Source organism: Pogoniulus pusillus, chromosome 2 (assembly GCF_015220805.1).
Source record: "Pogoniulus pusillus isolate bPogPus1 chromosome 2, bPogPus1.pri, whole genome shotgun sequence".
NCBI classification, from domain to species: Eukaryota; Metazoa; Chordata; class Aves; order Piciformes; family Lybiidae; genus Pogoniulus; species Pogoniulus pusillus.
In genome coordinates this window covers 4121009-4264008 of record NC_087265.1, presented here as the reverse complement: position 1 = coordinate 4264008, position 143000 = coordinate 4121009, and positions in this window count along the sequence as shown.

Below are 143000 nucleotides of genomic sequence, written 5' to 3'. Positions count from 1 at the left end.
CCTCAGCCAGGCTTTTCTTGAACATCTCCAGGGACGGTGCCTCCACCACCTCCCTGGGCAGCCCATTCCAATGCCAATCACTCTCTCTGCCAACAACTTCCTCCTAACATCCAGCCTAGACCTCCCCCACCACAACTTGAGACTGTGTCCCCTTCTTCTGTCACTGGTTCCCTGGCAGAAGAGCCCAACCCCACCTGGCTACAGCCTCCCTTCAGGTAGTTGTAGACAGCAATGAGCTCTGCCCTGAGCCTCCTCTTCTGCAGGCTGCACACCTCCAGCTCCCTCAACCTCTCCTCATAGGGTTTGTGTTCCAGACCTCTCACCAGCTTTGTTGCCCTCCTCTGGACACATTCCAGAACCTCAGCATCTCACTTGAATTGAGAAGCCCAGAACTGGATACAGCACTCAGGGTGTGGCCTGAGCAGTGCTGAGTCCAGGGGCAGAATAACCTCCTTTGTCCTACTGGCTATACTGCTCCTGATTCAGGCCAGTATGCCATTGGCTCTCATGGCCACCTGGGAATACTGCTGGCTCATGTTCAGCTACTCTCTACCAGTTGAGAATCTTAGCTTTTGGAATGTGGTCTGGTTTAACTCTTTCAAGCAAATGTAAGTATATAGATGTAGAATATTTAGTGCTGTGTTTTGGTTTTCTTTTGCATTTGAATCAATTGGCAATTATGGCTAAGCTGGAACAGCAGGAGCCTCAGGGCAGCTGTATCTTCTAAGCATGACTCTTGTCTGTCTGTGGTATTTGTCTTGCTCTGTAGCAGTTGTCCTGGAGTTCAATGTTTAAAGGATTTATCTGGCAGCCTTCCTTGTGCATCCATTGTCAATGTTTTGGAGACACTGAAAGACTCAGTAGCTGTGGAAAGTGTTTTAGTTGTGATGGAGGGTTAGGATTCAACCAATGTTTCCATGTCAGGAGGCTCTTCATGAAACCATGGCTCCTGATTGATTCTTTGTGGGAGTATAGAACCAACCAGCCATCAAAAAAAAAAACAACCCACATTTAAAAGACTCCACTGGAAACCTTGAAGGATTCTTTGGAGTGTGTCTGTAGGCTCACTTGTCTGTCTCACATGAGGAGTCTGAGGGAATTGGGATTGTTTGGAGGTCCCTTCCAGCCCCTCACATTCTGTGATACTGTGCACAAAGCTGGTGAAGGGTCTAGAGAACAAGTTTTATGAGGAGCAGCTGAGAGAACTGGGTTTGTTTAGGCTGGAGAAGAGGCTGCTCTGTGCAGCCCCGACAGGAGGTTGGAGTGAGGTGGGGATTGGGCTTTTCTCTCTTGTATCAGGTGATGGGATGAGAGGAAATGGCTTGAAATTGTGCCAGGGGAGGTTTAGTTTGGAGAGGTGGAAAAAATTCCTTGCTGCCAGAGTGGTCAGGGATTGGCACAGGCTGCCCAGAGGAGTGGTGGAGTCCCCATTCCTGGAGGTGTTCAAGAAACATATGGCCATGGCACTTTGAGCCTTGGCTCATGGTGGTGTCGGGTTTGCAGCAGGACATGATGACACCGAGTTGGAGGGCAGAAGGGCTCTGCAGTGGGACCTTGACCGCCTGGACAGATGGGCAGAGTCCAATGGAATGGGGTTCAATAGCTCCAAGTGCAGAGTGCTGCACTTTGGCTACAACAACCCCATGGAGAGATACAGGCTGGGGTCGGAGTGGCTGGAGAGCAGCCAGACAGAGAGGGATCTGGGGGTGCTGATTGATACCCGCCTGAACATGAGCCAGCAGTGTGCCCAGGTGGCCAAGAGAGCCAGTGGCATCCTGGCCTGCATCAGGAATGGTGTGGTCAGCAGGAGCAGGGAGGTCATTCTGCCCCTGTACTCTGCACTGGTTAGACCACACCTTGAGTGCTGTGTTCAGTTCTGGGCCCCCCAGTTTAGGAGGGACATTGAGATGCTTGAACGTGTCCAGAGAAGGGCGATGAGGCTGGGGAGAGGCCTTGAGCACAGCCCTACGAGGAGAGGCTGAGGGAGCTGGGATTGGTTAGCCTGGAGAAGAGGAGGCTCAGGGGAGACCTTATTGCTGTCTACAACTACCTGAGGGGAGGTTGTGGCCAGGAGGACACAGCCTCAAGCTGTGCCAGGGGAGATTTAGGCTTGAGGTGAGGAGAAAGTTCTTCACTGAGAGAGTCATTGGACACTGGAATGGGCTGCCTGGGGAGGTGGTGGAGTCACCGTCCCTGGAGCTGTTCAAGGCAGGATTGGACGTGGCACTTGGTGCCATGGTCTGGCCTTGAGCTCTGTGGTAAAGGGTTGGACTTGATGATCTGTGAGGTCTCTTCCAACCCTGATGATACTGTGATGATGATCTTAGAGGTCCTTTCCAATCTTAATGATTCTGTGATTCCATTCTTTGATCTCACTCTCCTCTCCTCCACATACCTTCCTTAGCAAGGGGTTTTACAACTAGCCCAGCTGCACTTTTTCCACAGGAATAGCTGCGCATTTCTCAGGTGCTCACCAGCCATTTAAATAGACTCAGGGCATCAGACTAAAACTGATGCTGCTGCTTTTGAATTGGGATCTTGATGAAATTTCCTCAAGTTGCGCCAGGGGAGGTTTAGGTTGGAGATGAGGAACAATTTCTTTGCTGCAAGAGTGGTCAGGCATTAGAACAAGCTGCCCAAGGAGATGGTGGAGTCTCCATTCCTGGAGTGTTCTAGAAATGTGTGTCCATGGCACTTGAGGACACAGAAAAGAGGAGGCTCAGATGAGACCTCATTGCTGTCTACAACTGCCTGAAGGGAGGTTGTAGCCAGGTGGGGGTTGGTCTCTTCTGCCAGGGAACCAGTGACAGAATGAGTGACACAGTCTCAAGCTGTACCACGGGAAGTATAGGTTGGATGTGAGGAGGAAGTTGTTGGCAGAGAGAGTGATTGGCATTGGAATGGGCTGCCCAGGGAGGTGGTGGAGTTGCTGTGCCTGGAGGTGTTCAAGCAAAGAGCGGATGGGGCACTTAGTGCCATGGCCTGGTTGACTGGATAGGGCTGGGTGCTAGGTTGGAGTGGATGAGCTTGGAAGTATCTTCCAACTTGGTTGATTCTGTGATTCTAAGAAAGGTCTTTTCCAACCCGATTAATTCTGTGATTCTGTGACTTGATGATCTCTGAAGATCTCCTCCAATCTGGTTGATTCTGGTTTAATGACCATGGTGTTGTTGGGTTGACAATTGGACTTGATGATCTTAGAGGTCTTTTCCAACCAAAAGAATGTTATGATCCTATGATCTAAAGGCTGTAGCTGCTGCTCTTGTGAAGCACTGCTCATCTGTACATGCTGTCAGTATTTATTTACCCTGTAAAGCTCTGTGAATGACCCAGAGTCTTACAGAGCTGTCATTTTAATCAGCTGCAGTGGTTTAAGAAGTCTGCATGGAGGAGATGATCCATTAGCTTCCTCTGCCTTATGTTGGAGCCCCTTATATGCTGGAACATCTGCTGGAGACAGCTTATATTAGTCTTATCTTAGGATTGCTTAATGGCTCTTATAACTACAAGGTCTTGCATGAGTGAAGTGGGAGTTGGGAAAACTTAACCTTGACTATTGCTATTACAAGAATATTAGCAAGTTTTATATCCCTGGGTTGTTTTTTTTTTTCCCCTTTCTCCTTTTAAATCTGTGCTGGATTTTGCTATTAGTGGCTTGCAATTAATTGCTGTCTTGGGAGTGCTGTTAAAGGTAACATCTAAAGATAAAACTGCCTTTCTTTGCCTTAAAAGTCCCAACAGCTTGGACATAAGTGTATAAAATGCTGCTAAAAATGTCAATTCCTTCTCCCTCCCTTCTTCTTTGTATTCTTTTGCTGCTTTATTTAAGAGCCTAAGTTTGCCTCTATTTCTGCTCAACAAATCAGCAAAGCTTCCCTTTTATCTCCATGATGAAACTTCTGTCTCAGTACTTTCATTGAAGGTTTCTTCCTGCAAAATATTTCCTGGATGAGAAATTTGGAATACAAACACATATGGGCGTGCTTAGGATCTTCTTTCAGCGTGGCTCAGAATGCTCACCTAAGTAGATAGGGAGAGCAGGATGATGGAAATTTGGTGGCCATTGACTTCCTTTCTGGCAGGTGGTGGTGCATTAGCCCTTATCAAAGTTGGAAGAGCAGCTACAAGGCAGCCACTGCAGGGATTGGATCAATACCTGGCAAAGTGCCTGAAGGTCAGATAAAGTACTTAGGCAGGCAGTATGCCAGGCTAAAGAGATGTCAAGAAAATCAATTAGATACTAAAGAAAGAGCAGCAAGCTAACTAAAAATCCAATCTTGAAAGGCTCTTTATATTTTCAAGTCAGCTTATTAGCCTTAGCTATATCTTTATCTTGCTAATAAAATTACATTTGTTAAGCAATTAAAACCAGGCTTGGGTCATATGAGGCTAGCACAAAAAAAAAAGGGGCTGTGAACACCTGTACAGCATGAGATTAGAAACACCTACAAGTGGTGGAAGTGAAATCGAGTGGCTTTCAGGGTCCAACATTACATAACTGGTGATTAATCTGCTCTCCTCCTCCCTGTATTGATTACTTCACCCATGTGCATTTGGCATCTCTCTTAGAGACTTTCTCCTCTGAGTGGTAATGGAAAGCGTAGACTTTGAGTTGGCCTGCTGGTGCCAGGTAGTTTGCTTAATAAATTATAGCTGTCTCAAGTCAATAAATAGAAGCAAACTTCAGAGGAGCGGGTTACGAAACCACAGAATGTCAGGGGCTGGGAGGGACCTCCAAAGCTCATGCTGTCCCACCCCCCTGCCAGAGCACCATCACCTAGGGCAGATCACACAGGAACACATCCAGGTGGGTTTTGAATACCTGCAGAGAGGGAGACTCCACAACCCCCCTGGGCAGCCTGTTCCAGTGCGCTGTTACCCTCACAGGGAAAAAGCTCCCTGTGTGTAAATGAAACTTCCTATGCCTCAACTCCCATTCACTGCCTCTTGTCCTGTCTTTGGGCATCACCCAGCAGAGCCTGGCTCCAGCCTCCTGCCACTCACCTGCACATCTTTATAAACACTGATGAGGTCACCTCTCAGCCTCCTCTTCTCCAAGCAGCACAGGCCCAGCTCCCTCAGTCTGTCCTCATGAGAGAGATGTTCCAATCCCTTCGTCTACAACTACCTGAAGGGGCATTGTAGCCAGGTGGGGGGTGGCCTCTTCTCCCAGGCAACCAGCAATAGAACAAGGGGACACAGTCTCAAGTTGTGCCAGGGTAGGTATAGGCTGGATATTAGGAAGAAGTTCTTCACAGAGAGAGTGATTTCCCATTGGAATGGGCTGCCCAGGGAGGTGGTGGAGGCACCATCCCTGGGGGTCTTCAAGAAAAGCCTGGATGAGGCACTTAGTGCCATGGTCTGGTCGACTGGCTAGGGCTGGGTGCTAGGTTGGACTGGATGATCTTGGAGGTCTCTTCCAACCTGGTTGATTCTATGATTCTATGATCAAGTTGTCCCTTAGCTTACCTCCTTCTCAGACCACAGTGATGAAAGGAGCAAATGTCCTATTGGATTAGCAGCTGGAAACATGACTGCTGTAAGTGTGTTGGAGTAACACCTTTTGGTGCCAGTGAGCCCTGACTCTCAGTGCAAACAAGCACAGTGGGGAACCTGCTGTGGGTGTAGTCTACCTGGACTTGAGCAAGGCCAGTGACACCACGTGTCATAAGCAGCTCCTGGCCAAGCTGGCAGCTCATGGCTTAGATCCACTCTGACATGGGTCAAGAACTGGCTGCAGGGCCAGGCCCAGAGAGTGGTGGTGAATGGTGCCACATCCAGCTGCCAACTGTCACTAGTGGTGTGCCCCAGGGATCAGTGCTGGGCCCAGTCCTGTTCAATATCTCTATTGATGATCTGGACCAGGGGATTGAGTCCAGCATCAGTAAGTTTGCAGATGGCACCCAGCTAGGAGCAGGTGTGGAGTTCTTGGAGGGTAGGAGAGCCCTGCAGAGGGACCTGGCCAGGCTGGATGGGTGGGCAGAGGCCAATGGGATGAGGCTGAACAAGGCCAAGTGCAGGGTTCTGCACTTTGGCCGCAACAAACTCGAGCAGCACTACAGGCTGGGGCCAGAGTGGCTGAGAGCAGCCAGGCAGAGAAGGACCTGGGGATGCTGGGAGAGAGGAACTGAAGATGAGGCAGCAGTGCCCAGGTGGGCAGCAGAGCCAATGGCATCCTGGGCTGGCTCAGGAGCAGTGTGGGCAGCAGGACAAGGGAGGTTCTTGTGCCCCTGTGCTCAGCACTGCTCAGGCCACACCTTGAGTGCTGTGTCCAGTTCTGGGCTCCTCCATTCAAGAGAGATGTTGAGGTGCTGGAAGGTGTCCAGAGAAGGGCAAGGAAGCTGGTGAGGGGCCTGGAGCACAGCCCTGTGAGGAGAGGCTGAGGGAGCTGGGGGTGTGCAGCCTGCAGCAGAGGAGGCCCAGGGCAGAGCTCATTGCTGTCTACAACTCCCTGAAGGGAGGCTGTAGCCAGGTGGGGTTGGGCTCTTCTGCCAGGCAAGCAGCAGCAGAAGAAGGGAACAGAGTCTGAAGCTGTGCCAGGGCAGGTCTAGGCTGGATGTTGTTAGGAAGTTGTTGTCAGAGAGAGTGATTGGCATTGGAATGGGCTGCCCAGAGAGGTGGTGGAGTCACTAACCATGGAGGTGTTCAAGCCATGCCTGGCTGGGGCACTTAGTGCCATGGTCTGGTTAACTGGACAGGGCTGGGTGCTAGGTTGGACTGGCTGAGCTTGGAGGTCTCTTCCATCCTGTTTGATTCTATGATTCATGGAGAACGTTTTTGTCTACCAGCATTTCCAAGTCCTTCTAATCATTCCCCTGGCATTCTGATTTTACATGGAGACACAGTTTAATGCATAGAATGAAACAACCAAGCTGGTCATAGAATCTGCCTGTTGATAATAGGGCTCATTTATTTTATTCAGAGTCTTACTGCTGGAGTGAGGAATCAGAATGAGGAATTAAAATAGGCACAGCAAAATTTTGGTCTGTTACTGAGGAAAAGGCTCAGATTCTGTCTTTCTGTCTTTCTGACTTTTGTGCTCCTTCTGCTGCTCAGCTGTATTTTGTGATCACCTCAACCTGCAACTTCAACACTTCCACCAGGGTTTAATTAATTTGCAGGGCTTTGTTGTTGGCAGTCATTTCACAAACAAAATATTGCAGGAAATAAGTAGAGCAGGGCTTCTCAGACCTACATTTTCTTTCCAAGTCCTCCTTGCCAGGACAAATCCATTATGTTCTTGTCAACATTCACCAGGATATTTTTTTTTCTTTACTCAGATGCAGATTTTGTTGGCTGGCCTAGGAGTGACTTCAGTCCTAAAGGATGTGAAATACTCCAGAAGTTGAAATGTTGCATTTCAGAGCTTCAAAACCAACACAATCAATTAATTTCCATGATTCATAGGAACTATTTAATTACTTCTTTTGACCTGCATTGGACAAAACTTCTCCAGGGCCCAAATTTAGAATCATAGAATCAAGCAGGTTGGAAGAGACCTCAAAGCTCATCCAGTCCAACCTAGCACCCAACCCTAGCCAATCAACCAGACCATGGCACTAAGTGCCTCATCCAGGCTTTGCTTGAATATCTCCAGGGTTAGTGACTCCACCACCTCCCTGGACAACCCATTCCAATGCCAATCACTCTCTCAGCCAACAACTTCTTCCTAACATTTAACCTGCAGGAAGAAAAATGTCATTAAGTCTTTGATTTTTATCTGCCTCTTCCAACTATCTCCAGTTGTGCCAGGGGAGGTCTAGGCTGGATGTTAGGAGGAAGTTGTTGTCAGAGAGAGTGATTGGCATTGGAATGGGCTGCCCAGGGAGGTGGTGGAGGCACTGTCCCTGGAGGTGTGGAAGCCAAGCCTGGCTGAGGCACTTAGTGCCATGGTCTGGTTGATTGTGTAGGGCTGGGTGCTAGGTTGTCCTGGATGATCTTGGAGGTCTCTTCCAACCTGGCTGCTTCTGTGATTGTTTTCTCTAAGTTTAACAACTCTTACCCAGCCCAGCATTAGCAGCAAACCAGAAGTTTACATCACGTAGTTGTGGTTTCCTTGCTCCTCTACACCAATTCTGCCACTGTTTCAAAGCTAATTCAGGATTTTTTTTCCCCTTTCCCTTGCAATTCTGTGAATGATTTGGGTACTTTGCCACACACACAAAAAATTTCATCAATTAAGAAACAAGCAAAAAAAAAAAAAACCAAACAGACTTAGAAATCCAACTCACCACATTTGTTCAAGCCATTGAAAAGCAGGAAATTACTGTTGCTCTCCAGAAAGCAGCTGTGTGTATACAAGTGACATTTTATTTAATCATTCAAATTAGAGCATAAATATACATTGTATTACTGCTTATTCTCCTTTGTGTTACAACCCTGTGGCAGAGCCTTCAGCAGAGCCATCAGCTGGAGCGACTGGGGGGTTCTACAAGAGCAGTAAAGACCACAGACTTCCATCACATAAACTGACATTAAGTGCCTTTATGAGGATGGTGCTGAAAGGGTTTTTAGATGTACTTTTTGTATCCCACCATACCATCTGGTGGTCTGCTTCTTAAGTTGTGTCCTTATTTAATATTAGAGTAGGGGGAAAATAAATGTTTTAGGAATCTTAGGATCAGTCTGGTTGGAAGTAGCTGACTTCCCAACTGGGGGTCAGTCTCTTCTGCCAGGCAAGCAGCAACAGAACTTCCCCTGGCACAGTCTCAAGTTGTGCCAGGGGAAGCCTAGGCTGGATGTTAGGAGGAAGTTGTTGGCAGGGAGAGTGATTGGCATTGGAATGGGCTGCCCAGGGAGGTGGTGGAGTCACCATCCCTGGAGGTGTTGAAGCAAAGCCTGGATGAGGCACTTAGTGCCATGGTCTGGTTGATTGGCCAGGGCTGGGTGCTAGGTTGGGCTGGCTGAGCTTGGAGGTCTCTTCCAACCTGGTTGATTCTATGATTCTCCTAGAAAGGACCTTTGTCAAGCAGATACTCAGGTTGTTTAAGGATATGACTTCCTTGCCTGGGAAGTTCTGTCCAGTGCTGTTTCTGATGTGGATATGGTGTCTTCCGGGCTTAGCTTTTTGACCCAAAGTGGGAGAAGGACTTGGGAGTCCTGTCAGATGGAAGGATGGCCATGAGCTAGCAGTGTGGTCTTGTGGCCTGGAGGGCCAATGCCGTTCTGGAGTGTGTTAGAAGGACTGTGGTTGGTGGGTTGAGAGAGGTTCTCCTTCTCTGCTTTGCCTTAGTGATGCCACATCTGGAGTACTATGTCCAGTTCTGGGATGCCCAGTTCAAGAGGGACATAGAACTGCTTGAGACAAAAAATGATTAAGGAAGTTGAACATCTTCCTTACGAGGAGAGCCTGAGGGAGCTGGGACCTTTTAGCTTGGAGAGGAGGAGTCTGAGAGGTAGCCTCGTTCATGCTGATAAGTATGTAAAGAGTGAGTGCCAGGAGGTTGGAGCCAGGCTCTGCTGGGTGATGCCCAATGACAGGACAAGGGGCAACAGGTGGAAGTTGAGGCATAGAAGGTTCCACGTGAACCTGAGGAAGATTTTTTTTCCCTGTGAGGGTGACAGAACTCTGGAGCAGGCTGCCCAGGAGGGTTGTGGAGTCTCTCTCTGGAGATATTCGAAACCCACCTGGGTATGTTCCAGTGTGATCTGCTCTAGGTGATCCTGCTCTGGCAGGAGGGTTGGACCAGATGATCTTTGGAGGTCTTTTCCCACCCCTGACCTTCTATGACTTCCTATGAGTTGTTGACAAAGTCACTTGGTCTCTGCTCAGAAAGTCTTACTCATGCCTCCTCTAGTTAGAAGAGATGGTGTGGTGCTGGGGTGGCTTCTCACATAACCACTTCAGTGTCTTCAGCTGATGCAAAGTTGACCCCAGGCAAAACTACTGAGGCAGCTCCTACAGCTGCAAGCCTTGGTTTATTTAAATAGCTGGGGAGCACCTGGGAATTATCAGCTGTTCCTGTGGAAAAAAATGCAGCTGGGCTAGTTGTGGAGTTTCTTGCTAAGGAAGGTGTGTGGAGAGATGAGGACAAGATCAGAGAAGAGAATCACAGCATCATTCAAATTGGAAAAGCCCTCGAAGATCCTTAAGTCCAGCTGCAAACCCAACACCACCATGACCACTAAGCCAAGTCCCCACATGCCATATCCACGTGTTTCTTGAACACCTCCAGGCATGGTGACTCTACCACCTCCCTGGGCAGCCTGTGGCAATGCCTGACCACGCTGGCAGCAAAGAAATTGTTCCTCATCTCCATCCTAAGCCTCCCTTGGTGCAACTGGAGGGCATTTCTGCAAGATCCCTGAAGGGATCAGTTTTAGCTGGGTGCCCTAGAGCCTGCAGGGTGGCTGAATGAGCTCCTGGATACACTAAAAACATAAAACATAGATGGCTGATGTTGTCTGAGTGCTGGCTGATGAATAATGAACTGTGAACATGACCATTGAGGTCATTCTGTATTGTAATTATAGAGTGGGTTGTAAATTAGCTAATTACCTGCAGTCACTCTTTCAGAAAGAGAGAGTGAAAAGCTTCCTGCCTGTGGAGGTAGCTGACCTTGGCTTCTCCATCAGCTGGCCCAGAACATGGGAGTTGTTGTGGCTGCTGAAGTGCCCTTTCTCCCCTGGAAGTCCATGTGTTATGGATTTTTGCAAAGGCAGTTCAGACATGATCAAATAAGGTAAATGCAGACACCATCAGCTCCTTGAGCTCTGTGTAGGAGCAGCACTGGAGGCCCAGGGCTGTGGCATGCCAGCAGATCAGAGAATCATAAAATGGTTTAGGTTGGAAAGGACCTCAAGGATCATCCAGTTCCAACCCCCTGCCATAGCCAGGGGCACCTCCCACTAGAACAGGTCACTCAAGGCCTCATCCAACCTGGTCCTGAACACCTCCAGAGAGGGAGCAGCCACAACCTCCCTGGGCAACCTGTGCCAGTGTCTCACCACCCTCACTGCAAAGAACCTTTTCCTATCATTCAGTTTAATCTCCCCTCTGCCAGTTTAAACCCATTGCTCCTGATCCTGTCATTACAAGAACTTGTCAATAGTCCCTCCCCTTCAGTTACTGGGAGGCCACTCCAAGGTTTTCTAGAAACCTTCTCTTCTCCAGGCTGCAGAGCCCCAACTCTCCCAGCCTGTCCTCATAGCAGAGCTGCTGCAGCCCTCTGGACATCTTTGTAGCCTCTTCTGGACAGCAGTTCCATGTCCTTCTTGTGTGGGGGCTGCGATCCTTACTTGGGCACTGAGGGTCACCTGTCCTGGCTGCTCCTCCCCACAGGTGCCAGCTCTGCCTTGCTGTCCCTCAAGGTGTGCCACAAGCTGTGGCAGTGCCCTTGGTGTGCAGAGCAGCAAGTCTCAGGCAGAGCCTTTCTTCAGCCAGTCTTTGACAGGAGCTCTCCCCATCAGCTTCTTCCTGCTAGGAGCAGTCCCTGGCTGTGCCAACCTGCCCTGAACTTCAGCCACAGCCTCACTGAGCTGGGAAGTCCCAGCCTTGTCCAGAATCAGTCATGGTCCAGCTCAAACCAGCACAAATGAATGAATTAATCCATATGTAATACTTAACTTCCTTATGATTCTGAGAGTTTCAGGTATGTTTGATGTATTAATATTAATTACATATATTTTTCCTGCCCTTAAGAGCAGTTTGTTCTGCTGACAGCTGCTTCTTCCATGATGCCATCACAGGCAATATCTGAGCAAAAAAACCCAAGTGTTATGATTTTTTCATGTTGACAAAAGCAGCACTGGGTGTATTTGAAGCTAAACCTATTCAACTAATACCTTCCTTCAAATTATTGAAGGTGGACACATTCTGGGAGGCAAGAACAGAGAATGATGGAATTATTTCAGTTGGAAAAGACCTCTAAGATGATTGAGTTCAACCATCAACCCAGCACCACCATGGCCATTAAACCATGTCCCACAGTGCCATATCTCACATTTCTTGAGCACCTCCAGGGATGGTGGCTCCACTTCCTTGGGCAGCTTATTCTTCACCTCCTTGGGCAGCTTGTTCCAATGCCTGATTAAGAGCAAAGACATGTACTAATTGATGAAGTGCATCTTATTCATTGATTTTTAAGAGCTAAGGTGTTTTATTCTTTGTCTCAGTAAGCTTTTGAAGTGATTGTGGTTTATTTTTTTTTGGCTTCACATACTAAATGTAGAAGGAATCTTTTGTCTGCCTTGTTTTAATCTGAGAGCTCAAAGCTGTTGCTTGCAGTTAATTTCCCAGCAAAGAGGAGCTCAGTCATGTGAAGGAAAATGACAGCAATTTTATTCAGTCCATCAGCACTGATAATAGACTTGCAGAGAACCATCTGCATTGATGATCTGTATTTATGTACAACTACAGATAAATCACCCCTTGGGGAGATCTGTGCTTTTTAGGGGGATTGGTGATTGATCTTCTTGTTGCTCTAAGAGAGGTAACACAAGGACCAGTCTGTCATACTGGAAAGCAAGAAGGGGACATCAGCTTAGCTTGAAAATGCTTACCTTATTTTCACAGCTACAATGAATCTTCAACCATCTGAGTTATCATGTCTTGAAGATGGGCAAGGGAATGATGAAGTGACTTGATTTCTATGCAGATTGAGGCTGTGAAATTAAATACCTTCTTACAGACAGAAGCAGAAATGAAATTGCTTCCTCAGCTCAGAGAAAAATAATAGGGGGGAGTAGAAAATGATATGAATAAAGAAATAAATGGGAGCAATAAATGGACAGAGTGTTTGGGAATTAGAGAAGGTCAAGCTCACCCAATCTCTTATTCTATTCTTAGCATTTCTAAGACTGCAGTTTAGGCTGAAAAAAGAGATCATGTCAGAAAGCTAAGTCTAAATAAAACATTTGGAGTGAGTCTTAGTTAAAATGTTGATTAAGAAATATAAATCATTATCTGGCACTAGTAAGCTGAGCTGGCAGGCTTCAAAGCTTAAAGACATCACAACCAACAAGCAAGATCGCAGTGAAGAGACTTCACCTGCAGTGCTGTGTCCAGCTCTGTGGTCTTCAGCACAGGAGAGACCTGGAGCTGGAGGTTATAGTGGAAGTGAAGATAAAGGAGTCCAGTGATCTCCACTGCACTGATGTAAGCCTCCCTTCCTCACTGTGTTCCAAAAGGTTTCTGCAGTCACCTTATTGCTCTGCTCAGGGAGGCTTTAGAGTTCTTTACACACCTTGAGTGCTGTGTCCAGTTCTGGGCTCCTCCATTCAAGAGAGATGTTGAGGTACTGGAAGGTGTCCAGAGAAGGGCAACAAAGCTGGTGAGAGGTCTGGAACACAAACCCTATGAGGAGAGGCTGAGGGAACTGGGGGTGTCCAGCCCCTGACATTCTGTGATTTTGTGAATTTTGGGGAAAATGATGAATAAAGGAAGATTTGCCCAAAATCCTTAAAAATCCTCAGCTGGTGAAAGTAAGATTTACCCTGCTCAATGTATTCTGTCTGTTAAAAAGGCCAAGTTTGGGTTTTGAAGCCTGTAACCATGCCCTGATTTTCAGGGAAGATGATAGACTACCAAGGCCACTTTGGTACTGTCCCATGTCCCTGACTGTCCTTTTCACTGTTGGTGAGTGAGTTGTCCCTGCCTGTGGTAGGGGATTGGAACTGCATGATCCTTGATGTCTTTTCCTTGTCCTCCTCTGGACCTGCTCCAACAGTTCCATATTCTTCTTGTGTTTGGTCCCCCTGCAGCCTGGAGAAGAGGATGCTGAGGAGAGACCTCTTTGCCCTCTAAAACTACCTGAAGGGATGTTGTAGCCAGGTGGGGTTGGTCTCTTCCCAGGCACCCAGTGACAGAACAAGGGGACAGAGTCTCAAACTGTGCCACAGCAGGTACAGGATGAATGCTAGGAAGAAATTCTTCACAAAACAGTGATTAGCATTGGAATGGGCTGCCCTGGGGGGTGATGGAGACACCATCTCTGGTGGTCTTTAAAAGGAGGCTGGATGAGGCACTTAGTGCTATGGTTTAGTTAATTAGAAGGTGTTAGGTGATAAATTAGACTTGATGATTCTAGAAGTGTCTTCCAACCTGGATAATTCTGTGATTTGTAGCCCTGATTTCCATGTGAATGCTGAAGCTTGTTTCTGTTTTTAATTCAGTGTCCTGCCTACCTCTCTGCTTGGAGTGCACAAGAGGGAAACTGTTGATGTTGGGGAATTTCTTTCTGCCATTGATGTGTGAGGAAATTATTCCCCCAAACTGGAAAATACCTCTGCACACTGTGAGAAATTTCAGTGAACTAAGTTCAGAGTAACCTTCCAGGCCAGCCAAAAGTATGGAAGTCTTTCCAGGGATTTGTGTCATCCAAAAGCAATTGTGTGGTGCTCTGCAGAGATTCCTGCAGGACAGTCACCCTTAGAGTTCCTGCAGATGAGCCTATCCTCAAGTCATTGGGATACTGCTGTTGGAAGAAACACAGCTGCTGTTTTCCAAGAAACATGGCAAAGAGCAGCAAGGGCTAAAATGGACAATTAGTGCTGCTGAATGCCAGGAAAGCCAGGCTGGTGTAGGTCTGGTTCTGAGAGTTTGCCTTTCTGGAAAGCCCTATTGCAACACTGGGATTTAGCAGAAACGAATGCAAAGAACCTCCAACCTACCTATCCTCTGTTAGAGTCCCTTCATGCCTTTAGGAACTGAGTAGGACATGGGAATATTTCCTTGGCTTCTCATGGAATTTTGTTTAACTCTCTGAAGTATTTCAGGTTCTCACAGCTCCTGTTTCTGCTTCTGTCCTGAGCTCTATGTTTTCACCAGAAACTAGGAACATCAACGCTAAAATATCTGATCCAGATTTCCTTCTCTCACTGTCTTCCTTTAGGGCTTCTGCGTTCTGAGTTGAGCTCAGACTTAGGAGACACCTTCTAATTCAATGATTATGTTGCCACCAGCAGACATCTTAGCAGTTTAATGTGTTTTGTCCCCAAGAAAAGCCTGGATGAGGCACTTAGTGCCATGGTCTAGTTGATTGGCTGGGTTGGACTGGGTGAGCTTGGAGGTTTCTTCCAACCTGCTTGATTCTATGATTCCATGGATGGGGTATTTAGTGCCATGGTCTAGTTGATTGGCTAGGGCTGGGTGCTAGGTTGGACTGGTGATTTTGGAAGTCTCTTCCAACCTGGTTGATTCTATGATTCTATGGATGAGGCACTTAGTGCCATGGTCTGGTTGATTGGCTAGGGCTGGGTGCTAGGTTGGACTGGATGAGCTTTGAAGTCTCTTCCAACCTGCTTGATTCTATGATTCCTCAGAGTTTGGAGGCTGCATCACCATTTTCTGTTGTCTCACAGGGAGCAGCAGCTGTACAGATGTCCACCACACACTGTACTGAGCATCCCTTAGCATTCCTGAGACTGCAGAGCAATGGGAAGCTTAGAGCCACCTCATCTGAATTTCCCAGCCTCTCATCTTGTGCCAGGGAGACTTCAGGAAGAAAAAGAAATCTCAGAAGCAAAAAGTAAGTTTGTATGTAAAATCTTTTTGGCAATCTTAGGAGTTAGGCTTGAGCATACAGTGGGAAAGAAATACGTTGAACATTCAGATGGATTTATTTTTACACTTAACTTCTCCTAATTTCTTAGCCCAGAATAAAGAGAAACTTTATTGTTTTGGAAATCCACATTTCCCTCAAACATTCTCTGTTCTTGATGGTATGAAGACCCAGAGAAAAAAAATGCAACAGGACTAGAATATTTCATTCTAAAAGATCCCCAGATTACATTTCCATAGCATTTTACTCCAAAAAAAAAACCCCACCAAACCAACCTCTGCAACCACTCTAAAAAGCTCTAAAAACCATTAAAAAGTAGTCTTGGTTTCCTTAACATATTTCCCCTCCAAAATAGTTCATCATAGTGCTTGTTAGTGCAGTGAAGGAAAGTGAATGGTTTAAATGATCTCTTATTTCCTGACTGCCTTGAGGAACTGCTTTGCTACCAGCCTGTGGAGCCTTGCTGAAGTCCCAGTTTTTGACATCAAAAGGCCTCTTGGTTTTGTTGTGATGGTTCAAACATGTCCTTCTAAATGTCAAACTGTGCACCGCAGGGAAGCTGACTCTGACTCAACACTCCAGCTTTCTTTTGAGCACGATGTGCTTCTTTCTACCAAATGCCTTCTGCAGCCCTTGGGGCAGGGAAGCTCTTCACTGAGAGTTTGCAAATGCCATGAAAGCTGTTACTGAGGTCTGGCCAGCTGCATCTGGTCTGCATAAGATCTTTCATGGGCTCTCCTCTGAGTAGAATCATAGGATGGTTTAGGTTGGAAGAGATCTCAAAGATCATCCAATTCCAACCCCCTTGCTAAAGCAGGATCCCCTAAGGTAGTCCACACGGGAATCATAGGATGGTTTAGGTTGGAAGGAACCTCGAAGATCATCCAGTTCCAACCACCCTGCTAAAGAAGGATCCCCTAGTGTAGTCCACATCAGAATCATAGAATGGTTTAGGTTATAAGGGACCTCAAAGCTCATCTAATTCCAACCCCCTGCCATAGGCAGGGACACCTCCCACTAGAACAGGTTGCTCAGGGTCTCATTCATCCTGGCCTTGAACACCTCCAGGGAGGTTGTGGAGGACAGAAGCACAGAATGTGACTAAAGATCGTGTTCTGTGATTCTGTCATCTACAGCCTCCCTGGGCAACCTGTGCCAGTGTCTCACCACCCTCACTGCAAACAACTTCTTCCTAACATCCAGTTTCAATCTCCCTTCTGCCACTTTAAACCTATTCTTCCTCATCCCCTCATTACAAGTCAATAGTCCCTCCCCAGCCCTCCTCTTAGCCCACCTTCAGATACTGAAAGGCCACTGTAAGGTCTCCTCAAAGCCTTCTCCAGGCTACACAGCCCCAACTCTCTCAGCCTGTCCTCATAGCAGATCTGCTGCAGACCTCTGAGCATCTTCATGGGCTCCTCTGGACTGGCTCTAACAGTTCCATGTCCTTCTTGTGTTGGGGGCTCCAGAACGGCACACAGTACTCCAGGGGAGTACTGTAGGAGAGGCTCAGCTCAGAGGTCTGAGACAGTGGGGAAAGAGGTTCATTTGAAAAACAGAGCCTGGATGTCTTAAAGGGAGGAAGTGGGGAGAAAAAGGAGAGAGTAATCACAGAGATATTCCCCACCATTGTGGTGGTCTCACAACAAGGTGTCAAGATAAGACTACCAGCCAAAGTGTGGGCGAGTGAGACAAGCTCATTTCCTCTGTGTCACTGGGAGGCAGCTCCTCTCAGACACTTCAGCACTTTATTTATTCCTCCATTTTGGCAATGTACACAGAGCAATTTCCTTAGTAGTTAGAGCATTTTATATCCAAGCTGGAAATCATCCTGATCTCTCTATTCATTATGCAAAAAAACCTCAATGCTGCAAGGATGGAGGAGACCGAGAAAAGAAAGCTAAGAAGCTGCTTGCTGTAACAAGGGTTGGAGTTGGCACAGTGATAGAAGTTTAACAGGCCTCTAAAAAGCACTCAGTAAAAGCCTTCCTTGACTATCCAAAACCTGGGAAAATCACCTTGGTAGACTGTTTCACCACCTGAGAACTTTTGGAAGGTACCACCTGAAACACAGATGGAATTCAGAAGCTCTTAGCAATATTTAAAACCTGAAGTCTGAAAATCACTCACTGGGTGTGGGCATAAGGGGTCCTGCTTTTATTTGCTGTGCCACAGACCATGGCTCATGTTCAACTTGCTAAATCAGTTTTTGGAAGTCTTCCTTTGGGGCTCAGCTGTGTCCTAGGCTTGAGATATTTGAATACTGTGTGGAGTTTTGGGCTCATCAGTCCAAGAAGGACATTGCGGTGCTAGAGCAGGGGCATCTTTAAGTAGATCAGGGTGGTCAGGACCTTATCAAGCTGGTGGAGGGGCTGGGGAACAGGTCTGGTGAGGGAGCAGCTGAGGGAGCTGAAGTTGTTCAGTCTGGAGAAGAGGAGGATGAGGTAAGACTTTCTGGCTCTCTACAACTCCCTGACAGGAGGTTGGAGCCAGGTGGGAGTCAGTCTCTTCTCTCTACTAAAAAGTGCTAGGACAAAAGGAAAGAGCCTGAAGTTGCACCAGGAGAGATTTAGAATCATAGAATCAAGCAGGTTAGAAGAGACCTCCAAGATCATCCAGTCCAACCTAGCACCCAGCCCTATCCAATCAAGCAGACCATGGCACTAAGTGCCTCATCCAGGCTTGGCTTCAACATCTTCAGGGACAGCAACTCTGCCACCTCTCTGGGCAGCCCATTCCAATGCCAATCTCTCTCTCTCTCTCCGGGAAGAACAAATTTAGGTTAGACATGAAGAACAATTTCTTCCCTGCAGATGCTGTCCAGCCTGGCCCAGGCTGCCCAGAGCAGTGGGGGTTTCAAAGCTGTGTAGATGTGGTGCTGAGGGACATGGCATAGTAGTGGCCTGGCAGTGCTGGGTTAATGATTGAACTGGGTGACCTTAAAGATCTCTTCCAACCAAAATGGTTCTGTGCTTCTAGTTGTGCATGGACTGAAGAGCAATTGAATCATTTCACTTGGACATCACCCAGCTGACCTTCCTCTGCATAGTCTATCTCTTGCTTCTGCTTTTAAGCTTATTAATACAAATTTCCAACATCTTAATTTCTGCTAATGTCAGAAAGTGCAGAGTAAAAACGTCTGTGTGCACTTGAGGCCAGACAGTCTGGCAAAACTTTATTCCAAGTGAGAAGGGGAAACTGACAAAATGAATGATTCATCCTCTGCTGTAGCCACAGTAGCAAAGCAGCCTCTCTGTAACCTGTTCTTCTGTACCTGGACTGAGATGTGAAATGCTCTGGCTGTGAAACACTCTGGCACTGAAAACCTCAGGACACAAGTCCTGCTCGTGAGGTTAAATGGGAATTCCTGGGAAATCCTTGCCTATTTCTTTTCTTGTGGGTTGTGGAACCACATGTTGATGCCTGTCCGTGCTTGTGTCTTAATAACAGCAGGAAGCAGAGTTTGCTTGGCTGAAGAAATGGAGAAGGTGGAAGCCAATGCATTGATTTATTGAAAAGAAGCAAAAGAGTAGATTTAGATTGGTTGTTAGGAAGAAGATCTTTAGTGGAACACTGAAACAGCTTTCCCAGGGAGGTAGTTGAGCCCTCGTGCCTGAAAATAATCTAAGTCAAGCTCAACAAGGATCAGCAATCTGATCTAGTGGAGGTTGTCCCTGCTTACTGCAGGGGGGTTGGACTAGATGACCTTTGGAGGTTCCTTCCAACTCAAACCATTCCATTTATGGAATTCCAGAGTTAGTTTATCTCAGTGACAGCTACCTCTGGTTGCCAAATGAGAGTGGCTCAAAGAGGGCATTTTTCTTTGGCATCTGTATTTTTTCATCACAGAATCACAGAGCCTTAGAGCTTGGAAGGGACGTCCAGAGATCATCAAGTCCAACCTCCTGCCAAGCAGGATCATCTAGTAGTCTGCCCAGGAATGCATCCTTGTGGGCTTTGAAAGTCTCCAGAGAAGGAGAAATGGAACTATGAGCAAAAAGAGCCATCAGTTAAATTCCTGCTGCCTTCCTCCACTTCACCACCTTCCTTTCCAGTACCATTTTTAAGACTCAGTGAAACCCCCAAGCTGTTCCACCCAGAATTTAGTTAGCTCAGTCTTAAGGTCCCCAAGCAGACAGAGCACTTTATCAGTGCCTCAGAATGTCTTGAAAGGTATTTACACTTTTGCAACTGCATCTGAACCCAAGACAACATCAAACACAAGGTAAATGATAGCTGAACCTCAAACTTCTAACACTTGACCCAACCTAGAGTCTCAGTTCAGAAATGCACAAGACTATTATGCTGTTGCTGAATGGCACCACGAGATCAACTCTCTGGATGCAGCTGCCTGCATTTTGGGTTTGCAGCACATGACTCCTGTGTTGAAAGGACTCATGGCTGCTCAGGCATGGCAGTGGAAAGACTTTTTGTCTTTTCTGCCAGCTACATCCAGCCTACTCCTGTGCTATCCCCTGCCAGTGCTTCTGCTAGTTGTTGCCTTTCCACTGCCGCGGAGATTTGCTGTGGCACGGTGCAGTGCTCAGCTTTGGTGCCCGTGGCATGTGACACTCAGCAGTGTCTGGGAGCCTCTGTTATGATTTATTCATAAGAATAAATCATGACAGGAGTTATAAAAGTAGGAGACTCAGAGGAGACTTTATTGCTCTCTACAAATACCTGAAAGGAAGTTGTAGTTAGGTGGGATCGGTCTCTTCTCCCAGGCACCTCGTGACAGAACAAGAGGACACAGCCTCAAGCTGTGCCAGGGGAGGTTTAGACTGGATGTTATGAAGAAGTTCTTCACAGCAAGGGTGATTGGCATTGGAATGGGCTGCCCAGGCAGGTGGTGCAGTCACCATCCCTGGAGATGTAGAAACAAAGCCTGGATGAGGCATTTAGTGCCATGGTCTGGTTGATTGGCTAGAGCTGGGTGCTAGGTTGGACTGGCTGAGTTTGGAGGTCTCTTCCAACCTCATGGATTCTATGGTTTAGTCAGTTAGAAGGGTTAGATGATAGATTTGGCTTGATAATCCTCGAGGTCTTTTCCAACCTGGTTGATTCTGTGATTCTGACCATCACAGCCTCATAGGAATTGGGTGCACGTAGGATTTCTTCTACATTTTAATGTTCTTTTTGGCTGATAGTTTCCCCCTCCACAGAGGTGTTCAAGGTCAGATTGGACAAGGCCTTGAGCAGCCTATTTTAGTGGAAGATGTCACTGCCCATGGCAGGGGGTTTGAAGTAGACTATCTTTAAGGTCTCTTCCAAGCCAGGCCATTTTGTGATGCTGATGCCTGTGCACAGTAGGGATATGTGCAGGCATCTGTGTGTCATGTTTAGTGTGCAGCTCATCTCATTTTGGGCTCCCTGGTTCAAGAGAGACAGGGACCTGGTGGAGAGAGTCCAGCAGAGAGCCACAAGGATAACTGGGGACTTGAACATCTCCCCTACAAAGAGAGACTGAGAGCCCTGGGGCTGCTCAGTCTGGAGAAGAGAAGGCTGAGAGGAGATCTGACCCATGTGTACAAATCTCTGAGGGGTGGGGGTCAAGTGCCTGGGGCCAAGCTCTTTTCAGTGGTCACCAGCAATAAGCCAAGGAGCAACAGCTACAAACTGGAACAGAGAAAGTTACAGCTCCACCTGAGGAGAAACTTCTTTGCAGTGAGGGTGACAGAGCCCTGGAGCAGGCTGCCCAGAGAGGTTATGGACTTTTCTTCTCTGGAGACTTTCCAAACCCACCTGGATGCATTCCTGTGCAGACTACCCTATGGGATCCTGCCTTAGCAGGGAGATTGGCCTGGATGATCTCAGGAGGTCCCTTCCAACCTCTAATGTTCTGTGGTTCTACAATCTGCAATGGAGCCTGGGAGTGCAAAATGCAAAACACGAACAATAAAAGGCAGTAGCATTAAGTTCAAAGAGGTGAGAAGAACAAAATCCAGTTAGAAGCTATTTGGGAAAGTAAGGGAAGTGCTGGATGCTGAGGTGGAGGGAGCCAATTATGTGAGTCTAGGCTCCAAGAGTAATGATGTGATTTAGATTAATTGCAGTGTTTTATTGCTTCGAATTGAAAACAGCATTTTTATAGGCTAGACAGCAGGTGCAGAACATCTCCAGTTTTCCTGAATGCTTACTAAGTAATAAAATTGGGAAAGGGAAACAAGACAGAAAATTCACTACACAAAGTGATTCTCTCCCCCCCACCCCCCAGCATCAATCTTCTCCTCCCCCTCATCTTACTTGAAGCGTTCACAGGTCTCTAGGGAGTATATTTTTATCCTGATTCACTGTGCACCCTAAAGCTTCAGCTCCAGATCTGATGTGTGTGTAATGTGCCACTTAGGAGCATTCAGTGGTGTGGCTGGGATTTATGAGGGGCTCTGGAGTACCTAATTGTTGAGGCAAGTGCTGAGCACCATGATGCAGCATTAACGCGGAGCAGTCGCTCCAGAGAACAGAGATACATCCTGAGTCCTGTTTATCATTGGCAGTATTGCTAAGTGTGTTGCTCTAGCTTCAAAATAAAAGGAGGCTTTATGAATGAGGCACTTAGATGTGTGCCAGCTGCCCTCCTGGGTATACATCACTGTTAGTTTGCACCAACAATGTTCAAGCCATCTACTGAACGTTGCTGTTTGCTCATTCTGGAAGTGTCCGGTGATGTCTGTCAGGCATCTGCTTTGTGCTGCTCGGTTCTGGAAGTGCTTTCTTCCTAACTCAGCCAAGAATTGTTCACCCTGGTGTTATTAATGCTGTAAAGAACACGTTTAAAGTCTCTAGCTCTGGGCAATCAGAAGTATGTGGTGCTGCATGGTCTAGGATGGCATTTTGGTCTGTCAAAGGCAAAGAGCAGAAGCCGATGGAGTGCTGTGTGTTTCCTCATATGCCTGGCTTGGGAAGAGTATGGCTTGGTCAGTGTACTGCTTTTAGAATGTCAGAGTCACACAAAATGGTGAGAGGATCATCCAGTCCAACCCCATCTGCTAAAGTAGGGGCACCCCCAGCAGCTTGCTTGGACTGGATGATCTCTGGAGGTTTCTTCCAACCTCTAAAGTTCTGTGACTCTGATCTCTCTGTTATACAAAAGCAGATACATCTCTGATACCATCTCTCTGCCTGGACAGATGGAGTCTGTAGAGCCAGCTGAGCTGCTCTAGTGCAAGTCCAATGGCTCCAGCTGCACAACCCTCAATTTAAGTGAGTAGATCCTGACAGTGGGGTAAAAACCAGTTAAAGTCTTGGGGGTTTTCTTGCTTTTCATGAGATTGTCGAGACATTAACCAAGAGTTCAGCATCTTTCTGAAAAGACAGTTGGGAAAGGGGCAAGCAACTTCTCTTATTTTAGTGTTTGTTGCATAAGATAAGCACAGGAAGTAAAGAGATAGCTGAGGAGGAGAGACTTGTCCCACACAACGCTGCCAGGGAAGCAGTCTGGTAAGGGCACAGAGGTTTGTTCCTTCCGTGCTATAGATAGGTTCTTCTCTCTGTAATGGGAGAATTAGGTCATTCTGTATTGCTTTTGGTATAAAGTATGGAGGTTTGTGTAGTGTAGGTGGTGTGCTGGAGCACCTCTCCTACAGAGGAAGGCTGAGTTGGGGCTGTTCAGCCTGGAGAAGAGGAGGCTATGGAAAGCACAGCTTTCCAGTACCTGAAGGGGGCTACAGGAGAGCCAGGGAGGGTAATTTCCAAGGGCTTGTAGCAGCAGGGCAGGGGGCAATGGTTTTAAACTGGAGCAGGGTAGATTCAGATTGGCTATTGGGAAGAAATTTTAGCTGTGAGGGTGCTAGAACACTGTTACAGGTTGCCCAGGGAGGTGGTGGAAGCCTCATCCCCGGAGGCATTCAAGGTCACACTTGATGGGGCTCCGAGCAATCTGATCTAGTTGGGCATGCCCTTGCCCACTGAAGCAGGGTTAGATTAAATGATCTTTAGACATCCCTTCCCATGCAATGACTTCTGTGATTGCTGGAGTGGCTGGAAGTGCAGATTTTCATTTACTTCTGACACTCTGAACTGCTTTTCATACAGAGGATGGGAGCCTCTATCATATTTCCTTCCCTCACCAGCCTGTCCTTCTGCTAGTCCTATTTACATTTTCCGTGCTCTCATTCATGTAGCAGCAGCCTGGGAGTGGGTCTCATTCAAGGCAGGGTTGGTGGTTTTGTTTTCCTTTGTGCTGTTTGTAGTTTTGGGGTGTTACAGATCAGGCTGTAATTGCTGGCAGCGATGCGTGCAGAGAGGCAGAAGACTCAGATTTTTGTGTAGTGTTTGTTCAGAGGTAAAATATGTTTGGCATTTTAACTCTCTTCAAACATTCTATAATTTTGTTCCATCCTGTTCATTCATAATGCAAAGCCAAGCAGAGATGGATACCACACAAGCAGCTTCTGAAGGCTTCTGGGTGTCTGTGGGCTACCAGAGGCTGCAGCGTCTGGGATATGATAGTCAGAAGTGGTCAAAAAGGATCTTTGCATGCCCTGAACTGAGAAGGTGAAACATTTTGTATGGAATCATAGAGTCAAGCAGGTTGGAAGAGACCTCCAAGAACACCCAGTCCAACCTAGCACCCAGCCCTAGCCAGTTAACTAGACCATGGCACTAAGTGCCTCATCCAGGCTTTGTTTGAACATCTCCAGGCATGGTGACTCCACCACCTCCCTGGGCAGCCCATTCCAATGCCAATCACTCTCTCTGACAACAACTTCCTAACAACATCCAGCCTAGACCTCCCCTGGCACAGCTTGAGACTGTGTCTCCTCCTTTTGCTGCTTGCCTGGCAGCAGAGACCAACCCCACCTGGCTACAGCCTCCCTTCAGGCAGTTGCAGACAGCAATGAGCTCTGCCCTGAGCCTCCTCTTCTGCAGGCTGCACACCCCCAACTCCCTCAGGCTCTCCTCACAGGGCTCTGCTCCAGGCCCCTCACCAGCTTCCTTGCCCTCCTCTGGACACCTTCCAGCATGTCAACATCTCTCTTGAATCGAGGAGCCCAGAACTGGACACAGCACTCAGGGTGTGGCCTGAGCAGTGCTGAGTCCAGGGGCAGAAGAACCTCCCTTGTCCTGCTGGCCACACTGCTCCTGATGCAGGCCAGGATGCCATTGGCTCTGCTGCCCACCTGATCACACTGCTGGCTCATGTTCAGCTCCTCTCTCCCAGCATCCCCAGGTCCCTCTGTGCCTGGCTGCTCTCAGCCAATGTGTCCCCTGCTTGGGGTTGTAGTGGCCAAAGTGCAGAACCCTGCACTTGGCCTTGTTCAATCTCATCCCATTGCCCTCTGCCCACCCATCCAGCCTGTCTAGGTTTCTGCAGGGCTCTCCTACCCTCCAACAGCTCCACACCTGCTCCTAGATTGTTGTCATCTGCAAACTTACTGATGCTGGATTCAATCCTCTGCTCCAGATCATCAATAGAGATATTGAACAGGACTGTGCCCAGCACTGATCCCTGGGGAACACCACTAGTGCCAGCTGCCAACTGGATGTGGCACCATTCACCACCACTCTCTGGGTCTGGCCCTCCAGCCAGTTCTTGACCCATGTCAGAGTGGATCTGTCTAAGCCACGAGCTGCCAGCTTGGCCAGGAGCTTCTTGTGGCAGACAGTGTCAAGGCTGTGCTGAAGTCCAGGTAGACTACATCCACAGCCTTCCCCACATTTACCAGCCAAATAACCTGATCATAAAAGCAGATTTGGTTGGTTAGGCAGGACCTGCCCTTCCTAAACCATTCTGGCTGGGCCTGATCCCTTGGCCATCCTGTAGGTGCTGTGTGATGGCTCTCAAGATGACCTGTTCCTTGCCTAGCACTGCTGGAGCACTCTTTTTGCTGATGTAAATGGCTGCAGTTCCATTTTGTCCTGGCAGAAAAGCCACTGCAGTGCCTTGCACTGAGCTTTGTTGTCCCATAACTGCTATATTAGTCCAAATCAGTGTTCTCTCCTATCAGGGTCTGGTTTTATTTGAGCTCTTTTATAATGAGATTGCTGTAAACCATTTCACAGATTCACAAATTGAATTGGTTGGGAGAGACCTCAGTGGGGAAATGTGAAAGCAGTGAGTCAGATATTTCAAGCAGGCTCTATCTAATGGCAGCTGTTTAAAGGCAGAGTTAATCACTTGTTATAGAATGGTTTGGGTTGGAGGCATCCTTCAAAGGTCATCCAGTCCAACTCCCCTGCAGTCAGCAGGGACATCCTCCACTAGATCAGGATGCTCAAAGCCTTGTCAAGCCTGACCTTGAATATCTCCAGGGATAGGACCTCAACTACCTCCCTGGGCAGCCTGTTGCAGCATTCCACACCCTCGTGGTACAGAATTTGTTCCTAACATCCAACCTAAATCTGCTCTGCTCTCATTTCAAGTCATTGCCTCTGTTAGTTTAAAACCATTGTTTTTGTCTTTCATCAGCCAACAATAATTCCTGAAGGTTTAAGAGCCAGAAATGGTGGTAAAAAGCAGTATCCATTCCTGGAAGGATTTAAAAGTTGTGTAGATGTGGTGCTGAAGGCCATGGTTTAGTGGTGGACTTGGCAGTGCTGGCTTGATGGTTGGAATCCATGTTTGGACCCTCCAGTGGACTCTCTCCAGCAGATCCCTGTCCCTCTTCAAATGGGGAGCCCAAAATTGAAGGCAGTACTCAAGCTGGGGTCTCAGCAGGGCATAGTAGAGGGGGAGGAGAACCTCCCTTTGTCTGCTGGACACACTTTTCTTAGTGCACCCCAGGATCCACTTGGCCTTCTTGGCCACAAGGGCACATTGGTGTCCTATGGAAAACTTGTTATCCACCACCACTCCTAGGAGTCTTTGTGGCCTTCCAATATCTGAAGGGGGCTATAAGAAAGCTGGGGAGGGACTTTTAGGATGTCAGATAGAGATAGGACTGGGGGGAATGGATCCAAGCTAGAAGAGGGGAGATTTGGATTAGACATTAGGAAGAAGTTCTTCATCATGGTGGTGGTGAGACACTGGAACAGGTTGCCCAGAAGGGTGTTGGAAGCCTCATCCCTGGAAGCTGTTAAGGTCAGGCTGGATGTGGCTCTGGGGAACCTGATCTAGTGTGAGGTGTTCTTGCCTGTGGCAGAGGGGTTGGAACTGGCTGATCCTTGAGGTACCCTCCAACCCTGACAGTTCTGTGGTTCTGTGTGTGGAACAATTGGTTCTTCAGTGGGTGCTCCTGGTAAGGCAGGCAGGAGGTCTTCTCCATGAGTGATCTCCACTTCCCAGGAGGTATGTTTGTAGGTGGGTGCAGGGATCAGCTGATCTGGTGTTTTAAACAGCTTTGCTGTTAGAAACACCTGAATTAGGTTGAGTCACAACCATCCAGCATCAATCTACAAAGCAAATGAGGAGCTGTAGGGCTTCAGAGCTGGATGTAGCCCATCAGAACTGAGAGTTCATCTGTCTGAGGTTGAGGATATTATTAAACTTCACATTGCTGTGAATTATGGAGCAGTCAGCACATTATCAAAATAGCAGCATCTTGAAATACTTATTGAACAAACATGAAAGTAGCTTCTTAGATTACTTAGGAAGTGTCTTTAGCCAGCAAAAAGGAAAATACAAACTCTCTGTTTGTTTTTTTTCCCCTGTAAGAAGGGGCAAACAGACACAATAAATAGCTGGGTTTGGAAAATGTGATGTAAGATTTGTGACAGTCAGCATTTCTGGAGCATGAAAAAAGGGAGAAGAATAAAAGAGAAAGTCTAAATAACCCAGGACACCACAGGCTAAACCTCAGAAAATAACTTCATTTGTGATGCTGTAAAGAAATTCCATTTTTGCCAATCATAGTTAGGGGACTTCTGGCTGAAGAATCTCAGGAAGGTTCAGCAAATGCTTTGGGAAATGGTTTAGGTTGGTAGGGACTCCAAAGATCATCCAGTTCCAACCCCCTGCCATAGGCAGGGACACCTCCCACTAGAACAGGTCAGTCAAGGCCTCATCCAACCTGGCCTTGGACACTTTCAGGGATATTGTGGAGCACAGAATGTGATTTTTGATCACATTCTGTGATTCTGTGCTCCACAACCTTCCTGGGCAACCTGTGCCAGTGTCTCACCACCCTCACGGCAAACAACTTCTTCCAAACATCCAGTTTCAATTTCCCCTCTGCCAGTTCAAACCCATTCCTCCTCATCCTGCCATTACAAGACCTTGTCAATAGTCCCTCCCCAGCCTTCCTGTAGTCACCATCAGATACTGGAAGGCCACTCCAAGGTCTCCTCAAAGCCTTCTCTTCTCTAGGCTGCAGAGCCCCAACTCTCTCAGCCTGTCCTCATAGCAGAGCTGCTGCAGCCCTCTGAGCATCTTCATGGGCTCCTCTGGATATACTTTAGCAGTTCCACGTCCTCCTTGTGTTGGGGGCTCCAGAACTGCACCCGGGACTGCACGTGGGGTCTGAGGAGAGCAGAGTAAAGGGACAGAATCCCCTCCCTTGCCCTGCTGCCCACACTGCTGCAGCCCTCTGAGCATCTCCATGTTCTCTTCATTATGGTGATGAAAACAAACAAAAAATGATTTCTTTTTTAATATCTCCAAATTTAAATGATTTTATTTCAGCATTTGATATATTTTCCTTAACCTTTAGTTGGAAGGGTCTTATTTGGTGCTCTGTGCAGGTGATTGGATAACCTAATGCTAAACACAAAACAAAGTCAGTGAGCACTCAGCTGAGCCCTGGTGCTCTCATTGTTTCTTAATGTTCATTTTATTACAGTAACCTGCAAGTTACTCAGAGGAGGCCCCTGTTAGCAGGGGACTGTGCAAACACAGAGTAATAAATGTTCCCTGTCATGCAGAAATGTGTGGCCTGTGGGGATGAGGCAGCAGAAAGGCAGAGTGAAGGATGAGGTGGCAACTGTGAGGCAGTTCCTGTGTGCTTGGGGGACAGAAGGTCCTAACTCGTTAATGAAGGCATCAGTTAAGTAGAAGGGAAAGAGCAGTAGGTGAAGGGCAGATAGGAGAGAAAGGAACTGCTGGAGAGAGTCTGCTGAGGGGCCTGGAGCATCTCTGTGAGGAGGAAAGGCTGAGGGTCCTGGGGCTGTTGAACCTGCAGAAGAGCAGCCCCAGAGGGGATCTGAGCAATTGCTCAGCAAGAGCTAAAGGAGCTGTGGGGGGCAAGAGGCTGGGGCCAGACTCTCATCAGTGGTACCCAGTGCCAGGACCAGGAGCAATGGGTGCAAAGTGGAATACAAGAGGTTCCACCTGAACAGGAGGAGAAACTCCTTTGATGTGAGGGTGTCAGAGCTCTGGAGCAAGCTGCTCAGAGACGTTGTGGAGTCTGCTTCTCTGGAGAGCTTCCAACCCCACCTGGACACTGTGGTGCTGGTGACCTTGTTGTGGCCTGTCAGTATCTTAAGGGGGGCTACAAGAAAGCTGGGGAGGGGCTCTTCAGAATGTCAGGTAGTGATAGGGCTGGGGGAAGTGGAGCAGAGCTAGAAATGGGTAGATTCAGCTTGGAGGTTAGGAAGAAGTTTTTCAGCATGAGGGTGGTGAGAGCCTGGCAGGTGTGGTTGCCCAGGGAGGTGGTGGAAGCCTCATCCCTGGAGGTGTTTAAGGCCAGGCTGGATGAGGCTCTAGACAGCCTGATGTAGTGGGAGATGTCCCTGCTCATGGCAGGGGGATTGGAACTAGCTGATTCTTGTGTTCCCTTCCAACCCTGTCTGATTCTATGATTCTAAGCTGGTGTTGGTACCGCTGTCATAGCATCATGTGTGGACCTTGCACTCTCACTAATGCCTTATAAGAGAAGGAATCTTTCTCTTTTAAGGAAGACATAGGTGCTGTTATCTGTGACACTTGAGGAGATGCCCATTTCAGTCCCTTTCTTCAGTCTGTCCCTTCTGTGGAGCAATAACATTGATGATTTTTACCTGCAATTGCTGTTATTAAAAGCACCAATTTATCCTGGTTGCAATGCAGCTTGCTGCTATAAGCATAGTTTTACTACAGACTATTACTCTTGATTTGATTACTCTTTGATTGCTCTTTAAATTATCTCTTTTGGAAATGAAACAGGCCTGACTGGACATCCAGTTCTTGGGATGTGCTGCTGTCTCTTTTCCAAAGCAATGGTCTGGGGGGGAGTTTCCCTGTGCTGCCACCCTTACAGACACCTTTAGGCCTTGTAGGTAGCTGGGGTAGCATCATTAGTCCCACTGAGCTTGGTGCAGGTTCAGGGTACTCTGCAGTCTGTTAAAATCTTCTGGCAGGGTGTGAGCATCCCTGGGCTCCCCTGGCAACCTGTCTAAAGTAGGATGGCTTGGTCACTGGAATGATAACCAAGCTTAGCCTTTGCAGAGCAAAGTGGTGTCAGGAGCATTCTTTTCCAGTAAAAGGAAATACAAGAGACTTCCCTGGCTGCTGCTTTATGGGATAGAATGTGCTTGGAAAAGAACTTAGTGTTGTAAATGGTTGCTGTGGATATTCCTTCTAAGTCAGCCTAACACCAAACACTAAAAGTGTGCACTCACAGCCCAGGACTAAGCATCCTAGGCTGATCCCCAGCAGTATGGGCACAGAGGAGATTCTGTCCCTCTGCTGTGCTCTGCTGAGACCTCATCTGCTGTGCTAGGGCCATCTCTGAAGTGTTCAGCACAGACAGGGACCTGTTGGAGCAGGGCCAGGGGAGACCACAGCAATGCTGGCAGGGCTGGAAGGTCTCTGCTGTGAGGCCAGGCTGGGAGAGTTGGGCTTGTTCAGCCTGGATAAGAGAAGGCTCCAGGGAGACCTTGTGGTGGCCTTGCAGTGCTTGAAGGGACTGATCAGAAAGCTGGGGACAGACTTTTGATCAGCTCCTGTTGTGCCAGCACAAGTGGTGATGGTTTGAACTGAAAGAGGGAGATTGAGACTGGAGAGAAGGAAGGAATTGTTGACATTGATGACAAGGAGACCTTGTCCCAAGTTGCCCAGAGAGGTAGTAGATGCCTATGTCCCTGCTGGGTGCAGGAGAATTAAGCTGGATGGCTTTTAGAGGTCCCTTTCAACCCAAGACGTCTGTGATCCATGCTCCAAAAGGGCAAAAGTTTCTGCTATCACACCAACCCTGGTCAACAGACTTGTCTGAGTGGTAAAACCACTTAAGCCACTGGAAACAGTAAATAACCTTATAAGTGGATTTTCTCTCCCCTCTGTGCTTATCTGATAGACCTCATTTTGTATTGGTAGGAGGCAGTGCTAACAACAGCTTCAGTAAGCATGCACACATTCCAGCAACAACTGTGTCAAAATAAACCTGCAGCTAATTGCTGAGCTGTGCCTTTCCCAGGGCAAGGAGCCTTACAGGCATGGCACTAAATGCAGACAAAGCCTTTCTATCGCTGGCTGTAAGCTGATCTGATGGTACTAAAGCATTTGGAGCTGTGCTGATTTATTGTAGCAGCTGAGGATTTGTGATTCTTGAAGTTTTTCATCATTTATAATGGTACTCTTGACCAGCAGGAACAAACTAATAGAGATGGCTTTCTTAGATGGTTTTATCCCTTGGGGAGCATAAGGGAGGCTCCTAGAAGGTGAGGAGCCACAGTGCTGTGGCATCCAAATATGTGCCTGCTCACTGCAGGGAGGGTGGACTAAATCACCTGTAAAGGTCACAGGCTCACAGGATGTCAGGGATTGGAAGGGACCCAAGGAGATCTTCGAGTCCAACCCTCCTGTCAGAGCAAGACCATGCAATCTAGCTCAGGTCACACAGGAACACAGCCAGACAGGCATGGAAAGGCCCCTCCAGAGAAGAGACTCCACAACCTCTCTGGGCAGCCTGTGCCAGTGTTCTGTGACCCTTACAGTCAAGAAGTTCCCCCTTGTGTTGAGCTGGAACCTCCTGTGCTGCAGCTTCCATCCATTGCTTCCTGTCCTATCCCAGGGAGCAGTGAGCAGAGCCTGTCCCCTCCTCCTCACCCCCAGCCCTCAGATATTGGTAAACATTGATTAAATCCCCTCTCAGTCTTCTCTTCTCCAGACTAAACAGCCCCAGATCCCTCAGCCTCTCCTCATCAGGCAGTGCTCCACTCCCCTCATCATCCTCATAGACCTCCACCGGACTGGGGAGCCCAAAATTGAAGGCAGTACTCAAGCTAGGGTCTCACCAGGGCAGAGCAGGGGGAGTGGAGAACCTCCCTTGATCTGCTGGACACACTCTTCTTAATGCACCCCAGCATCCCATTGTCTCTCTGGGCCACAAGGGCACATCACAACCTTTCTAACCCAAACCAACCCAAACTGTCCTGTGATCCTGAGGGGCCATGCCAGCTCTACACCTCTGGATCTATGGAAACAACTGCTCACACCTGAGCTGCATCATCCCAGACACTGACACTGCTCTACACCTCTAATAATAATCATTGAATTTGCATCAAATCTTTCACTTCTCTTGGTTTAGTCCTTGGCTTGCTCATCTCTGCTGCTGTTTTGCCTCCACACAAGGCACAAATGTTCCATCCCCTCTGTCTGAGAGTGACTGATAGATCCATTGACTCTGATCCAAAAGCAATAGCAAACCTCTACAAACACTCCTTTCACGGCAGCCATCATCACTATCACCTCTCAGCACTACAGCCTTACCTACTCTAAAGCCTTCTGCTTATCTAAAGGAGGGTTTTGAATCACAGCTAAAGGATTGTGATCAATGCTATTCATTGTGGGCCAGTTTGTACTGGTAAAACATCCCAGCAATTTTCAGACGTGTTGCAATGTGAAAAGGTTGTAAATCAAACCTTAAATTGCTTTGCTGGGCTGTTAAATACTCATTTCACCCCTGCTGTCATCCTACAAATGCCAGGAAGGGGGCAAATAAATCCAGAAATGCTCCTAATATTGTCAGGTTATCAACTTAATTATTACTGAATCAAGGGTATTGATTAAAAATCTTTTCCACTGGCCAGCAATCTTAATCTTCTGTGGCTCAGGTTCCTTGCCACTGTGCCTGTGATCAGCCAAACCTATTGTCTGTCATCACAGATCTTTGGATTCTTTTGCTTAGAGGAGAGCTTTGAGATGGTTGAGTCCAACCTAAAAGCACCATGGGCATCAAACCACGTCCCCAGGTGCCAAACTCTGAGTTACTCTTACACAGGTATTCTGTGCATGGCAAGGTTCACCTTCACTTCTTTAAAAAGCATTCCTAGAATCAAGCAGGCTGGAAGAGACCTCCAAGCTCATCCAGGCCAACCTAGCACCCAGCCAGACCATGGCACTAAGTGCCTCAGCAGAAACTATTTGTTTAATACCAACATCTAATTTTGTCTGCTTTTCTTGTGCACTTTTTGTGGTATTTGCTTTTGGAGAGCAGCTGAGGTGGAACCTAAGATAGGTCTGTTGGAGTTCTTCAGCTCTGATTAAGGAAGCTAAGAAATATTTACAGTACAGAGTCTTGCACCTGGGATGGAATAACAAACTGCACCAGTCCAGGCTGGGAGGTGATCTGCTGGAGAGAGTCCTGTGGAGAGGGACCTGGGAGTGCTGGTGGAGAACATCCATGGCACAGCAATGTGCCCTTGTAGCCAAGAGGGCAAATGGGATCCTAGGGTGTGTTGGGTAGAATGTGTCCAGCAGACCAAGGGAGGTTCTCCTCCTCTACTCTGCCCTGGTTAAACCTCATCTTGAGTACTGTCTTCAGTTCTGGGCTCCCCAGTTGAAGAGGGACAGGGATCTGCTGGAGATAGTCCATTGGAGGGCTGTGAGGATGATGAGGGGCCTGGAGCACTGCCTGATGAGGAGAGGCTGAGGGATCTGGGGCTGTTTAGTCTGGAGAAGACTGAGAGGGGATTTGATAAATGGTTATAAATCTCTGAAGGTCTGGGGGTCAGGAGAAGGGGACAGGCTCTGCTCACTGCTCCCTGACATAGGACAGGAAGCAATGGATGGAAGCTGCAGCACAGGAGGTTCCAGCTCAACACAAGGGGAAACTTCTTGGCTGTAAGGGTCACAGAGCACTTAAACAAGCTGCCCAGAGAGGCTGTGGAGTCTCCTTCTCTGGAGGAGCCTTTCCATGCCTGTCTGGCTGTGTTCCTGTGTGACCTGAGCTAGATTGCATGGTCCTGCTCTGACAGGAGGGTTGGCCTCAATGATCTCCTTGGGTCCCTTCCAACCCCTGAAGTCCTGTGATCCCGTGATAATAAATGCCAACTCAAGGCTGTTGCTCCCTAGATAAGCTTTTGAGGGATTTGAAAAAGTTCAAACACATTATTGCCATTTTTCCTCTGCTTCTCAGCTCTTCCCTGAAGCAACAGAAATGGGCGAAAGGGATCCTGGAGCTTCTTGACATTTGTAAATCCGCTCTTCTTCCTCTTCCCATCTACGAGTTCTCAGCTGGATGACAAATGTGTGTCATCTGTGGGGCTGTGTTTTTTTCAGATGTCTCCGTTTATTGGATGCTGCAGGGTGTTTGGATTCAATTGGAACTTGCAGCTTGCCTCTGTTTTATTTGCATAATAAGGTTATGAATGACAGAGCAGCTCCAGCCAGACGTGTTGGCTCCAGAGACTGCAATTTAAACTGGGAGGATTTTGCAAGAGTGAAGAAGAAAAAAAAAAAAAAAGGAGAGTGAGGAAAGTCTGATCACGTGTGGGGGGGAGAAAAAAGGTTCAGAAGGGAAACACATTCTGTGATGTTGGTGTTGGCTGCTGTGAGGAAGGCTGTGGATGGCAACGAAGTTGGTGAGGGCCCTGCAGCACAGCCCTGTGAGGAGGAGAGGCTGAGGGAGCTGGGGGTGTGCAGCCTGCAGAAGAAGAGGCTCAGGGCAGAGCTCATTGCTGTCTGCAACTGCCTGAAGGGAGGCTGCAGCCAGGTAGGGTTGGGCTCTTCCCTCAGGCAAGCAGCAACAGAAGAAGGGGACAGAGTCTCAAGTTGTGGCAGGGGAGGTCTAGGCTGGATGTTGTTAGGAAGTTGTTGTCAGAGAGAGTGATTGGCATTGGAATGGGCTGCCCAGGGAGGTGGTGGAGTCACCATGCCTGGATATGTTCAAGCCAAGCCTGGATGAGGCACTTAGTGCCATGGTCTGGTTAACTGGCTAAGGCTGGGTGCTAGGTTGGACTGGGTGTTCTTGGAGGTCTCTTCCAACCTGCTTGATTGTATGAGTCTATGGTTCTTTCTTAGTGCCTGACTCATTTCTTTAGTAGTGATTAAGGCCTTCCCTTAAAGCCTTAGCACAGGCACACACTCACCACAGACATGCAGTATATACTTGAGGTAGAAGAGTCTTTAGTCTCTCAATGCTTTTGGCTTACATTTGTGGCCTGAGTTACATGTGTATGAGACCTGTGTGGGGAATAGAACCACAGCATCATTCTGCTTGGAAAAGATCTTTAAGACCACATAAGGAAAAACCTTTTCACTGTGAGCATGACAGAACAGTGGAACAAGCTTCCCAGAGAGGTTGTGGAGTCTCCCTCTCTGGAGACATTCAAAACCCACCTGGATGTGTTCCTGTGTGACCTGCTTTGGGTGGTCCTGCTCAGGCAGGGGGGGTTGGATTGGATGATCTTTTGAGGTACCTTCCAACTCCCAACCTTCTGTGACTCTATGATCATAGAATTAGAGAATTTCCTAATTGGAAAAGACTTTCAGATCATGGAGTCTATCCACAACCTGACATCTTCCTGTGTGCAACTCTTAGACCATGTCTCTAAGGATTTTATGACACCTGCAAGGATGATGACTCCACCACCTCCCTGGGCAGCCTTTACCATCACTTGATGACCCTTTCAGGGACAAAAATTTTCTTAATATCTGATCCAAACCTTCCCTGGTGCAGGTGGAGGCCAAAAACCATCAAGTCATAGAATCATGGAATCGGGCAGGTTGGAAGGGACCTCCAAGCTCATCTAGTCCAACCTAGCACCCAGCCCCAGCCAATCAACACTGAGTCCAAGCATTAACTCAGCACTGACAGGATAGAATCATGGCATCATTTTCTCTACATTCCAGAGCAGTTTGTTTTTCTCCATACATCACAGTCTGTGACCATCAGACATGAACCTGTAGAGCTCTAGACCTTAGCACATGGTATTCCCAAGAACCTCTGTTGAATAAGTCGTTCAAGTGATGCTTTGTGTCCTTCACAGCTATCAAGTTTCAAGACTTCCCCATTTGAGAAGCAGCTTCTGGGCTTTGTGAAGTGAATTACAGAGGCAGATAAACACACTCAAGCTTCACTGGTAATCATTGCTTCAGCCAGTGCTGTTTGCTGGCCTTTCTGAGCCCTGATGGCTGTTCAGCATCATCTCTAAGGAGGCTTTACCCAGCACTTGAGATCAGAGGCTTCCTAGTGCAGGAATGCAGCATCTATTTTTAGGACTTTTTTGGCTATCAGATAGTGACAGGACAAGGGGGAATGGAGCAAAGCTGGAGGTGGGGAGATTCAGAGTGGATGTGAGGAGGAAGCTCTTCACTATGAGAGTGGTGAGAGCCTGGAATGGGTTGCCCAGGAAGGTGATTGAGGCCTCATCCCTGGAGGTGTTTAAGGCCAGGCTGGATGAGGCTGTGGTCAGCCTGATGTAGTGTGAGGTGTCCCTGCTCATGGCAGAGGGTTGGAATTGGCTGCTTTCTGTGATCCCTTCCAATCCTGACTGATTCTATGATTCTATTTCTCTTCTTAGATGCACATTTTGAGTGCATGGCTGCAAATCTGAAACTGGCAACCATTATATGCAAGAAGCATGGAGGACTGATTTATTTCTTTTAGGCCAGCTGTCCTATCCTCCCAGAGTTAATTCCAGCACTAAGGGAGCTAAGCTAAACTGAGCTTCTCGGTGAGGAGGTACAGATTTATTGAGCCATGCACTTTCCTTTCTAAAATGAGGGCTTTTCAGTGCACCTCAAGTCAGCTCTCCAGTTGTGCTTCCCTGATAATGGGCAGCTTTGTATAAAAACAAGGCCTGGGCAGAACAAAAGATTATTCTTAATATTCTCTGATCGTAGAGGCTATTGATTATCCACCATGGGCACGGCAGGCACTGCATTTTTAGATGATTACTTCATGCCTCAGGTGATGTGATGCACCATAAAGATGATGGATGGTGCTTTGCACTTCCAGTAGCTTCCAAGTGAAGCTTGAATAATTTCTGTGATTTTCTCTCTAAGGGCAAGATGGAAGCTTATTCTGCCCCTGGACTCAGCACTGCTCAGGCCACACCTTGAGTGCTGTGTCCTGTTCTGGGTTCCTCCATTCAAGAGAGATGTTGAGGTGCTGGAAGGTGTCCAGAGAAGGGCAGCAAGGCTGGTGAGAGGCCTGGAGCACAGCCCTGTGAGGAGAGGCTGAGGGAGATGGAGGTGTGCAGCCTGCAGAAGCAGAGGCTCAGGGCAGAGCTCATTGCTGTCTACAATTACCTGAAGGAAGGCTGTAGCCAGGTGGGGTTGGTCTCTTCTGCCAGGCAGGCAGCAACAGAAGAAGGGGACCTGGTCTGAAGCTGTGCCAGGGGAGGTCTAGGCTGGATGTTGTTAGAAAGTTGTTGTCAGAGAGAGTGATTGGCATTGGAATGGGCTGCCCAGGGAGGTGGTGGAGTTGCTGTGGCTGGAGGTGTTGAAGCAAAGCCTGGCTGGGGCACTTAGTGCCATGGTCTGGTTGATTGGCCAGGGCTGGCTGCTAGGTTGGACTGGATGAGCTTGGAGGTCTCTTCCAACCTGCTTGATTCCATGTTTCTATGAAGCTGTTGGCCTTCCCATGAAGTGAGAGCAGCTGTCCAGCTAACCCCAGCTGCTAAGTGCTGCCTTGCACAATTCCTAATAACTATTTCCCATTGATTAAATTGTTTCTTGTGTAGCTTCTTGTGGCAGAGCAGCACGTTAGCAGACATTATGAAGTTAGTAAACACTATAAAGTGTGAAAGCATTTGCTGCAGGAGCTGTAGTCTAAACATTGCAGGAGAAAGCAGGATTCCAAGTCTAGTCTTGGCGTTGCCTCTGAATATGATTGTAACCTTGGGCAAGGCTCTGAAGTTTGCCTCTCCTTAGCTGATTTAATTTGTGTAGCAGTATAATGAGTCTTAACGAGTCTTTGCTAGCAGAATAATGAGACTTAACTAGTCTTTGCTAGCAGGGTGATGAGACTTACCTAGTTTGTGCTAGGATGTTGGTGGAGAGAATGAGTGGAGAGGTTCAGAAGCGAACTGGAGTGGAGGATGGAGATGGGAGCTGCTGCATGGCACCGTGCCAGAGTGGAGCAGGGCCAGGAACAGGGCTTCACACCTCACTGCTAAAGCTGGTCCTAGAAAAGTAGGGTTTACAGACTTTGTCTTCATTATGTTGTGCTGCTTGACACTGTTTTTAGGGGCAGCTTGAGGAAGAAAACAAGTGAAACATCTGCCACAGGTAGGATGTGATCTAGAAAGAGATGTGAAGATGTGATTCCACAAACTGAGGCACAGCTATTTGGGAACCTAGGGGAACCAAAGAATGCCAATATAGAGGGTTGGAAGGCACCTCTGGAGATCATCCTGACCAACCCCCCTGCTAAAGCAGGTTGCCCAGGGCACAATGTCCATGTGGCTTTGGAGTCTCTTCAGAGGAGGAGACACCACAACCACTCTGGGCAGCCTGCTCCAGGTCTTCAGCACCTTTACACCAAACAAGTTTCTCACGTTTAGGTGGAACTTCCTGTGGTTTAGTTTGTACCTGTTGCCTTTTGTCTTGTCATTGGGCACCACTGACAAGAGTCTGGCCCCACCCTCTTCCCCCACACAGGTTCTTTATTGCTGAGTATTGCTCAGATTCCCTCTGGGACTGCTCTTCAGGCTCAACAGCCACAGGGCTCTCAGACTTTCCTCCTCACAAAGATGCTTCAAGCCCCTCAACACCTTTGCAGCCTCCACTGGACTCTCTCCAGTAGGTCCACACTGCAAAGCTACCATAAATAGTTACTGGATGTGTGACAGAGCCCTGGAATAGGCTTCCCAGAGAGGTTATGAAGTCTCCTACTCTGGAGAGATTGAAAACCCACCTGAATGTATTCCTGTGTGATCTGCCCTCAGTGATCCTGCTTTGGCAGGGGCGTTGGATTTGATGATCTCTGGAGCTCCCTTCCAAGCCCTCACATTCTGTGATTCTGTGGTTTCACCTCTCTACCTAGAAGCACTTCTTATTTAAAGTACTTGATAAAAAAACCAAACAACCCAACAAAAAAAGCCAAACCCAAAAGCTCTTTAGCTTGAGTCTGTCTCAGATCCATCTTTAGCTTTGTTGTTTGTGGTTTGTTTTTCTCAGTTTCACCATCATGCTGTTCCCCACTGGGATGGGAGATCCACAGATATTAAAGAAATTAAAGGCTTACTTCATTTTCTAATCCATCTTTTGGCAAGAGCAGCTGTGTTGCCCATTCTGCATGTAGAAGGGCTCTTGCCCAGTCATGTTTTAAAGGCTGGGGATTAGCTGCTTACTCGGGAGATTGTTTGAAGCTGGAACATTTCACTGTCAGGAAGTTGTTCTTCAGATTCAACCTGAATTATCTTTCTTAATTTAATCACATCACTCCTAGCTATGCCCAGTGGGTTGCACTAAATCTTCCCCTCCCATTTTTGCTGTTTACATCCCTCCTGTGTGTGTTGACAGATATATTGCCCATAGGTATTGCTTGGCTTGACTATATGTATTTAATTGAAACACTTCTAATTATTCCTCCCATATCCGCCTTTGTAGCCCCTGCTGTGTTTTGCTTTTGCTTCTCTTTTTCTGTGCCCACTTTCCCACTAGCTTGCTGGTTAAAACTGTTGGTGACAGTAGTTTTGATGCCCAAGTTGTGGGCAAACCAGACCAAGGGAAGGAGGCTGCTTTGTTATGAAGCAAGAACTGCTAATTGTAATTTGCTACATTCTTGCAGAGCTGAAATATTTTCCCTCCTTTCCTCTTATTTTTCATCATCATCTGTGGGCTCTCGTTGGGAATGTTTATGGCTAAAACAAAAGGCATTCACAGACAGGTTTCAAAGTGGGCTGGATTCCCTCTATCTGAAGAGAGTTTGACTCACAGCCGTGGGACAGCATTAGCCACAGCTTCCCCTTGCTAAGCTGGGTTTTGTGCTACTATTCCTCCTCTTCATCTTTCCCTAGAGGGAGATGCAGGAAGGTTCTCCTGCTGCTGTCTAAAGCCACTTAGTGGCAGATGAGATGATTTCATTGTCACTGTCCATCCACCTCTTAGCTTTCATTGACTGCAGCAATCATTTTCAGAGGGAAGCTGGAGAGCTGTAGTCAATACATTGTAGGACTCAGCACAGCTTCTCGTGCAGGTTTAGCATGTCTCAAGTCCCAGAGGACTTGTCAGCCAGTCAGAAATAAATGCTCTAAGTAGTCTGGGAGAATCTGCCAAAATTGATTGGGAAATAATAGCTGAGGACTGAGTGCTCTGCAAACTAATCCAGTTCATCTTCTTGCTTTGATAGCTTTGGTTGTACAAGGATGTCTATGAAAGTTTAAAAGTGCAACCTCTGGCCAGCAGAATCAGAAAATGACAGAATCACTTTGGTTGGAAAAGACCTTCAAGATCTTACTGTCTGTGGAGTCTCCTTCTCTGGAGACTTTCAAGGCCTGTTTGGATTTGTTCCTGTGTGTCTGGAGCTATGGTCTTGCTCTGGCAGGGAGGTTGGACTTGATGATCTTTTTGGGTCTCTTCCAACCCCTGATATCCTGTGAGCCTGTGATCTTTGGGTTCTCTAACTCTACTAAATCTGGTGCTAAGCCATACAATCCCAGAATCATAGAATCAGTCAGGGTTGGAAGGGACCACAAAGATCATCTAGTTCCAACCTCACTGCCATGGGCAGAGACACCTCACACTAGATCAGGCTGTCCACAGCCTCATCCTAAACATCTCCAGGGATGAGGCTTCCACCACCTCTCTGGGAAACTCCTTCCATGCTCTCAGCACTCTCATGCTGAAGAACTTCTTCCTAACATCCAGTCTGAATATACTAATTTCTAGCTTGGTTACATTCTCACCAGTCCTATCCCTACCTGACAACCTAAAAGATCCCTCCCCAGCTTTCCTGCAGACCCCCTTAATATACTGAAAGGCCACTGTAAGGTCACCTTGGAGCCTTCTCCTCTCCAGATTGAACAACCCCAACTCCCTCAGGCTCCTCTCATAGCAGAGCAGCTCCAGCCCTCTGCTCATCATCATGATCCTTCTCTGGACATCTTCCAGCACATCCATAGCCCACTTGTAACAAGTGGCTCCAGAACTGGGCACAGTACTCCAAGTGGAGTCCATGTCCCTCAGCACCACATCTAGGTATGTTTGAATCCAGCCACCTCCCTGGGGACCTTGTTCCAGTGTTAGATCACCCTTTCAGTGAAGAAATTTCTTCTAATGCCCAACCTAAACCTCCCCTGGTGCAATTGGAGGCTGGTTTCTCTTATCCTATCTCTTGTTACTAGGGAGAAGAGGTGGAACTCTATCTGTCTCCAACCTCATTTCAGGGAGTTGTAGAGAGGCAGAAGGTCTCTGCCTCCTTCTCTCCAGGCTGGACCACCCCAGTTCTCTCTGTTGCTGATCACCAGACCCGTTCTCAAACCTCCACGTTCTGTGATTCTGTGCTCCACAACCTCCCTGGATGAGCTTGAGGGCCAGGTTGGACGAGGCCTTGAGTGACCTGTTCTAGTGGGAGGTGTCCCTGCCTATGGCAGGGGCTTGGAACTGGATGAGCTTTGAGGTCCTTTCCCAACTTAAACCACTCTGTGATTCCACTTAAAAAAGGAGAGGACTCTACTGTGCTGTGACACTCCCCACAGCAAGGCAGGTCTGAAAGCTGGCACCCAGACTGCTCTCAGTGGCATTAAGCTGGAATAGATGATTTTATGGTGGCCTCAGCAGGCTGATAAAGACAAAATGCTCCAGTTAATTTCCAACAATCACACAGTTTCCTTCTCTTCGCTGCAAAAGCAGCCCTTGACAGAACCATTTACTGACAGTGCCAGTCACTGTCTGACTGGGGGACTGCTTGGACATCCTCTCCTTCAAAGTGACTGATACCCTGCAGCGTCTCCAACAGAACAAACAACTTTGCCAGACAATGCAAGAAAAATATCTTGACAAGTTGAACTGTTTTGCTTTAACCCATGCAGAGCCTTCTTTGCTGGGCAAGGTGCCTCTGTGGGCTTCGCTGCTGTGCAGCAGGGTAAAGATAGCAGAACCTGGTGTGCCTCGGTGCCTGCCAGCTTTGAAACATATGCTCTGTAACTTTGCAAGTGGGGAAACTTGTGCCTCAGAGCAAAATCACACTGCTTTGCAGCTCCACTTTGAAGTTGTTGGGGAGGGGATGTGTAGGTTACTGCAGAAGGTAGGATACTGAGAGATATTTTAAGTTGACTTGAGACTTTGACTCCTGTTTTGGCAGGGGATTGAGACTTTGACTCCTGTTTTGGCAGGGGGACCAGTGACAGAAGGAAAGGACACAGCCTCAAGCTGCAGCAGGGCAGGTTTAGACTGGATGTTAGGAAGCAGTTCTTCACAGAAAGAGTGATTGGAATGGGTTGCCTGGGGTGGTGGGGGAGTGACCATCCTTGGAGGTGTTTAAAAGGAGGCTGGATGAGGCACTTAGTGCCATGGGTTAGTTAATTAGAAGGTGATAGTTTGGACTCAATGATGTCAGAGGTCTTTTCCAACATGGTCAATTCTGTGATTCTGTGGTTCCTTGCCCTGCTGTGGAGCACCTGCCCAGGGAGGTGGTGGAGTCGCTGTCTGTGGAGGTGTTCAAGAGAAAACAGGAGGCACTTAGTGCCATGGTCTGGTTGACTGGATAGGGCTGGATGCTAGGTTGGACTGGATGAGCTTGGAGGTCTCTTCCAACCTGCTTGATTCTATGATTTTGTGTCCTTCTCAGACTGAGGATCCAACTCAAACCAACACACAAAGTTCTGAGGATTCAATCCACCAACAACTGACACCACAGAAGGTTTTGTCCTGGGAAGAAAATCACTCCTTGGCACCTTACCATCCCTGGAGGTGTTTAAAAGAAGGCTGGAGGAGGCATTTAGTGCTATGGTTTAGGTAATTAGAAGGTGTTGGCTGATAGGTTGGACTCAATGATCTCAAAGCCTGTAAAAGAGGAGGCTCAGGGCAGAGCTCATTGCTGCCTACAACTACCTGAAGGGAGGCTGTAGCCAGGTGGAGTTGGGCTCTTCTGCCAGGCAAGCAGCAACAGAAGAAGGGGACCCAGTCTGAAGTTGTGGCAGGGGAGGTCGAGGCTGGATGTCAGGAGGAAGTTGTTGACAGAGAGAGTGATTGGCATTGGAATGGGCTGCCCAGGGAGGTGGTGGAGTTGCCATCCCTGGAGGTGTTGAAGCCAAGCCTGGCTGGGGCACTTAGTGCCATGGTCTGGCTGATTGGCCAGGGCTGGATGATAAATTGGACTGGCTGAGCTTGGAGATCTCTTCCAACCTGTTTTATTCTATGAAAGGTCTTTTCCAACCTGTGTAATTCTGTGATTCTGTGGCTCATTGATCTCTGGATCTCTTCTACCCTCTAAGGTTCTGTCATTCTGTGAATGCTTTCACAGTTGAAAGGATACAAAAGTCTGGAGGTTTGTGTTTGATATATTACTCGACAGGAAATAGTTTTCTTTGCAGGGAAATTGCTGTTTCAGTTAATAATATTTTGTTCTGTGCAATATATGGAATCACAGAACTGTTTGGGTTGGGAAACCCCTTCAACATAGTTGAGTCCAATCACTCTCTAACTATACCAAGTCTGGTACTAACCCACGTCCCTCAGCACCACATCTCTGCCTCTTTAAAACACCTTAAGGGATGGGGATTCAACAACTTCCCTGTGGAGCCTGTTCCACTCTCTGATAACCCTTCCAGTGAAGAAGTTCCTTCTCATGTCCAACCTAATCTGTGGATGTCTTAATGTTAGTGTTTTGCTTAGCTAGGCTCTGACAGAACACATCAAAATTCTATGTCCTGGAAGTGCTGCCAGTCTCAAAATTAGACTCCAGTGCCTTCAGAAAAGCAACACTTTGGTGTGATGCCACACAGTAATTTGCAGATGAAGTGGTCTGTGAGAAACCTAAACTGCACTAAGGAGCCAGGCCCCAGGCTAAAGGCAAAAAACGTGGGGTTTAGGTAGGCATGAGGGAGGAAAGGGTTGGCAAGTGGCAGGCTCTAGACTGGATGTTAGGAACAAGCTCTTTACTAAGAGGGTGGTGGAACACTGGAACAGGTTACCCAGGGAGGTAGTTGAAGCCTCATTCCTGGAGATATTCAAGGTGAGGCTCGACAAGGCTCTGGGCAACCTGATCTCGTGGAGGATCATAGATCATAGACTGGTTTGGGTAGGAATGGACCTTATAGGTCATCTAGTTCAACCCCCTTGCCATGACCAGGGACACCTCCCACTAGACCAGGCTGCTCAAGGCCTCAGCCAACCTGGCTTTGAACACTGCCAGGCTTGGAAACTCCACAGTTTCTCTGGGTAACCTGTCCCAGTGTCTCAGCACCCTCATGGCAGAGAGTTTCCATCCCATTTTTCTTCATCCTCTTCTGTCTCTGTGGTGCTGCTCTCCCACTCTGCAGTCACCATCTATTTTTCAGCCTCAAGTCTTCAGGGGAGAAGCAGCCTCAGAGGTCAGGGGAGCTTCTGCTCCAGAGCCAGCAGAAACCAGAGAAGAATAAAAGCTGGACAAAGATGCCAAGTGTCAGCTCTGGACACCCACAGCACATGGATGTCCCTGCTGACTGCAGGAGGGTTGGACTGGATGACTTTGGGAAGTCCCTTCCAACCCAAACCATTCTATGATCCATATGGAGAGTGGTTTGGGCCACTTCTCTTCCAATCCAAACCATTCTATGAACCATATGGGGAGTGGTTTGGGCCACTTCTATTCCAACCCAAACCATTCTATGGTCTATATGGGGAGTGGTTTGGGCCACTTCTATTCCAACCCAAACCATTCTATGGTCTATATGGGGAGTAGTTTGGGCCACTTCTGTTTCCATCACCCTTGAAACAGCTCACACATCCATCTCTGCTTTAAGGGCATCTTCTATCTTTCTGTTTCTACTACCTTCTACACCATGAGCTTTATCTGAAAAACCAAAAGCAAAGAAAAATACCAAACCCTAAAATAAACAAACAAAAACCTCTTCAGGGAGAAGCCAGCAGAGGTTTCTGCCAGTGGGAGAAGCTGCAGAAGGCAGTTGGAGAGAAACCTCTTTTGTTTCTCCGGGACTTTTTCTGATCCAAGCCTTGCTTCAACCCCATTTTTCTTTCATCTTCTCCTCTTCACCTCAGGTTCCTTCCACCCCCTCCTCTCCTTTCTTCGAGCCTTTGCTTGCCATTGATTTGCAGAGGAGTGCCAAGACATCTTGGCACAGAAAGAGAGCACAGATGCCTCTGAGATGCGCCGAGCTGGGAGGATCCTGGTTGCCCGCCTTGGGTAATCCTGGTGCTGTGATTGAGATGCCAGTCATCTGGGTTAATTGTGTGCTGTGGACTCCAGCTCAAAGGCATTCCTCTCTCATGGCACCTCCTATAAATAATTTGTATGTATATATAGCAAAACCTGGGCGTTTCATCTCGGTTCTCTGCTTGTGCCTATTTGTTTGTTTATCCTCAGGCTCTCGGCTCCCTGCAGCCAAACCCAGGCACTTCCTGCACGTCAGGTAAGATGGAACTGGTGGCTGCTTTTCCTTTCAAATTCATTCAGCTCCGTTTCCATTTGATTTTGCTAAAGCAGGAGCAAGAGATTGTTATCAGGGCAATGAAAATCTGGGAGGGGCTCTGCAGTGCTTCAGTCACAGAATCATAGAACAGTTTGTCTTGGAAAGGACTTTCAAAGGTCATCTTCTCCAACCCTCCTGCAGTGAGAAGGGACATCTCCACCCAAATCAGGTTGCTTAGGGCCACGTCAAGTTTGACCTTGAATGTCTCCAGGGATGAGCTTCCACCACCTCTCTGGACAACCTCTTTGAGTATTTCACAGCCCTCATTGGAAAGAATTTCTTCCTGTATCCTATCTACGTTTGCCTCGCTCCAGTTTCAAACCATTGCCCCTTGTCCTGTTGCTACATGGCTTTGTGAACAGTCTCTCCCCTGCTTTCTTGCAGGTTCCCTTCATATAGTGAAAACACAGAATTACAGAATGGCTGGAAGGGACCTCCAAAACTCATCCTGTCCGACCCCCCTGCCAGAGCAGGATCACCTAGAGCAGATCACACAGGAACACATCCAGGCAGGTCTTGAGTATCTGCAGAGAGGGAGACTGCACTACCACCCTGGGCAGCCTGCTCCAGTGTTCTGTCACCCTCACAGGGGAAAAAACCCTCCTCATGTATACATGGAACTTCCTATGCCTCAACTTCCACCCACTGCCCCTTGTGCTGTCATTGAGCATCACCCAGCAGAGCCTGGCTCCAGCCTCCTGCCACTCACCTGTACATCTTTATCAACACTGCTGAGGTCACCTCTCAGTCTCCTCCAAGCTGCAGAACCTCAGCTCCCTCAGTCTCTCCTCGTAAGAGAGATGTTCCCTTCCCTTAACCATCTTTGTGGCTCTGTGCTGGACTCTCTCAAGCAGTTCTATGTCCCAAATGCTGCTGTTTTTATCCATCTCAGCAAGCCTATCAGTGAATCAGACATCACCATTGTTTCATTTTCACAGCCTGTCATCTAATTTCTCTCATTAAAATATTCCAATTTGCTTCAAACCAGCACAGTGAAGTAGCCATCAGCATTGTTTTCTTTTCACAGCCTATAATCTATTTCTTTCCTCATAAAAATATTCCAATTAGCCTCAAACCAGCACACGCAGGGGGGTACATTTGGGGAGACACAATCACAGAACAGGTTGTTTCCTATCTGACTATTATCTAGGAAAGAGACCTCCTCTGCACTTCTTTCCCAACTTTGCACTCAACTGCCCTCTTTCACTCATCTGAAAGTAAGCTTTCATTTGATGGATATATTGATTTCTGCTCATTATCCACTTTGTAGAACCATATAGAATTGCACAATGGTCTGGGTTGGAAGGGCCCTGCTAATGTCATCTAGTCCAACCCTAACCCTGTTGTCAACAGGGACATCTGCAGGTTGCCTGACCTGGAATGGTTCCAGGGATGGGGCATCTACCACCTCGTAGGGCAACCTGGGACAGGCTCTCACCACACTCAGTGCACAAAAGGTCTTCCTCACATCTCATCTAAATCTTCCTCTTCCAGTTCAAACCATCACCCTTTGTCCTGTCACAACAGGACCTGCTTTAAAGTCTGTCTTCAGCTTTCTGATCAGCCCCTTCCAGTCCTGCAAGGCCACCAGACTGTCTGTCTGAAGCCTTCTCTTCTCCAGGCTGAGCAACCTTAACTCTCTCAGCCTGACCTCACAGCAGAGCCCTTCCAGCCCTACCAGCACTGCTGTGAGCTCCTCTGGCCTCAGTCCAACAGGTCCCTGCCTGTGCTGTGCTGAGCACTCCAGAGCTGGCCCCAGTCCTGCAGGTGAGGTCTCAGTAGAGCACAGCAGAGGGGCAGAATCCCCTCTCTGCCTCTGTTGCCCATGCTGCTGGGGATGCAGCCCCAGATACAGCCCAGTTCCTTCTACCCTGGGTCTTTCTGTTATCTGTTCTTCTGGCCCATTTGGCTACCACAGCAGTGCTTAAAAGCTACTGACAGTAGGAGGTTTCTTCTGTTGAAGAGGTGGAATAAACAGTACAGGTGGTACAGACAGGGCAGTGGAATTTTTCCCCATCAGAGGATGTATTGTTGTGCACTGAGCACTATTTAGTGACATCTGAGCTGCAACTAACAAGCAAGCCTTGGGTGAGATGTGCTGTAGCAGGCCAGGTCAACACCAGTCTGCCCAGGCTAAGGAAGTGTGAAGCTTATCCCCACGGCAAGAAAAGGTCCTGTTGTCCTCCTTGTCTGCCCTCTTCCCTGCTCCAGCACTTGTCTGATCCTTCACTCGTGGTTTTAACCTGGTAAAGCACTGTTCCCTTTTTAGTTCTCCACTGCTTTTTCTTTGACCTCCTTTATGGGAGAAGTCCAGGAGGCTACAGGGAAGGAAGGGAGGAGGAGAAGCAGGCAGCTCTGCGCTTCAGCAGCACAAATCTGCTAGATCAGCTCTGCTCTCACATCACAGCAGGACTCATTAGCTGAGGAAGGAGCAATTACTGCTTGTAGCTTCTGGGACCTGAGGTCAGGTCCAACTGTTTTGCTGCTTTGTGCCGTGTAGGGTCGGTGGCACAGGTCAGTGGTGGAGTTCTCTTGACACTGGGCAATCCTCTGATGCTCCAGCCTGTCTGCCTGTGTCTCGAGCAGAGAAGTTTAAAACAAAGCACCACAGGAGCAGTTAGAAGGACTCATTCAGTTGCCTCACTAATTTGCTTTAATCTGCTTTGTTCTGAAGCCTGACAACAGGCGAAGGACCTCTGGGTGCTGAAACACAAGACTCATCTGCTGGCAGCTCCAGCATTCATCTGATGGCTCTAGCAACAATTATAACATCTCTGAGATTCTTTTTTATTTGTTGTCTTGTTCTAGCACTTCTGATGATTATTTTTATCCTTTTGTCTGCCAGCATCAATAAAAAGCAAAGCTGAGATTCACACATTCTGACGTGAGTCTAGGAGCTGGGAGTCAGCCCTCCCTCGCTACTGGTGTGCAGTGGAGTCATCAGCCCTTAACAGCAGCACAGAAGATGTCTTTTAAAGCCTTGCTCTATAACTGAGAAGAGAGGGCAAACGATTCAGAAATGCAGATTGACAAGTGCCTTGGCTTCTGAGTCCTCAAGGATTGCCACATGGCTGCAAGTTCTTACCTTCCTCTTGATAAACATGCTGCTTTGTCTCTGCTTCCTCCATTTCTCTGCCTCTGGCAAAGGGCTTTTTATGTTGTCTGAACTCCCTGTGTGCAAACATAGTTCATACTCTGTGTAGTGGATAAATTGGTGGCAAGGCAATGGTCTCTTCACTAAATTTGGTGTCATCTTTTGCTCCCCTTTGTGCAACATTCAGCATGCAGAAAAGCAGCCATGCTGCTCAGAGGATGTTTGCTCTGATGCTAAGGCCCAAAATGGTTTTGGAAGGTCAGGTGAACTGGGAGAAAAAGTTAACTGGAAAAACTGAACGGTGTCACAAGTGCCAGCATGGTGAGGATTGGAAGGCATCATAGGCTCACAGGATGTTAGGGGTTGGAAGGGACCCAAGGAGATCATCGAGTCCAACCCCCTGCCAGAGCAGGACAACACAATCTAACACAGATCACAGAGGAACACATCCAGACAGGCCTGGAAAGGCTCCAGAGAAGGAGTCCACAACCTCTCTGGGCAGTCTGTGCCAGTGCTCTGGGACCCTTACAGTCAAGACGTTTCCCCTTGTGTTGAGGTGGAACCTCCTGTGCTGTCACACCCATTGCTCCTTGTCCTATCCCAGGGAGCAGTGAGCAGAGCCTGTCCCCCCCCCCCCCCCCCCAAACCCCAGCCCTCAGATATTGATAACCATTTATCAAATCCCCTCTCAGTCTTCTCCAGACTGAACAGCCCCAGATCTCTCAGCCTGTCCTCATCAGGCAGTGCTCCAGTCCCCTCATCATCCTCCAGCCCTCGACTGGACTCTCTCCAGCAGATCCCTGTCCCTCTTCAACTGGGGAGCCTAAAAGTGAAGGCAGTGCTCAAGCTGGGGTCTCAACAGGGCAGAGTAGAGAGATGGAGAACCTCATCTCTTCTCTCCCAAGTCTGGCCAGGTCCATCTGCCTCCCCATAGGTCATTACTGCAGTTAATCATCTCTAATTGTAATAATCCTCTGTTAGAGTCCCTATCTGCCTCAGCAGTGGGAGGTGCTGGTAGTCCTCTTCCAGTTTAGGTTGTTTAGAGACTTCTAAAAGCATCACTTCCAAAGTTCAGAGGCACATTGATAAATCCCCTTGCTGGTTCAGTGGTGCTTCAATCAATCACCAAACTAACAGCATCATCATTTTTTTCCCTGGGTCTGTTATCATCACTTCAATTGCTGCAGCAATATAATTCTGCACCAATAAATCAAAAGTGATCATTTTAGATGGGCCAGAAACATAAACAGCATTTAAACAACAACAACATGACATCTTTTAGCAACCCCCTTCTGTCTTTGTGTGATTGTTGTGGCACAAAAGTAGGATGTGTTGAAGAGTCATTTGGATGTGGTGCTTAGGGATGTTTGGATGTTTAAGAGTGGTTTGGATGTGGTGCTTGGGGCTATGGTTTAAGGTGAGACTTGTAGAGTAGGGTTCTAGGTTGGACTTTGTGATCCTGAGGGGCTTTGCCCTCCTGCATGTTTCTGGGATTCTGTGATGATGTCGTGTGTTTGGCTTGGTTTCCTGGAAGGTGTCCAGAGAGGGGCCACAAGGATGAGCAGAGGCTGGAGCTGCTCTGCTGTGAGGACAGATTGAGAGGGTTGGGGCTGTTCAGTCTGGAGAAGAGAAGGCTCTGAGGAGACCTTGTTGTGGCCTTCCAGTGTCTGAAAGGGACCTACAGAAAAGCTGGGGAGGGACTATTTAGGCTGTCAGGTAGGGATAGGAGTGGGGGAAATGGAACCAAGCAAGAAATGGATACATTCAGACTGGATGCTAGGAAAAAGTCTTCAGCATGAGGGTGGTGCAATCTTGGCAGGGGTTGCACACGGATGTGATGGAATCCTCATCCCTGGAGGTGTTTAAGGCCAGGCTGGATGAGGCTGTGGGCAGCCTGATGTAATGTGAGGTGTCCCTGCCCATGGCCAGGGGGCTTGGAAATAGATGACCCGTGTGGTCCCTTCCAACCCTGACTGATTCTGTGATTAACCCAGCAGACAGGCTGCTATTCTACTTCTTTTTCTTTCAACCAGCTGGTTGACAAGCCCTTAGCTTGCATGTTCCTCTTTTGTTTTTCATTCACCCTTCTTTGTTTCTTTTGTTTTGTTTCTTCTTTGCTCCTCATTTCAGACAGTGTGGAACACCCTTGCAGTCAGAAACAGATTGTATTTCCACAGGCAACAGGTGCTTATCTCTTGTGTTAGGACATACTGTTCTCCCAGGCAACCAGCAACAGAAGAGGACACAGCCTCAAGTTGTGCCAGGGCAGGTCTAGGCTGGGTGTTAGGAGGAAGTTGTTGGCAGAGAGAGTGATTGGCATTGGAATGGGCTGCCCAGGGAGGTGGTGGAGTCTCTGTCCCTGGAGGTGTTGAAGCAAAGCCTGACTGGGGCACTTAGTGCCCTGGTCTGGTTGATTGGATAGGGCTGGGTGCTAGGTTGGACTGGCTGAGCTTGGAGTTCTCTTCCAACCTGCTTGATTCTTTAATTCTATGATAAAACTGACAAAGCAGCTCACACACCTAACAGCTACTCCAGGAAAACCTGAAACCTTTCTCCCCTTTTGTGAGCACTTGATGGGTTTTTGAGATTTATTGGTTTTTTTTTTAAGGCAAGCTGAGCTGCAGCACCTGAATTACTGTGTGGAGAAACTTACTGTGGGTTTGAAGTCATTGCTAGATTTCCCCATTCCCAGCAAAATGCTGTGGTTGTTCTTTATATCACAGGCATGGGCTGGATTCCATGGAGGGTATTTATGTGCTGAGTCTTGGGTTCTCTCATTTTCAATCCAGGACAGGCTGAGAGAGTTGAGGCTCTGCAGACTGGAGAAGAGAAGGCTTCCAGGAGACCTTGGAGTGGCCTTCCAGTAGCTGAAGGGGGCTGTAGGAAGGCTGAGGAGGGACTATTGACAAGGTCTTGTAATGACAGGATGAGGAGGAATGGGTTTGAACTGGCAGAGGGGAAATTGAAACTGGATGTTAGGAAGAAGTTGTTTGCAGTGAGGGTGGTGAGACACTGGCACAGGTTGCCCAGGGAGGTTGTGGAGGACAGAAGCACAGAATGTGATCAAAGATCACATTCTGTGCTTCTGTCCTCCACAACTTCCCTGGAGGTGTTCAAGGCCAGGTTGGATGAGGCCTTGAGTGACCTGTTCTAGTGGGAGATGTCCCTGCCTACAGCAGGGTTTTTTTAACTGGATGATTTTTGTGGTCCCTTCCAACCTAAACCGTTCTATAATTCTAGAGGCTCTTCTTAAGTTCCTGGTTTAGGCTTTCCTTAGAGGTTGCTTGTTATGCTTTCCCTTCCTGAGAGCATGCAAAGATGTCTGCTGGCTAGAAAGAGGAAGAGTAGTTTGTGCTGAGAGTTGGCAGCTCAGGTGATGATGGCAATTGGCTCCATCTCTGTGTTCCCCAGCTGTAGAGTGTGCTGGCTTGGGTGCCAGATGGCACATACCTATCATAAGAGTGCATTTTGGTTTCTGAATGAGTAATATCCCACTTGGTCTTGGTGTTTGATATTGCAGCCAAAAGCAGCTGTTGTCCTTGGACAAAGCCAGGCTGCAGTTTTGGCTTCCTACCTGGAGAGCTGTTGAAATCTCCACCTTGCACAATCCTATCGGGTTGCAAAAGTGTTTGGATGCAGAGTGCAGGTTTGAGAGGTGTCCTGGGAGGACAGCAGGCTGCAGAGCAGTCATCATGGAATGGTTTAGGTTGGAAGGGAGCTCAAAGATCATCCAGCTCCAACCCCCTGCCATAGGCAGGGACACCTCCCACTGGAACAGGTCACTCAAGCTCTCAATATCATAGAATAGAATATCACAGAATCAACCAGGTCACTCAAGGTCTCATCCAACCTCCCTGGGCAACCTGTGCCAGTGTCACTGAAAGGCCACAGTAAGGTCACTTCAGAGCCTTCTCCTCTCCAGACTGAACAGCCCCAACTCCCTCAGGCTCTCCTCATAGCAGAGCATCTCCAGCCCTCTGCTCATCCTCGTGGCCCATCTCTGCGTAGCCCACTCAGGAGGGAACCAGTTTTCTAATCATGTGCCATTTTGCATTCAGACTTCTGATCCATATTCAAATGGAAAGCCTAGCACTGGAAGAACGAAATAATGACAAGAAGGCCAGTTTTTCCTTCAGTCTCCTGAGCCAGCTAAGTTGGCAGAGCTACATGAGATGATTTAGCTTTCCAGAACTGCCAAATCCCAAAGGGCAGCATTAGGCCTTCCCCCTCTTGTTTCAGTATGTTGGTGTTAATTCCTTTCAAGCCTCCTCAGTTCAACAACAACCTCACATTTCCAGCTCAATGAAGTGGCCTTTCCATAGACCATGTAGATATGATTCAGGAGTAGGTGATACCCACTCACAGCCTTGCCAAAGTGCACTCATTTATGTTTTAACATTCTCAGTCAGCCAAGGAGCACAACAATGCATGATTTATAAAAGACATTGAATGAATTTCATCCCTTTCCCATTGGAGTTCCTCAGACATGGGCATGAGCAAAAAGAAGGAACAGCAGCTGAAATCCCTAAGAAATTATCCTCCTGCATTCTGAGGTGGTTCTGCCTGTGTATGTAAGGGCTGAAGCACCACTTCAGTCTTCAAAGCCTACACTAAGCAGGGCTAACTAAAGTGGTCAATGCCTGTGGCCAGTGGTGCCAAGGAGGAATTTGCTGCCTAGGACAAAACCATCTGTGGTGTCAGTTGTTGGTGGATTAAATCCTCTGAACTCTATGTATTGGTTTGAGTTGGATCCTCAGTCTGAAGAGGACACAAAGGTGCTGAAGTAGCTCCACAGTAGGGCAACAAACCCAAATCACAGAATTAACCAAGCTGGAAAAGATCTCTGAGATCATTGAGTCCAACCTATCACCTAACCCTTCTAATTAACTAAACCATGGCACTAAGTGCCTCATCCAATCTCCTCTTAAACACCTCCAGGGATGGTGACTCCACCACCTCCCTGGGCAGCCCATTCCAATGCCAATCACTCTCTCTGGGAAGAACTTCTTACAAATATCCACCCTGAACCTGCCCTGGTGCAGTTTGAGACTGTGTCCTTTTGTTCTGTTTCTGGTTTCCTGGTAGAGGAGATCAACCTCATGTGGCTACAGCCTCCCTTCAGGTAGTTGTAGAGAGCACTGAGGTCTCCCCTGAGCCTCTCTTTGCATCAGGTTGGGAGTACCTTCAAGGGTCATCTTGTCCAACCCTTCCCTGCAGTAAGCCTGGGCATGGATCTCCTTGCAGATGCTGGTTGCAAATAGCAGTGGCACGATGCATGGCTTCTGTTGGGAGTGTTCTCTGAGCACCATTTGCATGACAAAATGAATATTGCAGTGATCTTTTCTGCTGGGCTGAGAGACATCCCATGGAAGGGCAAGCTATGTAGATGTGATAACTCTCAAGGTGTACAACAAAGAATGATTAGGGCTCATAACATTTCTCTACAGTAATAGCTCTTCCCAGCATAGAGCTGACTGCAGTTTCTCCTTGCTTCTGGACTCTGAAATGCTAACATTGCAGACCAAACCCTGCTTGATCATGCCTCTTTGGAACATTTCTCTATTACCTGTTAATTATTGATGGTAGCCAGATCATTACTTTCTGGGGATGGCTGTTCTGAAGATGTCAGCTCCGAGGCAGCAGTTGCTCTTCTGTCAGCATTGCCCTTAATCACACAGCTCCCCTTTCTCCTATCATCACACACTGCCATCCTAAGCACACCAGCAAGGCTCCTGAACCTGTATACAGATGACAAACAGCAATTCATATAATGGTAGCTAAAACTATGCTGCACTGGCAAGCAGATGAGTAGCTTGATGAGGACCACAATCACTGGTCACAGAGCATCACTGCCCATGGCAGCCACCCACCCTAAGGGGACCAAGGCAGGATCCAGTGCAGCCTCAAAGGCTCAGCTCATCAAAAGCAGAATGTGAGGTTTGACTGCATCTCAGGGATGTGGAGCTGACTGGGAAACAGGCCTGGGGAAAAGAGAGAAGTGTTGGAGCCAGCAGTGTCCTGGAATGCCAGAGTAGAATCATAGAATCCACCAGGTTGGAAGAGACCTCCAAGATCATCCAGTCCACTCTAGCACCCAGCCCTATCCAATCAACCAGACCATGGCACTAAGTGCCTCATCCAGGCTGTTCTTGAAGACCCCCAGGGACGGTGCCTCCACCACCTCCCTGGGCAGCCCATTCCAATGCCAATCACTCTCTCTGTGAAGAACTTCTTCCTAACATCCAGCCTATACCTACCCTGGCACAACTTGAGGCTGTGTCCCCTTGTTCTATTGCTGATTACATGGGAGAAGAGCCCAACCCCACCTGGCTACAATGTCCCTTCAGGTAGTTGTAGACAGTAATAAGATCACCCCTGAGCCTCCTCTTCTCCAGGCTAAACAGGCCCAGCTCCCTCAACCTCTCCTCATAGGATTTGTGCTCCAGGCCCCTCACCAGCTTTGTTGCCCTTCTCTGGACATGTTCCAGCACCTCAACATCTTTCTTGAATTGAGGGCCCCAGAACTGGACACAGCACTCAAGGTGTGGCCTGACCAGTGCTGAGTACAGGGGAAGAATAACCTCCCTTGTCCTGCTGCCCACACTGCTCCTGATGCAGGCCAGGATGCCATTGGCTCTCTTGGCCACCTGGGCACACTGCTGCCTCATCTTCAGCTTACTATCTATCAGTACCCTCAGGTCCCTTTCCTCCTGGCTGCTCTCCAGCCACTCAGTCCCCAGCCTATAGCGCTGCTTGGGGTTGTTGTGGCCAAAGTGCAGAACACTTTGGGACGCATCCAGAAGGTTCAGGGACACAATTGTTCCTCTTTACTCCTTGATCAGTGTGAGGTGCTCAGAAGGAGGACAGAGAACATGAAAAGGATGTTGTGGTGGGTCAGGAACTTTCTGCCCCCACACCACTGAAATTTACCAGGACAGCTCAGGTAGAATCATAGAATGGTTTAGGTTGGAAGGGACCTCAAAGATCATCCAGTTCCAATCCCCCCACCATAGGCAGAGACATCTCCCTCTAGGACAGGTTGCTCAAGGCCTGATATGTTTTAATCTGGTTTTCCAGCATGTGTGGCTGCTGATAACTTTTTGATAACTGAAGGCAACAATCATTTGGGGAAAAAAAAGAAGTTCCATTAGCTTGGTTCACAGCTAATTTTGACCCATAACTTGAAAAAAAAATGTAAGGATTTTGGTTTGTTTTTTCCCTGCAGACAACAGAAGAAATGTGCTATTTATGCTAACAGTAGTGTTGTTTTTCCAAGCAAGATAGACTGCTCAGGCTTATCTGCTGATGTTTGACATTAAACAATGCATAAATAGATAATGGGGGGGGGGGAAGGGATTATAAAGAAATAAATACCCAATGAAGAGAGGCTGAGGGAGCTGGGGGTGAGTAGCCTGCAGAAGAGGAGGCTCAGGGCAGAGCTCATTGCTGTCTACAAATACCTGAAGGGACATTGTAGCCAGGTGGGGTTGGGCTCTGCTGCCAGGCAAACAGCAACAGAAGAAGGGGACAGAGTCTCAAGCTGTGCCAGGGGAGGTCTAGGCCGGATGTTAGGAAGAACCCATTCCTCCTCATCCTGGCATTACAAGACCTTGTGAATAGTCCCTCCCTAGCCTTCCTGTAGGTCCCCTTCAGACACTGCAAGGCCACTCCAAGGTCTCCTCAAAGCCTTTCTATTAATTTTCTACCTCTTTGTCAAAAACTCCCATTTCAGCAGAGGTACAGCACCTGAAAAAGGAGACCAAACAGGGAGTTCAAGAGAAAGATGGAAAGAGAAGGGGGGGGATGGTGGAGTAGAATTTAATATCTTATTTGGTTTCTTTTTTAGTTTCCTCAGCTCTACAGATGAGTTCTGGGAATTAGCTCTCTGGTTCTAGCAGAAGTCTATTCCTTACAATCAGAAAATGATTCCTGAAAGGGTATAGAATGAAGCAAATGAATCAATTTGCAAAAGGTCTGCTCTGCTGTAGCACAGATATGGCAGGAAAAGATACATCAGCTACTCTGAATAGTAACTCTGCACTTAGCCAAGCAATGAGTGTAATGGTCCTCCTGAATTATGGAATTACAGAATTGTCAGTGCTGGAAGGGACCACAAGGACCATCCAGTTCCAATTACCCTGCCATGAGCAGGGACACCTCATGCCAGATCAGGTTGCTCAGAGCCACATCCAGCCTGGCCTTAAAAACCTCCAGGGTTGAGGCTTCCACCACCTCCCTGGGCAACACATTCCAGGGTTCCACCACCCTCATGATGAAGACCTTCTTCCTAACATCTAATCTAAACCTACACTCCCCTAGCTTGGAACCATTCTACCAAGTCCTATCCCTATCTGACAGCCTAAAAAAAAGATTCTCCCCAGCTTTCTTGTAACCCACTCCAGTTTCTGGAAGACCACAATAAGATGTCCTCAGAGCCTTCTCTTTCAGTCTGTGCTCATAGCAGAGCTGCTGCAGCTCTCTGATCAGCTGTCATGGAAGGTAGCAGAGTCATAGCTGAACTGCAGCCTTCTGAGCATCCTTGTGGCCCTTCTCTGGACACACTCCAGCATGTCCAGAGAAGGGCAGAGGCATCTGCAACAAGAACAAGTTACTCAGAGCCCCTAACAACCTGACCTGCAGTGGGTCCAGGGTTGAGGCAGCTACCACATCTCTGGGCAAGCTGTTCCAGTGTTCCACCACTGTCTTCCTTTTTCCCCACAATGTCTTCATTTTCTAGTCTAGGTCTGTAAATACTACCTTTACAGTTCCTGATAAAGGTGGCATGATAGCTGGAGAGAGCATGTGAGGGGGTTTATCTGCACTGCAAAAAGCCATTCTTCTCACTTACTCTAGACATGAGTGGGTAGCAAAAATTTAATCATCTTCTTTTCCTTCTCCTGCAATGAGATAAAATACATTGTGTGGCTATAGCCTACTTGTAGGCTAACATAAGATGTATGTGGATAGAGTTGACCTGGGTTAGCCTAGTTTTATGGTAACATAAATTGTGTGGGGGTAGAGTTGACTTGGTTTAGCCTATTTGTAACCTAACCTAAGCTGTGTGTGGATGGAGTTGACTTGGTTTAGCCTATTTGTAAGCTAACCTAAGCTGTGTGTGGATGGAGTTGACTTGGTTTAGCCCATTTTTAAGGTAACATAAACTGTGTGTGGGTAGAGTTGATTTGGTTTAGCCTATTTGTAAGCTAACCTAAGCTGTGTGTGGATGGAGTTGACTTGGTTTAGCCTACTTGTAAGCTAACCTAAGCTGTGTGTGGATGGAGTTGACTTGGTTTAGCCCATTTTTAAGGTAACATAAATTGTGTGTGGGTAGAGTTGATTTGGTTTAGCCTATTTGTAAGCTAACCTAAGCTGTGTGTGGATGGAGTTGACTTGGTTTAGCCTATTTTTAAGGTAACATAAACTGTGTGTGGGTAGAGTTGATTTGGTTTAGCCTATTTGTAAGCTAAATTAAAGTGTTTCTGGATAGAGTTGACTTGGTTTAGCCTATTTGTAAGCTAACCTAAGCTGTGTGTGGGTAGAACAGATCCTAACCCAGAGTCATGCATCCTTTTTCTCAAAGGAACAACTTCTTCATGTCTCCTTTGCATAAAGTTCTAGGGACCCTGCCTTGAGTTTACTGAGTGCTGCTGATTGTCTTTTGATAGCTCTCCTTTTAATAAGCAGCAGATTATCTCATCTCTCTGTGTACAACAGCATATTTCAGAGCATAGGTATGGAAGGAGTACCTTGTATTGGCAGCAGATGAAAGTCAGATGAAGTGCTTCAAAGGCCAGGCAGAAGGCAGAGAAAAAGGTCTGTTAGGTATTGGGATGAGAAGCTTTTGAAATACAGATAACCTACAGCAGAGATGAGCTCTGTTCTCCTGGAACTAATAATTAGACAGATAAGAGAGGAAAGTGAAAGGAAGCCAGGAGATATGGACAAAGTTCAGCAGAAAGCATTCTGGAATGACAAAATTTCCAGCCATGGAAATGATATTCATGAAAATAAAGAAGTCAGCTAAAGCACAGGTAGGAAATCACAAAGGAGATGAAACAGTTGTGACAAGCTCAGGGACACAGACAGTGAGATAAAAGGCAGATGTGTGAGTGATTTTATGCAGAAGACTGAAGGCCTGGGAGGTGTTTTAATGGATGTTGCAAAAAGAAACCTGTTATCATAGTGCAGGACATCAGCAATGGGAGAATGGCCCTGGTGGGCAGGATTAAGTTCCCCAGGAGGCAGCAATGGCCAAAGAGGGCAGTAGTTTCCTGGGATCCGTTAAGAACAGTGTGGCCAGCAGGTCAAGGTGAGGTTAGAATCATAGAGTCAGCCAGAGTTGGAAGGGACCACAAGGATCCTCCAGTTCCACCCCACCTACCATGGGAGGACACCTCATATTAGATCAGGCTGTCTAAAGCCTCATCCAGATGAGGTTCTTCTCCCCCTCTACTCTGCCCACAGCTGGAGTGTTGTGTCTAGTTCTAGGATCTCCTGTTCAAGAGGGATAGAGAGCTACTGGAAAGAGTCCAGTGGTGGCCATGGAGGGGCCTGGATCATCTCTGTGAGGAGGAGAGGCTGAGAGCCCTGAGGCTGCTGAGTCTGGAGAAGAGCAACTCCAGAGGGGATCTGATCAATGCTCATCAAGTGCTAAGGGATGCAGATGAAGAGGATGTGGCCAGGCTCTTGTCAGTGGAGCCCAGGGTACAAGGTCCAAGAGGTACAAATTGCTACACATGAGGAGAAAGTTCTTTGGTGTGAGTGTGCTGGAGCCCTGAAGCAGGCTGCCCAGAGAGGTTCTGGAGTCTCCTTCTCTGGAGAGCTTCCAGCCCCACTGGGGCATTGTGATGCTGGGCAAGCTGCTGGGGACACCCCTGCTTTAGCTGGGTGGGGTGAGAGAGGGGAGCTGGACTTGATCTGCAGAGATCCCATCCAACCCTCACTGTGCTGGGATTCTGTAACAGAAAGCACAGTTGGAGTAAGTTGGTTTATCCCTCTTCATACTGCCAGTGCCACAGCCAGATCCCTCCTTCCAGAAACACTTTTTTGACGCTGAAACAGTTGGCACAAGGCAGAAGAATTCAGCTACTTCTGAGCACTGCAGTTCTTCATCTACTTCAGCCAGTATGTGTGAAAAAGCCCATCCAGAACATTCAGAACAACGCTGAACATCCTTGCTGACTGAAGGGGGAGGTGGTGGTGGTGAATCAAAATCTCTGCACCTACAGAGGAACTGCCTAATAATGAGGAAGATAGTTAAAAGGAAATTAAAGGAGCAGCTAAGAGGGGAATAGGTTTGTGGGCGGCTTAGAGGCTTTCAAGGCAACAACTGATTTTACTCCTCAACACAAACATGCACAGCATAATAATTCTACAGAAGATCAGCCAAGAATCAAGTGTAAACCATCACAGAAAGGAGCTCTTAGGCTTGGGTTGGGATTCTTCTCTTCTTTTAGAAGGGAAAAGAGGCAACTCTCAGTATAAAGGTAAAAGGCAAGCCAAAGCCAGAGTTTGAGCACTTAATGAGTGTGGAAAAGCTAATAAGAAAAACTTTTTTGAACACATCAGAGGCAGGAAGCTTGCCAGAGAAGCAGTCAGGCTGATAGATGATCAGGGAGGAGTATTGAAGGCAGATGGGGCCATTGCGGAGAAGGGAGATGAAGTTGCACTGCTTGTTGGCTGGGGTGGCTCTGTGCTAGAGCTGCACTGTAGGAGGGACAAGTTTCAGGAACAATCTCATGTTGGATAGCTTAAATCTGGCCCTGATGGGCAGGATGTGAGGGCAGAGGCTCTGGAGGCTGCTTCCCGCTTGAGTTACCAGGAGAACTTGGTGGTTTGCAAAGGCCAGGGAAGAGCCAGAGTAGCATATAGAACCATAGAATCATAGAATCAGTCGGGGTTGGAAGGGACCACCAGGATCAGCCAATTTCAACCCCCTGCCATGAGCAGGGACACCTCACACTACATCAGGCTGTCAGAGCCTCACTGAGAAATTGAGTGTTCCCCCAGCAAGTTTGCTGACCAAACCAAGCTGTGTGGTGCAGCAGACATGCTTGAGGGAAGGCATCCATCCAGAGGCACCTGGAGAGGTGGACAAAGCCAACCTCATGAGATTCAACAAGACCAAATGCAGTGTCCTGCATCTGCTTTGGGGCAATCCCAAGCACAAATTCAGGCTGGGCAGTGGGTGGCTGGAGAGCAGCTCTGAGGAGAGGGACCTGGGGGTGCTGGTGGACAAGAGGCTCAACAGGAGCCAGCAGTGTGCACTTGCAGCCTGAAGGGCCAAGCCTGGGCTGCATCAGGAGAAGTGTGGCCAGCAGGGTGATGGAGGTGATTCTCCCTCTCTGCTCTGCTCTGCTCACCTGGAGTACTGCTTCCAGTTCTGGAGCCCCCATTACAAGAAGGATGTAGGTGAGTTGGAGTGTGTCCTGAGCAGGGCCAGTGGGTTGATCAGAGGGCTGGAGCAGCTCTGCTGTGAGCACAGACTGAAAGAGTTGGGGCTGTGCAGGCTGGACAAGAGGAGGCTCCCAGGTGAACTTCTTGTGGCCTTCCAGGATCTGAAGGGGGCCTACAAAAAGCTGAGGAGGGACTTTTTAGGCTCTCAGGTAGTGGCAGGACTGGGGGGAATGGAGCACAGCTGGAGGTGGGGAGACTCAGAGTGGACATGAGGAGGAAGTTGTTGAGCATGAGAGTGGTGAGAGGCTGGAATGGATTGCCCAGGGAGGTGGTTGAGGCCCCATGGCTGGAGGTGTTTGAGGCCAGGCTGGCTGAGGCTGTGTGCAGCCTGCTCTAGGGTAGGGTGTCCCTGGCCATGGCAGGAGGGTTGGAACTGTCTGCTCCTTGTGCTCCCTTCCAACCCTGACTGATTCTGTGATCCAGCCTGGCCTCATGTGATCTTTGATCACATTCTGTGCTTCTGTCCTCCACAACCTCCCTGGGCAACCTGTGCCAGTGTCTCACTACCCTTACTGTAAAGAACTCCTCCCTAACGTCTAGTTTGAATCTCCCCTCTGCCAGTTTAAATCCATTACTCCTCCTCCTATGCTATCCAGGAGAACAGCACAGGATAAACCAAGCACTTGTGGGACTCTGTTGATAGTGTTTCCTGCTTTAAGTCACAAAAACAAACCAGAAATAGAGCACAGACAAGCAGAAGACAACTCCGATCAATTATTGGCCTCGAAGAACACAGACTGTTTTGGCAGATCATGTGAGGATTTCACAGCTTGGAAAAGAGCCTTGCTAACAAAATAAATTTCCTTTTATTGGCAACTCCAGCTCAAAACTGCAAAGAGTGGACTGGAGAGCAGGGAATTGAAATGCAGATCGGCAGCGAAAGCTGCGGGTCGCAGCCGCGGCGTAACGACGCCGGTTTGGGAACGCTGCCCTTCCTTTTGTGGTGTTTATGTTCTGTTTGAGGAACTTAGTTATTAATTATCAGACAAGCTCCAGTTAATAATCAATTCCTGCCACAATTAGCTTATCAGTTATACTGTCTAATTAAGAAGTGGTGAGTGTTTGGAATTCCAATGCGGCAATACAGGCACAGGCTGCGATCCTAAACAAACACGAGCGTGAAGCTACCGAACAGAGCTGTCTGATGTCTGCTGGCAAAACTCTTTCCCTCTGGACCATTTGCTCCCACTTCTGCTATTCCATACAAATGACCAATTTCTGCTAATTCTCAAAGCTAATTCTTTCAAATCATTATTTTGTACACATTATGTTAAGGCTTTTCACTTGTTTAAATCTGTGTAATTATGGCAATTGTCTTCTAAGCTTACTCGACCAAAATCATTCTGAATTGAGTTTTAGCCTATTTTTAAGTCAAGTTTTCTTGTGTCTGGAGTTGATACTGCTTAGATCTTCTCCTATTTAGCTCAAGTGGGGAAGGGCTGTTTAGAAGGGCTTGTGGTGATAGGGTGAAGGGCAGTGGTTTGAAACTGGAGGTGAGGAGGAAGTTGCTCAGCACGAGAGTGGCGAGAGCCTGGAACGAGTTGCCCAGGGAGGTGGTTGAGGCCCCATTCCTGGAAGCATTTAAGGCCAGGCTGGCTGAGGCTGTGGGCAGCCTGCTCTAGGGTAGGATGTCCCTGGCCATGGCAGGGGGGTTGGAACTAAATGAGCCTTGTAGTCCCTTCCAACTCTGACTGGTTCTATGAAACTGGAGCAGGGTAGATTTAGGTTGGACAGGATGAGGGATATTGGGTTTAAGCTGGCAGAGGGGAGATTGAAACTGGGTGTTAGGAAGAAGTTGTTTGCAGTGAGGGTGGCAAGACTCTTGAACAGGTTGCCCAGGGAGGTTGTGGATGACAGAATCACAGAAAGTGATTTTTAAGTTGAGTTCTCTAAAGCAATGTATCTGGAATTGGTACTGCTTAGATCTTCTCTTTGTCAGCCCAAGTGGGTTAGGGTTGTTTAGAAGGGCTTGTAGCAATAGGGTGAGGGGCAATGGTTTCAAACTGGAGCAGGGTAGATTTAGGTTGGACAAGATGAGGGGTATTGGGTTTAAGCTGGCAGAGGGGAGATTTAAACTGGATGTTAGGAAGAAGTTCTTTGCAGTGAGGGTGGTGAGACACTGGCACAGGTTGCCCAAGAAGGTTGTGGAGGACAGAAGCACAGAATGTGATCAAAGATCACAACCTCCCTGAAGGTGCTCAAGGTCAGTTTGGATGAGGCCTTGAGCAACCTGTTCTAGTGGGAGATGTCCCTACCTATGGCAGGGGGTTGGAACTGGATGAGCTTTGAGGTCCCTTCCAACCTAAACCACCCTATGATTAGGAGGAAGTTCTTTGGCTGCTCTCTCAACTCTCTCTCTGTACCCACCTTGGGTTTGTGCTCTATACTATTGTGTTTGTTATCTATGTGTCTTGTATGTTCAGCTGCACTGCCTGTAGAGGATACATCATCCCCAAAATCTTGAAAGCTCATTTTGGGAATGATTGTCTGCTCATAATAGTGAGAACTAACTGCTGTACATCAGTTTGTGGCAGAAGCTGGTCCAGTTGTGCTTAGTGATGGGTGTTGAGATGAGGCTGGGGACCTTTTTGTGCTAGACAGTTTTACTTCTAGACCTTGCATGGAGTGAGCAGACTGCTTCCTACAAAATCTGATCTTGGAATTATGGAATGGTTTGGATTGGAGGAACCTTAGAGATCATTTAGGTTCAACTCTTACTACACCAGGTTGCTCAAAGTCCCAGCCAACCTGGCTTTCAACACCTCCAGGCTTGGAGTCTCTACAGCTTCTCTTGGCTACCTGTTCCAGTGCCTCACCACCCTCATAGGGAAGACTTTCTTCATAATGACTAGTGTCAATCCAGCTTCTTCCAGTTTGAAGCCATTACTCCTGGTCCTGTCACTCCTTGTCCTTGTAAAAAGGTCTGCTTCCAACAGAGGGCTTCCCCCACAGCAGAGGGATTCTATCCTCCTCTTCACCATTGTGGTATTCTCTGGCTACACACCAACAGGTCCCTGTCTGTGCCGAGGATGCCAGAGTTGACCCCAGCACTGCAGGTGGGGTCTCAGCAGAGCAGAGGGGCAGAGTCCCCTCCCTGCTCCTGCTGCCCATGCTGCTGGGAATCAGCCCAGGACACAGCTGGGGCTGGGCTGGCAGCTCTCTGTGCTGGCTCCTGTCCAGCTTTGCACCCAGCAGCACCCCGAAGTTCCTCTCTGTAGAACTTCTCTCTCATCTTGTGTAGTCTTCTCTTCAATGAGCTGGAAAAGATGAGTTTACAAGTAACACCCTAACGACAGCAACATTTCCTTCTCCCTGTGACTGCCCAGCAGCGAGCTGACCCCCATGTCCCACTCTCACCCCAGAACACTGCGGGGTGGAGTCCCACCAGCAGCTCTCAACCCGCTGAGTCACAGCCAATTATCCTGCTGGGCTTTCAGGAGTGTTCACACGGTGGGGAGACCCAAGGTTATTGTGTGACACAGCCAAGCTTACAATTCCTCTGCCAGAGATGAAACTGAAGCTAATTAAAAGTAATGAGGGTGGCGTTACGTGGCGGTGGGAGCTGCTGTGGTTCGGGGTTCACGTGCCTGCCCCCGGGCTGCAGTGGGATGGTCCAGGCAGCTGATCCTGCCACAAACTCAGCTCTTGTTTGATGTTTCCATCTTCTTTTTTCTTCTTCCTTTTTTTTTTTCTTTTCTGGTGGGGTTTGCATTTAACATGGCTCAGCTTCTTAATCTGTGCTACACAAATTGCTGGTGCGAGGCAAGGGTTTTGCTCGGGCAGAGGCTGAAGGATAGGTCTGGATGAGAGGAGAAAGGAAATTTGAGCTGTGATGAAGCACTATTGCTGCCTGATGTAGTACCTGAAGGGAGGCTACAGGAAATAGTCATAGAATCAAGCAGGTTGGAAGAGAACTCTAAGCTCAGACAGTCCAACCTAGCACCCAGCCCTAGGCAATCAACCAGACCATGGCACTAAGTGTCCTATCCAGGCTTGGCTTCAACGCCTCCAGAAATGGTGACTCCACCACCTCCTTGGGCAGCCCATTCCAGTGCCAATCACTCTCTCTGCCAACAACTTCCTCCTAGCATCCAGCCTAGACCTCCCTTGGCACAACTTGAAACTGTCCCGTTCTTCTCTTGCTGGTTGCCTGAGACAAGAGAAAGCTGGAGAAGGTCTACTTATAAGGGCCTGATAGAGCAAAAGGCAATGTTTTTAGACTGGAACAGAGTAAATTTAGATTGGATATTTGGAAGAGATTCTTTACTTTGAGATCAATGGAGCAGTGGAACAGGTTGCCCACAAAAGCTGTGGATGCCTCATCCCTGGAAGTGTTTCAGACCAGGCTGGATGAGGCCTTGAGAAGCCTGGTTTAAGAGAGTCCCTGCCCACAAAATGGGGCTTGGAAATGGATGATCTTTAAGGTTAGGTGGCAGTGTTGATTTGAATGTGGGTAGAAGTGCTCTGCAGAGGGACTTTGATAGGTTGGATGCATGGACCAGCATCAATGGGATGAGCATCGATAAGGTCAAATGCCAAATCCTGCCCTTGGGTCACAACAACACCAAGCAATGCTACAGGCCTGGGGCAGTGTGGCTGGAAAGCTGCTGGCAGAAAGGGACCTGGGGTTTGTAATAGACAAACAATTCAATATGAGGCAGCAGTGTGCCCAGGCGGCCAAGAAAGCCAATGGCATCCAGGCTTGGATGAAAAATGCTGTGTCCAGCAGGAGCAGGCAGGTTATTGTCCCCTTGGACTCTCCTCTGGTGAGGCCACACCTCGAGTGTTGTGTTCAGTTTTGGGCACTGCAATGCAAGAGAGATGTGGAGGTGCTGGAGCCAGTGCAGAGGAGGGCAACGAAGCTGGGAATAGCCTGGGGCATGAATTTTATGAAGAGTGACTGAAGAAGCTGGGAATGGTTAGTGGGAAACAGGCTGAGGGCAGACCTCACTGCTGTCTGCAGCTACCTGAAGGAACATTGTAGAGGGGCTGCTGCTGGACTCTTTTCACAGGTAGTTGGAGACAGAACAAGAGGGAATGGCCTCAAGCTGAGACTGGGCAGGTTTAGATTGGACATTAGGGAAAAGTTTTTCAGGGAGAGAGTGGTCAGGCACTGGAATGAGCTGCCCAGGGAGGTGGTGGAGTCACCCACCCTGGACGTGTTTAAGAATGGTTTGGATGTGGTGCTTAGGGCTATGGTTTAAGGTGAATCTTGTAGAGCAGGGTTCTAGGTTGGACTTGGTGATCCTGAGGGGCTTTGCCTGTTTCTATGGTTCTGCCCCTTCCAGCTGAAGTTGTTGCATGATTCTATAACATTTTGCTTGTGAAGGTTTTGCTTCATGATATCAATCTGTGGAAGAGATGTCTCAGCTCATCCTATAAAAAAAGGTTGTCTTTATTTTCATCATGGAGCCTGGTTAAATTGTGAAGAGTTTCTTTGGTTTGGAACTGAATCCCAGTGTCCACATCCTTCCATCAATACTACACCTGTCCTTGCTACAGCTACTGCTGAAGCCAGCTGGAACAGTAATTTCCTCAAGATTTACCTGTGCTACTTTGAGTTCACCTTTTGTAAACGTGAAACAGGAGGCAGAGAAGCAGGCATGTGTGTCAGGGGGATCTGAGACTGCTCTGCACAGTTTTCCACAGAGGAATGCCAATTGCTGGCTGTCCTAAGTAGCCAGCAGTATTTTCCCTTCATGCTTTCTTTCTCCATCTCTGGAGGTGTTCAAGAAACTCACAGGCACGGCACTTCAGGGCATGGTTTAGTGGGCATGGTGCTGTTGGGTTGGACTTGGTGATCTTAGAGTTCACAGAATCACAGAATGTCAGGAGCTGGAAGGGACCTCGAAAGCTCATCCAGTCCAAAGACCCTGCCAGAGGAGCATCACCTAGAGCAGATCACACAGTAACACATCCAGGCAGGCCTTGAGTATCTCCAGAGAGGAGATATTTGCTCCTGGGCAGCCTGTTCCAGGGCTCTGTCACCCTGACAGGGAAAAAAATCCTCCTCATGTTTAAATTAAACCTCCTATGTCTGAGCTTCCACCCAGTGCCTCTTGTCCTGTCATTGGGCATCACCCAGCAGAGCCTGGCATTCACCCTGCACTTATTGATAACCACTGCTGAGGTCACCTCTCAGTCTCCTCTTCTTCAAGCAACACAGTCCCAATTCCCTCAGTCTCACTTCATAAGAGAGATGTTCCATTCCCTTCATCATCCTTGAGGCTCTGTGGTGGACTCTCTCAAGCAGTTCTATGTCCCTCTTGAACTGGGGAGCTCAGAACTGGACACAGTACTCTGATTCTTTCCCACCCTTGATGATTCCTTGATTCTGTTCTGCTTTCCTTAGGTTAAATAGAACCTAGAGGTGAAAAAAAGGCAGAGGAGCAGAGCTCTTGCAGTCCTCAACTCTTTGCTCTTTGCCCCTGGTGAATCTGTGGCTGGCTGTGGTTGTTGTGCCTCTCTCCTTTCTCCTTCTCTGGAGAACACCCAGGCGTGGCCCATGCTCTCCTCGCTGTTGTGCAGCCGGTGCCAGTGCTGCTGGCTTTGGTGTGCTCTGCAGTAAGAGGCTTTTCCTCAGATTTATGTCATATTAAAATGAGATGTGTAATTAGAGAGGCTCGATGTGATGGCAGCATGCAACAGGAAAAGTGCCTCTCCTTCCTTTCTTCTTTGACCTTAATTAGGCCGAGGAGTGGATCCCTCTCTGCTGCAGAGAGACCTTTGCTGCAGCTCTGTGGCTGTAGCTAGGTTGTGATTTGCCAACCTAGGGTTGAGGCTCCCTGGGGAGCTGCATCCACGATTCCTTGTTCAAAATAGGGAGCTGACAATACTGACCACTCTCATCTGCAAGGTATTTAAGATAAACTAATTAACTTCTTGGTAGCAGTGTGAGCAGTCAGTGCCAACTTTTAGCCGGTGGAAAGGAACATAAGATGTTCCCTCAGTCTGCTCTCTCTCCTTGTGAACAAGTCATGCTGCACTCCCAGAAACTCACTCCTCTGCCAGCAATCTTCAGCTACTCTCAGAAAAGCCCACAATGTCCCGAGCCTAAAATTCACTCCAGCAAGGAGCTGCAAAAATGATTCCTAGCCACTATTACTTTTTGTTAACAAGCCACTTTTTTAACTCAAGGACTTCAGGAGGAAGTGTTCCTCCTTCTCTCTACAAACAGCTATAAACTGAATGCATTTTAATAACATTTCCCCCTCCCCTTTTATTCCAAGAAGTTACAAGGTATTTCATTAAAATGTCAACTTTTTCTTTCCTGTATTTTATGATTCTCTTTCTTCCTTCTGCCACAAATATGTTGTTGCCAACATCATCATGACACGGTTTGCTGCCAAGCCTATGGAAAGTTAAAAAAGGAAAAGACAAAAAAATAAAAAGAAGAAGAAGAAAAAAAAAAAAGAATTTCAATCCACTCTTTAGGTAAAATTCTTCCAGCACTAGAGGCTGAGAAAGCAGCCAGAAATATCTCAAGTGCCAAAGACAAACGTTTAGAGTGCCAAAGCGGTGGCAGAAAACCCGCGGAAAGCGGTAGCAGGGGGATCAATCCTGCACCACGAGTGAATAATCAGCTGGGGAGATTTCCTAATCCAGTTGTCATTTATAGATTCCACCTAGTTCCTATTCATGCTTCTGCAGAGATGAGATACACCAAGCACGAGCAGGCACACGCTGAGCAAGTCAGCTCCTGCACGCAAGAAGCGAAGCGTCTTGCCCCCCTTCAGACCCTCTTCCGACTGCCACCCTAAATCCTTTGTGTCCTACTGCATCCCTTCCCCGAGGACTCTCTCTTTGAAACATATCAACCTGCTGTCACTCAAAAGGTCACCAAACCCAGCTCCAGCCAGGTGTGGAGCCATCTGGTGTGGGCTGGTTTAATAAGGAAGGAGCAGCTTCACCCGGTTTTAACTCATTAGGCTGGGAGAGGAGCGGGGGTAGGAAAGGCAAAACTCTGTTTTGCTTTTGGGAACAGTCAAGAGCTGTGATGGTGTTTCCTAGGTGAGTGCCTTAACACCTGACTAATTAAACTGAGCCTGGCTTTGCATAGGGAGTATCCCTGTAAAGGGCCTAATTTCTAGCCCTTCAGGAGCACAGATCCTCGCTGGAATTTGGTTATTACTTTTCCCATCCTATCTTTACTTCTGGTTGGAGCTGCTGAGTGGCTCCAAAGATATTAAATTAGCTCCGTGCCCAGGATTTGTGGACTTGTGTGGATCTGTGCAAAGAGAGGGAAGCAACGGAAGGTGGATACTCAGAATACCTAATTACAGGTTGAAAGCATCTTAAAAACTTTTCAGTTTCCCCAAGAGATATCCCAGGTAATTTCCTGCTCAGCTGGAAAGCTGAGGGATAAATGTGATTTCCACTCATACTAAACCAATTGTGGCTTCAGGCTGGCTTCCCAGGCGCTGCACATGACACAGGAGGGCTCTGCACTCAGCTGGTTGAGTTTGTTGTTAAACTTAAGCAGCACAAAAATCTCTCCCTTGGGACTCGCTCTGCTTTTTTAGGTGCTGGCCTGACCCCAGAGACCTCTTCAGAAAGTGATTTAATGTCTCACTCGTCGACTCACAGGGGCTCAGCTCCCTTTTGCTCACTCTCTGAGGCCTTCAAGCCATTTGGAAGGGGAGCCAAAGAGTTGCTGAAGGTAGCTGTTCTGTTTACACGATGTCAAATTGGGAACGTGCCACGGGAGAAATCCCACGCAGCCCCATGCAGCGTTGCAGGCACAGCAGGGTGTGTACGCATCAGATAAAGGAGGTGGAGTTTTCCAAGCAGGGAACTTGCCCCAACGAGTTAATTACACATGCTGCGTCCCACTTTCCCAGTGCAGCAACGTTTCTAATTAAACAAGAGAAAAAAATTAGCCTGTAATTTAGTCTTGGCCTTGGGCTGCTCCATCTTAGCCCTGACTCCGGGACCCGCTCACTGTCTCATCAACTCTGCCTCCGTGTCTGAGGAGAGCAACCTGATGCTTTGCTTACTGCTTTAGGTCAGGCTTTCAGCCTGGCTAAATCATAACCAACATGACCAATATCAGAGAATCATTAGGCTTAGAAAAGATCTCTAAGTTCTTCACAGAGAGAGTGATTTCCCATTGGAATGGGCTGCCCAGAGAGGTGGTGGAGGCACCGTCCCTGGGGGTCTTCAAGCAAAGCCTGGATGGGGCACTTAGTGCCATGGTCTAGTTGATTGGATGGGGCTGGGTGCTAGGTTGGACTGAATGATCTTGGAGGTCTCTTCCAACCTGGTTGATTCTATGATTCTATGAAGTCCAACTGTCAACCCAATGCCACCATCATCACTAACCTGTGACCATAAATGCCATGGCCACAGGTTTCTTGAACACCTCCAGGCATGGTGACTCCAGCAGCTCCCTGGGCAGCCTGTTCCAATGCCTGACCACTCTTGCAGGAGGTCCATTTTTCCCTAATTTCCAACCTAAACCTCAGCTGATGCAACTTGAGGACATTTTCTCTGGTACTATTGCTAGTTACTTGGGAATCTACCAGGTTGGAAGAGACCTCCAAGCTCAGCCAGTCCAACCTAGCACCCAGCCCTAGACAAGCAACCAGACCATGGCACTAAGTGCCTCATCCAGGCTTTGCTTCAACATCTCCAGGGACAGTGACTGCACCACCTCCCTGGGCAGCCCATTCCAATGCCAATCACTCTCTCTGCCAACAACTTCCTCCTAACATCCAGCCTAGACCTCCCTTGGCACAACTTGAGACTGTGTCCCCTTCTGTTGCTGCTTGCCTGGCAGAAGAGCCCAACCCCACCTGGCTAGAGCCTCCCTTCAGGTAGCTGTAGCCAGCAATGAGATCTGCCCTGAGCCTCCTCTCCTGCAGGCTGCACACCCCCAGCTCCCTCAGCCTCTCCTCACAGGGCTTGTGTTCCAGCTAGAAAACTCACTTTCTGGTAGTGTCTCCTGCAATGTATTGCCATTGTGAACATTGCATATAAAAATCCATCTGCCTCTACTGTTATTTTTAGTCCCAACTGCCTCCATGTAGACTGTTTTCTATGTCATATGCAGCTGGAGTCAGTGATTCTCCCAGGAATCTGAGACCACCAGCTCTCCTGGGTGGAATATTGATTTCCAGGAAATAATCTTTATGCAGCCATCTTTGCTTAAATATAGCAGAAAGAGCTACTCTTGCTCAAAAATCATTCACAGCCCTGCCATTTTCTGCTGGAAACTGAGTGTATCAGAGTCATATAATGGTGGGGGTCAGAGATCATTGAGTCCAATCCCACTGCCAAGGCAGGTTCACAGGAACATGTCCAGGTGGGTTTTGAATGTCTCCATTACTGGGGATGGTTTGTGAGAAAAAGAGAAGGTTGAGGGCAGAGCTCATTGCTGTCTACAGCTACCTGAAGGGACATTGTGTCCTGCTGGACTCTTCTCACAGGTAGTTGGAGACAGAACAAGGAAGAATGGCCTCAAGCTGAGACTGGGGAAGTTTAGATTGGACATTAGAAAGACTTAGTGGCATGGTCTGTTTGATTGGCTAGGGCTAGGTGCTAGTTTGGGCTGGATGAACTTGGAGGTCTCTTCCAACCTGCTTGATTCTATGGTCTGGCAGCTGCCTTAGTGCATGATACAGCCAGGAAGCTTTTCAGACTGTCTTTGAACTTGGCCAGTATAGTGGGCTCCAGATAGTGGTTAGGAAAGGGAGATACACTGGGGGCAAGAAGAGATTTTTATGCCATCAAATATTGAGTATTATCTAAGTAAAGAGAAACATCATATGTAAGGCATCAAGCTTAAAGCAAAACTCTGTGGCTGATCCCTTGTGCTGTCAAAAGAGTAAATATTTTCCCAAGTTCAAAGGAGTTATTTGTTAACAGAGAAGAAAGTTGCTCCAGATTGTCTTTGACCTTGCACCTGGCTGCTTTGTGGCACTCAGGTTGTTATTCCTGCTACACACAATTTAATAAAGTAGTAAGGAAAATATTTTCTTCCTGAATAGCTTTTTTGGTTTGGTTTTCTTTTTCAGTGAAAAATGTTCAGCTCACCCATGTTGTTCAGGACAGTGGAGGTGGTGCTCAGCTGTTCTTCTGCAGGTGAGTGCAAACTGTTCTTTTCCATCTCATTTTGATAGTCAAGAATCACTCAATTGTCAGGGCTGGAAGGCAACACAAGGATCATAGAATTGTAGAATCACTCAAGTTGGAAGAGACCTCCAAGCTCATCCAGTCCAACCTAGCACCCAGCCCTAGCCAATCAACCAGACCATGGCACTTAGTGCCTCATCCAGGCTTTGCTTCAACACCTCCAGGTATGGCAACTCCACCACCTCCCTGGGCAGCCCATTCCAGTGCCAATAGCTGTCTCTGCCAACAACTTCCTCCTAACATCCAGTCTAGACTTCCCTTGGCACAACTTGAGACTGTGTCAGTAAGTTCCAACCCCCCTGCCATGGTCAGGGACACCTCACACTAGATCAGGTTGCCCAGAGCCACATCCAGCCTGGCCTTAAAGACTTTCAGGGATGAGGCTTCCACCACCTCCCTGGACAACCAGGCTCTCACCACCCTCATGTTGAAGAATTTTGTCCTGACATCCAATCTGAATCTACCCACTTCTAGTTTTGCTCTATTGCCTCCACTCCTATCTCAACCTGAAAGCCTATAGAGTCCCTCAGCAGCTTCCTTGTAGCCCCCTTTTAGATACTGGAGGCTACAATAAGTTCTCTTTGAAGCCTTTTCTTTTCCAAATTGAACAACTCTGACTCTCTCTGTTTGTCCTCATAGGAGAGCAGCTCCAGCCCTCTGTTCATCCTCATGGCCCTTCTCTGGACATGTTCCAGCATGCTCAAATCCTTCTTGTCATAGGGGCTCCAGAAGTGGAACCATAAGAAAGCCTATGTTTAGCTGTTAACCCTAACCCCACCATACATCAGGCTCCAGAGTGAAAATCCATAAGGTTAAAATAACTATTTTAATTTTCCCTTGTGGCTTATTTGCCTTCAAATTGCTGGCAAGAGCAAGTGAACAGAGCCTGTCCCCCCACTCCTGACCCACAGTCTTGAGATTTTTAGAAGCATTTATTGCATCCCCTCTCAGTCTTCTCTTCTCCAGACTGAACAGCCCCAGGTCCCTCAGCCTCTCCTCATCAGGCAGTGCTCCAGTCCCCTCTTCATCCTTGTAGCCCTCTGCTGGACTCTCTCCAGCAGATTCCTGTCCCTCTTCAACTGGGGAGCCCAAAACTGAAGGCAGTGCTCAAGATGAGGTCTCAGCCAGGCAGAGTAGAGGAGGAGGAGAACCTCCCTTGATTTGCTGGACACACTCTTCTTAATGCACCCCAGGATCCCATTGGTTCTCTTAGCCACAAGGGCACATTGCTGTGCCATGGATGCTCTCCACCAGCACTTCCAGGTCCCTCTGCACAGGGCTGCTCTCCAGCAGATCACCTCCCAGCCTGTACTGGTGCAGTTTATTATTCCTCCCCAGATGCAGGACTCTGCAATTGTCCTTGCTGAACCTCATTTGGTTCCTCTGTGCCCAGCTCTGTCTGTCCAAATGTCTTGATTTCTGCTGAGGAGCTAATGCTGAGTGTTTGGCTGGGTTAGCATTGTTACTTGGACAGCTGCTCTAGATGAGAGAACAGCAGATAGCCAGAGGAGCATTTCAAGTAGTAACTCATAGAAGGAGCATACTTCACCTTGATTTAGGAGTGGAAATCAGAGTAGGTCACCCTTGCTGACACCTGGCTGTTTCTGAAGCACACTGCATATCTGACTATGGTAGAGCCATTCAGCTTTAGTAGTGCTCCAAGGTTTGTGGATGCACTCATCTGAAGGCAGTGCACTCAAACCCTGCACAGAACACAGTGCCTTCAGATTAGAGGTTTTTCACCTCCCACCAGTTTGGACTTCAGGAAGTGAGGTGAGGTCTTGCCTCAAAACTAAACCCAATCCAGCCATGCAGACAGGTTTTTAGTGTTATATCACAGGCAAATCTAGATGATCTGGTATTGTATCACAGGAACTAGATGATCTTTGAGGTTCCTTCCAACCTAAATCATTCTGTGATTATTATGGTTAAAAAAACCCACAACAAATATTCACATCTGGGAAGTAAGTGCCATTTAGGTCTGTTGTCCAACTAGGATGTCATAAAATCACAACACCCTAGAAATCCAGATTGGAAGGAACCTCAAGGATTGTCTGGTCCAGCCTTTCTTGGCAAAAGCCCATTCTAGACAACCTAGCCCAGAGCCCTGTCTGCCTGAACCTTAGAAGTGTCCAACACTGGGGACTCTACCACTTCCCTGGGGAGATTATTTCAATGTATTATTTCCATTCCAACAGACATGTTGCATGCTGGCTTGGGAAAAGATGTTCTTTCCCCTGCAGAGCACCAGTTGGCTGCCCTGATGTGTCATCAGCCCACAAATCCATCCTTTGCTGGGCCAGCAAGATGCTGTGCCTGCTTTGAGGCACTGCCTCTCTTTGCTTTCTTTGCCCACAGACAAAGGAGGAGTATTTAACATGATGTAAAATCCACTGTAGGACAGGGAAAGTGATTCATGCCCCTGGCAGAACAGCAGTTGAATTTGGATCCAGTCATTGCTTTCAGCAGACTGATTAAACTTGGATCTTAACCTCTAAAGACAGAGTCAGCAGAAAATTTGGAGTCATTAAGGCTGGAAAAGACCTCTAAGATCAAGTCCAACACTACCATGACCACTAACCCATGTCCTGAAGTGCTACTGCTACACATTATTCCAGCACCTCGAGGGGTGGTGACTCCAGTGCCTGAACAGTGATTCTTGCTCCAATGATCACTGTCCAGTGCTTACTAAACCATTTCAGAGCCGTCTTAGGTGACAGGTTCCAGTTTTGTGTCAACATAATCCATGTTGATGACTGAGGGACTTGAGCATCTCCCCTACAAAGAGAGGCTGAGAGCCCTGGGGCTGTTTAATCTGGAGAAGGGAGGACTGAGAGGAGATCTGATCAATGTGTACAAATACCTGAGGGGTGGGGGTCAAGTGCCTGGGGCAAATCTCTTTTCAGTGGTCAGCAGCAATAAGCCAAGGAGCAACAGCTACAAACTGGAACAGAGAAGGTTTCAGCTCAGCATGAGGAGAAACTTCTTTGCAGTGAGGGTGGCAGAGCTCTGGAGCAGGCTGCCCAGAGAGGTTGTAGAGTCTCCTCCTCTGGAGACTTTCCAAAACCACCTGGGTGCATTGCTGTGCAGACTACCCTAGAGGATCCTGCCTTAGCAGGAGGATTTGACTGGGTGATCTCTGGAGGTCCCTTCCAATCTCTAAGGTTCTGTGATTCTGTGCTCTTCAGTGTCAGAAGGAGGAAGAAAATCACTTTTGTATTTTGGTCTCGTTTGTCTGTGACAATTCATTTTCATAATCTCCTGAGTGTGAAAGTCTGACTTCCAAAACAATCTGATGATGGAACCAGGAAGGTTAACCCCCTTCTCCTTCTCAAGCAAGGACTTTTGTTGTGGGCCTGTACAGCTGCTGCAGCAGCCACCCATAAAATTATCTACTGCTCAGAGCAATGCAAAACTCAGTGCTGTATTTTTGGGTTGCTAAGTGTCACATCCTGGTGGCTGTGAATAGCTCCTGTTCATTTTCTAGAGGTGGTTAAAGGGGAGGAAATGGTGACAGTTCTCAACCATTTTCTGTTGCTTTCCCTTCTGTTGTTCTGGCTGAATGGGGAGAATGCTTTTGTTTGGGGGGTTGTTTTAAGGGGGAAGCCTTCCAGACGTTGTGCTTTGCCACTACCTCACCTCTTATTCTTCTCATAATTGTTGCTGAGAAGGGCAAAAAGCTGAGCAATGGAGAATGAAGACCTAAGGGAGAGGAGAGAGAAGGAGAAAACCTGGAATGAAACTTTTGGTGCCAGGGTCTGGTTGACTGGATAGGTCTGGGTGCTAGGTTGGACTGGATGATCTTGGAGGTCTCTTCCAACCTGGTTGATTCTATGATTTTAAAATAGAAGACTGAGAGGGGATTTAATCAATGCCTATAAATATCTGAGGGCTGGGGGCCAGGAGTTGGGGGACAGGCTCTGCTCACTGCTCCCTGGGACAGGACAAGGAGCAATGGATGGAAGCTGCAGCACAGGAGGTTCCAGCTCAACACAAGGGGGAACTTCTTGACTGTAAGGGTCCCAGAGCACTGGCACAGGCTGCCCAGAGAGGCTGTGGAGTCTCCTTCTCTGGAGCCTTTCAAGGCCTGTCTGGCTGTGTTCCTGTGTGCCCTGAGCTAGATTGTATGGTCCTGCTCTGGCAGGGGATTGGCCTCGATGATCTCTTTGTGTCCCTTCCAACCCCTGCCATCCTGTGAGCCTGTGATTGTGTCCTGAAACTGAATGTTTTCAGTGGAAAAGCAAAATCACAAAACCATTGACTCATGGAATAACTCAGGTTGGAAGGGACCTCAGAGATCCACACACAGAGACACCTCTCAACTAGACTCAGCTGCTCAAGGCCTCATCCAACTGGCTGTGAACACATCCAGGGAGGAGGAATCCACAGCCTCTCTGGGCAGCCTGCTCCGGGGCTCGGCCACCCTCACTGCAAAGAAGTTTCTCTTCATGTGGAGCTGCAACCTTCTCTGTTCCAGTTTGTAGCTGTTGCTCCTTGGCTTATTGCTGCTGACCACTGAAAAGAGCTTGGTCCCAGGCACTTGACCCCCACCCCTCAGGTATTTGTATACATTGATCAGATCTCACCACCCTCACACTGAAGAACTTCTTCCTTTAAGAAGATTGAAGAAGAGATTGACAAAGTCCAACCTGTTTTCTGTGCTTGCTCTGTTCAGATGGTGTTTTGGAGGAGTGAGAGGGATGCTTGCAGTGGGCATGATGCTGCCTTGCCCTGAGGACTTCTCTGCTGCTCAGCAGGAAAAATACCCATGTATTTTGGGAGAATTGGGGCTGATCCATGAAGGAGCCATGGGCAGTTGGAGAACTAAGGCAGGATTAGCTTAGAGCAAACACAAAGATCAAAGTGGAGAAGGTCTCAATTAGGTATTTGTGTGTGGCTTCAGTGGAGTGAAAGGGAGCAAGAAGAAGACATAAATAATGAATTAATCCTCCTCCAAATGTCTTTGAAAAATACCAACCACCATCTAGATAAGAGGGGAAGTGCTGCCTAATTTCAGCCCTTATTTCAAAGGAGCAGTAGACACCCTGTGACACCACAGACTGATGGGGCTTTTAAAGGTTAAAAATAGCTTAGGAGAAGAGCCACTGAAATGGATTATGGAATGGCTTATGGAGATGAAACCCAGAGTGTCAGGGAAAGAGAAAATTCAGAGTGAGGAGGGGAAAGAAGTGGGGTCAGAGCCTTTTGTTGGCTTAGCCATGAACGTGGATGACCTTGGTGAAGGTGAAATTTCAACAGAGGCTTGCACAGTGCAAATAATGTGGAGCTGGAGGGCAGCAGCCAGAGACAACCAAGCAGGCAGACAAGAGAGCCAATGGCATCCTGGCCTGCATCAGGAGCAGTGTGGCCAGTAGGACAAGGGAGGTTATTCTGCCCCTGTGCTCAGCACCTTGAGTGCTGTGTCCAGTTCTGGGCTCCTCCACTCAAGAGAGATGTTGAAGTACTGCAGTGTGTCCACAGGAGGGCGACAAAGCTGGTGAGGGGCCTGGAGCAGAGCCCTGTGAGGAGAGGCTGAGGGAGCTGGGGGTGTGCAGCCTGCAGCAGAGGAGGCTCAGGGCAGAGCTCATTGCTGTCTGCAGCTACCTGAAGGGAGGCTGTAGCCAGCTGGGGTTGGTCTCTTCTGCCAGGCAAGCAGCAATAGAAGAAGGGGACAGTCTCAAGTTGTGGCAGGGTAGATCTAGGCTGGATGTTGTTAGGAAGTTGTTGTCAGAGAGAGTGATTGGCATTGGAATGGGCTGCCCAGGGAGGTGGTGGAGGCACCGTCCCTGGAGGTGTTGAAGCAAAGCCTGAATGAGGCACTTAGTACTATGGTCTGGTTGACTGGACAGGGCTGGGTGCTAGGTTGGACTGTCTGAGCTTGGAGAACTCTTCCAATTTGTTTGATTCTATGATTCTATGATTCAGGAGAGTCAGTGATACAGATGAACAAGGTAGTTGTGTTCCTTAGCACAGGGCACCACAGAATCACAGAGTAGTTTGGGCTGGAAGAGATTTCCACAGGTCACCTAGCCCAACCCACCTGCAGTGAGAGGGTTTTAAACTATTGAGATGGAAACTCTCTTTGGAAGATGACATGGTCGAGGCAATCCCAAGCACCAGTATAGGCTGGGCTTGAGAGCAGCCTTGAGGAGAGGGACTTGGGGGTGCTGGTGGATGAGAAGCTCAATATGAGCCAGCAGTGTGCAGCCCAGAGAGCAACCAGAGCCTGGGCTGCAGCAAGGGAACTGTGGGCAGCAGGGTGAGGGAAGTGATCCTCCCTCTCTGCTCTGCACTGTTGAGTCCCCACCTGGAGTGCTGCATCCAGTTCTGGAGCCACTGTTACAAGAGGCTTATGGATGTGGTGGAAGGTGTATGAGAAGAGCCATGAGGATGATCAGAGGGCTGGAGCTGCTCTGCTGTGAGGAGAGCCTGAGGGAGTTGGGGCTGTTCAGCCTGGAGAGGAGAAGGCTCTGAAGTGAACTTCTTGTGGCCTTTCACTATCTCAAGGGGACTACAAGAAAGCTGGGGAGGGACTTTTTAGGCTGTCAGGCAGTGACAGGAGTGGGGGGAATGGAAACAAGCAAGAAATGGGTAGATTCAGACTGGAGGTTAGGAAGAAGTTCTTTGGCAGGAGGGTGGTGAGAGCCTGGAAGAGATTGCCCAGGGAGGTGGTGGAAGCCTCATCCCTGGAGGTGTTTAAGGCCAGGCTGGATGAGGCTCTGGACAGCCTGATGTAGTGTGAGGTGTCCCTGCCCATGGCAGTGGGGTTGGGATTAGATGATCCTTGTGTTCTCTTCTGACCCTGACTGATTCTCTGATTCTGTGGTCTCAGCTAAAAAGTAAACTCTGGTTGCTGTGTTGACCTGATCTACAAGTTGTGGTTTCCCTGCAATGTCTCCCTATAGTCAGTGGGTGCTTGTCAATGACCTTATAATAGAGCACCACATGGGCTGTACTTGCTGCTGCAGATGTTGCCTTGGTCTGGATCTACTGTGATGCACTGGGCAAGGACAGAGCATCACAGAACTCGAGAATCATTTTGGTTGGAAAGACTTCTAAGAGCATCAAATGCAAGCATTAGCTCAGCACAGCCAAGTCACCACTACACCATGGCCCTCAGCATTGCACTGCTGCAATCCCTGCAGGAATGAGGCTGCCAGCATCATCCTGGACAGCCTGTTCCAGATGAAGAAACTTTTCCTAACATCCAACCTAAACCTCCTGTGGTGCAGCTTGAGGCTGTTTCCTCTTGTCCTTGTTGCAGGGGAGGAAAGTTTGCCCCCCACCTGGCTCCGATGTCCTTTCCTGTAGTTGTAGAAAGAGAGAAGTCCTCTCAGCCTTCTTTTCTCCAGCAGTTCCTTCAGCTGCTCCTCTTAAGACTTGTTCTCCACACCCTTCAACAGCTTTGCAGCTCCTTTTTTGGACCCACTTCAGCACCTCAATGTCCCTCCTGTAGTGAGGAGGCCAAAACTGACCCCAGTGTTTGAGGTGCAGTCTCACCAGTGTGTGATCCTTGCCCTGGTTACGTTTGCCTTGCTGTTGCTGATAGAAGCTAGGATGCTGTTGGCCTTCTTGGCCACCCAGGCACACACTGGCTGATGGTCATGTGCAGATGTGAATATGTTAAGCCACTTTCTGCTTTCAGAGCAGTCACAAGCTGGCAGTCAGATGCGTGGTGGCACTGTTCTGCTCTGCCTTCATCCTCAGAGATGTTTCTGAGGAGAAGTTGAACTTCAAAGATTTCTGTTGAAAAATGCCATTTGGAAAAAGGCAAAGCTGGGGTGGGGGGGGGGGGTTGGGGGAGAGGGAGTTGGTGAGATTCTCTGATTCCTTTTTAAGATCTGAGTGTATCCCCTTGAATATTTGGCAGCTAGAAAGTGTTCAGCAGCATAGGGATGTGATGATGCTCTTTAAAGGGAAACACTGTGTGATCAGACAGGCAGACTTCACCCAAAAGATCCTTTCTGCTAGCTTCTGTGACATGGACAAGATCCCAGAAGTTTGGCTGCCTCTTCAAAGTCATCAAACTTCTGAGGGCAGCCAGAAGGGGCTGGGCATTTTGTCAGATGTGTTTTCTCAGAGCTTTTACCCAAAAGTGGATCTAGACCCAAATGCTTTCTAAAGCTCAGGCTCTGGGTTGAGTGTGAACTTTGTGACTTTCTCTCTGCTTCTTCCTTCTGGTTATTGAATAAGAGTGAAACACAAGACCTGCAATGGTGGGGCTGTTCAGCCTGGAGAAGAGAAGGCTCTGGGGAGACCTTCCAGTTCCTGAAGGGGAGCAACAAGAAAGCTGGGGAGGGACTTGTAGTGCTAGCATGAGGGACAATGGATTTGAGCTGGAAGAGGGCAGATTTAGACTGGAGATTAGGATGAAGTTCTTTACAATGAGGGTGGTGAGATACTGGAACAGGTTGCCTAGGAAGGTTGTGGATGTTCCCCCCTTCAAGGTGTTCAAGACTAGATTGGATGGGGCCTTGTGTTGCCTGGGCTAGTGGAAGGTCTCCCTGCCCATGGCAAGGGGGTGTGAAACTAGATGATCTTTAAGGTCATTCCCAACCCAACGTGAATCTTTGATTCTGTGATTCTAGGTTACAAAGGCTTGTAGTGCTAGCTTGAGGGACAATGGATTTGAGCTGGAAGAGGGCAGATTTAGACTGGAGATTAGGATGAAGCTCTTTACAGTGAGGGTGGTGAGACACTGGAACAGGTTGCCCAGGGAGGATGTGGATGCTTCCTCCCTGGAGGTGTTCAAGACTTGATTGGATGGAGTCTTGGATAGCCTGGGCTAGTGGAAGGTCTCCCTGCCCATGGCAGGGGGTTTGAAACTACATGATCGTTAAGGTCATTCCCAACCCAAAGTGAATCTCTGACTCTCTGATTCTAGGTTAGCACCTAGGCAAGGAAGCTGTGAGATAAAAGCTAGCTGGACTGTTTTTCAGACCTTAGATGGATTTTAGCTGTAGCACACTTTGTCCAGCCCAATTTGTCTTTCTCTCATGCAGTGTAAAGAGCAGAAAGCAGTTTGCTTTGTGAAATATGTCATGCTCACAGAACAGTCTGTAGAAGAGTGGCCTCCAAAATCAATAGAGCAAACCCTTGCTGGTGCAGCCTGAGGTTCATTTCTGTTTTGACACATCTTCAGAGTAAGATATAGAGTCCATTACTGGCTGTGCTGTTGACATTTAAACACAGCAAATTTGTGTATTGATGAAAATGTGAAAGTCATAATCATTACAGAGGGCTTTTGGAAGGCATTTGTCAGCAAGCTCTGGGTTTGGTTTGGATGCACTATTCCACGTGGCTTGTTTGGATTAGCAAAGAGGCTGTGGGCCTTTTGAACAAGCTGAGCTGCTAACAAACTCCTTTGTGAAGAGTACAGGTTGGGAGGTGATCTGCTGGAGAGCAGCACTGTGGAGTGGGACCTGAGAGTGCTGGTGGATATCATCCATGGCACAGCAATGTGCCCTTGTAGCCAAGAAGGCCAATGGGATCCTGGGGTGCATTAAGAAGAGTGTGTCCAGCAGATTGAATGAGGTTCTCTTTCCCCTCTACTCTGCCCTGCTGGGACCCCAGCTTGAGTACTGCTTTCAGATTTGAGCTCCCCAGTTGAAGAGGGACAGGGATCTGCTGTAGAAGGTCCAGTGGAGGGCTAAGAAGATGATGAGGGGAGTGGAGCACTGCCTGATGAGGAGAGGCTGAGGGACCTGGGGCTGTTAAGTCTGGAGAAGAGAAGAGTGAGAGGGGATGTAATAAATGCTTCTAAAAATCTGAGGGGTGTGAGTCAGGAGCGGGGGCCAGGCTCTGCTCACTGCTTCCTGGGACAGGACAAGGAGCAATGGATGGAAGCTGCAGCACAGGAGGTTCCAGCTCAACACAAGGGGGAACTTCTTGACTGTAAGGGTCCCAGAGCACTGGCACAGGCTGCCCAGAGAGGTTGTAGGGACTCTTTCTGTGGACACTTTCCAGGCCTATCTGGCTGTGTTCCTGTGTGACCTGAGCTAGATTGCATGGTCCTGCTCTGGCAGGGGCTTGGACTTGATGATCTCTTTGGGATCCTTCCAACCCCTGCCATCCTGTGAGCCTGTAACTAGAACTGCACAGAGCAACTCATGCATTCTGTCTGGTAGTAGCCATGGAGGTCATAAGGAGTTGTACTAAGAAATGGCCTTAGGAATCTGGAACTCTGCCATCCTCTGCCAGGGTGATAACCAAATGACAAGTATCAAAGCCCAAGGCCTCATATTTTAAAGGGACCTACTCCCCAAATCCCAGATTTTGGAAGGGATCTCTGGAGATGATCTAGTCAACCTACCCTGCTAGAGCAGGGTCACCCATAGCATGTTACCAAGGATCACAATGTTTCAGTGGGTTTGGAGTCTCTCCAGAGAAGGAGACTCTGCAGCCTCTCTGGGCAGCCTGCTCCAGGCCTCCAGCACCCTCACAATGAACATGTTTCTCCTCATCTTCAAATGGAACCTCCTGGGTTTCAGTTGGTGCCCATTGGCCCTTGTCTTGTCACTGGGCACCACAAAGAGTCTGGTCCCATCCTCTTGACTCTCACAGGTCCTTTATCTCTTGCTGAGCATTGCTCAGTTCCCCTCTGGGGCTGCTCTTCTGCAGGCTCAACAGCCCCAGGGCTCTCAGCCTTTCCTCCTTGCAGAGATGCTCCAGACCCCTCAGCAGCTTCACTGGATCCAGCATTTCTCATGTGGCATGACCAGGGTAGAGGGGAAGGTATCTTCTCCTGGACAGCCAGCAAGAGAATAAGGGGACACAGTCTCAAGCTGTGCCAGGAGAGGTCTAGGCTGGATGTTAGGAGGAAGTTGTTGTCAGAGAGAGTGATTGGCATTGGAATGGGCTGCCCAGGGAGGTGGTGGAGTCGCCATCCCTGGAGGTGTTGAAGCCAAGCCTGGGTGAGGCACTTAGTGCCATGGTCTTGTTGGTTGGCCAGGGCTGGGTGCTAGGTTGGACTGGCTGAGCTTGGAGTTCTCTTCCAACTTGGTAGATTCTATGATTCTTCCACCTGCTGGTCACATTGTTGATGCACTCCAAGATTCAATTGGCCCTCTTGGCCATGAGGGCACCTTTCTTGTCACAGTGAACTTGTCCACCAGCATTCCCAGCTCCTTAATGATAATTCTTTCGTTAACACTAATAGATCCTAATGGCCCCAAATAATCTCCCAGCAGCTCCTAGCCATGATCCAGGACCCCCTTTCAACCCTGCCATGGCCTGGTGTCTCCTCACTTGTCCTCAGCCAGTTTCCATCCCCATAGAGGTGCCAAAACTGAGGGCAAACTGTAAAGACAATTTGCATTTGTGAGGTTTCAAAGGTCTGAGCTCAGAGCGTGGCTAAGATTGCAAACTCTAATTTAAGCTGTTTATCAGCTGGCTTTTTTCATTTAACTTTCTTAACAGCTCTCACAGACATGAGAGAGAAAATAGATCCTCAATCTCAGCCTGCTCTGCAGAACACTGTGTTATTTAAATCTGTTCATCAGCATACTTTCAAAGTATTTACACCTAAACTTACAGGTTTGCCAAAACACAGGAAGCTATTCTCCATAGCAGGGAAGTTTTCATGCCTTTCCTTTCTCTTCTTTAATCTAAGAAATCAGAATTGTAGGATTAGTCAGGGTTGGAAGGGACCACAAGGAGCATCCAGTTACAACCTCCCTGCCATGCCCAGGGACACCTTACCCTAGATCAGGCTGGCCACAGCCTCATCCAGCCTGGCCTTGAATACCTTCAGGGATGGAGCCTCAACCACCTCCTTGGTCAACCTATCCCAGGCTCTTACCACTCTCATGCTGAATAATTTCCTCCTCACCTCCCCTCTGAATCTCCTCACCTCCAGCTTTGCTTCATTCCCCCCAGGCCTGTCACTCCCTCATAGCCTAAAAATTCCCTCCCCAGCTTTTTTGTATCCCACTTCAGATCCTGGAAGGCCACAAGAAGGTCACCTGGGAGCCTCCTCTTCTGCAGCCTGCACAGCCCCAACTCTTTCAGTCTGTGCTCACAGCAGAGCTGCTGCAGCCCTCTGAGCATCCTCGTGGCTTTTCTCTGGACATGCTCCAGCATCTCCACATCCCTCTTGTAATGGGGGCTCCAGAGCTGGCTGCAGTACTCCTGCAGTACTCCAGAGCTGGCTGCAGGTGGGGTCTCAGCAGAGCGAGGTAGAGAGGGAGAATCACCTCCCTCGCCCTGCTGGCCACACTTCTCCTGAATCTCCATAAATCCCTGCATGAAAACTGTACTTAAGATTGTAGAGGGATGATGTTGGTAGCAAAGATCTTTCCTGTTCTAATGGGAGGTGTCCTTGCCTATGGCAGGGGCTTGGAACTAGATGACCTTTGAGGCTCCTTCCTACCTAAACCATTCTATGCTTCTATTCTGTGTTGATAAAGGAAAAAAGCTTCTAAATTCTGTGTTTAGAATCCCTCTGTTTTTTTTCCCTGTTTGACTTTTATGGGATGGACAAAATATGATTAGAAGACAAACAAAGTTCTCACCTCTGCTATCCACTCAGGAAAAACAATGTCCTGAAGGTGTGAAGTCTAAGCAGTTCTGATGAGTCCTGATGTGCCTTGACACTCCTCTGGCTCAGCTGTCCTCTGCTTCCTCTGCTTATCACAGACAATGAGGACTGAACTAATGAGAAGAGGCAAACTAATGTTGCCCTGTGGTTTTTGGTGTGTGGGAGACATGATCTGGCCAACTTTATCCAGCATATGTTGCTGTGGTGCTTGCAGAAGAGCATTGCATGAGAGGTCTTTGGGGCAGCAGGACTAACAGTGAAGCTCCTGCTACCTCAGCTAGGAGAAGAGTCATGGAATCATGTTGGTAGAAAGAGACCTTTATGATCCTCAAATCCAACTCTTAACCTAGTGCTGCTCAGTCCACCACTAAACTGTGTCCCTTGGAACCACATCTACATTGTCTTTGAGATGTTTCCAATGATGCTGACTCCCTCACTTCCCTAGGCAGCCTGTGTCAGGCCTTGACAGCCCTTTCTGTGGAGACAGAATCATAGAATGGTTTAGGTTGGAAGGGATCTCAAAGCTCATCCAGTTCCAACCCAGGGACTTCCCAGGCTGCCCAAGGAGGTGGTGGAGTCGCTGTCCCTGAAGGTGTTCAGGAAAAGCCTGGATGAGGCACTTAGTGCCATGGTCTGGTTGATTGGCCAGGGCTGGGTGCTAGGTTGGACTGGCTGAGCTTGGAGGTCTCTTCCAACCTGCTTGATTCTATGATTCTAAGATAACTTTTAAAGCAGTGGGTTTGGTTTTGAGATGAAAGCTTGCTGCAGCATCCCCCTCTGCTTGCCATTCCACAGCAGCTGTTGAACATTGCTGGCAAAATAAATTCTCTGGAACAAACCAAAATTCAAACATTGGAATCCAAACTGAATCACAGAAACATTCAGGTTGGAAAAGACCCTCAGGATCACCAAGTCCAACCTATAACTCTGCAACCCTACTCTAGGGCTGGGTGTTAGGTTGGACAGGTTGAGCTTGGAGGTCTCTTCCAACCTGGTTGATTCTGTGATTTCATGTTTGCATCTGCTGCCTACAGTTGCAGCCTGCAGTGTTTGGATAGAAGATATTAGTTATGTCAGCTCAGCCTGAAATCCTGGAACTGCTGTAAATGAAGTGTTCTTCTCTTCCTGTAACACTGGCATGCTGGGGCCAAGAAATGGAGTTTGGGAGGTGAAGTGTTATCTGCAAACCAAATTGATGTTGTTGGGTTTCTTTTAATTACCAGACACTGCACACCCAGTGACTGTTCCAATCAAGATCAACATCAATTTCTTCCTAGCTTTCAACAGCTAGAACTACATTTCTCCCAACATGTTGGCATCTGGGGTGGTATTTATACATTTTTGCCTGTTTGACTGCCATGCAGATTGCTTCAGAAAGTAGCCTCTGAGGAGCTGAAGGTAGAGAGGGAGAGCTCAGCAGTTGTAATCACCCTCCCTCTTAAAAGATGATTTTACAATTAAAGTTGTGGTGCTTTTATAAAGCAGATGCACAGACAGCGACTCCCTGGCATCAGCAGCAGACAAAACAGGGCTTGCATTTACAGACAGGAGAGCAGGTCTGCTCCTCTGAGCTCACAGCCATGCTGGCAGCCCACAGATGGACTTACTTTGATATTTCATTGCAAACATGATTTGCTTCTCTTCCCAAATGATTCTGCCCTAGTGAGGCAGCACCTGAAGTACTGGGTCCAGTTCTGGGCTGCTCCCTGGTTCAAGAGGGGCAAGGGAATACTGGAGAGAATCCAGTGGAATCTCCAAAGATTCTGGGAGGCATTAAGAATAGTGTGGGCAGCAGCTTAAGTGACATTCTCCTACTCCTCTACTCTGCCCTAGGCAGCTCATCACTGGAGTCCTGGGTCCAGTTCTGGGCTCCCCAGTTCAAGAGGGGCAGGGAACTACTTGAAAAGAGTCCAGCAGAGGCTACAAAGATGCTGAGGGGCCTGAAGCACCTCTCTGAGGAGGAAAGGCTGAGAGCCCTGGGATTCTTTAGCCCAGAGAAGGGCAGCCTGAGAGGGGATCTTCTCAGTGGTCAGCAAGAGCTAAAGGGAGGGGGGCAAGAGGATGGGGCTAAACTCTTCTCTGTGGTTCCCAGTGACAGGACAAGGGGCAATTGGCACAAACTGGATCCAGGAGATTGCATCTGAACAAGAGGAGAATTCTTTGGTGTGAGGGTGCTGGAGCCTTGAAGCAGGCTGCCCAGAGAGGTTGTAGAGGTTCCTTGTCTGGAGAGCTTCCAACCCCAGCTGGGCATTGTGCTGCTGGACAAGCTGCTGTGGGAGGGTGGGTTGGAGTGGAATGACCTCAGAGGTCCCTTCCAGCCCTCCCCATGCTGGGATTCTGTGAGCTCTAGACAAGGCAGCAGAGGGGGCATCCAGGCTGACAGTAGCTGTTCCCTGTGGAGTGTGTTCTCAAGTGTGTGCCAGGCAGAGTGTTTATCAAGGTATCTGACAGCAGCAAATGGGATTTATACTTTCTTACTGTGTATGGAATATGAGACTAATTTACCTGTGGGTGTTATTAATCTTTCCAACGTGGTCCTTCTGCTGCTGCTATTCTCATCTTGTGCTGAACCCACTGGGAGCAAGCAGCACTCTGTATCTGACAGGGTGCAATCCTTCCTTATTTTCCCCTCCATAACCTTGCCTATGGTCTATGAAATCCCCTCAGAATGTGTTTGAGCACAGCTGCTGCTCTGGGAGGGACTGAACCTGTTCCCTAACCGTGCTTCCAGACCTTGGGAAGCCATGGGGAAAGGTTGCTATTTCACTCCTCATACATCACTGCAGTCAGGTAGCTGATAGCATGTTGGTAGCCTTCGAGGGGCTTGGAAGAATAAGGTTCTTCTCTGCCACTTGTGCTGTTATTTGATCATCCCCAGGCCACAGATATGCTCCCTCTCCACTGTAGTAAGCTCCTGTAAGCTGGGTGGCATTCCAGTGCTCTGAGCTCTGCATGCATTTAAACCCAAGTGGTGAAGGATGAAACAGGATCAGTTCAGTTTGCTTTCTAGTGAGTTCCACTGAAGAGATGGAGACCTGTCATGGAGTGTGACTCTCCCTGTTGGAAAAAAGGAACAAGGGAGCAGGAGAAAGTTCTCTTTGCCAAGGTAATCAGGAAAAAGAACAATCTTGGAAGAGGTAAAACCCACTGCTGAGCCTCCATCCTAAGGACCAGCAAGCCCATTACTAATCGAAGTCTTCCTCTTGTCGTTGCTGAGGACCTGACCTCTCCTCACCTTCATCACAAGTAAATTTGTCATAACAAAATGAGGTCTGTCCAGCAAGTTAGGATAGCTCAGAATATATTCTTATAGAGAGTATATGCAATTATTATATGGAATACTACATAGAATAATGGATGATCAGAGAGCTCAAGCTGCACTGCTATGAAGAGAGACTGAGAGAGTTGGGGCTGTTCAGTCTGGAGAGGAGAAGGCTCCCAGGTGGCTTTTCAGTATCTTAAGGAGGCTACAAAAGAGCTGGGGAGGGACTTTTGAGGCTCTCAGGTAGTGACAGAACTGGGGGGAATGGAGCAAATCTGGAGGTGGGGAGATTCAGACTGGATGTTAGGAAGAAATTCTTCAGCATAAGGTTGGTGAGAGCCTGGAAGGGGTTGCTCAGGGAGGTGCTGGAAGCTTCATCCCTGGAGGTGTTTTAAGACCAGGCTGGATGAGGCTGTGGCCAGCCTGATCTAGTGTGAAGTGCCCCTGCCCATGGCAGGGGGATTGGAACTATCTGATCCTTGTGCTCCCTTCCAACTCTTACAGATTCTAGGATATGGAGTATTATTATAGCAAGAGAGCACAGAGCTGAGCCCCTGAGCTCCTCTGCTGAAATCAGTCTCTCTGCTGAAGTCACTGAGAGTTTTGCCTTTGTTTTCAGGGGAACTCAGATTTCTTAACAGGTTGGGTTTTTGGGTTTGTTTTTTTTTTGCAAGGCTTTGAAGTTGCCTCTCTAAAAGGAGCTGTTTACTTTGGTGCAGAAGGAATATCCATAGCTCAGATGTTTATGTTACTGTCCTGTCAAACCGAAGGGTTAGAAGCAACCCCGATGCTAAGAGGGTTCAGTGCCGTTCTCCCTGCTGATTAAAGTTTAACCTAAGTTTAGACTAAAGTAGATGCATTAATGCATGGGAAAAAAAAAGTTGAATATTTAAACCTGAATACATAAACTGATTACAGCAAGGAGTCAGTGGAAAGATAAAGAGGCAAGCTCACAGCATCATTTATCACTCAACCTTTTGTCACATCCTGGTTTACAAAGCAAACAGCAGCCTGGCCACGCTGTTTCACTGGGGTGTTCTTTGTCCACTAAACATTTCCCCTGGCCTCTTATCCCCCAGAAAATATCAGGAAACCCCAGTTTGGGGCTGAAGGGGGAAGTTTGTTATCCTTTCTGTGAAGTTCCTTTCTGCTGGGAGTTATCAAGTCGCATCCATGATGAATGTAACCCAGTTGTGCCTGTGTATCTGTCACCACTCCTCTCAGATTGCAGCCTCATAGGGTCTTAAAATAGCACTGCAAAGACATTAGTACATAGCATATACCTCTATACCATATGCTAGGGATAAAGCAATCTAATTGAGGGTCTGTTTTCTGGTGCTTCTTCCTTTTGGCCTGTATTAGCTTTGATTCCTGCAAAATATTTTACTTATTCTATATTTATTTTCCCCTTGCAGCAGGAACTGCTAAAATATATTTGACTCTGCTTATGCAAACAGTGATCCTTGCCCTGCTTTTTAGCTTGTCATAGAATCAACCAGGTTGGAAGAGACCTCCAGGATCATCCAATCCAACCTATCACCCAGCCCTATCCAGTCAACTAGACCATGGCATTAAGTGCCTCAGCCAGTAGCATTTCCTCACTCCTTATTAACATCAGGGTTAGTAATTTTCTACTTCACAATATACCCTGAGAAAGGTTTTGCTACCTGTGCCACAGTTCTTACCTGCAGAGTGACTCTGTTGATTTAGAGTCACAGAATCATCAGGGCTGGAAGGGACCTCAAGGATCATCTAGATCTAACCCCCTGCCATGAGCAGGGACACCTCACACTATCACAGAATCATAGAATCAACCAGGTTGGAAGAGACCTCCAAGATCATCCAGTGCTTGATGAATGCACTAAAGGCAAAGCTCAGCACAAGGTGTAACATAAATCTGGAGCTGATTTTTGGGTTTGGTGTTGTTTTGGGTTGGGTTTTTTTTTGCTGTTGTTGTGGTTAATTTTCTTTTAAGAGCTAATTTAATCATGGCCTTGACCCTTTTAGAGTGGCTTTGTCAAAATCTGATTTTCTCTGCTGCTGTCATCAGTGTGGTTTTGCTTGGATGAATGTCCCAGTGAGAGGCAGTTGACACGTGGCTGATGCATGGCTTATTCAGGGCTGTAATGGTCAGCTCCAAGCACCTTGTGATGACTTTCCATGTGTGTTAAGACTTTCAAACTGCTGTGGTGGGTTAGGAACATTCCCCACACACACACTGTTGGAATTTACCAGACCAGCTCAGATGGTTTGGGAGTAAGCTGAAGCTCTATTTAAAACAAAGCACAATTTACAACCATATTTATGTGATCTATGGGGTCGAACCAGAGCCTGGGCTGTGTCAGAAGTGTGGCCAGCAGGGCCAGGGAGGTGATTCTCCCCCTCTATTCTGCTCTGCTGAGACCCCACCTGGAGTACTGCAGCCAGTTCTGCAGCCCCTGTTACAAGAAGGATGTGGAGATGCTGGAGTGTGTCCAGAGGATGCTCAGAGGGCTGCAGCAGCTCTGCTGTGAACACAGACTGAAAGAGTTGGGGCTGTGCAGTCTGGAGAAGAAGAGGCTCCCAGGGGACCTTCTTGTGGTCTTCCAGGATCTGAAGGGGACCTACACAAAAGCTGGGGAGGGACTTTTTAGGCTATGAGGGAGTGACAGGACTGGGGGGAATGGAGCAGAGCTGGAGGTGGGGAGACTGAGACTGGACGTGAGGAGGAAGTTCAGCACGAGAGTGGTGAGAGGCTGGACTGGGTTGCCCAAGGAGGTGGTTGAGGCCCCATCCCTGGAGGTGTTTAAGGCCAGGCTGGCTGAGGCTGTGGGCAGCCTGAAGAAGCAGCAAAGCTTAGATTGTTATCTGTTAGTGGAGAGATATTAGAGAAGAACAAAGAGGAAGACAATAGATCTCCCTGGACTTCAGCAAGGTCTTTGACACTGACTACCACAGTGAACTCCTAACCAAGCTGGCAGCCTATGGCTTGGATTGGGGCACTCTGTGCTGGGTTAAGAACTGACTGCATGGATAGGACCAGAGAGTGGTGGTGAATGGAGCTATATCCAGTTGGCAGCTGTCATTAGTAGTGTGCCCCAGGGATCAGTGCTGGGCACAGTCCTGTTTAGTATCTTCACTGATGATCTGGATGAAGGGATTGAGTCCAGCATCAGTGAGTTTGCAGCCAACACCAAGATGGGAGCATGTGTGGGTCTGTTAGAAGGCAGGAGGGCTCTGCAGAGGGACCTGGACAGGCTGGATAGTTGGGCACAGTCCAGTGCCAGGAGTTTTAACAAGTCCAAGTGCCAGGCTCTGCACTTTGTCTGCAATAACCCCACACAGTGCTACAGGCTGGGGACAGAGTGGCTGGAGAGTAGCCAGATAGGGACCTAGGGGTTGTAGCCAGGTGGGGTTGGTCTCTTCTGCCAGGCAACCAGCAACAGAACAAGAGGGCACACCCTCAGAAGTCTAGACTGGATGTTAGGAGGAAGCGAGAGTGACTGGCATTGGAATGGGCTGCCCGGGGAGGTGGTGGAGTCGCCGTCCCTGGAGGTGTTTAAGAGGAGGCTGTGTGAGGCCCTCGCTGCCATTGTTCAGTTAATTAGCAGGGTTAGGTGAGAGGTTGGACTGGCTGATCTCAGAGGTCTTTCCCAACCTAGTTAATTGTGTGATTCTGCGATGCTGCATCCCAGCAGCATCAATTGTGGCACAAATTGTTGACGTTTTGGCTTTTTATCCCTCTCAGCAAACAGAGGAATGATTTAGACTTCATCATTGTTTTCTTTTCACAACCAATGATCTGATGTCTCTCATTCAAGCACTCCAATTAGCCTCAAAACCAGCACAACTGTGCAGTTATGAGTACTGATGGAATATTAACTTGTGTTTGTTCAGGCGCCCTGCGTTTTAACCCTGTCCTTGGGAGAGAATCCTCAATGCCACAAGCTTGTAGGATGCAGCTTATGCCTGAAAGCCTTTGCACAGCAGTGGGTTGTGTCCATCTGTGGTTATGTCCACTTAGAAGTGTTTGCTCACTCATCCAGGAAGGAAATAAACCACTTAGATGCAAGTGATCATAGAATCATAGAATCAACCAGGTTGGAAGAGACCTCCAAGATCATCCAGTCCAACCTATCACCCTGCCCTATCCAATCATATGTATCAGATCGCTCCTTGACAGCACAACTTGAATATCAGATCCTGCTTTTCAGTTCATCCAGAACAGGAGATTTGTCACAGAAGGTTTCTTCAATTCTTTTCTCAGTTATAAGTATTATTTGAAGAAACAATCAAATCTGAACAGCAAAATCATGAGCAGCATCTGCTCAGGAAATAAGGAGGGACTGTCTCCTCCTCACTCAAGTGAATCTAGCCATGGTTGGCCATTTTGCTTTTATGATAGTAAAAAGCATTAAAATAGCCAAGAATACTACTTGTACTGCTTGAGTAACAGAGGAAATGTCTCTTTTATACCCTTGCTCTTGCACGTGAGGCATATAACATTACCCACAGGAGGTGTGATGATTTGTGTCCAACCTGATGTACCCAGCTGGGTCTCTGGACTGAGAGTGGGGCTAAGTTAGTTTAGTGTTCCAGTGCTGCCAAGTGTCCTGGAAAGCAGCTGGAAATCAGCTGGCCTTGAAACCTGCTCTGCTCATAGCATCTTCTTCACTGGGTGTGGAGAGGGGCTGGGAGGTGCTGCCTTTGCAAACTGTTCTGCCTGAGGGGCAAGAATGGCTTTAACACTGCATGGGGCTTCTCAAACTTCATACTCATGCACCTGAAGGTTTGAAAGCTCTGTTAGAATTTAAACCTTAAATGGCCAAGATAAAGGTAGATGTGACAGGTAAACCACTTAAACCCCTTAGACCAGTACAGGTGAGGGCTGAGCTGCTGGAAAGCTGCTCTGTGGAGAAGGGAGTACTGGTGCACAAGAAGTTCCCCATGAGCCAGCGATGGCCAAGGTGGCAAATGGTCCTCTGGGGAGCATTAAGAGGAGTTTAACCAACAGGTCAAGGGAGGTTCTCTTTTCCCTTCTGTCACTGTGCTCTTGCAGCCCAGAGAGCAACCAGAGCCCAGGCTGCAGCAAGAGAAGTGTGGGCTGCAGGGCGAGGGAAGTGATCCTCTCCCTCTGCTCTGTACTGGTGAGACCACACCAGGAGTACTGCATCCAGTTCTGGAGCCCCTGGTAGAAGAGAGATATGGAGGTGCTGGAAGGTGTCCAGAGAAGGGTCATGGGCATGATCAGAGGGCTGGAGCACCTCTGCTATAAGGAGAGCCTGAAGGAGTTGGGGCTGTTCAGTCTGGAGAAGAGAAGGCTCTGAGGTGACCTTATTGTGGCCTTTCAGTATCTGAAGGGGGTCTACAAGAAAGCTGTGGAGGGAGTGGGGGGAATGGAACCAAGCTAGAAATGGGTAGATTGAGACTGGATGTTAGGAAGAAGTTGTTCAGCATGAGGGTGGTGAGAGCCTGGAAGGGGTTGCCCAGGGAGGTGGTGGAAGCCTCATCCTTGGAGGCGTTTTAAGACCAGGCTGGATGAGACCCTAGACAGCCTGATGTAATGTGAGGTGTCCCTGTCCATGGCAGGTGGGGTTGGAACTAGATGATCCTTGTGGTCCCTTGGAACCCTGATTCTACAATTCTGTGAGTGTCTGCTTCTATGAGTGTCTGGTTCTATGAGTCTGTGATTCTATGAGTGTCTGGTTCTATGAGTGTCTGGTTCTATGAGTCTGTGATTCTATGAGTGTCTGCTTCTATGAGTGTCTGGTTCTATGAGTCTGTGATTCTATGAGTGTCTGGTTCTATGAGTGTCTGGTTCTATGAGTCTGTGATTCTATGAGTGTCTGCTTCTATGAGTGTCTGGTTCTATGAGTCTGTGATTCTATGAGTGTCTGGTTCTATGAGTCTGTGATTCTATGAGTGTCTGGTTCTATGAGTGTCTGGTTCTATGAGTCTGTGATTCTATGAGTGTCTGCTTCTATGAGTGTCTGGTTCTATGAGTGTCTGGTTCTATGAGTCTGTGATTCTATGAGTGTCTGGTTCTATGAGTCTGTGATTCTATGAGTGTCTGGTTCTATGAGTGTCTGGTTCTATGAGTCTGTGATTCTATGAGTGTCTGCTTCTATGAGTGTCTGGTTCTATGAGTCTGTGATTCTATGAGTGTCTGGTTCTATGAGTCTGTGATTCTATGAGTGTCTGGTTCTATGAGTGTCTGGTTCTATGAGTCTGTGATTCTATGAGTGTCTGCTTCTATGAGTGTCTGGTTCTATGAGTCTGTGATTCTATGAGTGTCTGGTTCTATGAGTGTCTGGTTCTATGAGTCTGTGATTCTATGAGTGTCTGCTTCTATGAGTGTCTGGTTCTATGAGTCTGTGATTCTATGAGTGTCTGCTTCTATGAGTCTGTGATTCTATGAGTGTCTGCTTCTATGAGTGTCTGGTTCTATGAGTCTGTGATTCTATGAGTGTCTGGTTCTATGAGTCTGTGAGTGTATGGTTCTATGAGTGTATGATTCTATGAGTGTCTGGTTCTATTACTGTATGGTTCTATGATTCTATGAGTGTATGGTTCTATGATTCTATGACTCTATGGTTCTATGACTGTATGGTTCTATGATTCTGTGAGTGTCTGGTTCTATGATTCTGTGACTGTGTGGTTCTATGAGTGTATGGTTCTATGATTCTATGAGTGTGTGGTTCTATGAGTGTATGATTCTATGTCCATTTCTTGGTGATGCCTTTCAAATCCCAGCCAGTTGCCCGAGCAGAAGCTGTCTTGCATTCTGGACTGTAGAGGTCCCTCAGATGTAAAGAGATTGATCCAACAGCCTTGGAAGCCATAGCTGTGGCTAAAGCACAGCATCAGATGGAGGAAAATTAGTATTATTAGCACCTCTGGGGATCTGTCTCCTTATGCAGAGCAGTTTTGGAGCTTTCTTTCAAACCCATCTGCTCCAAGCTAGCTGGCAAGTGAAGAAGCCAAGCATCTGCATGCCACTTGTTTGTGTACACATCAAAGTGTTTAAACAGTCAGAAGTTCTGTCTCTGGTGTATCTGGATTTATTATTTTGTTCTGCTTTTTGCTTCCTAACAACTTTCAAGGCCAAGCTCATTGCAGGAGGAGTAGGTCCAAAACATAATGAGGACCATTTTACGTTTTGAGGTCATTTCCTTTCCTTGGTGGGTCGTTTGGGAGAGTTTACTCTAAAGGCAGGGAGTTTCTCCTCTGTTTTCTTATTGTTTCTTATTTTCTTTCATTTCTCACTCAATTGCCAATCCCTCTGATGCATTGTTTTGTCAAAAACCTGTGAAAGTTTGGGTCAAGGGTGTGGGAGGGTTTGGTGCAAGCAATCTAATCCCCAGCAGGAAATTTACCCAGTGGCCAATTTTTTTGGGGACTGTCTAATTGACTTAGAAGGACTCTGAATGGGTTTCTAAAGCTCCTCCTGAAATCAATGGTGACTGTCTTTTATTTTCAGCCTCGGGCAGATTGAAATTGAGACAATAAATGAGAGTTGTCTCATTCCAAAAGAATGAGAGTTGGCAGCTTTGCACAGGCTTTGCTTTTGGGGGGAGGAGGAGGAACAACAACCAAGGATTGAAGTCCCCTGCTTCAGCGAGGGGTTGGGGAGATGAAATAGGCATCAAAAAATAAAAGCTAATTTCTCCTCTAGCTGGGTTTGCCTAGAAAATGAAGTACTGTTGAAAGAGCCTTGAGGAAGGTGGTGGTGGGGGAAACACTCAGGTTTTAGTCTTTTTCACACTAAAACCCTTAGAGAATTTAGATGCTTGTAAAATGTTTTGAGATTCTCCGTTTCCAGGCGTAATTAACTCAAAGTATCTTTGCCTAATGATGTCTATGCCGAAGTTTTGAGTGGGTTTTTACACTTCAACATACCTTAAGCAGAGAGTAGACTGCTAACAGCCCAGGAAACGCTGGGGCCAGGATGTTTTGACTTTTATTGCCCTGTTGTAGCTGGTAACATTGATCCCACCTCGCTCCGGGAGCCTTTAATGCAATTATACCAAGCAATATTTAAAGCCGTGAACAGATGCAGGGCTCCCTCCCTCCCCCCCTCCCCTCCCAACTCCTGGGCACGTTTCCCCATCTACATGATCTCTCCGGCCGCCTTTTGAAGTCCTCCAGATACTGGAGGTGGAATTTGTTTGGTATGAACTGGAAATCTAAATAGCTCTGCAAACACAATGACAGATGGCAAAATCCCAGTTGGAACGTGTGACCAGCAAACTGGCTGCGATTTGTTTTCACTGCGGGGTAGACAGCAGACATACTGTGTCTGTGCAACAGCTGCGCTGGGCATGGAATTCCAGAACTTTCAAAGAGCATTTCCAGGGAGGGGGAGAGGGGAGACCCTACCTGGGTCATTTCTCACGTGAGAAAAGAGTTGTCCTCTAGACCGAAGGGGTGGCAGCAGCAGGGAGGTGATTGTCCGCTTGGACGCGGCTCTGGTGAGGTCAAGCCTTGAGTGTCGCGTTCAGTTTGGGGTGTCACAATACAAGAGGGGTGTGGAGGTGCTGGAGCGGGTCCAGAGGAGGGCAAAGAAGCTGGGGAAGGGTCTGGAGAATAAATCTTGTGAGGAATAACTGATGGAGCTAGGGATGGTTAGTGTGAAAGAGAGGAGGCTGAGGGGAGACCTCACTGCTGTCTACAGCTAGGGATGGTTAGTGTGAAAGAGAGGAGGCTGAGGGGAGACCTCACTGCTGTCTACAGCTAGGGATGGTTAGTGTGAAAGAGAGGAGGCTGAGGGGAGACCTCACTGCTGTCTGCAGCTAGGGATGGTTAGTGTGAAAGAGAGGAGGCTGAGGGGAGACCTCATTGCTGTCTACATCTAGGGATGGTTAGTGTGAAAGAGAGGAGGCTGAGGGGAGACCTCACTGCTGTCTACAGCTAGGGATGGTTAGTGTGAAAGAGAGGAGGCTGAGGGGAGACCTCACTGCTGTCTACAGCTAGGGATGGTTAGTGTGAAAGAGAGGAGGCTGAGGGGAGACCTCACTGCTGTCTACAGCTAGGGATGGTTAGTGTGAAAGAGAGGAGGCTGAGGGGAGACCTCACTGTTGTCTACAGCTAGGGATGGTTAGTGTGAAAGAGAGGAGGCTGAGGACAGACCTCACTGCTGTCTACAGCTACCTGAAGGGACATTGTGGAAAGGCTGCTCCTGGGCTCTTCTCACAAGTCATTGGAGATAGAACAAGGGGGAATGGTCTGAAGTTGAGACTGGAGAGGTTTAGATTGGATATTAGGAAAAAGTTTTTTCATAGAGAGAGTGGTCAGGGATTGGAATGAGGTGCCCAGGGAGGTGGTGGAGTCATCCATAGAACCATAGAATCAGTCAGGATTGGAAGGAACCACAATGATCATCTAGTTCAAATCTCCCTGCCATGGGCAGGGATGCTCTACCCTAGATCAGGATGTGTTTAAGGGTGGTTTGGATGTGGTGCTTGGGGATACAGTTTAAGGTGCATCTTTTAGAGTAGGGTTCTAGGTTGGACTTGGTGATCCTGAGGGTCTCTTTCAACCTGTGACTCTGTGAAAAGAAGCTGCAAATGAAGGAATGTAGTATTTAAGCTCTCAATGCCGTGTGTCTGACTGCATCAGTTTGTTGTGAGGGCTGGAGAAGTGGAGTTTCATCGAGTAAAGATGTTTGCTTTATAATGCCAGAGAGTTTTCATTTTCTGAACGTTGAACAATGCATTTTCTTCAGGGAATTTTGTTGTTTTGCTTCAAAGATATTTTTAATAAGAGGCTGGAAAAAGGACTTGCTCTCATGCGAGTCCAAGTTAGCAAAGTCTGCAAAGCTTTGATTTCTGTACTCTTGTTATTATTATTGTTATTACATTTTTCTTTCTTGAAATGAAACATAAATGTCTGAGAATACAATAGCTGGAGTATTATCAGAATTAAGGGAATGATCCAAGGGCCTTTTCTGTTCAAGCACCAAACATAATTAAGAACTGGAGGAATATGTCAGCTTTTGTAAGCAATAGGTACTAGAAATTGTGCTTTTCTTCTTCCTTTTCTCTTTGGCTGCCATAAGTGATCTGTGCACACCCTGGGCCCTTAAAAGCTGAGGGTAAAGTTCATTTGAAACCAGTATCAAGTTTAAAGGACAAGACCCTGTGGCCAGCATTATCTTGCACCCTTTCCATCTGCTTCCTTTTGCCTAGCTCTTTGTGTACTGCCAAATTCCTCGAGTACATTATCTTGGCTCTGGGTCCCTCCTTTCCCCACCCAAAGCCTTAAAGAACAGTGTATTGTGTTTCAGAGCACCGTGACCAAAGTCCCAAATGTGCCATTCCATGTGAGTAATGTACCAAAAAACCAACCCAGGCTGGTAATTGTCTTTGAGGGAAGTTCTCTCTCTGTCCCTCTCTCTCTGTCTCTGTTTCTCTCTCTGTCTCTCTGTGTGCCTCTCTCTCTCTTTTTTTCCCCCACATAAAGCAGTTTCAAAGCACTCAGATTTAATTGAAAACTAAATTCCTAAGGGGTGGGGACACGCTGAGCAGGAGGGGGATCTATATAACTAACTCTTTAAAATGGAATGTGGCTTGGCTACAAAACTTGTTAGCACCAGCATGTGAGCCTGAACTACATTGTGTATGTGTGTGCATGTGTATGGAGATGGGTTTGAGAGATCTCTCTGGAGGAACATGTTTAATCCTTGGCTTCTCATGCTTTAAAGACTGAGGTCTGCATCTGTTTCCCACTGCAGAAAAAAGGTAAATTGTTCATAGATCATAGAGTGGTTTAGGTTGGAAGGGACCTCAAAGCTCATCTAGTTCCAACCACCCTGCCATAGGCAGGGACACCTCCCACTAAAACAGGTCATTCAAGGCCTCATTCAAACTGGCCTTGAACACCTCCAGGGAGGTTGTGGATGACAGAATCACTGAATGTGATCGAAGATCAAAGATCACCTTCAGTGATTTTCTCATCCACAATCTCCCTGGGCAACCTGTTCCAGTGTCTCACCACCCTCATGTAACCTGGGCAACAATGCCACCTTGGGCAGCCTGTTCCAGTGTCTTACCACCCTCACTGCAAAGAACTTCTCCCTAACATCCAGTTTCAATCTCCCCTCTGCCAGTTTAAACCCATTCCTCCTCATCCTGTCATTACAAGACCTTGTCAATAGTCTGAGAAGAACCTGCTCTTAAGAAAGTATAACTTACACCAGGGGAACTCTGAGTTGTTAAGCCAAGCTGTTTATAAGACCAAATAGTAGATTAATGGAAGTTGATTTTGTGTTCAGAACAACTCAACCCAAAAAGAAAAGGGAAAAAAGAACTCTTCATCAACTCAGAAGGAGCATGTTCAGATTTCTAAGCATTAGAATCTTAGCATCATTGAGTAGTTCTAATTGGAAAAGGACTTTAAGATCATCAAGTCCAACCATTATCTAACTCTGCACAAAAGTATGATCAAGATGCTTGTTTTCATCCTCTGGTATGCAGTAGAAAAAGACAAGGGCTGTGTAGGAATGCTGAGGAGAAACTGAGGTTCTGGAAGTGAAAGAGTTATCACAAGTGCAGAGCCAGGCTTTGAGCAGGGAGAAGCAAAGCTGATCCCACGGAGCATGAAAAATTACTGGACAGCAAGAGGCTGTCTTCATTTTAAGCAGTTTGTTGATTGCAATCTCTGTTACTCTTCAAGATGTATAAAAAAGTGCTAGTGTAAGTCTTTCTGATGACAGATGAACTGCATCATTACTTCCTTTCCATGCTTCTTTGGTATGCTACCCCCATTTTACACTCTCTTTACATTAAGAGAACATTTTTTAACCACTATAAAGCTGCCTTCTAGAAGATGGTTTTGAACCCCCCCACACACCCAAGTCATGCTCTTAACACATTTGTTCTCTGAGTAATTCCTCCAGGAGACATGACCAGGTCAGACCTGATGGTGGGAAAGAGTCCTGCTTCACAAAGGATGTTCTCTTCTGCTGCATTCAGAAGCAGAGGGACAGTCTTTTCAGAGAGAGCACTGAACTGGGAGCTCCTATTCAAGCTTTACACCCACAGTCTCTGGCAGGCTGTTTTCAGAGCTCCTGCTTCCTGGGAATCCCCCATCCCATAAATATGGGCTGCATTCTTCGTTCCTAGAAGGACTCCCTGAACTTCATTGTGCTGAAGTGAATGCTGTTGGCTTACGCCAAGTCAGTCACTTGAGGCTGTATCAATGTCCTACTTGTTCATTGAGTATGTTAAGGACATTAACTAATTATTAATGAACCTGTGGAAGTCTATGTTCACTGAACTTTCCATAATCTCCTGCAGGGAACGTGCCCTGGAACACAAGAAATTTGTTGTCCCTCCTGCTGAGAGCTGGCTCAGGGAGGGACTTTCGAGTGACAGAGAAGGATTGTCCCCCTGCTCAGGGCAGAAGCACAGAGAAACCACTTCTATCTCCCACCTACTGCTTCTTGGCTGTGTCTGCACAGCAATGTCAGCATCGTTATTTGTATTGCTTCAGAGGCACAAAGGGAGTACTGGAGAGGGGAATGGCACATTTGAGATGAGGAGGTTTATCTTATAATGACATGGTTATAAGTGCTGAGGTCAAAACGTGTGGTGTTCTGACTTCCTAATCACATTACTTGCCCAGAAACAAGCTGCTTGCATTGAAATGGAAAAAAAGGGAAGTGATTTGCAATAACAGGAATCCATAAGGCACAAAAGCAGAGCAAAACAGGGATGGTCAATCTTAACCAAGGGGTTAGAAAACCTCCTCTACTCCAGATTCACCTGCAGTGTGCCACTACTAGGAGAAAATACAGAGATCCAAAAGCACAACTTCTTTGGATACAGGGAAGTGGTTATTTACTAAGAGGCTGATAGAACACTGGAATAGGTTGCCCAGGAAGGTGATGGAGGCCCCAACCCTGCAGTCATTCAAGATTGAGCTTGGTGAGGCTCCAAGCAACCTGATCTCATTGGGGATGTGCCTTCTTACTGCAGAGGTGTAGGACTAGATGACCTTTAAAGGTCTTTTCCAATCCAGTGCATTCTATGATCCCATGAAGGTGGTGCTTCACCTGGGATGGAGTAGATCCCTTGCCTGCTGTGATGAATTTTAAACAGTCTGAGGAGAATCTGCCCACAAGAAATTATAACTTACACCAAGGGAAGGTTGAGTTGTTAAGCCAAGCTGCTTAGATGACCAAAAAATAGATTAATGGAAGTTGTTTTGATGTTCATAAAATCATAGGAGCATTTAGTCTTGGGGAGAGGATCTGCTTTTGTTCAGCAGCTGGTGCTGTGTGCTAACACACTACTGTCCCTGGAGGTGTTTAAAAGGAAACTGGATGAGGCACTTATAGAATCATAGAATGGTTTAGGTTGGAAGGGACCTCAAAGCTCATCCACTTCCAACCCCCCCACCACAGGCAGTGACAGCTCCCACTAGAACAGGTCGCTCAAGGCCTCATCCAACCTGGCCTTGAACACCTCCAGGGATGTTGTGAAGGACAGAAGCACAGAATGTCATCAAAAATCATATTCTCTGCTTCTGTCCTCCACAACCTTCCTGTCCAACCTGTTCCAGTGTCTCACCACCCTCACTGCAAAGAACTTCTCCCTAACATCCAGTTTCAGTCTCCCCTCTGCCAGTTTAAACCCACTCCTCCTCATCCTGTTGTTACAAGACCTTGTCAATAGTCTGAGAAGAACCTGCTCTTAAGAAAGTATAACTTACACCAGGGGAACTCTGAGTTGTTAAGCCAAGCTGTTTATAAGACCAAATCATAGATTAAGGGAAGTTGATTTTGTGTTCAGAACAACTCAACCCAAAAAGAAAAGGGAAAGAAGAACTCTGAAGATTCCAACCCAACCAAGCAAAAAGATGTGTGCCCAGGGAAACAAAATAGATCTGTGCCTCATTGTGGCGTGGCTTCCCACAGATGCAGAGATAAAGCAGCAAAGCTTTGTGTTAGGAACAGATGTACTGCATGTTTTATAAGCCTTGAAGGACTTCTTGGCTGTGCCTGGTGGACTTCCACTTGCACCTGCGTTTCCACCTAGCGATTGCCGGAGAATGGCTTCACAGCTTTCAAACAGCCACTTGGAGATCCCATCCTGGTGACTAATGTCCATGTGAAGACACCTGCACAGTGTGCAAAAGAGTAATAGTGACGTGGGAATGTGTCTTGGGGGTGGCCTAAAATAGCTTCTTGAAGTGTTCGTTGAAGCAGGGAAAATGCTTCATTTCGTGGAGGGAAATGTAATAGCGGAGAAAAGCATCAGAACAAACTCCAGGCAGCTGTGTTGTTGGAGACAGAAAGACCTAAATCCCCCAAACCCAGGCATGGAATGGGGAGACTGGCAGCATCTGGTTGTCAGTCTAAGAGCTGGGGAAAAGAAACAGGCAAATAAGTCTTCTCTTGCTCTACAACCATGGCATCCCTAGAGCCCTCTGCCCTCACAAAGGAGCTGTTCAGTAGTTTGTTCATAGAATCATAGAATGGTTTGGGTTGGAAGAGACCCAAGAGATCATCCCATTCTGCCACGGGCAGGGACACCTCCTGCTACACTAGGTTGCTCAAGGTCACTTCCAACCTGGCTTTGAACCCCTTCAGGCTTGAAGCCTCCATAATTTCTCTGGGCAATCTGTTCATTGCCTCACCATCTTCATGGGGAAGAATTTCTTCCTAATGTCTAAACTGAGCTTCTTACAGTTTGAAGTCATTACCTCTTGTCCTGTCACTCTATGCCTTTGTAAAAGGTCTCTCTCCAGCTTTTCTGTAGCCCACTTCAAATACTGAAATGCCCAGAGCTTTCTTTTCTCCAGGCTGAACATAGAATCAGAGAATCAAACAGGTTGGAAGAGACCTCCAAGCTCAGCCAGTCCAACCTAGCACCCAGCCCTAGACAAGCAACCAGACCATGGCACTAAGTGCCGCATCCAGGCTTGGCTTCAACACCTCCAGGGATGGCGACTCCACCACCTCCCTGGGCAGCCCATTCCAATGCCAATCACTCTCTCTGACAACAACTTCCTCCTAACATCCAGCCTAGACCTCTCCTGCCACAACTTGAGACTGTGTTCCCTTGTTCTATTGCTGCCTGCCTGGCAGAAGAACCCAACCCCACCTGACTACAACCACCCTTCAGGTTGTAGACAGCAACGAGGTCACCCTTGAGCCTCCTCTTCTCCAGGCTGCACAACCCCAGCACTTTCAGCCTCTTCCTTGCTCCTCAGGCATGCAAAGCAATTAATTAGTTAAGTACTGCAGCATTACTGACAGACATGAGCAAGGATGTCAAAATCAGAGAGCTCAATGAAAACCTGGCAAGGAAACCAAGGCATCGTGGTGCGTAAATTCCTGTAGCTACAGACCTGGGAGTAATGGATGAGGGAGAGTTTGTGCACAATGGGTGTTTCTTTCTGCTTGGCAGTGTGATTGTTGTGCAGATGTCTGGTGGAAATCAGATCAATCTGTGGCTGTGCTGCTAGATGGATACCCAGAAGCTGTCACTCCTTCGGTAGCAGAGCTCTCCCGGTGGGTTGCAAATTGTTCTAGATAAACGGTTACGTTTTTGTTTCTCCTCATACTGTGTCCAACCACCTGCTTTTGCTGTGCTGCTGTAGGAGCTTGTAAACTACTCCACACTCCATAGATTTTTTGGAACTGGAGCCCACAAAGATGGCAGAACAAACATGGAGCTAGTTTTACAGTGGCAAAGGTTGCCAGAAAGGACCATTCGTTAAAAAGATCTTTGCCATCTACAACTGATGAAAGATTTTTGTTTATTCTTGTTTTCCCTTCTAGATCTTTCAGTTCAATTCTGTGTATGAACTTGTATGGGCTAAGGGAGCTCAGACAAAGAGATGATTTGACTTTTCTCTAAGACAGAAGGTGTCTTTTTCACCTTTTAAAAATGCTCTGAGCTGAGAGCCAGGTTTAAACTTGGCGACGTTAACGACTGCAGCGAGGCAGGAGCCACAGCGATGCACAGATTGATATTGCTCCCCAGTTGAGCTGCTTGTTCCTTGTTACCTCACAGTGCTGTTTTCCAGGTGAAGTGAAAACAGCATCATTCTGGCATGAGTAATGTGAATTAAGTGAACCAGAGGTTGTTGGGCTCTAAATCAGCAGGCAATGTGGCATGCATGTACATTGAGGTTGTAGCCAGGTGGGGTTGGTTTCTTCTCTCAGGCAACCAGCAAGAGAAGAAGGGGACACAGTCTCAAGTTGTGGCAGGGCAGGTCTAGGCTGGGTGTTAGGAGGAAGTTGTTGGCAGAGAGAGTGATTGGCATTGGAATGGGCTGCCCAGGGAGGTGGTGGAGTCGCTGTCCCTGGAGGTGTTCAAGCAAAGCCTGGCTGAGGCACTTAGTGCCATGGTCTAGTTGATTGTCTAGGGCTGGGTGCTAGGTTGGACTGGATGAGCTTGGAGGTCTCTTCCAACCTGCTTGGACAATAGGATGGGGGCAGCCTCTTTTCAGTGGCAGAACAAAGGTCAGCAGGAACTAACTGGAACTCCAAGAGGCTGCACCTGAACATGAGGAGAACATTCTTTGGTGTGAGGGTGCTGGAGCTCCTGGAGCAAGCTGCCCAGAGAGGCTGTGGAACCTCCTCCTCTGAAGAGATTCCAACCCCACCTGGACACTGTGATCCCAAGCAGCCTGCTGTGGGTGCCCTTGCTTCAGTGTGGAGGTTAGACTAGAGAACCTCCTTTCTAATGGTGGGAGCATTCTGGGAGTCTGGCATTGAATTTCCTTACCAACAAAACCCAGGTCTTTTCCTACCTGCTTGATTTCTATGACTCTGTGATGATTCCATGATTTGATGAGAATAAGATTGTAGGAACAATCTATAGGAATAAGAATTATTGTAACAAAAAAAAACCTGGTAGAAAACCAGGTTTGAAATATTGGTTGCATGCCTCTGAGCTGACTGCTGGCTGCAGATGTTTGCTTTCATTTCATTTTCATGTCACTGGGGCTTGGACTGGATGACCTTTGGAGGTCCCTTCCAACCCAAGCCATTGCATGATTTCTAGCAGCAGAAAGGAGGCTTTCCTTGCTGTCTGGGTTCTGAAGTGAGCTTCTGTTGAGCATCACTTGACTTTCTTCTTCTCATTGCCATTTCTCTCAGACTCTTAAAGCCTGCAGAGGAGGCACACAGCTTTCCCACAAGCCATATGCCATTTTGCAGCCGGAGAAGGTAGGATGCAGCCACTTTGCAGAAGGAGCTCTGAGGAGAGGTTCTTGAGAGATTGCTTGCTCCAGCAAAGGGCTTCTACAAATGAAAGGCCATTTGCAAAGGCCAGAGGTGAAAGTAAGGATTGACCTGAGACAAGACAAAATAAAGAGTGTGGTTAATGCAGGCTGGAATTGCTGTTAGCAGTTTTAGGAAGATGAGGCAGAGAGAATCATAGAATCATAGAATAGTTTTGGTTGAAGACCTTTAAGATCATTGAGTCCATCTGATATCTGGCATAGAATCAGTCAGGGTTGGAAGGGACCACAAGCATCATCCAGTCCAACCGATGACCCAGCCCTAGCCAATCAACTACACCATTGCACTAGGTGCCCCAGCCAGGTTTTGCTTCAACACCTCCAGGCACGGTGACTCCACCACCTCCCTGGGCAGCCCATTCCAATGCCAATCACTCTCTTTGCCAACAACTTCCTCCTAACACCCAGCCTAGACCTCCCCTGGCACAACTTGAGATTGTGTCCCCTTGTTCTGTTGCTGCTTGCCTGGCAGAAGAGACCAACCCTCACCTGGCTACAGCCTCCCTTCAGAGAGTTGCAGGCAGCAATGAGCACTGCCCTGAGCCTCCTCTTCTGCAGGCTGCACACCCCCAGCTCCCTCAGCCTCTCTTCACAGGGCTGTGCTCCAGGCCCCTCACCAGCTTCCTTGCCTTCCTCTGGACACCTTCGAGCACCTCAACATCTCTCTTGAATTGAGGAGCCCATTCAAGTACTGGACACAGCACTCAATGTGTGGCCTGATCAGTGCTGAGCACAGGGGCAGAATAACCTCCCTTGTCCTGCTGGCCACACTTCTCCTGAGTCAGCCCAGGCTGCCATTGGCTCTGCTGCCCACCTGGTTAAATCTTTGAACTGCCTTCTGTTTGCAATAAATAGTCACCATTGAGAAGTGAAAGAAATCTCAGGTATAAACATGAAATAGATTTCTGAATGTTGCTTCTAAGTTTGTTTAAACCAGTTGAGAATTTAGGACTGGACAATAACTGGATTACTGCTTTAATGTTTGACATCCTTACTCTGTGTTTTCTCACAGGAAACCTCATTAAGGCAGTGTTGTGATTTCAGTTCATAAACTTCATCTATACATAGTCTATTAGTGTCTATTTATGTCTCATTATGTCTATTAATATGCCCCTTTAATGCCCAGTGCCACCTATTATTGGGAAATGATTGTTAAGTGATGCAGAGTGGGTAAGTGCTCACCTCTTTCATAGGCTTTTCAGAGAGTCAGAGTAACAGAATGCTTTTGGTTGGAAGGGACCTCTGAAGCTCATCTTGTTCAACCATCCTGCCCTGAGTGAGGACATCTGCAACCTGACCTGCAATGTTTTCAGGGATGGGACATCTACCATGTCTCTGAGTAACCTCAGGTGGTGTCTCCCCACCCTCTGTGTCAAACACTTTGTTTTCCCCAGTTTGAATCTCCCCTTTTCAGTTCAAACCATCACCACTTGTCCTGTTGCAACAGGACCTGATCAAAAGTCTTCCCCCTGCTTTCTGATCAGCCCCTTTAAGCTCTGAAAAGCCAGCAGGTCTCCCTGAAGTTTCTCTTCCCCAGGCTGAACATGCTCAGCTCTCTCAGCCTGGCCTCACAGCAGAGCCCTTCCAGCCCTGCCAGCAGGTCCGTGGCCTCCTCTGGCTCTGCTCCAACAGGTCCCTGTCTGTGCTGTGCTGAGCACTCCAGAGCTGGCCCCAGCCCTGCAGGTGAGGTCTCAGCAGAGCAGAGGGGCAGAATCCTCTCCCTGCCATTTTCTACCCCTGCTGCTGGGGATCAGCCCAGGACATCGAGCTTTTTGTCCACTATGCTCAGCTCCTTTTCCACAGGGGATCTGCTGCTGTTGAGTAAGAGGCAAAACGGTGAACGTTGAACTATGAGTCTCATGTGGTCTTGTGCTAAGTGGCACAGGTGGCATCACATTTGTTGAATTGAAGACTAAAAATACTCCTCCCTTTGTTAAACTTGGAGGTTCCATTCTCTGTAGCAGATTGAACCTGTGTATTTAGATGAACAATGAAGGCAACAGCAGATCAGGTTGGCCCAGGGAGGTGGTGGAGTCACTGTCCCTGGAGGTGTTGAAGCAAAGCCTGGCTGAGGCACTTAGTGCCATGGTCTGGTTGATTGGCCAGGGCTGGGTGCTAGGTTGGACTGGCTGAGGCTGGAGGTCTCTTCCAACCTGGTTGATTTTCTGATTCTGTGATTCTATTTATAGGTAGTTATGTTGAATTCATAGGTGTGAGGATCAGAACTGACTACAGGACTCGCTCAGCTCAGCATTTCCCAGCACTGCATCACGCTGGCATTTGCTTTTACATCACCATCTCCTGCTGCATTCACACAAACCTTTCTTTATAAGGTGGCTCTCCCAGATTCCATTCTACTGGATGCTACTGGGTATTGATACTTGCACAGAGCTGCAGTTATCACAGAATCACAGAATATCAGGGGCTGGAATCTCATCCAGTCCAACCCCCCTGCCAGAGCAGGGTCACTTAGAGCAGATCACAGAAGAGCACATCCAGGTGGGTTTTGAGTATCTTCAGAGAGGGACACTCCACAACTGCCCTGGGCAGCCTCTTGCAGTTTTCTGTCACCCTCACAGGGAAAAAAAAATCCTCCTCATGTTTACTATGCCTCAATTGCCACCCATTACCCCTTGGCCTGTCATTGGGCACCACTCAGCTGAGTCTGGCTCCATCCTCTTGGCACTCACCCTTTACATATTAATGAGGTCACCTCTCAGTCTCTTCTTCTCCATGCTGAAGAACCCAGGCCCATAGCCATATTCATTAACACACAAGCTCATTAGGCACACTGTGAAGCAGAACCTACTCCCTGCTGCCCCTCTGACACCGCCGCAGCTAAGCACATTCCGATACCTTGGGAGCACAGGCAAGCACTAGATTTTCCTGAAGGAGCATAAAGTCATTGCCCTGCTTTGCAGGATGCTTCTCACTTTCACAAAGTTCAGCCAAACTCCTCCTCATCTCCTGACAGCTCGAGTGGCTCCAAATCAAATCACTTCTTATCTCCTTCCGTTAGTCTAATTCTACTTTTCTCCTTCTCCTGACACGCTCTTTTTGGCAGAGGAGCCCGCGCCGCCAGTTTGCCATCTGGTGCTCTCTTCTTGTGTGACATCCCTGCACTGCAGAGACTTTGCACAGCTCTTCAGAAACTTCTTTTCTCTTTGCCCATCTCTGGCAGTGTTTGTCCACTCATCCCTTCGTTCCCTCTTACTCCACTCTTTGCCTTGAGGACACCGAGCGACGGTTTCTGACGAGAGCGCCGAACGCGCTGGATTTGTTTTGTCACACCATGCCGTGGGGGAAACTCCCCTGACAGTGTCTCTACCAACAACAACAACAACAAAAAAAGCATTTAAATTCACTCAAAAAAAGGAGTCTATTCTGCCTCTCCCTGGGAAATGCAAAGCTTCCTGCAGAAGAACAGCCGCAGTCAGATGCGTGCTCCAAGCCCAGCTCCACGCTGGAGCAAGCTCTGTGTTTTTATACACAGTGACTAAATGCAACCACTCACACATTTGTAATGACTTCTTTTACTCCAAAGCTTTCAAACCAAGTCTTCTGATCAACAAAGAGGTCCTAATTTCACTGCTCTTGTTTCAGCAGCCGTGGGATAAAGCTTTGCCAGTCAATATTTACTACCAGGTTACTTTTAGAAATGTAGGCTTTGGTTGGAGGTTTTCTTACTTCCAAGTAAAAGCAGCACATAGCAGCAGCTTCTTCTCTTGTGCACTTCTGCAGCCAGGTTCCATGTAAACATGAGGAAAAGCTTTTTCACTGTGAGGGTGCTGGAATCCTGGAGCAGGCTGCCCAGAGAGGTTGTGGAGTCTCCTTCTGTGGAGACCTTCAAAACGCACCTGGATGCCTTCCTATGTGACCTGCCCTTTGGCAGGGATTGGACTTGATGATGTGACGAGGGAGAATGGAGCAAAGCTGGAGATGGGTAGGTTCAGGCTGGATGTGAGGAGGAAGTTCAGCATGAGAGTGGTGAGAGCCTGGAATAGGTTGCCCAGGGAGGTGGTTGAGGCCCCATGGCTGGAGGTGTTTAAGGCCAGGCTGGATGAGGCTGTGGCCAACCTGCTCTAGGGTAGGGTGTCCCTGGCCATGGCAGGGGGGCTGGAAGTAGATGCTCCTTGTGGTCCCTTCCAACCCTGACTGATTCTATGATTCTATCTTTCAAGGTTGGAGCTGTTCAGTCTGGAGAGGAGAAGACTCTCAGAAGACCTTCTTGTGGCCTTTTGGTATCTTAAAAGGGGTACAAGAAATCTGGGGAGGGACATTTTAGGCTGTCAGGCAGTGACAGGAGTGGGGGGAATGGAACTGAGCTAGAAATAGGTAGATTCGGACTGGATTTTAGGCAGAAGTTCTTCATCATGAGGTTGGTGAAAGCCTGGAATGGGTTTCCCAGGGAGGTGATGGATGCCTCATTTTTGGAGGTGTTTAAGGCCAGGTTGGACGAGTGAGGCTCTAGACAGCCTGATCTAGTGTGAGGTGTCCCTGCCCATGGCAGGGGAATTTGAACTAGATGATCCTTGTGATCCACTCTACTGACTAATTCTATGATTCTACCTTTTAAGGTTCCTTCTAAGCCCTACCATTCTGTGCTCCTGTGATTCTGTGAAGTGTGGAACAGAACAGAAATGTCCCTGTCATATAGAACTTGCTGGCTGTTATCTGTGATTTGCTTAAGCCTTATGAGACTGAGTGCCAGGTCTTGCAGCCATGACTTCAGCCCAGCTGGGAGGAGACATTGCTCTGTGTTGGTTTTTCTCCCCCAGCTAACATCCTTTACCAGCTCCTATAAAATGGCTTCTATAAACTGCTTTTAAAAGAGCTTATCTTCTGCTGCCCAAAATCCGGTGCAAAACCAGTGCAAAATCCAGTGAAAAACCAAGACATGTCAAGATACATTTGCCATCCTCAAGTGCTAATCTCTTACTGTCTGCTCAGGCATGGCTGTGCTGCTTCAGTGTCATAGAATCAAGCAGGTTGGAAGAGACCTCCAAGCTCAGCCAGTCCAACCTAGCACCCAGCCCTGGCCAATCAACCAGACCATGGCTTTTCTTGAGCACCTTCAGGAATGGTGACTCCACCACCTCCCTGGGCAGCCCATTCCAATGCCAATCATTCTCTCTGGCAACAACTTTCTCCTAACATCCAGCCTAGAACCTGCCCTGGCACAACTTGAGACTGTGTCCCCTTCTTCTCTTGCTGCTTGCCTGGCAGAAGAGCCCAACCCTCACCTGGCCACAGCCTCCCTTCAGGTAGCTGCAGAGAGCAATGAGCTCTGCCCTGAGCCTCCTCTTCTGCAGGCTGCACACCCCCAGCTCCCTCAGCCTCTCCTCACAGGGCTGTGCTCCAGGCCCCTCACCAGCCTTGCTGCCCTTCTCTGGACACCTTCCAGCACCTCAACATCTCTCTTGAATTGAGGGGCCCAGAACTGGACACAGCACTCAAGGTGTGGCCTGAGCAGTGCTGAGCACAGGGGCAGAAGAACCTCCCTTGTGCTGCTGGCCACACTGCTCCTGAGCCAGCCCAGGATGCCATTGGCTCTGCTGCCCACCTGGGCACACTGCTGCCTCATCTTCAGCTACTCTCTACCAGCACCCCCAGGTCCTTCTCTGCCTGGCTGCTCTCTCAGCCTCTCTGTCCCCAGCCTATAGAGCTGCCTGGGGTTGTTGTGGCCAAAGTGCAGAACCCTGTAGTTGGCCTTCTTCAACCTCATCCCAAAATCTCTCATCCCATGTCCTATGATGGCAACGAATTTCCAGGAGCGATTATAGTCGTGTATCCCTCCCCACGAATTCACAGGATTCCAAGTGTAACTGAAGAAAGGAAAGAGGCAAGCCAAATTCTCCTTGTGTTCTAAGTCTCGAGGATAAAACAAATGCTGCAGAACATAAGGTTTTTAAGGCCAAATCCAAAAAAAGGATTTAGCAGTGAGGCAGACTTCAGTGCCTAAATCCAAAACCGCCCTACTGAAATATCAGCAGCTCAACTGTGGAAGGAAGGAAAATGTCCTGGCCGTCCCCTTCTTGCTCAGAAATGTCCCTGGCTCTCAGCTTCCCTGTGTGCCCAGCTGCCTCAGCCTGCCTGTGAGCTGTCTGGCTCTCTTTGGAAGCCAGAAAGGAAGGGGAATGGCACCGTGGAGCCTCAGAGCACATCCACCCACGCGCTGGCAGGTCTTGGTCCCCGCAGAATTCCATTGCTGCAACTCATTTTGTGTTTCAGATGTTCCTGATGAAAGAGAGGGTTGTGGCTCTGCCTTCTCTGCAGCCAGGCTTTTAGAGAAGTTTTGCCAAGAAGCAGCTCATTCTTACCTCTTATCTTAGCTCTTTTGGGTACTGGAATGAGCTGCCCAGGGAGGTGGTGAAATCACTGGGATGAGCTGCCCAGGGAGGTGGTGGGGTCACTGGGATGAGCTGCCCAGAGAGATGGTGGGGTCACTGGGATGAGCTGCCCAGGGAGGTGGTGGGGTCACTGGAATGAGCTGCCCAGGGAGGTGGTGGGGTCACTGGAATGAGCTGCCCAGGGAGGTGATGGGGTCACTGGGATGAGCTGCCCAGGGAGGTGGTGGGGTCACTGGAATGAGCTGCCCAGGGAGATGGTGGGGTCACTGGAATGAGCTGCCCAGGGAGGTGGTGGGGTCACTGGAATGAGCTGCCCAGGGAGGTGGTGGGGTCACTGGGATGAGCTGCCCAGGGAGGTGGTGGAGTCGCCAACCCTGGATGTGTTTAAGGGTCATTTGAATGTGGTACTTGGGGAAATAGTTTAAGGTGAATCTTGTTGAGTGGGGTTATAGGTTGGACTCAGTGATCCTGAGGGACTTTGCCAACCTGCATGTTTCTCTGACAAGGCTGTTACTTGCTCACAGAATGTTAGGGGTTGAAAGGGACCCAAGGAGCTCATCGAGTCCAACCCCCTTGCCAGAGCAGGACAATAACACAGATCACAGAGGAACACATCCAGACAGGCCTTGAAAGTCTCCAGAGAAGGAGACTCCACAACCTCTCTGGGAAGCCTGTGCCAGGGCTCTGGGACCCTTACAGTCAAAAAGTTCCCCCTTGTGTTGAGCTGGAACCTCCTGTGCTGCAGCTTCCATCCATCACTCCTTGTTCTATCCCAGGGAGCAGTGAGCAGAGCCTGTCCCCACCTCCTGGCAGCCTTCAGATACTTATAAACTTTCATCAGATACCCTCTCAGTCTTCTCCAGACTAAGCAGCCCCAGGTCCCTCAGCCTCTCCTCATAAGCCATGCTCTCCAGATGGGAGGGCATCATTATCATAGCCCTCTGCTAGACTCTCTCCAGCAGATCCCTGACCCTCTTAAACTGGAGAGTACAAAACTCAGTGCAGTAAAAGTCCAGTAAAGGTTTTCTCAATCTCTTAGCTGATCTATAAGCAGGTCCACCAGAAAGGGACAGTCTTATTCCTTGCCTCTTACTCCTGCTGCCTATCCCCACTGCTTCCTTCAGCAGCTCTAGCATTTATCTGATCCATTCCACAAGCTGGTTAAGTTCACTGAGGTGGTAGGAAATTAACACTCTAAGAATCTGAGAGAAATGACAATGAGAAGAAGAAAGTCAAGTGATGCTCAACAGAAGCTCACTTCAGAACCCAGACAGCAAGGAAAGCCTCCTTTCTGCTGCTAGAAATCAGGCAATGGCTTGGGTTGGAAGGCACCTCCAAAGGTCATCCAGCCCAAGCCCCAGTGACATGAAAAGGAAATGAAAGCAAACATCTGCAGCCAGCAGTCAGCTCAGAGGCATGCAACCAATATTTTAAACCTGGTTTTCTACCAGTTCATTTTTGTTACAGTGATTCCTATTCCTATAGATTGTTCCTACAATCTTATTCTCATCAAATCATGGAATCATCACATAGAGTCATAGAATCAACCAGGTTGGAAGAGACCTTCAAGCTCAACCAGTCCAACCTAGCACCCAGCCCTGGCCAATCAACCAGACCATGGCACCAAGTGCCCCCCCCAGGCTTTGCTTCAACACCTCTAGGGATGGTAACTCCACCACCTCCCTGGGCAGCCCATTCCAATGCCAGTCACTCTCTTTGCCAACAACTTCCTAGACCTGCCTTGGCCCAACTTGAGACTGTGTCCCCTTGTTCTGTTGCTGCTTGCCTGGCAGAAGAATCATTTAGGTTGGAAAAGAACATTTAAGATCATCAAGTGCAGCCAATGGCCCACCAGTGGTGCTTCTAATCCTGTGAAGACTCCATTGGCAAGTTGTACATTTAAGAGGAATGTGGGGTAGGGATTTTGGAGTCTCTTGATATGCTCTGTAGTTTCTTAGAGAATTCAACTGGGAACTTTATCAAAAAGCTCCTGCAGTGCTGGTGATTGATTTCCTGTCCAGTTTATGGATTGGACAGTGGCAGGAGGAAGAGACTGCTCCCAGAGGATGATATTTGTCATTAGAAACTTGGGGCTTGTTGGACTTCTGCTTAAAGAAGGGGCAGGAATTGGGATAGCTGCTGAGTACCTCCCATGTGGCAATGTGCTGACCTTTCAGCACCTCTGTGCTGCACTTTTGGAGGGCCAGATTTTGCCACTGCTCCTCACTGGATAGCAGCTCTTCATTTCTGTGGTGTGACTCACAAGATAAGGAAGAAGTCAGATGCCAGAGTTTGGAACATAAAGGTTTATTTTTAGGAGATCCACGTCATGCACCCCGAGTTCTACAAACACCTTTGCCCCTCCTTCTCTAGCTGCAAGGGCTGCAGATGCTTTTGTTGCATCTAAAGAGCCTAATGTGTAGTGCATGGCTCAGGTGCTGAGTGCTCTAGAAAACCATCTCCACATCCTTTATATCTCTTTAGGCAGCACATGCCCATGAGTCAAGGTGCTGTAGTCAGCAGTGACTTGGCTCTGGCTCACTGATGAACTTTTCTATGCTTTGTGTCAGGAGTTGCTACTTAAACCACAAATTAGCAGCAGCTTCCATTTTAGGCCCTTCTGTTTCTTATGTATGAGACCACAGCTCTGTGATCTTTGGTGGAACTGTGCTTACTTAGGATCAGTCAGGATTGGAAGGGACCACAAGGAGCAGCCCTGCATTGGGCAGGGACACCCTACCCTAGATCAGGCTGGCCACAGCCTCATCCAGCCTGGCCTTAAACACCTCCAGGGATGGAGCCTCAACCACCTCCCTGGACAACCCATTCCAGGTTCTCACCACTCTCATGCTCAACAACTTCCTCCTCACATCCAGCCTGAACCTACCCATCTCCAGTTTAGCTCCATTCCCCCCAGTCCTGCCACTCCCTGTGAGCCTCAAAAGTCCCTCCCCAGCTCTTTTGTAGTCCCCTTTCAGATCCTGGAATGCCACAAGAAGGTCATCTGGGAGCCTTCTCTTCTGCAGCCTGCACAGCCCCAACTCTTTCAGTCTGTGCTCACAGCAGAGCTGCTGCAGCCCTCTGAGCATCTTGACCCACTTGATGTAGGGGTCATAAAATTTCAGACCAAAGAAAAGTTTGTTCTTGTTTTGCCATCCCCCAGAGGGGGAGGAAATGTTCATAAGGAATTCCACAACAAAAATTAGGCTGATGGGAAATGACAAAATTACTGTCAGCAGTCTCCTACCTTGCTTCTCCTGTGCCTTTTAATCTCTGCTTTGGAGTTTCTCAGTGTTGCTATTTGCTTACTTTCTAACTGGTGGGTTTACAATGTGGGGAAAACAGCCCAAGGTGCTGTTGGTATAAACTAGCTCCAATTCAAGCCTGCATCTGGGTTTTTCTTTTAGCTTTAGAAACAATCCCTTCAAATACCACATTGCTGTGCTTGGTAGCTCAGCCCCTCTTCAGAAGCTGCTATTTCACCTCAGATCCGTGTGCAAGAGCCACATTGCTGTGCTTGGTAGCTCAGCCCCTCTTCAGGACCTGCTATTTCACCTCAGGTGCATGTGCAAGAGCCACATTGCTGTGCTTGGTAGCTCAGCCTCTCTTCAGGGCCTGCTTTTTCACCTCAGATCCATGTGCAAGAGCCACATTGCTGTGCCTGGCAGCTCAGTCCCTCTTCAGGACCTGCTTTTTCACCTCAGGTTCATGTGCAAGAGCCACATTGCTGTGCTTGGCAGCTCAGTCCCTCTTCAGGACCTGCTTTTTCACTTCAGATCCATGTGCAAGAGCCACATTGCTGTGCTTGGTAGCTCAGCCCCTCTTCAGAAGCTGCTTTTTCACCTCAGATCCATGTGAAAGAGCCACATTGCTGTGCTTGGTAGCTCAGCCCCTCTTCAGAAGCTGCTTTTTCACCTCAGATCCATGTGCAAGAGCCACATTGCTGTGCTTGGTAGCTCAGCCCCTCTTCAGGACCTGCTTTTTCACCTCTGATTCACGTGCAAGGCCTTTTCCAGCAGGTCCAGCTGCAGAACATTAAAGATCAATGTAGCAAAAATGCTGAGACTCCTGAGTCCAAGAAGAGCTAACCCAGACCAAAAGCAAAGCCAGATGAACTTTGGTGTTTTGCACTGTGCTGTAGAAGGGCCTTGCACTGAGCAACTGATTTGTATTTTGTCAGGCAGGCTTTCTTGTGAGCCTGTAACATTTCTGTCCACGAGAGCCTGTGTTCTGGAGCTGCAGAGATGGATTTCTTCAAGGCTTTGGGCCCTCAGCCTGTGGCAAGTGAGAGATCATCCACTGACTTCAGCTGGAACAGGATCAAGCCCTTTAAGCACACAATGAAACAGCTTTCTGAAGCCTATGAACTTGAGCCTGGTGTTTATCAGATCTGTCACATGTCGAAATCAGGCAATAATTGTGTGGTTGTATGGCTTTGGCCAGAAAGCAGGAGAGACCTGGGAGCCTTCAACTGACTTTCTCATGGAGTGAAGCTGGAGGAAGTATTTTTAAAACACTCTGTAGGGAGAAACTTGGTAGTTTGCTCCTTGTTGCCTGCCAGCATCTCTGGAAGGCAGCAGGGCTCTCTGCTGTGGTGCTGGGCTCTGCAGAGCCTCTGGTGTTCGTTTAGTTGCAGTTATTATTTTGGCCGCTATTTGTGGGTGGAAGGACCCTTCAGATCTTCAAGAGTAGGGTAATAACACATCTGCCATTGCTCCTCCATCAGCATCTCTGCTCTGGCAGTCAAATGGTGCAGTACATCTGCTCAGTTTTGTTGGTAAGGACATTCAATGCCAGACTCCCAGAATGCTCCCACCATTAGAAAGGAGGTTCTCTAGTCTAACCTCCACACTGAAGCAAGGGCACCCACAGCAGGCTGCTTGGGATCACAGTGTCCAGGTGGGGTTGGAATCTCTTCAGAGGAGGAGGTTCCACAGCCTCTCTGGGCAGCTTGCTCCAGGAGCTCCAGCACCCTCACGCCAAAGAATGTTCTCCTCATGTTCAGGTGCAGCCTCTTGGAGTTCCAGTTAGTTCCTGCTGACCTTTGTTCTGCCACTGAAAAGAGGCTGCCCCCATCCTATTGTCTTAGAATCACAGAACCAAGCAGGTTGGAAGAGACCTCCAAGCTCAGTCACTCCAGCCTAGCACCCAGCCCTAGACAATCAACCAGACCATGGCACTAAGTGCCTCAGCCAGGCTTTGCTTGAACACCTCCAGGGACAGCAACTCCACCACCTCCCTGGGCAGCCCATTCCAATGCCAATCACTCTCTCTGCCAACAACTTCCTAACAACATCCAGCCTAGACCTGCCCTAGCACAACTTGAGACTGTGTCCCCTTCTTCTGCTGCTGCTTGCCTGGCAGAAGAGACCAACCCCACCTGGCTACAACCTCCCTTCAGGTAGCTGTAGACAGCAATGAGATCTGGTCTGAAGCTCCTCCAGGCTGCACACCCCCAGCTCCCTTAGCCTCTCCTCAGAGGTAGTGTGCTGAGAAGATCCCCTCTGGGGCTGCTCTTCTGCAGGCTCAACAGCCCCAGAGTTCTCAGCCTTTCCTCCTCACAGTGATGCTCCAGGCCCCTCAGCAGCTTTGTATCCTCCACTGAACTCTTTCCAGCAGCTCCCTGCCTATCTTGAGCTGGGGACCCCAGAGACAGATAGAGTACTCCAGCTAGGGCATAGGCTTTCTTTGCACCAGTGAAATGAACTGTTCAGTCTTGCTCAACCCAACTATACACTTTACTGAGACTGGTTTTGAATAAATTTAATCCAGAGGTCCAAAATGCTGTAAAAGAAGTGAGAAAATTGTTGGTTTTTTTTTTCCCCAGTGCCTGCTTGATGGTAAATGCTGATGGACCTACTGCACTGTGATCATCTCTCCTCCATCCCTACGAGATAATCTCTGTGTTCAGATGATTGCCACAGCCACATGCAAGTCATCCATTGAGAACACTATCATCCAGCTAATGTGAGTATGCCTGTTCCTTTCAAAATGTCCCTCTTGGTTTTGGCTCCCTTTGCTTTGGCCAAACATTGAGACAATCCCAGCTAATACCTCCTGATAGCCTGTGTCACTAAACTCCTCTCTTGTCTGTTTGGATGCTATCTTCTGTGTGGTTGCTACAGCAGATATCCATACAGAACACATACTGAAGTATCAGGCATTCTAACCTGTCAGCAGCCAGCTTACTGCTGGCCTCTCTGTAGACATTTCTAAGCTTCCAAGGTGCCTTCTGTGCAGAGTTTGAGAGGCTTGAGCCAGCTCCTGGGACAAACCATGACATTCCTCAAGTGCTTTTTGAACTTCACTTCGCTTTGTGCCGTTGCCTCTGAGTTGTGCAACAGCAGAGAGTGTGGGAACACGAGCAACAATGGTTGTCTGAAGGCTTCCAAAACGCCTCTAGGCAAATTCTAGTAATTAAAAGAAAGAGGAAGCTCTGTGAGTCTCTCCATCCATGGGAGTTTCAGTGTGTGTGGGGCCGGTGAGGTTAGTGCAGCGTGCACGGAGCTTGTGTTGTGTGGAGCACTGCTTGGAGGTTGGCCAAAGGCCAGGACTCCTTCCATTCCCCCACACCAGCTTGCAGCTGTGGCCCCTGGGCTGCTCTGTGTCCTGCTGTCCTGCTTGTCTGTGAGGGTCAGAGGGGCAGGGGCCTGTCCTGTGTAGGAGCTGTGTGCCACACAGCTGTTGTGTCCTCTGCAGCGCTGTGTCCCAGGAAGGACTCCAATCCATGCAGGAGCTGAGTGGCACACAGATGGTATGTCCTCTGCAGCACTGTGTCCCATGCAGGAGCTGAGTGCCACACAGCTGTTGTGTCCTCTGCAGCACTGTGTCCCATGCAGGAGCTGAGTGCCACACAGATGTTGTGTCCTCTGCAGCACTGTGTCCCATGCAGGAGCTGAGTGCCACAGAGATGTTGTGTCCTCTACAGCACTGTGTCCCGTGTAGGACTTCATCCCATGCAGGAGCTGAGTGCCACACAGATGCTGTGTCCTCTGCAGCACTATGTCCCATGTAGGACTTCATCCCATGCAGGAGCTGTGTACCACACAGATGTTGTGTCCTCTGCAGCGCTGTGTCCCATGTAGGACTTCATCCCATGCAGGAGCTGAGTGCCACACAGCTGTTGTGTCCTCTGCAGCGCTGTGTCCCATGTAGGACTTCATCCCATGCAGGAGCTGAGTGCCACACAGCTGTTGTGTCCTCTGCAGCACTGTGTCCCATGCAGGAGCTGAGTGTCACACAGCTGTTGTGTCCTCTGCAGCACTGTGTCCCATGCAGGAGCTGAGTGTCACACAGCTGTTGTGTCCTCTGCAGCACTGTGTCCCATGCAGGAGCTGAGTGTCACACAGCTGTTGTGTCCTCTGCAGCACTGTGTCCCATGCAGGAGCTGAGTGCCACACAGCTGTTGTGTCCTCTGCAGCACTGTGTCCCATGCAGGAGCTGTGTGCCACACAGCTGTTGTGTCCTCTGCAGCACTGTGTCCCATGCAGGAGCTGAGTGCCACACAGCTGTTGTGTCCTCTGCAGCACTGTGTCCCATGCAGGAGCTGTGTGCCACACAGCTGTTGTGTCCTCTGCAGCACTGTGTCCCATGCAGGAGCTGAGTGCCACACAGATGTTGTGTCCTCTGCAGCACTGTGTCCCATGTAGGACTTCATCCCATGCAGGAGCTGTGTGCCACACAGATGTTGTGTCCTCTGCAGCACTGTGTCCCATGCAGGAGCTGAGTGTCACACAGCTGTTGTGTCCTCTGCAGCACTGTGTCCCATGCAGGAGCTGAGTGCCACACAGATGTTGTGTCCTCTGCAGCACTGTGTCCCATGCAGGAGCTGAGTGCCACACAGCTGTTGTGTCCTCTGCAGCTCTGTGTCCCATGTAGGACTTCATCCCATGCAGGAGCTGTGTGCCACACAGCTATTGTGTCCTCTGCAGCTCTGTGTCCCATGCAGGAGCTGAGTGCCACACAGATGTTGTGTCCTCTGCAGCACTGTGTCCCATGTAGGACTTTTTCCCATGCAGGAGCTGAGTGCCACACAGATGTTGTGTCCTCTGCAGCACTGTGTCCCATGTAGGACTTTTTCCCATGCAGGAGCTGAGTGCCACACAGCTGTTGTGTCCTCTGCAGTGCTGTGTCCCATGTAGGACTTCATCCCATGTAGGAGCCGTGTGCCACACAGCTATTGTGTCCTCTGCAGCACTGTGTCCCATGTAGGACTTCATCCCATGCAGGAGCTGTGTACCACACAGATGTTGTGTCCCCTGCAGCACTGTGTCCCATGCAGTGCTGTGTCCCACATGGATACTCTGCCCCACTGTGCTTTCCCAGAGTCACCTGCCCTTTGAGGTGGAGATCACAGGAAGGTAGGGTTAGAAGGGACCTCCACAGGTCATTAAGTCCACCCCCTGCCAGAGCAGGACCATAGAATCTAGCACAGGAACACATCCAGACAGGCTTTGAAAGTCTCCAGAGGAGGAGACTCCACAACCTCCCTGGGCAGCCCACTGCAGTGTTTTGGAACTCTTACAGTAAAGAAGTTTACCTCATAGAATCATACAACCAAGCAGGTTAGAAGAGACCTCCAAGCTCAGCCAGTCCAACCTAGCACCCAGCCCTGGCCAATCAACCAGACCATGGCACTAAGTGCCTCATCCTTGAGTTGGAACTTCCTGTGCTCTAGTTTATGCCCATTGCTCCTTGTCCTATCACAGGACACAACTGAGAAGAGTTTGTTCCCTCCTTCTTGACCCCCAGCCCTCAGATATTGACAATCATTGATTAGATCCCCTCTCAGTCTTCTCTCTGCATCAGACCAATCAGCCCCAGGTCCCTCAGCCTCTCCTCACAGGGCAGTGCTCCAGCCCCTTCAGCATCTTCATAGCCCTCCCTTGGCCTTTCTGCAGTAGATCCCTGTCCCTGCTGAACTGGGCAGCCCCAATCTGAAGGCAGTGTCCCAGATCTCCCAGCTGTGTCATTGGTTTCTCAAGGCTCCCCAAGAGCAGGACACTCTTCACTGTCTGTCTTCCTAGTAGCAACAGTTTTATCTCAGGTGGTGAATGGTGGGATGAGGATCTATGCAGTGGTGGTGGTGCAGGTGTGGTCTGCCCCTGACAGGCCTCTGGGAGGCAGCAGCTTGGTTTTCCTCTCTTGGGAGCTCCCATGAGCCAGGTGTAATGAGGAGTGCTGGGTGGGAGGCATTCTGCCCTCTGTGTTCCCCTCCTGCAGCTCCTCCAAGCGCCAGAAGCTCCAGAGAAGGTATTTTTATCGATTACATTGTCAACGTGCTCCTAAAATTTGGCTATCCCTTTCCTGCCATATGTCCCTGGCAACTTCCTTCAGCTGAAGCCAGCCCCCCTGACAGCCAGCACAGAAGCTGTCAATCACCTCCACATCCATCCAGTCACTTGACAGGCCCTGGGGACCACCTGTTCGTAGGCATGACTTCTTTCCCTCATCCCCCCCACTCAGTATGTCTGCCTTTTCCACCTCAAAGCTGTCCTTGATCCAACACCTGCTGTTCCCTCCATCCTTAACTGTATTTCCACACTCTTTCCTCCATCACCTCCATCTAGAAAGGAAATCAAATCACAAGCCCCCACCTGGCCACGGTGGACACAGCTAAAGTACTGCATGGCTCTCGTTGCTCTTGATGCCAGGTTGAGTTGCAAGCCATGTGGGTTCTCATCTCTCTTTGCTCCTTCTGAAGCCACTTCCAGCTCTTCTCTGAAATTAGAGTGAAGATTTTGTGGCATCCTGTGTGTTTGTCAGCTCCCATGGTTCACACAAAGATCTGGCTGTTCTCTGGAGCCTTTGAGCTACTCTGTGCAAGGGTAAAGCTTTAGATGGAAAAGGCCATGGAGATGATAAATCTGAGTGCACTTTAGTGTTAGTAGCATTCTTCCTTCAGTTGCTGCTGAATTCATTGTTTGTGCTTGGCTTGGCTGCACTGCAGTGCCTGGGTCAGATATCAGCATCACAGGATTAACCACGTTGAAAAAGACCTCTAGGAGCATGGAGTCCAACCTAACACTTCTAATTAACTAACCCATGGCACTAAGTGCCTCACCCAGCCTCCTCTTAAAAACCTAATCGAGATCAAAGAGCCTCTGCTTTTAGCTCTGAGGGGAAAAGCTGGTTCAGGGATGGTTTCCTAGATGAAAAGCCTGGATGAGGCACTTAGTGCCATGGTCTATTTGATTGGCCAGGGCTGGGTGCAAGGTTGGACTGGCTGAGCTTGGAGGTCTCTTCCAACCTGCTTGATTCTATGATTCTGTCATCTGCACAGGCCACTTCTAGTATGACTTTAGTGCAATCTGATACACAAACCTAAGAAAATCTAGTCTTTTTTTGAACACCTCCAGGAATGGCAGCTCCACCACCCCCCTGGGCAGCCCATTTCAATGCCAGTCACTCTCTCTGGCAAGAGCTTCCTCCTAACATCCAGCCTAGACCTCCCCTGGCACAGCTTGAGACTCTGTCCCCTCGTTCTGTTGCTGGAGGCCTGGCAGAAGTGACCAACCCCACCTGGCTACAGCCTCCCTTGAGACTGTGTCCCCTTGTTCTGTTGCTGGTTGCCTGGGAGAAGAGACCAACCCCACCTGGCTACAGCCTCCCTTGAGACTGTGTCCCCTTGTTCTGTTGCTGGTTGCCTGGGAGAAGAGACCAACCCCACCTGGCTACAACCTCACTTTAGACTGTGTCCCCTTGTTCTGTTGGTGGTTGCCTGGCAGAAGAGACCAACCCCTGCCTGGCTACAGCCTCCCTTCAGGTAGGAGCAGGGCCATGTCCTTCTTGTATTGGGGGCTCCAGTAACAGTTTCTTCCCCAGTGGGTTGTCAAGGCCTGTAACACATTTCCTAGGGCAGTAGTCGAGTCCCCATCCTTGAAGGGGACTTAGAAACCTATGGAGATGTGGTGCTGAGAGATGTGGTTTATTAGTGGGCTCAGCATTGCTGGGTTACTGGCTGGCCCTGATGATCTCACAGGTGTTTTCCACCCATAACGATTGGGTGGTTTTATGATTTTCCTTAATCTCCCCACAACAGTTGCAAAGTTTTGTTCCTGTGCAGGAGTTCCAGCAGAAATTTGGGGTTGTGAGTGAGGCAAATGGGGAATTTGAGGATATGAGCCTAATCTGTTGCCACCTTGAAAACCTCCCCAAGCCTGAAAACTCTTTTATTGACATTTTACTTACTACCAATCTTTATTTACCAGAAACATTTCTTTCCTAACAAGCCTCACCCATCAATAGATGTCTTCTAATCTTCTTGGCCTTCTCCCATCCCCACTCATCTTATTCTGTCTTTCTTCAGTTGTTATTCTTCTCTCTATTCATTAATTTGCCTTTTCCACTCCCTTGCAGAATGTCTTCTTGTGGTTTCCTTTGCAAGCTTCAGCTGTTGGCTTTTCCTTTTGCTTTCTTTTGTGAGTAACTTGAATCGTTCTGGGAAGAAGTGCAAATTATTGAGGCTATTTCAAACTTGACTTTAAAGGTTGATTGGGAAACACTTTTGATATACTGTTAAATGTAAAAAAATTATGAAATGCCTGCTGTAATCTTGGAGGTCTTCAATCTTTACTTTCTAATTATGAATGGGGTTTGGGGTGGTTTTTGTTAGCCTAGAGAAGAGGAGGCTCAGGAGTGATCTCGCTGCTGTCTACAACTACCTGAAGGGAAGCTGTAGCCAGGTGGGGTTGGGCTCTTCTCCCAGGCAACCAGCATTAAAATGAGGGGCACAGTGTGAAGTTGTGCCAGAGGAGGTCTAGGCTGGATGTTGGGAGGAAGCTGTTGGCAGAGAGAGTGATTGGCATTGGAATGGGCTGCCCAGGGAGGTAGTGGAGTTGCCATCCCTTGGAGGTGTTGAAGAAGAGCCTGGCTGGGGCACTTAGTGCCGTGGTCTGGTTGATTGGCCAGGGCTGGGTGCTAGGTTGGACTGGATGAGCTTGGAGGTCTCTTCCAAACTGATTGATTCTATGATTCTTATTGCTGTCTACAGCTACCTGAAAGGAGGCTGTAGCCAGGTGGGGTTGGGCTCTTCTGCCAGACAAGCAGCAACAGAACAAGGGGACACAGTCTCAAGTTGTGCCAGGGCAGGTCTAGGCTGGATGTTAGGAGGAAGTTGTTGTCAGAGAGAGTGATTGGCATTGGAATGGGCTGCCCAGGGAAGTGGTGGAGTCACTGTGCCTGGAGGTGTTCAAGTAAAGCCTGGATGAGGCACTCAGTGCCATGGTCTGGTTGATAGGACAGGGCTGGGTGCTAGGTTGGAGTGGCTGAGCTTGGAGGTCTCTTCCAGCCTGGTTGATTCTATGATTCTCTGTGTTCCTTGGTGTTGCTTAAAATTGTTTCCCTTGTCAGAGGTCAGATAAAAATACATTGGTGTTCTCAGAAGCAGCCTGCAGTAGAACTGAGGACAAATTTGCACCTTTAGGGGGGAACATTAAGTGGATTAATTCCTGAAAACAAGTAGAAAAAGAAATATGCAGGGAGGGGGGGTAAAGAGTATCATTGATTAGATGGATTTAAGGAGATAATGAAAAGGCTTCAAATAAAAATGCTAACTGCATTGTAGCTGGAATTAGAGAATGGTAAGAATTATAGCTGGAATGAAAAAGGTCACCAGCATGAATGGTTACTTAGAGGAGAAAAATATCAGCAGAAAAGAACTCTCCTTTCTTCTTCCCAATCATATTTTTGATCATTTTATTACCCAACAATAAAACTTCTCCAGCACATTTTGTTCAGGTTTTTAAAGGTCACCACATTTACACTCTAACTAAATCAAGATGCCGAGAGTGACGTACCCTGCTGAAATATTTTTACCAGTATAAAAAGGCATACAAGAATCCACTACTTCTTCTTTTTTTTCCCCTCCCTCTCTTATTTTAGGAATTATTATTATTGTTTTAATGATGCAAAGTAGGTGAAACTCAGCAGTCCTCCCAAGAGCTGTCATTTTTTTCTGATAAATTGCTGCGAGTGAGAATCACAGAATATCAAAGGCTGGAAGGGACCTCCACAGCTCATCCAGTCTGACTCCCCTGCCAGAGCAGCATCCCCTAGAGCAGGTCACACAGGAACACATCCAGGTGGGTTTTGAATCATAGAATCACTGAATCACAGAATGTAACGGGTTGGAAGGGACCTCCACAGCTCATCCACTCCAAGCTCCCTGCCAGAGCAGCATCACCTAGAGCAGATCACACAGGAACACATCCAGATGGGTTTTGAATCATAGAATGTCAGGGGCTGGAATGGACCTCCACAGCTCATCCAGTCCAACCCCCCTGCCAGAGCAGCATCACCTAGAGCAGGTCACACAGGAACACATCCAGGTGGATTTTGAATCATAGAATCACTGAATCACAGAATGTCAGGGGCTGGAAGGGACCTCTGCAGCTCATCCAGTCCAAAGACCCTGCCAGAGCAGCATCACCTAGAGCAAGTCACACAGGAACACATCCAGGTGGGATTTGAATCATAGAATCACTGAATCACAGAATGTCAGGGGCTGGAAGGGACCTCCACAGCTCATCCAGTCTAACCCCCCTGCCAGAGCAGCATCACCTAGAGCAGGTCACACAGGAACACATCCAGGTGGGATTTGAATCATAGAATCACTGAATCACAGAATGTCAGGGGCTGGAAGGGACCTCCACAGCTCATCCAGTCTAACCCCCCTGCCAGAGCAGCATCACCTAGAGCAGATCACACAGGAATAGGTCCAGGTGGGTTTTGAATCATTGAATCATAGATTCATTGAATCATTGATTCACAGAAGCATAGAATCACAGAATCACAGGATCATAGAATCACTGAATCACAGAATCACAGAATGTCAGTGGCTGGAAGGGACCTCTGCAGCTCATCCAGTCCAGCTCCCCTGCCAGAGCAGCATCACCTAGAGCAGGTCACACAGGAATGTGTTCAGGTGGGTTTTGAATATCGCCAGAGAGGGAGACTCCACAACCCCCCTGGATAGCCTGCTCCAGGGTTCTGTCACCATGACAGGGAAAAAATTCCTCCTCATGTTTAAATGGAGCTAACTATGCCTCAGCTTCTACTCATTGCCCCTTGTGCTGTCACTGGCATCACCCAGCAGAGCCTGGCTCCTGCCTCCTGCCACTCACCCTGCACATGTTGATAACCACTGATTAGGTCACCTCTCAGTCTCCTTTTCCCCTAGCTAAAGAGCCCCAGCTCCCTCAGTCTGTCCTTGTAAGAGAGGTGTTCCATTCCCTTAATAATCCTTGTGGCTCTGTGCTGGACATTCTCAAGCAGTTCTATGTCTCCCTTGAACTGGGGGGCCCAGAACTGGATCCAGTACCCCAGGTGAGGTACAACTTCAGCCCAGAGCTGGTTGCTGCAGTTCCTCATGCGCTGTGCTGCTATTTCTTTGTGTCTTGGCATGAGGAACCCATGACCTTACACCCTGAACACACCTCAGAAGATCCTAAAGGATCCTGCCTTGTCTCCTTAGCCCAGGGGCTCGTGGCCTCCTGGCTTCTTAGGACAGCTTTCAGGGTCTGCTGGAGTCCCCCTGGGCTGTGGCATGATTAGGCATGGTTTGTCAGGAGGTCTCTCCCTTTGAGAAGTAGCAGGGAGCAGCTCCTCATGACCTACAGTGCCAGTTCAAAAGGCTCTAAAATTAAGTACAGCACAAACCCACAGAAAGAGAGAATTTCAGTATGGAGTGGCTAAGAAGTGACTTCTGGCACCCTCCAGTCTCCCTGCTAAAGAAGGGACACCCACAGCAACTTGCCCAGGATTGCAATGTCCAGGTGGGGTTGGAGTCTCTCCAGAGGAGACTCCACAACCTCTCTGGGCAGCCTGCTCCAGGGCTCCAGCACCCTCACACCAAAGTACTTTCTCCTGATCTTCAGATGGAACCTCCTGGCTTCCCCTTTGTGCCTATTTCTCCTTGTCCTGTTGCTGGGCACCACTAACACGAGTCTGGTCCCATCCTCTTGTCTGCCACGGGTCCTTTAGCTCTTGCTAAGCATCAAGAAGATCCCCTTTGGGGCTGCTCTTTTCCATACTAAGTAGCCCCAGGTCTCCAGAGAGCATCTCAGAGATGCTCCAGGCCCCTCAGCAGCATTGTTGTCTCTTCCTCTGATGTTCTCTCCCCAGTAGTTCCCTGTCTCTCTTTAACTGAGGGTGCATGAACTGGATCCAGTACTCTAAGTGTGGCCTGACTAGGGCAGAGTAGTGGGAGGAGAACCTTTCTTGACCTCCTGGTCACACTCTTTTTTTCCCAGCAAGAGTGGCCAGGCAGTGGAAGGAGCTGCCCAGGGAGGTGGTGAGTCACCAGCCCTGGATGTGTTTAAAGGTCATTTGGCTGTGGTGCTTGGGGATGACCTTGGTAGAGTAGGAATAACAGTTGGACTTGGTGATCCTGAAGGTCTTTTCCAACCAGAATGTTTCTGATTCTTCTTGATGCACCCCAGGACATCATTGACCTTCTTGGCCATGAGAGCACATTGCTGGCTCATGGGGAACTTGCTGTCCAGCAGCACTCCCAGGTCCTTCTCTGCAGAGCTACTCTCCAGCAGGTCACCTCTCACTTGTCCTGCTGCAGGAGGTAGTTCCTCCCCAAGTACAGGACCCTACACTTGTTCTTGTTCACCTTTATGCCCAACTCTTCAGCCTGTCCAGGTCTGGCTGAATGGCAGCACAGCCTGATGAGGTGTCAGCTGCTCCTCCCAGTTTGGTATCATCTTCCCTCTTCTGAAATGTATAAAATTGGCCTTATTATCATTCATTTGAGCTGCTTTTGTGTCATGCAGTCCTTGCCTATTCCCAGTGAATCCTGTGCCCCAGTAAAGTTACTGCTTTGCCTTTTACTTTGTTAGAACCACAGTTTTGTCCTGGTTTCACTTGGTTTTATCTCTCATGACCTACTTTTCTCACCATAGACTCAGTATGCAGGGAGGAGAGCAGAGTTAGGATTCAGGTCTGACTCAAGCAGCCAGAAGAAAAAAAAATCAGCTGTAAAATCTGGCTGCCAAATCGTTGTTGTTTGGTAATGTGTGACCTGGGGAGAATTCAGAACTGGGATAAGCTTGGATGGCTCCTATTAAAAAGAAACAACCCCCAAACCCAAGCCCCAATGCCAGTTCTTCACTTCTTGACTTAGGGCACGGTTTGATTTCATCTGGAAATTGCCAAGATGCCATAAATAGGAGAACCTGCAGCACAGAGTTTTCAGAGGAGAGCTACTCTTGAGGGAAACTCGATATTACAGCAGCAGAAAGCTCTTTGGGGTTTATATTTAGTGGCTTGCATAGTTCCTCAGTGATTAGAGTCTTTTCCATCTCCTGGCACGGGGGGGAGGGGAGGGAAGTGATATGTTAAGACAGGATATAATCCTTTCACACTCTGCAGGCAATGTCACAGTGTGATGTTGGCACCACGTTAGGCTTTCTTAACCCTAGAACGTGTTGTGCAGTCCCTCTTGGCAGTGTTTTAGAGGCTACAAGGCAGTAACCCAGAAGGAAACCTTACTGCCTGTAACCAACTTGCATCTACGTGGAACAGGGTGATGCTTGTGGAGTGAATCACACAGAAACACTGAATCACACTACCTCTCTCAGTGTTTCACTGCCCTCATTGGACTAGGTGACCTTTGGAGGTCTCTTCCAACCTGAGCCATTCAATGATTCTATGATTGTAGATCCCCTGGTCTGGAGCCCCTATTACAAGAGGGATGTGGAGATGCTGGAGCGTGTCCAGAGCAGGGCCAGGAGGATGCTCAGAGGGCTGCAGCAGCTCTGCTGTGAACACAGACTGAAAGAGTTGGGGCTGTGCAGGCTGGAGAAGAGGAGACTCTGAGGTGACCTTCTTGTGGCCTTCCAGGATCTGAAAGGGGACTACAAAAATGCTGGGGAGGGACTTTTTAGGCTCTCAGGTAGTGGCAGGACTGGAGGGAATGGAACAAAGCTAGAGGTGGGGAGATTCAGAGTGGAGGTGAGGAGGAAGTTGTTGAGCATGAGAGTGGTGAGAGGCTGGAATGGGTTGCCCAGGGAGGTGGTTAAGCCCTCATCCCTGGAGGTGTTTAAGGCCAGGCTGTCTGAGGCTGTGGGCAGCCTGCTCTAGGGTAGGGTGTCCCATGGCATGGCAGAGGGGTTGGAACTGGCTGCTCCTTGTGCTCCCTTCCAACCCTGACTGATTCTGTGATTCTATGATTCTGTGATCTCCACTGGCACTAACTCAGTGTGCCTGTCTGATAGGTGTTTTGTGAGGAGCTGTGAGAGGCAGCAGCAAACATCTTCTCACCAGGTACTTCAGCGTGCTCAGGTGCAGACATCACTTCTAACAACTCAACTAAAGCTGTATTTCAGCTCTTCTTTCGCTGCCCAAAACTCTTTGAGCCCATTCTTTGCTGTCATTTTGATTGAATCAGTAAGTGAAGGGAGCTGGTCAAGCTTTTTCAGTTCATGATGAGTCACCAACTGAGGTTTTTAGGTACTTGCCAGTGTATTTTGCAACAAATCTGCTGTTCTAATTCACCACAGAAAACCACAGCGTGGCTGCTTCAACCAGAGGGAAGAATCTCAGTGACATATCTGCTAAAGAATGGGAGGGGGGGGAGGCAAAAAGACATTTCTAGACTTTCTGGCTTTTCTTCAGCTTTCCTGCTGATGTCAAGACCAGTAGGGAAAAGAGTAAATCACTTTAGAGCTTTTTGCATGATCCTTAACCCCATCCAGGGGCCCAGCATGCTGTGCACTTCAACAAACAGCCATCGCTCCCATTAGTGGAGGTGGGTAACTTCATTTGTTCAGTGAGGAGGGGACATGCTCTTTGGAATCTCTGTGAGGTTTAAAGCTTTGTTGGTCTGTGCTGTGCTTTATTTTCCAGCAGGCTGTGGGCCCTGGAGGTTACAACAGGCTGACAGGCAAGTTTCAGTGTGTGATTAAAAACATCAGCTTGCTGTTTCCTCGATGCTAGGAGGGGGATTTTGTTCTTTATATAGGCACAGGATAGGCACTCTGTCTGCTGGTGACAGTTCAAGTGAAGAACTGTGAGCCCCATCCTCTTTGCATTGTGTTTTCTCAATTTAGGCAGGGATGCAGGAGGGACACTTCAGCTGCAGCCAGGGGACCAGCTGCAGGCTCTGCTGCTGGGTTGCTTGAGACTGTGTCCCCTTCTTCTGTTGCTGCTTGCCTGGCAGAAGAGCCCAACCCCACCTGGCTACAGCCTCCCTTCAGGTAGCTGCAGACAGCAATGAGGTCTGCCCTGAGCCTCCTCTTCTGCAGGCTGCACACCCCCAGCTCCCTCAGCCTCTCCTCACAGGGCTCTGCTCCAGGCCCCTCACCAGCTTCATCACCTTAAAGCACAATAAGATAATTTGTCATAAGAGTAATAACAATTATTCCAAATTAAACCAAAATTAAAGAAGTGAAGGGCCTAGAGAATTAATCTGATGAGGAGCAAGTGAGGGAATGGTTAGTTTGAGGAAGAGGAGGCTGAGGAGAGACCTCATTGCTGTCTGCAACTATCTGAAGGCTGCTGCTGGGCTCTTCTCACAGATCATTGGAGACAGAACAAGGGGGAATGGCCTCAAGCTGAGACTGGGCAGGTTTAGGTGGGACATTAGGAAGAAGTTTTTCACAGAGACAGTGGTCAGGGACTGGAAGGAGCTGCCCAGGAAGGTGGTGAAGTCACTCACCCTGGGTGTGTTTAAGGGTGGTTTGGATGTGGTGCTTAGGGCTATGGTTTAAGGTGAATCTTGCAGAGTAGGGTTCTAGGTTGGGCTTGGTAATCCTGAGGGGCTTTGCCAACCTGAATATTTCTGTGATCCTGTGAATCAAAAGGTGACAGAAAGACAGCTCATCAGACATTAGGAAAAAGGTTTTCATGGAGAGAGTGGTCAGGGACTGGAATGAACTGCCCAAGGAGGTGGTGTAGTCACTGTCCCTGGAGGTGTTGAAGAATACCCTGGGTGAGGCACTTAGAGCCATGGTCCAGTTGATTGGACAAGGCTGGGTGCTAGGTGGGACTCGTCTTTCAGTATCTTAAAGGGGTACAAGAAATCTGGGGAGGGAGTTTTTAGGCTGTCAGGCAGTGATAGGAGTGGGGGGAATGGAACAAAGCTGGAAATGGATAGATTCAAACTGGATATTAGGAGGAAGTTCTTCAGCATGAGGGTAGTGAGAGCCTGGAAGGGGCTGCTGAAGGACGTGGCGGAAGCCTCATTTTTGAAGGTGTTTAAGGCCAGGTTGGATGAGGCTCTGGACAAGCCTGATCTAGTGTGAGGTGTCCCTGCCCATGGCAGGGGGTTGGAAGTAGCTGATCCTTGTGTTCCCTTCCAACCCTGACTGATCCTGTGATTCTATGTTGAGGGTGGCAGAGCACTGGCACAGGCTGCCCAGGGAGCTGGTGGAGTCTCCATCTCTGGAATCATTCAAACCTGCTTGGACACTGTCCTGGGCAACTTTCTCTGGGTAAACCTGCTTTAGCAGGGGAGTTGGGACTAGATGATGTCCAGAAGTGCCTTCCATCCCCTACTATTCTGTGATAGTATGATTCTAGGAGTAAGAATTCTTTCTCATCCCAGTTTGTCAGTTTACTTCATTATTCAGCCATTGAACTCCACCTTCTTCTCTCAACTTCTCTGTCTTTTGTTTGTTTTCTAGGCCAGATATCTCCTTTGAGATTAGAGCAGCTGCTAGACAGAAACAGAGTTGTATTTTATATATATATACACACCTATGTATGAAATATATATGGTACATATACACATCTGTATTAGTAGACAGAATAATGTTCATAAAGCGTGAGGCAGCATCTTCAGGACAATTAATTTCAGTGCCAAACTTTCCAACATTTCCCCTTTTTGCTTCCAAAAAAGTTTACTTTGGTTAAGTTTCAAGCTCTTGGCTGTTCTCAATGGCAGGAAACATGTGTTTGCAGTGCTCCCAGCCAGGCCTTGCTGGAGGTTTCAGCTTTGATGGGCAAACACCTTTAGGCTTGTTTGGCAAAGCCTCAGTGATGACCACAGCGACCTCACTGGTGTTGGCATTTGTCTGTGTGGGATAAGAGCCAGCCCTGATGTGACCAGGATTTCTTCAGCATCTTGGTAGGGAGAGATTCATGTATTTGAGCATAAAAGGAGAGCAGCCTGGAAGGGAGGGTGAGAGCCCCAAAACGCCATTGGGAAGCTCAGACATGCTCAAGAACAGCTTTCTTTCCCCTTGGAGGGCTCAGGCTGGAATAAAGTGCTCCCCAGGCTCACACTTGTTTGCCAGATGTGCTTTCCCCATCTTTTAGAGCACTAATTGCATCCCAGCTGGTGTGTTTTATGGCTTTGCCTATACCTGTAGCAAAACAATTAAGGATTCAGTTGTGCCTCTGGAGAGAGAAGGAGGGACAGAGAGGTGGGGAGGAGAGCGGTGGCCCCAGGGAAACGGTGGGACGTGTTCTGCCTTTGCAAACCACCCTGCACTAATACCTGCAAAACACATGTTGTAAACACCCTGCCCAGACTACCAGCACATGTTTCCCTGCTCAAAACCCCCTTTTTAATGCTGCTGCCATTACTAATCTAAATCTGTTATGGGGAGAAGGATTATTGTGCTGTGTATGAGTGGGTGGAAAATTCCCTGCTGACATCCAGGGCTTAGTGTTTGTGCTTATCTGGGAAACCGACTCATTTTTCTGCTGGGATTTGGCAGATAATGCATCAAGTGGTGGTTCAGAAAGGCTGTGACCCACTGTGCCTGTAGCCAAGGTAAGGTGGCAGCTTGGACACCTGAGGCCTGTGCATGGGAGTCAAAGGAGCTGCCTTCTTCCTGGAGGATCTTCTGCCTTCGAGCATGCTCTGACTCAGCTCACATCCCAGCTTCAGTTGCTGGGAAATCTGCCCTGTATCTTTTCTTGCCACTGATTCTCCCAGTGATAAGTTCATCTCATTAACTGGTTTTGGTTTAAGCTGATAAATACAGACATGCTGCCAGCATCCATCAGCTGCCTGTGCTCCTGTCCTGGCTGCTGTGTGGAGACCTGAGCCAGGTGTCCCCCAAGCTGTGAGCTGCTGCACATCTAACCAGAGAACCAGAATTGATTGCAGATATGAAATAACAGAGACAGAGGCTTGTAACATATATTGTCCCATAGGCCCTCATCTCTTTCAGCCCCAGGAGTGCCCCAAAAGTCCTGGTAATATAATGATGTGTTACAGAACAGCTTCCTCTGGTGACAAGAGAAATACCTTAATGAAGATGACTCTGAGAACTCGCGGGTTGGGTCTGTGTGAGTCTCTGGAGCATTGTGTGACAGAGACAATGTGAAACCTGAATTTACTTCCAGTTTGAAGGAAAAAGAATGACCTGAAGCATGAATTCACGTTGAGTGGCTGGGAACTGTGTGTTTGTTTTTAATATCTATGGAGAGAGAAGAGAGTTTCTCAATATCAGGAGTTAGGTAGGACTAACTCATGCGTGGGCTCAGCAATTACTCGCTCAAGCTTTGGGTCTGCTGAGTAGAGAGTTACATGCACCAAATCCCAGAGCTCACTAAAATCTGGGATAGTGCTGGAAAAAGACTGCTATAGCAAAGTTAACAGAGGAGTAAAGATAGTGATTTAGATGGGAGGTGACAAATTATGCCTCAGCAATATTTTCTTTGCCTTGGAAAATGCCAATCATTTCTACTCCCTCCTCCTGCCACCCAGACCCACAGAGAAAAAAGCTTTAATACATTTTTGAAATGAGAAAGGGGACAAAAAAAACCCCCAAAACCCCAAACCAACCCCAAATCCCCAAATCCGTGCTGTGCTCCTTTCTGTGTTGCATCATTAAAGAGGAGATATTGGGTCATTCCTACTGCAGGGAAGCACCTGGACCTTTGCACTTTGTTTAAAGGTGCTGATTGTGGGAGGGAGATTACAGGAGGATGAAGTACAATATTTTTCAGACTTAAGTGAGCTCAGGTTGTGAGGCTGTGTTAAAAAAACCCAACAGTGTGAAAGCCACTTAGCACCCTTGCCAAATTTAAGTGCTAATGCCAGGTTTGTTAACTTAACCTTTGCTGAAGGAAGAAGCTTCTGGCTGCGGTTGGAGCGGATGAGTTGGTTAAGGGACAGGAGTTAGCTGCATGCTCTGGGGGCTCACAGGGTTGAGCCCAAGCTTCTTGCTAAAACTCTCATTCAAAACCTCTTCTGTTCCTTGGGAGCAAGGTCTGGAGTTGCTCTGAGGCTCCTCCAGCTGCTGCAAACACAATTCCAGGCTGTGCTTGCTGACAGGGACTTACTGACCACAGCTGTCACTGGGCTCAGCAAGAAGAGATGCAAAATATCTATAACCCCCAGAGGCCAGGCAGCAGAGAATGGTGCAGCATCAGGCCTCTGCTCTTGTCCCTTGCAGCATGAATAGATCTCCTCACTTCCTGGGCTTGGCTTCTTCATGCAGCCAAAACCTGCTGGATCATCCCTTTGAAGCAGAGAGATTGTAGGGTTTAGGGATACAACTCAATTTGCCTTCTCAACTGTTGTATCTGCCCTGTGCAAGACAGCTCATGGCCTTTAACTGGCTTGAGAAGCTGTGTGGTAAGCTTCTGCCCCAGGAGAAAAAGCTGAAAGCCCTGAGGCCCTTTAGTATGAAGAAGAGCAGCCTGAGAGGGGATCTGAGCAATGCTCAGCAAGACCTAAAGGGTGGGAGTCAAGAGGATGGGGCCAGACTCCTGTCAGTAGTGCCCAGTGATAGGACAAGGGACAACAGGCACAAAGTGAAACCCAGAAGTTTCCATCTGAAGCTGAGAAGAAAGTTCTTTGGTACGAGGGTGCTGGAGCCCTGGAGCATCTCTGTGAGGAGGAAGGGCTGAGAGCCCTGAGGCTGTTGAACCTGCAGAAGAGCAGCCCCAGAGGGGATCTGCTCAGTACTAATTGATAGCTGAAGGGTCAGGGACAATAGGATGGGGCCAGACTCTTTTCAGTGGCAGGACAATTGGCAGCAGGAACAAACTGGAACCCAGGAGGTTCCATCCAAACGTGAGGAGGAAATTCTTGAGTGTGAGGATGCTGGAGCCCCTGGGTGAGGCTGCCCAGAGGGGTTGTGGAGTCTCCTTTCCTGGAGAGATTCCAAAGCCATTTGGATCTTGTCATCCTGAACAACCTGCTGTAGGAAACTCTGATTCAGCAGCAGGGTGGCACTAGATGATCTCCAGAGGTCCTTTCCAAGCCAGTGAGGGCAATGGCTTTAAGCAGGATACATTTAAGCTGGACATAAGGGGGAAGTTCCTTACACAGAATCACAGCAACATGCAGGTTGGCAAAGCCCCTCAGGATCACCAAGCCCAATCTAGAACCTTACTCTACAAGATTCACCTTAAACCATAGCCCTAAGCACCACATCCAAACCACCCTTAAACACAGCCAGGGTTGGTGACTTCACCACCTCCCTGGGCAGCTCATTCCAGTCCCTCACCATTGTCTCTGTGAAAAACATTTTCCTCATGTCTAATCTAAACCTGCCCAGTCTCAACTGGAGGCCATTCCCTCTTGTTCTGTCTTCAATGACCTGTGAGAAGAGCCCAGCAGCAGCCTCTCCACAATGTCCCCTCTGGTACTGTGAGTGGTAAAATAATGGAATGAGTTGCCCAAGAATTTGTTTGAGCTCTGTCTATGGAAACACAGAAGAAGGGAACACAGTCTCAAGTTGTGCCAGGGGAGGTCTAGGCTGGATGTTAGGAGGAAGAATTTCTTGAGAGAGCGAGAGAGTGATTGGCATTGGAATGGGCTGCCCAGGGAGGTGGTGGAGTTGCAGTCCCTGGACGTGTTGAAGCAAAGCCTGGCTGAGGCACTTAGTGCCATGGTCTGGTTGATTGTCTAGGGCTGGGTGCTGGGTTGGACTGGCTGAGCTTGGAGGTCTCTTCCAACCTGGTTGATGCTCTGATTCTATGAACTAGAGACTTGAGCTTTTTATTTTCCCTTGGAGTCTTTAGGGAAGGTGGGTTCAGCAGCTCCAGAAAAGAGATGCCAGAGTTTCTGACAAGTTAATTAAGCTTTCACTTGAGAGTATTATATGTATAGTGAAGAAAAGAAACTTAATTGTCTTTGCAGTGCCTGACAAAAACCCAAGAAAAATGCCTGCATATTTTCTCAGTTTTGTCTCTATTTTTGATACTTCTTCAGCTCCAGCATCATACTTTCAGGGCTTTAATTAAAAGCCAACTCTTGGAAGCTTCTCAAATGTTAGTTTTGGTACATAGATGCATGCATTGAAAGAAATATTGATGTGAAGTCCAAAGCCCAAAATGAGGGAGAAAGGCTTTAAAATGGATTAGCTGCCTCCCTTTATGTCCTTTATCCAACCACCTCTCACCTCCTGGCATTTAAGATAACTTCAGAAGAGCTGAGGAAGTTGCTTAATCCACTTCCAGGGATTTATGAACTCCAGGTCCTCATCCAAGCATGACCAGGAGTTCTTCCCCCATTCACCTTTGGACTTCACTCTGTTTATTGTTCTAATCATTCCCTGCAGTACATAAGCAAATTGTAGGTGTCTAAATCACATCACCAATAGGTCCTGGAGGGTTGGTTTTTGTTTCACCTTCAGCCATTTTGTCTTTTGCTGCAAGAGCTGTTAAAATCTAGGGGCTATAAAATCAACAGTGGCACAATAACACATGGGGGAAATGCTCCCTCCCTGGAGGTGCTCAAGGCCAGGTGGGATGAGGCCTTGAGTGAGCTGTTCTAGTGAGAGGTGTCCCTGCCTATTGTGGGGGGGTTGGAACCAGATGAGTTTTGAGGTCCCTTCCAACCTAAACCATTCTATGATTATTTGCTTCTTGGTGATTCAGTGGTGCAAGGTTGGGAATGGTGAGGAGGTAGCTGTTGAAAATGAAATAAAGGGAGTGGCTCCTTCTGCCAAGGTGTCATTGAGTTGTGCATCCCAGTGTGGTGAGAAGTCAGGAGGTGTCTAAAGGGTTAATGAAAATCTGAGCTTGTTTCATTAATTTCTTTGTGACTGCTAAACTTGATGGTCTGGATGTGGAGGGTCTAAGCTGGATGTTAGGAGGAAGTTCTTTCCAGGGTGAGTGACTGGCGTTGGAATGGGCTGCCCAGGGAGGTGGTGGAGTTGCCATCCCTGGAGGTGTTCAAGCCAAGCCTGGCTGAGGCACTTAGTGCCATGGTCTGGTTGATTGGCCAGGGCTGGGTGCTAGGTTGGACTGGCTGAGCTTGGAGGTCTCTTCCAACCTGCTTGATTCTATGTTTCCATTCCATGTTATTCCATGCTGTTCTTTCCTATTCCTTTCCATTCTGTATATTTATGAGACTGCTCCTGACTTTTTAATCTCACTCCATTGCAACATTAATGTTTGACAGTTAAGATTTATTTATTATTAACATATTATTTACTGGTCAGTTGGGTTCTAAATGGTACCTGTGGCATGCTGCATGTTGAGTCTATGATTCTGTGGATGAGGCACTTAGTGCCATGGTCTAGTTGCTTGGATAGAGCTGGGTGCTAGGTTGGACTGGATGATCTTGGAAGTCTCTTCTAACCTGGTTGATTCTATCATTCTGTGGTTGCTCAGACAGTCCCTGTACTGGCTGCTGGCTGGAAAGACACAGGAGGAGAGAGTCACTGTGTCCTGTGCATCCCCTGAGCATACTTAGTTTTTACCATGAGGGCTACACCAAACTTGTAATCGTGATGAACCTGCTCACTGCAGGTGCATCAGACTTGGAGAAGTGCTGTGTCCAGTTTTGGGCCCCCAGTTCAAGAGGGACATAGAACTGCTTGAGAGAGTCCAGCACAGAGACACAAAGATGATGAAGGGAATGGAACATCTCTCTTATGAGGAGAGCCTGAGGGAGCTGGGGCTGTGCTGCTTGGAGGAGACTGAGGGGTGACCTCATAAATGCTTATAAATAAAGGCTGAGTGGCAGGAGGCTGGAACCAGGCTCTGCTGGGTGATGCCCAATGCCAGGACAAGAGGCACTGGGTGGAAGCTGAGGCATAGGAAGTTTCATTTTAAACATGAGGAGGAATTTTTTCCATGTCAGGGTGACAGAACCCTGCAACAGGCTGCCCAGGGGGGTTGTGGAGTCTCCCTTTCTGGAGATATTAAAAACCTGCCTGGATGTGTTCCTGTGTGAACTGGTCTAGGTGATGCTGTTCTGGCAGGTGGATTGGACTGGCTGAGCTTTGGAGGTCCCTTCCAGCCCCTGACATTCTGTGATTCAATTCCACGATTCTGTGATTCCATGATTCAATGATCCAGTGATTCTGTGATTCCATGATTCTGTGATTCCATGATTCAATGATTCTGTGATGCCATGATTCTGTGATTCTATGATGCTGTGATTCTATGGTCGAAGGTGTGGGTAAGGGAGAAAAAAGGAACAGTGCAGTGGGAGCCCAAGGTTGAGCCCTGTGAGTTGCATGCCAGCTGTGCTAGGATGCAATTAGTTAATTACTGGCCTCTTTTTAGTGTTGATCACAGGGCAGCTTCCATGAACATCACATCAAAAGAAAGCCAGGAAAAAGTATGTAACATTTTAGTGCCCCTCATTACAAGAAGCATTTTGAGGTGCTGGAGCATTTTAAAAGAAGGACAATGAAGTCAGTGAGGGGTCTAGAGCTCAAGTCTTGTGAGGAGCAGCTGAGGGAACCAGAGTTGTTCACCCTGGGGAAAAGGAGGCTGAGGGGAGACCTTCTCATTCTCTACAACTCTCTGAAAGGAGTTTGGAGCCAGGTGGGGTTTGCTCTCTTTTCCTAAGGAACAAGTGATAGAGCAAAAGGAACCAGTCTGAAGTCATGCCAGGGGAGATTTAGGTTGGCCATGGAGGGCAGTTTCTTCCCCAAAGAGTTGTGCAGCCCTAGAACAGGCTGCCCAGGTCAGTGGCAGAGTCCCCATCCTTGGAGGGGTTTAAAAGGCATGGAGATGTGGTGCTGAGGGCCACAGTTTAGTGCTAGGTTAATGCTTAGACTCAACCATCTTAAAGATCCCTTCAAACTAATGACTCCACGATTCAGGACTGTCTGTAGGTGTTTGCTGAAGAAGAGGAAAGGGATCCAGCTATTTCTTTTCCCCATGCAGAAGCAGAACTTCTCCCTAATTGCCAGTGAGCTCTTCCTTACGTACATAAAAAGTATCCCTGCCACTCTGCACTCGGAGAGCTTTTCCTGGAAACCCCTGCTGGAGCTGGTGCATTAAACAGGATTTCAATCTGTGACTCAAAACTTACTGGAAATCCAGTTATCAACTTAGGGCAGAGATAGAGATCTAGGGCAGGAGGAGCAGAAGTTTGGCTGAGCACCGAAGCATCCGAGGCATATTTAAAGGAGCAAGTGAGTGTGTGTGTGGCAGCAGAGATGCTCCAGGCAGGAGGAAAAGCTGTCTGCTTATTTATTTCATTACCCAGCTTTGGGGAAGGATTTTGAAACTGAATCCTGGAACGGGATCTTTTCCTTCTCCACTTTTTAAATTGGGGTTGTGGGTTTTTTTTTGGGGGGGTCATTTTTAGTTGTTGGTGTTTTTTTTTTTCCCCTATAAAAGTAAAGAATTACTGGAATAAAACATCGATTAATCAGGCTGCCTGGGCAAAAGCGAAACACTTTGCTTCTCTCTCTCTATCTCTCTCTCTCTTGCAATTCTCCTGTTCGAAGCTCCACCTAATGGCATCACTGCACAATGCAGAGCGTCCAGCCCAGCTCAGCACCAGCAGCTGCCAGTTGTTCTCAGTAGGGGCAAGCTGCAGAGATCAACAGATCAAATGCCAGCTCCCAAATGTAATAGCTGGAGGGAGCTGGCCCCTGCGTTTTTATAGCCCAAAGAGAGCCCCAAATGCCTGCCCCAAATGGCCAGGAGATTGTGATTTCACCGTGTAAACGCCTTGCACTACAAAATGACCATTCATAGCAGCAGGCAGAGTGCTTGGCTTGAATCATTTGCCAGCTTTACCTGTTTAAAAGGTCTATATAACCTTGGGAAGGAAATTCTTGGGTGTTTTTTTCCCCCTCTCTTTATTGCTCTCCTTATTGAACTTCTTATTCCTCTCTCCTTAATTGAAGGTTTTTTAGGGAGGGGGAAGCACAGAGCAGGAGCATTGCACAGCTTTGGATTCCCTGCTGCTTTTGAATGAGCTTTTTGGATCGTTAAAAGCATATCAGATGTGCTACTCCCATGCTACAGGCACAGCTACAGATGATTTGATAAGGCAAACATGCATAACATAGGCTTGTATCAATAATTAATGTCCTTTAATAGTGAGATTCTGGGGAGCCTGGGAATCTGCCTTTCCCAATAACCCCTCTGAGCAGCTGTCTGGGAGCCAAGGTTTCTAGTCAAACAAGTAGGCAAATGACCCAACAGGAACAAGTCCTATCAGATTGATGTGTTCCCCAAATCATTTTGATTTCAGCACGTCAGCAGTTTTGGAACAAAGGAGGATTTAATCAGAAACTCCTGGATCAGCTTTAGATTTGCCCTCAGTAGTCATTCTTCATGGTCAGAAAATGCCTTTCCTTTGCTCTCCTGTCACTTTTCTGTCCTTCCCTCTGCTTCTCCATTGCTTTTTTCTTGCTTTCATTTATATGAAAGTTTGCAGATGACACCAAGCTGGGGGCAGATGTGGCTGGGTTGGAGGGCAGAAGGGCTCTGCAGCAGGACCTTGACCGCCTGGACAGATGGGCAGAGTCCAATGGGATGGGGTTCAATAGCTCCAAGTGCAGGGTGCTGCACTTTGGATACAACAACCCCATGCAGAGATACAGGCTGGGGTCGGAGTGGCTGGAGAGCAGCCAGACAGAGAGGGATCTGGGAGTGCTGATTGATACCCACCTGAACATGAGCCAGCAGTGTGCCCAGGTGGCCAAGAGAGCCAGTGGCATCCTGGCCTGCATCAGGAATGGTGTGGTCAGCAGGAGCAGGGAGGTCATTCTGCCCCTGTACTCTGCACTGGTTAGACCACACCTTGAGTGCTGTGTTCAGTTCTGGGCCCCCCAGTTTAGGAGGGACATTGAGATGCTTGAGCATGTCCAGAGAAGGGCGACGAGGCTGGGGAGAGGCCTTGAGCACAGCCCTACGAGGAGAGGCTGAGGGAGCTGGGATTGGTTAGCCTGGAGAAGAGGAGGCTCAGGGGAGACCTTATTGCTGTCTACAACTACCTGAGGGGAGGTTGTGGCCAGGGGGAGGTTGCTCTCTTCTCTCAGGTAGCCAGCACCAGAACGAGAGGACACAGCCTCAGGCTGTGCCAGGGGAGATTTAGGCTGGAGGTGAGGAGAAAGTTCTTCCCTGAGAGAGTCATTGGACACTGGAATGGGCTGCCCGGGGAGGTGGTGGAGTCGCCGTCCCTGGGGCTGCTCAAGGCAGGACTGGACGTGGCACTTGGTGCCATGGTCTAGCCTTGAGCTCTGTGGTAAAGGGTTGGACTTGATGATCTGTGAGGTCTCTTCCAACCTTGGTGATAACTGTGACAGTGTGATATTTTTGAGCATGATCCCGTGGCTGCCAGATGTCAGTCTTGTTTAGAGCTCACCTCATACATGGTGTTCTTCCAAGGCCACAGCCCCACGGGTGCAGCTGGCTCGAGTCTGAACCAAAGCCAGAAGGGGGACTTCCAGTCCTCACTGGCCACAGTGAAACACAAATAGGTTGTCCAGGGAGACTGTGGATGCTCCCTCCCTGGAGGTGCTCAAGGCTGGGTTAGGTACGGCCTTGAGCGACCTGTTCCAGTGAGAGTTGTCTTCGCCTAGGGTGGGGGGTTGGAATTGGATGATCTTTGAGGTCCCTTCCACCCTAAACCGCTCTATGATTCTCACCACTTTGAGAGAGAGTCTGAAAATATGAAGATTAGCAGTTAAAAAGTGATGTTTTCAAGCCATCCTGTAGGTTAGGCGTCAGAGGAAAGCTAGCTCTGCTTTCTAAATCTCTGAAGACTGGCACAGAGACCTGTGTTCTGATCCTTGGGTTTTTGGATATCACTTAAAAACTGCAAAATTGAAGTGAAGAAGCTGTAGGTGTCGTAAAGCTGTTATGTGACACAGAAGAATTAGCCTGGAACATCTCAAGAGAATCACAGGGCAGAAGCTGCAGGGTTTGAAGAGCTCTGTGCTTTCTCTCTCTCTCTCTGCCTCCTCTAAATGCACCAATTTCTAAACCTTGACACCAGCAATGAGTGATCAATTAGGGGACAGGAGGGCATGGCTGATGAGGGACCTGGGGCTGTTTAGTCTGGAGAAAAGAAGAATTAGAGGGGATTTGATAAATGTTTCTAAGTGTCTGAAGGCTGCCAGGAGGGGGGGACAGGCTCTGCTCACTGCTCCCTGGGATGGGACAAGGAGCAATGGGTGTAAGTTGCAGCAAAAGAGGTTCTGCCTCAACACAAGGGGGAACTTCTTGACTGTGAGGGTCCTAGAGCACTGGCACAGGCTGCCCAGAGAGGTTGTGGAGTCTCCTTCTCTGGAGCCTTTCAAGGCCTGTCTGGATGTGTTCCTCTGTGATCTGTGTTAGATAGGATTGTCCTGCTCCAGGGGGGGTGGACTCAATGATCTCTTTGGATCCCTTCCAACCCCTAACATTCTGTGATCCTAATAGTGCTGCAGATATTTGCTGCTTCTTAAAGCAGCAGAATGTTTCCAGCTGTCCTTCATCAGGGGGTGGTATTTTAGCCTCCAATCAACCTTTGTCCTAGACAATTCTGTTCTTGTGCAACCTTTACTATTGTGAACCAGAGATGCTGGACCATAAACTTGAGAAAGGAATAAAAAAAAAGAGAAAGAAGGCAAGTAATGAATTCCACATGAAAATGAGTTTCCTGAGGAGACAGGGTGTGGGGGGCAGTTTGTCCACCCCCTACTTCAAATTCCAGATCCCAATATGAATTATAGGATGCCTGAGAATCATAGAATAGAGTCATAGAATCATACACTCACAGAATCAGTCAGGGTTGGAAGGGACCACAAGCATCATCTAGTTCCAACCCCCCTGCCCTGGGCAGGGACACCTCACACTAGATCAGGCTGTCCAGAGTTGCAGCCAACCTGGCCTTAAACACCCCCAGGGATGAGGCTTCCACCACCTCCCTGGGAAACCCCTTCCAGGCTCTTGCCAACCTCATGCTGAAGAACTTCTTCCTAACATCCAGTCTGAATCTACCAACCTCCAGCTTTGTTCCATTCCCTTCCCCAGTCCTATCCCCACCTGACAGCTCAAAAAGTTCCTCCCCAGCTTTCTTGTTGCCCCCTTCAGATCCTGGAAGGCCACAATTAAGGTCACCTTGGAGCCTTCTCCTCTCCAGACTGAACAACCCCAACTCTTTCAGTCTCTCCTCGTAGGAAGAAGCAGAAATGTGTTGGGAACTCAACAGGAAATTCTAATGTCTTGGGGTTTTCTCCCTAATCTAGAGACACATTCACACTACATGTACAGAGCAGAAGTAACAGCTGTGAAGAGTATTCCACTTTCCCAGGCCTCTTGGGGAAGAAGTACCCCCAGAATTGAATTGCAGAATCATTATAGATGGAAAAGACCTTTTAGGCTGTTAAGTAAAGCAGTCAACTCAACACCTTCATGGCCATTCCACCATGTCCCTAAGCGCATTTCTTGAACACCTCCAGGGATAGTGACTCCATCACCTCCCTGGGCAGCCTGTTGTAGTGGTTGGCAACTCCTTGGATATCTCCTAATATTCAACCTTAACCACCCCTGGTACAGCTTAAGGCCATTTCCTCTCCTCCTATCACTCATTGCTTGGGAGAAGAGACCAAGCTCCACCTCACTCCAACCTCCTTTCCTTGCACACCTCCTTTCTGCTCAAGACTTTTATAAGTCATTACTG